General features: G+C 41.5%; 5 protein-coding genes across 15 annotated transcripts in view; 3 read left to right on the forward strand and 2 right to left on the reverse strand.

Annotated features, from left to right (window-relative positions):
* Positions 1–19,635: 19,635 nt before the first annotated feature.
* LOC143133911 (SLAM family member 6-like) lies at positions 19,636–32,229 on the forward strand. Its single transcript, XM_076293867.1, has 11 exons — positions 19,636–19,735; positions 21,261–21,330; positions 22,887–23,204; positions 23,519–23,773; positions 24,330–24,449; positions 24,836–24,855; positions 25,055–25,126; positions 25,369–25,458; positions 28,312–28,380; positions 28,757–28,873; positions 31,878–32,229. The coding sequence occupies exons 2-11, from the start codon at positions 21,282–21,284 to the stop codon at positions 31,923–31,925; spliced, it is 1,158 nt and encodes a 385-aa protein (XP_076149982.1). The 5' UTR covers positions 19,636–19,735; positions 21,261–21,281; the 3' UTR covers positions 31,926–32,229.
* Positions 32,230–67,848: 35,619 nt separating this feature from the next.
* On the forward strand, positions 67,849–76,029 carry LOC143133912 (uncharacterized). Of its 5 annotated transcripts, none has more exons than XM_076293869.1 (9): positions 67,849–67,955; positions 68,213–68,306; positions 68,495–68,824; positions 70,581–70,847; positions 70,994–71,101; positions 71,527–71,561; positions 71,779–71,814; positions 72,126–72,218; positions 72,536–76,027. In XM_076293869.1, the coding sequence occupies exons 1-9, from the start codon at positions 67,911–67,913 to the stop codon at positions 72,659–72,661; spliced, it is 1,134 nt and encodes a 377-aa protein (XP_076149984.1). In that variant the 5' UTR covers positions 67,849–67,910; the 3' UTR covers positions 72,662–76,027. The 5 variants fall into 5 exon arrangements, with proteins under 5 accessions (XP_076149984.1, XP_076149987.1, XP_076149986.1 ...); XM_076293868.1 differs by having other exon boundaries at positions 67,850–67,955; positions 71,524–71,561; positions 72,536–76,026; XM_076293870.1 differs by having other exon boundaries at positions 67,850–67,955; positions 71,524–71,561; positions 72,126–72,212; positions 72,536–76,025.
* Positions 76,030–83,720: 7,691 nt separating this feature from the next.
* Positions 83,721–94,004, forward strand: LOC143135069 (SLAM family member 9-like). The gene is made up of 7 exons (XM_076295796.1): positions 83,721–83,795; positions 86,094–86,206; positions 88,675–88,986; positions 90,122–90,385; positions 93,144–93,269; positions 93,422–93,450; positions 93,577–94,004. The coding sequence occupies exons 2-7, from the start codon at positions 86,098–86,100 to the stop codon at positions 93,703–93,705; spliced, it is 969 nt and encodes a 322-aa protein (XP_076151911.1). The 5' UTR covers positions 83,721–83,795; positions 86,094–86,097; the 3' UTR covers positions 93,706–94,004.
* A 17,954-nt stretch (positions 94,005–111,958) lies between these two features.
* Positions 111,959–137,500, reverse strand: part of LOC143133913 (protein 4.1-like) — a 52,589-nt gene continuing 27,047 nt past the window's right edge. For 2 of the 7 annotated variants that reach the window (XM_076293874.1, XM_076293873.1), the window contains exons 5-23: positions 136,662–136,704; positions 136,445–136,520; positions 136,018–136,236; positions 135,068–135,155; positions 133,313–133,465; positions 133,024–133,121; positions 132,177–132,352; positions 130,503–130,678; positions 126,563–126,628; positions 125,936–126,127; positions 125,131–125,199; positions 122,472–123,992; positions 121,203–121,283; positions 119,153–120,742; positions 118,302–118,436; positions 117,733–117,831; positions 116,226–116,306; positions 115,166–115,285; positions 111,959–113,362 (exon numbers count right to left, since the gene is read on the reverse strand). In XM_076293874.1, coding sequence (XP_076149989.1) covers positions 115,172–115,285; positions 116,226–116,306; positions 117,733–117,831; positions 118,302–118,436; positions 119,153–120,742; positions 121,203–121,283; positions 122,472–123,992; positions 125,131–125,199; positions 125,936–126,127; positions 126,563–126,628; positions 130,503–130,678; positions 132,177–132,352; positions 133,024–133,121; positions 133,313–133,465; positions 135,068–135,155; positions 136,018–136,236; positions 136,445–136,520; positions 136,662–136,704 — 4,977 coding nt within the window. In that variant the 3' untranslated portion in view covers positions 111,959–113,362; positions 115,166–115,171. The remainder of the gene's footprint in view (positions 113,363–115,165; positions 115,286–116,225; positions 116,307–117,732; positions 117,832–118,301; positions 118,437–119,152; positions 120,743–121,202; positions 121,284–122,471; positions 123,993–125,130; positions 125,200–125,935; positions 126,128–126,562; positions 126,629–130,502; positions 130,679–132,176; positions 132,353–133,023; positions 133,122–133,312; positions 133,466–135,067; positions 135,156–136,017; positions 136,237–136,444; positions 136,521–136,661; positions 136,705–137,500) is intronic. The other 5 variants (XM_076293877.1, XM_076293875.1, XM_076293878.1 and 2 more) reach the window with 5 other exon arrangements.
* LOC143134945 (uncharacterized) lies at positions 127,120–129,940 on the reverse strand (the record flags this gene model as incomplete). Its single annotated transcript, XM_076295684.1, has 4 exons — positions 127,120–127,226; positions 127,506–127,626; positions 127,758–127,799; positions 129,164–129,940. Coding segments are annotated over 4 exons (1,047 nt in total), but the record flags the coding sequence as incomplete, so codon positions are not given.

Consider the following 137,500-nt stretch of genomic DNA (forward strand, 5'->3'; position numbering starts at 1 on the left):
GAAAATTGTGTGACAAGTAAAGATTTAGTGTGTAAGCAGTTGAAAAAAACTGTAAAGTATCTGCATTGGTTCTGAATATTTCAACCGGAAATCCTCTAGGAGCAGATTGAAAGGGTCTTTACCTATATAGAGAGTATATCTATTATTAGACCTATACTAAGGCAATGATTGGATGGTGTTCAGTAAAGTAAAGAGTGTTTGCACATGTGAAGAGAAAGAGTGAAGCACTGGTGATTTAGTGTGGCATTTTGATGGGTTGTGTTTGAAGAACGAAATCAAGTTACTTCCTGTTAGATTTTTGTGTGTTAGGTAGAAAATTGTGTGTGGTGTTTTGCAAAATGTGTTTTAGTCAATTGAAAACTGAGTCAAACACTGAGAATTAGTGTATGGTTTTGCAGATTTGGTGTCGGGTTATGATGTTTAGAGGACATGTTTAGAAAATTGTGTGACAAGCAAAGATTTAGTGTGTAAGCAGTTGAAAAAAACTGTAAAAAGATACTTGAAATCACGTGAACACTTACTCAAGCTGAGCTGTGAGAATGTGCCATTCAAAAGAGAGATTAAAAACCGTTATGACAGTAACAAGTAGAGTGACTTCACAAAGAAGCCCATACAGGGACACCTGCTGGAACCTGAGCTTGGGGGTATATCTATTAGTTAAGATATTTAGCCTGTGCACCTTTAATATATCCCTATAGCCATGCAATAGACATAAACAGGGTGATAAAACACAAAAAGCTTCCACCCAATGCAAAGCTATCATTTATTTTCTAACGCTAGGGTTGTATATACTGTACCTTACAAAAAATCAATGTGAAACTTGGTACCGACTAACCGCTCTAGCTCAAGGACTATATCCATACACAGCTGCATGGTTTCCATTCTTTCTTTCAAGTGAGAGCCCCGACACAAGCCTCTACAGCTTCAGCCTTCTCTGTCAGTCTATGTTCAAGACACACACACACACACACACACACACACACACACACACACACACACACACACACACATAAAGACAGTTGTCCTTTTCCTGGCTGAAACGCGGTGGTGACAGTGAGAGAATGCTGTTACTGTGAGTGCCATTGCTGTCTTCACTCAGTCCTGGGCCCAAGGCTTTTGGCCAGCCACACATAACACAACACAACACCATCACAGCTGTGTTGATAGAGTCAATAACAGCACTGCCTCGCGTGCAATATCACAATTATATCGCAAACACAATCGCTTGATAAATCAGGCTTTATATTTAATGAGGAGACGAAACGTTGAAAACAAACACATATGCAGCCTCATGCTTAGATTTTGTGTTGACTGTGATGGTAGCTAGCTGTGCCTAAAAGCAAAGACCTGTGCTGTAAACAGAACCGCCATTTTGATCATGTGGCCATGCAAAATGATATGAATCGATCCAAAGAAGCGCAGGGACTGACATGTGCACACGTTACAAATACAGTTGATTTTCTTCCTAAAAATAATGACCAATTTCAGGTAGAAGGAACTAGCGGTTTCAATAACATTATTTGTGGCTTCCCACTTGGGCTCCAGTACTTCCCTAGATACTGGTTCTGGATAGGACACCGACCCATTCTGATTGGAATCAGAACCACGTTGAATACATATTTATTTAAATATACTGTCACACTAGTGTGTCTTTCTGTTGAAGTTAAACCATTCTTCTCCATTTTACTGATGCTACTACAGGTATAACCATTGAGTTGTATATTCATAAATAGATCACGTATTGCTCTGTCTGTATTTCTGTTTTACTCCCTCATACACACACACACACACACACACACACACCAACACACAGACGCACACACACACCCTCTGGAATCTGGCAATGCACATTAGAATTATAGATAATCCTGTTTGCCCCTGAGGGTGAAGCTCTCTTTGTAATCATGCCATGGCGGGACACACACACACACACACACGCACACACACACACACAGCATCTGTATCTGTCTGAGACAGAGTGGACGTGTCAGTCTCACCTCGTTTACGTCTCCCATAAACACAGACACACATTCACTCACTCACTCACTTACTCACTCACACTAACATACACACACACACACACACACACACACACACACACACACACACACACACACACACGATCTTGCTTTGCGTTGACAGACAATGAACCTAGAGGATGTCAGTCTGGCAACTTCCTCTTTAAACTAGTGTATCCACACATACACACACACGCACACACACACACATACACACACACAAACGCACACACACACACACACACACACACACACACACACACACACACACACACACACACACAGACACACAGCACAGCACAGCTGGTGTGTGTCTGAAGTCTCCTCCTCCATGTGTGTGTCTCGCCAGTTCGCAAAAGGGCAGTCATGACATCGTTCATCACCAGACTGCCAGCCAACTCTCCCTCTCAGAGGAAACAACACACACACACACTCTCACACCATATCATAGGAGAGTCATCAACAGTGTGTGTGTGTGTGTGTGTGTGTGTGTGTGTGTGTGTGTGTGTGTGTGTGTGTGTGTGTGTGTGTGTGTGTGTGTGTGTGTGTGTGTGTGTGTGTGTGTGTGTGTGTGTGTGTGTGTGTGTGTGTGTGTGTGTGTGTGTGTGTGCGTATTAAAAGGTACTGTGCCAAGCCTTAAACCCACTGAGAACACACACTTGGCTGTAGCACCATACTGATGTACCCACCTGCAGTCTAGACTAGCACTACATACAATTCAGAGTATAATTCCCAACCCTGTCTGGCCTGTCTGTCCGTCTGTCTGTCAATTTGTGTGCTTGGCTATTAAACAGACTGTCTGTCAGTCAATCAAGACCACTGCACACTGACTTTGTACTTAGTTTCCACCCAAAATTATCCCACGATTAAAAATAAAGACAACTTCATGTTAGTCAATCACTGCCTCCAAACCATTCAAAAAAGTTTTTGATTTCATTTCAGTTTTCTGTGTATTTCACATCTGTTAAGTGTCAGTGATTGAGGTTTCCTACTCCAGAGATCTGAAGTTGATTGATTGAAAGAAAAACATGCATATGAAAAATACACCCTTCAATCAGTGAGTCCATCAGACTGTCTGGGCACTGTCTCTCTCTCTCTCTGCTGGTGTTTACTGTGTTCACCAGTCTGTCTGTTGTCCCCCCTCTCTCTCTCTCTCTCTCTCTCTCTCTCTCTGCTACTGTGTTCACCACTCTGTCTGTGTCCTGTCTCTCAATTCAATTTAATTCAATTCAAGGTTGCTTTATTAGCATGACTGTAGGTACAGTGTTGCCAAAGCACAATTAAAACAGCATAACAATTAGAACATTGATAGCATTAAGGGAATCAGTAACATGTAACATGAAACATTGTTTGTATACCCTTTCTCTCTCTCTTTCACACACACACACACACACACACACACACACACACACACACACACACACACACACACACACACACACACACACAAACACACACACACACACACACAAACACACACACACATGTAGGCATGTGATCACACACACACACAGACACACACACACACAGACACACACACACATACACACGCACATACACACACACACACACACACACACACACACACACACACACACACACACACATTATAATACATTGGATTAAGTACAGACATTAGGTCGGGCATTGTGGCAAGGTGTCCGACTCACTGTCCCTCATGTCTTGGCAAGCTGCAACATATTTTGCAGCCAGCGGAGCAGTCAGTCCTCCTAGCAGGTGGGCCAATTTATCAGTCTTTAAGGGAGCTAAAATTTTGAATTTTCTTTGAGAATTGTAAAAAATATCCTTTCCTAATTTGTTCAAACTTTGGACAGTATAGGAGAAAGTGCATCTCTGTCTCAACCTCACCAGTCATACAGTGACCACAGAGCCGCTGCTCTTTGGGAAGCCATGCTTTTTTGTACTGGCCTTTCTCTATGGCAAGGCTGTGGTCACTTAGCCTGTACTTGGTAAGAATCTGTCTCTGCTTTGTATCTCTGACGGTGGAGAGGTACTCTGCCAATTCATAATCTCTTTTTAGTGACAAGTAACATTCTAATTTGGATTGTGATTTTGTTTGATCATCCCAATGTTCCAGATATTTTTTCTTACTTTGATTCATAATTTGTTTTACTCTCTCTCTCTCTCTCTCTCTCTCTCTGGTGTTCACTGTGTTCTCCATGTCTTCTCTCCTCCCTCACTCTTCACTCTTCAGTCACTCTCCTCCTGTTTGCTTTTCTTTACTCAGTGTGTTACTCTCTGTCTCTCCCTTTCTCTCTCCTTATCATCCTATCTCTCTATCCATCTCTATCTCCTTCTACATCACCTTTTATCACTTCTTTTATTTCTTCTTCTCCTCTTTCTCTTCCAGTTGCTCTATCTCTCTCTCTCTCTCTCTCTGCATTCCGGATTCCTGCAGAAGACTCAGCTCTCAGGTTTCACCTCCTGCACACACACACACACACACACACACACACACACACACACACACACACACACACAGAAACACACACACACACACCAGAAGATAGCAGTCCCGCTGTGTGTGGTTGAAGCTGGAACACAACCCAAAACCACATGTGTATCTGTGAGAGTGTGAGTGTGTGTGTGTGTGTGTGTGTGTGAGAGAGAGAGAGAGAGAGAGAGAGAGAGAGAGACGACAACGTGGTATGTGTGAGAGCGAGTGTGAGTGTATGTAAGTCTGTGGGTGTGCATTTTGAGTGTATATGCTCTGGTGAACTTTTACAAAGTCTGATACCCTTTGATCTCACACACATACACAAACACACACACACACACACACACACACACACACACACACACACACACATACACACACACACACCTACTCATTCGCACAAAAAGGAATTGCTGTCCTGGCTGTGGCCCAGCCTACAGGTGGATATCTGAAGGGTTAGACATTTTTCACAGTCAACAAAGCATGTGTGTGCAGTGTGTGTGTGTGTGTGAGAGAGAGAAAGAGATACAGATGATCACAAACCTAGCGTTTCCTGCATCTACCCTTTGGGCTGTGTGTCCCCTGTTTCTCTCTTTCTCTGATTTATTCTCTTTCTCCTTCCGTCTCTTTCATTCTGTCTCCCTCATATTCCTGGTCTAGTCTCTGTATCTGTTTTCCTCATCCCTAACGATATCTTACTCTCCTTGCCTCATCTCTTGCTTTCCTTTAATCTTTGTCCTAATCACTTCTTTAATCTCTCTCTCTCTCAATCTCTCCCTCTCTCCCTTGCTCTCTCTGTCAAACAGAGGGCTTCTTGTAACATCAAAAAAGGATGCGCATGAGGTCAAAAGGATACACAAGAATGAACAGAGAACTGACACACACACACACACACACACACACACACACACACACACACACACACACACACAGGGACGTGCACAGACATTTTGAGGGTGCTCTTTCCTGAAAAAAGGTGCTCTTTGATAAAAGGGGGTTAAAGAATATTCGAATATTCTTTACATATGGCTATTTTCATTACAGTAAGATCATTTGGATGTTTGCTATCTTGAGTTTTCTTTATTTTTAACATTTTGGTTTGGACATTGTTCAGAGCTTAAAGCAAAGACAAAATATGTACCATAAGGTTATCAGACATTTTTGAAGATGGCTGGCCTATATCCACAGTCTGGCCTATGCCTGAGCCCTGATACATTAGCCTATTTATTTTGTGTGCATTGATAGCTTATACTCTTAAAAGCTGACAACAAATGTAGGCTATCTTCTATCATAATAGCCTACTCAGATAATGGTTTCCATATTCATAAGTACTGCTGCTGAAAATAGCAGCCTTTGACACTTTTACCACAGACCAGCCCAGGAGCCTTTTAGAGCCCATGTTAAGATTGTCTTTGTTGGACCAAACCATAAACTTGCTTGATACAAACCATATTTCAGACAAAATTATTAAATTCAATATAGACTAGGTTTGCATGTGCAAAGTTGATTTCAAATGTTTTAATCTGCACCCTATGCTATGCAGATTCTGCTGTTTAGTTTGTATAAACCAATAGGCTAATGTTGTTGGAACAGTGTTCACATTAGCTTACATGTTAAACTGTGCTCTGTAGGGATACTCCAGATAAGGCTATTTAGAAAGTGTTTTATTATTATTTTTAAGACAGCAGCAGCATCATGTCAATCATTATAGCTTTTGTTTCTGAACGCCCCATGCTGCCAGTTTATGAACACCTATTGTCTAAAGTTATTCATTAGCCTTCAGGTTAATGTCTGCCTTTTTGCTTCACCTTTTGCCCAACTTCACATATTCTCCATCAAATAGACTCAATATAGCCTAGGCTACATGTCTAATTTTTCACATGCAAAAATACGAGTGGTTTAGTCTAATATCGCTATAACATTGGAAGAAGCTTCATTAGGCTACATAGTTGCACTAATAGAGGCTTGTCAGCCTCAACACAATTTGAATTTTGAATTCTCAGTTTCATCTAGCCCAATTGTCACATCCCTAGACATCTCTGCTCGTCGACTCACACTATTCCAGCTGACATTTAGGACGTTCCATCTATCTGCGCTCTGGCATAGCAGAGGCTACCTTCACTTTCTAAGAGAATGTGTGAACGACAGAGGAGAACCGCGATACCTAGTTTTTTGTACAACAAGACGCATTTCCCCCTTGGGAATCTATAATGATACCATGTCCTCTACGGAAATAAGTTGACGGATATTTGTCGAAGCAAGGGATAACTTTCCTTGAAAAAAATGAAATTCATCTCAGTCAAAAAGGGCAGACTTTAACCATGCCCTGTGCACATCCATGCACACACACACACACACATACACACAAACATACTGTACACACACACACACACACACATCATGGGTTATGACGAGTCAGAGAGAGGAGGGGAACAGACAGTGTGAGACAGAGTTAAACTTCAGCTATATCAAAAATATCTTCCTGCCATTAATTCACGTCTAGCCCCCCTCTCTCTCTTTCTCTCTCTTTCTCTCTCTCTGTTTGTCTGTGTGTGTACACTATGTTAATGTATGGCCAGCCCACAGACAGCTTAACCCAGCTCTGAGATGGATCACCCAAACAGAGATGGGGAAAATATTAGCTTTGGCACTCGGTGACGATCTGCACTATTCTCTCTCCTCTCTCAGTACCTCTGCCCCTCTCACACACTTATATTCACTTAGACACACTAGCACACCTTTGTGTAAACACACACACATTCATACTTTATACATACATGTACAAAGAAATAAGCAGGCTGCACACACGTGTGTAGAAAGCTCACACAGGCAGACAGACAGACAGACAGACAGACACACACACACACACGAGCAAAGGAACAAGCAGGCTGCTCGCGCACACACACACACACACACACACACACACACACACTCTCTCTCTCTCTCTCTCAGTGACGGTAAGTACGATTTATCACTGACCTGCAAACAAGTCAACTTGAACACACATCCATATGGATCTGGGTGTATGGTGAGTATGTGTGTATGTATATGTGTGTGTGTGTGGTAAATACCTGTCTACTCACATGTCTGTGTATGTTTTCCCCTTAGGAAAGTCCTGATCTTGGGGAGATAATGGCAAACACTCTCTTTTTATCTGTTTGCACTCTTTGAACCAGAGGATGAGCTCAGAGGCAGCATGACTCCATCTGTGTGTGTGTGTGTGTGTGTGTGTGTGTCTGTGTGTGTGTGTCTGTGTGTGTGTGTGTGTGTCTGTGTGTGTGTGTGTGTGTGTGTCTGTGTGTGTCTGTGTGTGTGTGTGTGTGCTCTTTTTTCATGGGTGTGTGTGTTTTTCCAACATTGTGTGAACCTTCATGTATCTGGATGTGTGTATATGTTGCTGTATGCATGATTGTGTGTGTGTGTGTGTGTGTATGTATGTTTGTTTGTGTGTGTGTGTGCTTCTCTTGGGCATTCGCTCCTGTTTTATCAGTGTTTTCTCAGGCAGCCCGAGATGTTTGATGTGTTGCCATATCTCTCCTCACGCTCTCCCTCATCATGTCTTCTTCCCGTCTAGACCACCTATGTGCTGCAACAAGTAAACTCTTTTCCCCTCCTTCTCCTGCTCTCCCTCCCTCTTTTACCCCCCCCTCTCCTCATCTCTCCGTCGCCCCATCAAAATGTGCATCCCCTCCCCTGTGTTTATGTGTGTGTGTGTGTGTGTGTGTGTGTGTGTGTGTGTGTGTGTGTGTATGTATGTGTGTGTGTGTGTGTGTGTGTGTGTGTGTTTGAATGTGTGTGTGTCGGTGTGTGTGTGTGTATGTGTGTGTGTTTCTGTTCTGGATTACCTGGTGTGTGGTAACGCTCATCTTGCACACTTCAGCTGCACTCTCTGCAAGCACTTTAAACACTTAACAAATGATCCGTAAATGTTGAAATATCTGTCACCTAGCCCTTCCTCTTATGAGCCATAACTTGACTCTCACGCCAAACTTCAGTCAACATATTCCCCAACAGGGGCCTTGACTAATTTGCAGGTCTCTACGCAATGTGCGTAAGCCGTACATAAGGCTGCTTGACTCCAGGCTGACTTTAGGCTATCTCATATGCAACTCATACCTGAATGTCAGGTCATCATTGTTATTCCTAGGGCTGGGGGGAGTGCAAGTAAAGGGCCGACGATCACACAGTCCAGGCTGCCGGAGGGCCCAGGAAAGAAACACAAACAGCAATATCATCCGCTTTTTAAGCTCACAGTAATCAGCCTAGCCCCAAAACCTTACCTCTATTAAACTTTAACTTAGTCCTCCTGTTCTGGATAGATGGCAGTGGCATGATAGATGGTATCAAAGTCAAAGTCAAAGTCAGCTTTATTGTCAATTTCTTCACATATACTAGACATGCAGAGGAATTGAAATTGCGCTTCTCTCTATCCCCACGGTGAAGAAGAAACAACGCAACAGATAAGACAAAAAGTGCAACAGATAAGGACATTTTTAACACTAAACAATAAATAACAATGATATCACAAGACAAAAAGTGCAACAGATAAGGACATTTTTAACACTAAACAATAAATAACAATGATATCACAAGACAAAAAGTGCAACAGATAAGGACATTTTTAACACTAAACAATAAATAATGATATCACAAGAAAAAACGTGCAACAGATCAGGAAATTTTTAACACTAAACAATAAATAACAATAATATCACAAGACAAAACACAAGAATGTAACAGTTAGCAAAGAAATTGTACATGATGTGTTGTGAGAGAGCAGAAAGATGTAAAAAAGTGCAATAATGCAAGTGATGTGTATTTGTCAGAGTGCAAAATACTATATACAAAAAACAGCAGCAACTTCAGAGTCCAGAGTTTTGTGAAAAAGATGCTATACAAAAAAACAGCAGCAAGTATGAATTTTCCGTCTTTCTGATCCTCACCTGGACCAGAAAGAGGGTGGAAGGGACAGAAGGTGAGACAGATAACTACAAGTTTCCAATTGAGTGTCCCATTACTATTCTACGAGTCCCAGACCGGACAGAGAGTGTGTGTGAGGCAGACAGAGAGGCATGTGTCTGTGGTGCGTCAGGGTCTGGACAGAGGCCCTGGGGCGCTTGTGAAGGCACTCGTGGAATCTGGACATGGACAGAGACGTCAGCTACCTCCATAATCACCATGGGAACACCTGCTGGGTTTCAGGGCCGATGGAAGAGAGGACAGAGACAAGGGAGGGGAGAGAAGAGTGGAGGAAAGGATATGAGAGAGGCATTGAAGAGAAGAGAAGAGACAAAAAGAGAAGAGAAGAGAAGAGAGGAGAGGAGATGAGAGAAGCATTGAAGAGAAGAGAAGAGAAGAGAAGAGATGAGAAGAGCTTCAGGCTCTGGAATGGAATGTCAGCTGTCTGAGGGGGAATGGAGAAGAGAGATGGAGAGAGATAGAGAGAGAAAGAGAGGGTAGTGGAGGAACAGAGATGGAGAAGGATAGAGAGAAGTACCAAGAGATCAAGAGTGAGAAGGAAATTGTATGTGACAGAGAGAGAAAGAGAGGGGGGAGAGAGTCCTTTGAGACATCAGAGACCAAAGGACTGGTTGGTGATTTCCTCAGATATTCTCTAATATGACCTCCATCTCTTTCAATCCTCAGAGATGGACTCTAACATTTCCTCAACAGAGGTTTCTAATAGTGACCTCAGCAGACTGGCCTACACATACACACACACACACATGCACACACGCACACAAACACACACACACATGATGCACACACACACACCTCTAAACCTCTAAACATAGGCTACTGAAAAAATATTAATAATATCCATAGCTGGTAAACATTAGATGAGTGAGAGACGTCAAGATGAAGGGATCAGGATGAAAGGAGAGGAGAGGAAAAAGAGGGTGACTGCAGAAGAGAGTGAGAGGGAGGAGGGGATGGGAGAGAAGTTAGGAAAGAGGGGAGAATAGAAGAAGTGGTGAGGAAATGAGAAGAAAAGAAAAGAGAAGAGAGGAAGAGAAAACAGAAGTGAAGAAAAGAGGTGGAGGAAAGAGGAAAAGAGAAAGAGAAAAGAGAAGGGGAGAGGAAAGGAGGAGAAAAGAGAAGCAGAGAGGAGGAGAAAAGAGGAGAGGAGTGGGGTCGGCGTCTGGACTTGATTAGTGTGCTGCTCAGACAGGGGGAGATGAGATGAGATGACATGGGATCCTCTCTTCCCAGAAGGCCGTCTAACGCAATTACTCCTGATTGGCCGTGCTCAGGCAACACTAATCAGGTTTGTCCTCCCTCACGACGACACACACACACACACACACAGACACACACACACACACACACACACACACACACACACACACACACACACACACACACACACACACACACACACACACTCACTCAAAGGCTACCAACACATTCCTGCACATCTCTACAACCCTCCAACACCCACCCCCCTCACCCCACCCCGCACACACACACACACACACGCACACACACACACCTGGGCCACTCAGGTGGCAGATGACAGACCTGTGCTGACAGTTGGTTACTCTGTTTGCTTCTTGTCTGACTGAGGAGGGAGTTACAGTGAATAGATATAGATTGATATATATGCTTTAATGTGCTCATGGGTAATTTGACTCCACAAAGTCTGTAGAAAAACAGACTTGATGATCATGTGACATACAGTACAGTCTTATAGACCTTATATAGATTCACATCCAGAGGCTGGTGCTGGCAAAAACCTAGAGAGAACTTGATGTCCGAGGCCCTGATCATTCACTTGCATACACATGCACACACAGTCACATGTCACACAGACAAATTTATCAACACTACAGCCTGCCCTGGCCTCTACCACCACAGCCTAATTTCTTCTTCAGTTATTAAAGCTCCAAAAAGGCGTTCGCCAGGCTCCACCATTCAACAAGGGTAGCTTATGAGGTCTTATCCAAAGGGGAGCTCCACTTCAACTTCCACTTTCATTTAGACCTGCAGGGGAGCACTACTTTATGTGTCCTACAGTGGACAAGTTACACAGGCAGTAGAACAGAGGGGGAATCTGGCCCACATATGACCCAGTTGTGGCGTGGGTATGGGTGGTCTATGGGTCTGTGTCAGAGCCATGTATACGGTAATACTATTCTATTTTATTCTGTGTTGTTCTGCTCTGTTCTGTTCTATTCTATTCTGTGTTATTCTGTTCTGTTCTAATTCTATTATATTATTTTCTTCTATTCCAAAGCCATATAAGGCTCTGTTCTATTCTATTGTATTCTATTCTATTCTGTTCTATTCTACAGCATTCTCTGCTAATAAAAAGTCACAGGGCTGCACATCATGCTTAGATGTTTGTGTAACCTGCCTGTCAGAAGGGTGTGAAACTCAGGCTGAGAATGTCCAGAGCATCCCCTGTGAGAGGGAGCAGAATCTGGGCTAGTAGTGGCATCTAGAGAGTACAGGGGAAGTGTTGGGAGGGGCGGCTGAAAAGCACTGGCACACACACACACACACACACACACACACACATGCACACAAGTGCGCGCACACACACACACACACACACACCTGGAGAGCGGGGGGGGATGTTGGGAAGCCCTATACCGGCCGGCCGGCCGGCGCTGGAGTCTTGGCAGCTCTGAAGCGTTAAATGGAATAAGCCTAGTGTTTGTGCGACACGATTCAGCAGGATTACCAACCATAATAAGATGGTTATCGGTGAGCTCCAACACATGGCCCAGCAGAGAGAGGGATAGAGAAAGAAAGGGGAAGTGGGAGAACGGAAGAGTGATCGGAGGGAGAGCAGAGATATGAGTGTGTGAGTGTGTGTGCCAGACAGAGACAGTCTGAATGAGTGAGTGTATGTGTGTGTGTGAGACAGAGAAACAGAAACAGTCTACTGTACATGTCACTCTGTCTGTCTCTGTGTGTATGTGTGTGTGTGTGTGGAGGGGGGGGGGGGGGGGGGGGCGGCAGGCCTGGCAAAAGGATGGTCTAACTAAATTCAGTTAGACCATATCTCATACACACACCCACACATACCAAGATGTATGTATGAAACAGGAGCTCTATAGCTTGTATACACTTTTGGTAAAGACACACACACAAAAAGAAAGACACATGAACATACCCTGACTATCTGTGCCCCCACCCATCTCCCTCTCGCTCACACACACACACACACACACACGTTTTGTCTGGGGGGTGAGTGAGCATAGACAGAGCCTGTTCTGTCTCCCTCATGTCTTTATTAAAACAGTGTGTGTGTGTGTGCTCTCACACACACTCACCCACAGGTCACATCTTATCTCTTTCCTGGCTTGCCCTCTCTCCAAGGGTGTGTGTGTCTCTCGTCAGGAACGTGTGAGTCTCTTTCCAAGTATCAGTGTGTTTGTTTGTGTGTTACTGCATGCTTGTGCGTGTGTGTGTGTATGTGTGTGTGTGTGTGAGAGTCTCTCCCTGTCTTTGGCCCTGTGTCTCTCTGTGTGTCACTGCACATGTTCATGTTCAAGTGTGTGTGTGTGTGTCTGTGTTACGGGCAGTCGGACACCACCCTTGACATAAAGGGGAGACGCACACAGATCAGCTCGTATCAAAAATAGGGGTATGTTTATTTAACAGAATGGGTATCAAAATCATAGGTAGGCTAACAGTAACTAGTAACTACAAAAGCGGAACGCTTTCTACTGCCGGGTGGACGGCTAGACGGACAGTCAGACAGACAGAAGGCACGGCTGTAACTCTGTTCTCAGTCTCTGTGTGCGCCCCCTCAGGAGCGGTCCCAGAATCCTTTTATAGCACAGGTAGGCCTTACTCAAGGTGTGGCTCACCTGTAATTAAGAAAAGGGGAAGACACTGCACCCAACAGGGGTCGCCAAACACATGTAGGAACAAACACCAGAGCTGGGGGACGTAACAGTCTGTTATCACTTTCTGGTCCTGTTTGTCTAAACCATTCTCTCTTTCACTCTCTCACTCTGCGTGACTCTCTATGTACAAGTCTCTCTCTCTCTCTTTCTGTGTGTGTGTACACATCTGTCTGTGCTTGTCAGATATCTGTCTCTGTGATGTACCGGTTGTGTTATCAGATGGCTGTGACACAACATGGGGGATTACACAGGGCATTTTGATTCTGTGGTTCAGGTTTACTGAATATGTACACATATATTCTGTAAATGCACACACACACTCATGCACGCACGCACACACAGACATGTGTCACTAGGATGCTGGGATGTTTGTATTTTGTCAGATATGTCATTTGGTGTGATCTTTCTCAATTCAAATTCAATTGTTTCCTTCTCCCTCAACCTTCTGATCTGCTCACAGCTTCCTGACTCTCGCCCTCTTTTTCCTCTCTCTCTCTATTTGGCTCTCTCTGCTCATGTTTCTTTCTCTTGGTTTGAGTCTCTAGCTCTCCAGGTCTTTTTAGATCTCAATATCTCCCCTCTTTCCCATCCCTCCCTTTTCTGTCTCTTTTAATCTTTCTTTTCTTCTCTCTTTCACCCCCCCCCAATCCAGAAATCTCCTCAACTTTGTCAGTCTTCCTCTCTTTCTCTCTGTCTCCTCAATTTTCTCTGTCTCCCTCTCTCTTTCTCTCTGTCTCATCTCTGCTAATCTTTTTCTTTCTCTACCCCCCCCTTTGTCTCTCTCTCTCTTTCTGCCAGTCTGCCCCCAGAGTGGGCAAGCGACCACAGAGCATGCATGCCGAGCAGACTGCCTTCCAGTGGTAAGCGAATGGTCCACGGTGCCAGCCAGCCACTGCCATCTCCACAGACGTCACTCAGAGCTGGCAGTGTTTGCATCGCATCCAGGGCCGCATGGAGCCTGTTGCACTGCCAGCGTTATGGAAATGCCAGCCCATCGCCATGGAAATGTCCCTGAAATGTTGTCATGCCTTCTGAGTTTCTACTGCGCGTCCTTAACGGGTAAACAGAGACATACAGAAACAACCGCACATAATGAAAAACCAACCCTCGCCCTCTCTCACCCTTACACTCTCTCTCTCTCTCCTTCTTAGGTCTTCCTTCAACTTCCTCTCGCTTTCTCTGTTCTTTTTAATTAACTCTCCCTCTCTCTGCCCTGCTCGGTGTCTTTAAAAAACACACATTCTTCTCTCTTGGTCTCTGTCGAAGCCCACTTTGTCTGTCGCCATATCAAATCATAGGCCCCTCTCCCCATCCAGCCACCAATGAGTGCCTTTTAGTCTGTGAAAGACAGAGAGAGAGAGAGTTGGAGATTGGAGAAAGGGAGAAAGAACGAGAATGGGGGTGATTGAAAAAGGATGGGGGGGGGGGGGTGTAAGAGGGAGAGAAGTGGGAATGAGATTGAAAAAGCGAATGAGAGACAGAGTGGGAATGATAGAGAGACAGAAAGAAGGCAAGAAAGAAAGAAAGAAAGAGAGAGAGAGAGGGTGGGGTAAGATGGAGACAGGAGGTTTGCGGTCTGGCACTCACAGAGCCTAGCGTCTGGTAATGGAAACCGTCTGTTTCACACACACACACACACACACACACACACAAACACACATGGGTAAGACGCCTGTGTGCACACACATACAAAGAGTGTGATGCACATAAGCACTTACACAAGAAGGCATATAAACACATGCAAACACCCAATGCCATGCACGAGCACACGCACACACATACACGCACACACATACACACACATGTGCCCACACACACACACAGACACGCGCACACACACGCACGCGTGCACACACACACACACAAACACACACACAAACACACACACAAACACACACAAACACACACACACACAAATGATCAGATGACTCTCATCCACAATTTAATACCACTGTTGGATCCCAAACATGCATATACAGCACAAAACAACAAAACACACTGTAATACACACGCTCTGTAATACACACACAAACACAATCAAGAAAGCAATTAAATGTTGGGTTGTCTTCAAACACACACAGACACACAGACACACACACACACACACACACACACTCTCCAGGACCCGGTGCACCCTGTGTGCTGTGAAACAGGAGGGTGCGTAGTTTGTCGATGCGGAAAACAGACGCGTTGTACCGGGCACCCGCACGACTCAGTCAGGCCCGGCTGGCTGACGTCATTTTTCCACACAACCGTTTCACCCCAAATTACAGGCGATCAAACCCTTCCTCTGTTAAACGTTAAGAATAGATCAATGTCGGATCGCACAGGCGGTTCTGATTAGCCGAGGATGGCTTCGGTTCTGCCGCGGGCTCACAAGCTGTTATTAAACGTAAAACGAGACCACCGCGAGCCGAGCCTGGCTGTGTATCGCATTAACAGATAAAACGATCTCCTGTCAATTGCAAAAATAAAAAAGATATACAAATAAAAGAATCACTCATTATTACACTGCAATCACTCATTGTTGGTTTGTCATTCTCTGTAAATTGAGAAACTGTTTTTTCTTTCTACTCCAAGCTTAACTTGATGGTAGAATACAAAGATGACTTAAGATGTACTCTTTCTATCTATCGATGTTTCGATCACATCTAATCTGAGAAATGCTAATGAGAGTTCCACAAGGGACTATATTCTATGTCCCAGTTTGTAAGATTGTCATCGTCTTGGCTTGCTGAAACAAAACAAGAGAGAGGACACAGAATGAGAAAAATGTGATAAGCTGGCGCCATCTAGTGTCTCAATACTTAAACCACACTCAACAGCTTTACATCTTGGCCTCTGTCTCCCAATACCTTTGAACGCAGGACCGGATCTAGACTACTTAGATTGAGGGGGCAAATATAATTTTTGGGTGGACCATTTTCCTAGTAAACATCACATAGGCTTCGATTTGGTAACCCAAAGACATTTTTCTCCTAGACATTTTTCCAGCAGAGGGGATTTTAGTCACAGAAAGTTGATAACTGAGTTAAGATAGGGGTGTCTGGCGTCATGCACCCCCAGAAGAATTTTATGAAAAATGACTCGTTAAATGAGGACTTCTGGTGAGTTTTGTAGAAAGAAATGGACAGATTGAGACTTACAAACATGACAGCCTAACCATCAACAGATTCATCTTTTGTGTTCATTTTCAAATTTTTCATTTACAGAAGGTTACATTATTGGTAAAAAATTGAACAAAAAAAATAATATCTAGGTTTGCCACTGCTGAATGCATGCAGGGGGAAAACACTGACATCACATTGACACTAACACTGACAACACTGGCATTTCTTTATTTAACTCATTGAGTGCCAAAATGCGTTGAGTGCCAAAAACGTAATATTACGTTTTTTAGCTTTTTTTTTTTTAAATTACGAAACTAGACACTCTAACACACCTTATATGTGATTTTGGGAACTCTGTGATGAATGGAAATGAAATACATGACGATCGTGAAACTCATGAAAACGCACAATCTGGACATTTTATCTGGACATTTTATCATAACTTGGTTGCCGCTTTGGGTCGAATCAGTGACACATGCACATCAGGTCAAAACCAGGCCATTTTCGTGGGTCTATCACTAGGTGGCAGTCTCGCCAGGTCTCGCTGATCACTTCCCGGAACGCTTACACAGCTTGGGATTTCTCAGGAACAGAGGCGTGTAGAAATACACGGTTTGCACCCACCGAGAGCTTAAAGTCTCACCTTTTAATCGAGCTATTGTATGTGTTCATAGCTATAACACAGAATATGCCGTGGCTGTACAAAAATCATCAACAATGGTGTAGATTGCTGGCACTCTAGGACAAAGCTCCCGAAAACAGCTTGGCATTCAATGAGTTACAGTAAAGTCATGTCTGGTCCTCCATGGGGTTGGCAGATTCAAAAAGCTACAAAATAATGTTGATAAATTAGGTGGGGCAGAAGCAGAAGACCCCAAGCCCGTTTCTAGATTGCACGCAGTTTGCAGTGAAACCAGTGCCAGAGACCATGGAAACGAACGGAGCGTCTACCAGAAAACACAAGGAATTAGAAGAACGAACGGAGCCAGAGCAGGGAGCATAGACTGAAAGAGGAGGGAGTTAGCCAGTAAAGTAAAGTAAAAAGTACCTAACACATGTACATAACACAAATACATAATGCATTACGAAATATTAACGCAATTAACGCATTGTGTTTACCTATTTCCTTTGTGGGGGGCTGATGTCATGTAACGGAGGCCGCAAAACCTGAAGCAGCTAGATCGTTTATTTTATTGTCTATGGAGTTAGCTGAAGATGGAACGTGAGGAGCTTGTAGGCGAAAATGTTCAGTTTTAAAAAGTTGCCTGATCAGTTATCACCACCACCACACGCATCACGCACTGTGCGTAGGGCACCAAGAGACAGAGGAGGGACCAACATTTAGCCAATAAATAGTAGCTGTACTGCAAACTGTTTTTCACTCTTGTTAGAGAAAGTATACAATGTCAACATGCACCTACAGCATGTTACATAAAGATGATACTTTTCAGGTCCTCTCTATAAAGATCCAACTTGAACATAGGCCCTATGCTACTCCATTTAATTGAGAACGCGTCTGAGTGCGCAGGAGAGGGAGAGAAAACGAGTGGCAGGTTCTAGCTGGCTTGTCATTGTTGATGATAATTGATATCTCCTTTTTATTAAGTTAAGATTAAACTAAATGCGGCAGTGGTTGGGACAGACTTATGGGGGCAGGGCTCTACACTAACATTTTTTTTCAGGAGCACTTGTGCGCCCAAGTTAAAAAATGTAGGAGCACAGACAAAAATTTGGGAGCACAGTCAGTTCTGGTCTTAACTTACACATAATCTAACATTATACTGCAGCTAAAAGTTAAACATGCCAGTGCACCAATTGCGAATATTAAGAATGACTGACAACATTTAGGCTACAGGAAACAGGATTTTAAAGATCAGTGCCTACTTTATTTTCAGTCTGTTCTATTTTCCTACATTTTGTTAATGTAAAATAATATAATACATTGCCATATTTGCATTTAGCCTGTATATCAAGTATCCTGCCAAATGTAGGCTAATTTATTCATTTGTGAATCCATCTATAGCTAATCCAAATATGCCCATGGTGACCTATCTGACTGCATACTGCCTAATAGACTACTACTACTAAAACAGTCCATTTTCTCTTCCACAAAACCCAACATAGGCTAATCAAGGATATATGTTTTATACTTTTAGTTTTTATTTGAAATATCTGCATTGATGGGGGCAGTAGGCAAACGTTAGGCCTACTTTCGTTTTGCACTTCAGCTTGTATTCGGTGTAAACAAACATACATGCGTGGAAGCCTGGAGTTGTCAGTAGCGTTCTACCTTTGAATAAAATGGGAGTATTACGGGAGGGTACTTTTGTGCCGGTTCGTTCGCTACAGCTATATTTTGCATATTGCAGCCAATACGTCAACTGGGCTAAAAGGCATGTTAGGTTACCTTTCCTTCTCTCACTGCATTCTCAGAATCTCATCCTGTTGTTCCTATATCCAATGAATTCGGTGGATAGAAGATCTAATTTCTTCAATCTTTGCATCTTGGCTGGCTAGTCTAACTTTCCGCTTTTTCTGCGCGCTCTTGGATTTGATAGAAGCGACTACTAGCGAGTCACAACGCGAAACTGCTAACATTGATGGGAGGTGTAGTTTTTATGCTGCATTCGCGACGTGATTCTATAGTTTGTACCAGAACTGTTTCTCGATGTTGCGGTGTATTTTGTAGACAAACATTGACATGGTTAGAAGTCATTCGCACCAGTGCGCCTAAATATTTTTTTGCACTCGCACGGCATCATTTTTACTCGCATGTGCGAATGAAATGGGCGCACTGTAGAGCCCTGTATGGGGGCGAGAAAAGGAATGAAGCAGGGGATGAGGATATTGATAGAGAAATAGATAGATGAGATCCCAAACATGAAATGAAGTGTTTGCACTTTCTGTGTATATTTTGTGGTATGTATTCATGGCAACAATGTTAATAAAATGACCAAATGCATTCAGTGGACTGGACGTTTTCTATATGAAAATGATAGGCCTAACCGATCAGTTTGAAGATAAATGGGGGGTGGGACTGGAGATCATGTGGACGAACCAATTCAAAAGATGCAAGGAATTCATTCGACGCCGCGTAAAGGGTTTTCTTTTACTGGAAGATTGACTTCTAAAAGTGAAAGTGAAAGTGAGGCTCCGCCTCATTTGAAGGTAGCCTCCCAATTGTCGCAGTGCAATGAATTACGGTTAGCCTATTGACTTGTATTAACTTGTAATGCCAAAGCGCGGCACATTTCAAATCCTGCTGTGCTGTGAAGCAACCCAGGTAAGGTGAGTAACCTAAAAATGAATAAGCTAAGCGTAGCCTAGCCTACATTTTCTTGATTTGTTTAAGGAATCTGACTGATTTGGGTGCAAGGACTCTTGAGCGACTATTTCAAAAGACATGTCACCTCATGTTTTTTTAATGTATGGTGCAAAACTGTATCATATTTTATAACGAAAAGGGTCGAATAAAATTAATCAATCAATCAATGTCATGCTGTTCTAGCCTATTGTTTTCCCATGATATGGAAATTATATCAATAACACACGTTAGCACCATTGCTCCACGGAGTCGCTGAGTTAACGTCAGATGCTTCTGTCACTCGTCTGATAATTTGTAGCACGATTGATCATAACCTAGCCTGGGAATAGCCTCATACGAACTTTCGGCAAATGTGGCATTTGCTCTGCAGGTCTGTCTCGCCAAGAGGCCATTGAAGCCCACTTCCAATGTCCCTAAAAAACGGGCAAACACGACATGGACGTGTATTTCTTTCGAACTGAGTAAATAACTGCATTTAAAACACCCGTTTACAAGATTGCTACACTTTTTAAACGGTTTGGTAAGAATTTAAATGTAGGTCTACTACCAATTTAAGTTTCAGACAGGTCAGGACTCAGGAAAACCGCTGTCAGGAAAAGCGGAGTCAGATGAAAAGGTCTCAGATGAAAATTTATCAGTCAGGTTTCAGTCTCAGGAAAACAGCTGTTTCTGTTAACTAGTGCAACAGCAAACTTATTTGTGGTATAATGAAATAGTTGTTTTCTGCAAGCTAGTTCTACTGGGATGCTCTTTCCCTACCCAATCATGTTTCCAGTTACCCTACTTATTTGTGAAACATTCCTCCTTTTGTTTTCTTTATCATTACACAACTTTTCCGGCATTTTGTTATCCCCATCCCAACTTTTTTTGAAATGTGTAGCTGGTATCAAATTCAAAATGAACATAATATGTTCCATGAAACAGTCGAATTTGTCATTTTCAATTAGTCCTATGATGTGCATCTCTTCACTGAAAACTCTTTTATTAGCATAGCTGTGTAAAGCTGACAACATTGATATGTCATGCACATGTGTACAACAACAACAATGGCCTAATAATAATGATGATGATAATTTCATATATCCATAGATACATTTCTGTTTATCCCTAGACTGGTCGGGGTTGCAGGGGCTATGTTTAATTCTGTGAGATTTGAGTAGTCTGTTAGTATTTAAACTACCGTATCAATCTAGTGTCTGCTTTTAGCGAAAGTCATAAAGTAGTCTACATGCAATAATGAAATAGAAAGGGAAAAACAGCCCTAGTACACAATACAGACATATAGGACAGTACAGCCTACAATACAATACCTAATAAATACAAAAGTGAAAAGATTAAGCTTGCCGAAAATCACTACAAAAATGATTGCCCTCAGATGGTATCAACCAAGCTCAAGAACTACATGAGGGCCGTTGGTTTGGGGCCCAAGGCCTTTACCAAAGGGAAAGTGTCACCTCTGGTGTCATCAGTCTGTCTTTGTGTTCACAGAAACTTCTTGAAAGTACAGAAATGGATGCAAAGTGGATTCTGCTTCTCTACATGGCCATCCTTCACACAGGTTGGTATCATGCCTGGACACAAAATCAAATGCTTCAAAATCAGCTGTTTACTCAAAGTTATCAGACAAAGTGACTTACCAGTAAATTACTTTTTACTGAAAAGGATAATTCTGCCTTAATTATGGCAATTGCCCAGTACACCTACAGGGACTTTTATGACATCCCATTCTAAATGTATAGGCATACAGTAGGACAGCAATGCTACTCCACTGCGAAGGATTTTCTCAAGATTTTTGAATGTCTATGCGGTATTTCCTATTGTATTGCCCATTCATATAGAAGAACATTTGTGAGGTCAGGCACAAGTCCTGCAATCTCTGTTAGCTCATCATAAATGTAGGATTGAGGTCAACAGAGCTCTCTTTGGGCTTCCACACCAAATTCAACTAACCATGTCTTTATGGACATTGCTTTAAGAAACCTATTGCAGTACCATGCTTGAATTCATTGAGCTCAACCCATTCTTCCACAAATGTTTGGGAATGCAGACTGCATTACTAGGTGCTTGATGTTATACACTTGTGGCAAAGGTCTAAATGAAACACATGAATTCAGTGATTAAGGGGTTAAGTATTCCAATACTTTTGCCCATTCCACCCCTCCCTTTTGTGCCCCTGAATCAATGTGTTTATTGATGGGAATAGTGTACAGCTCAATCCAAGCTGCTTTGTTTTTGAATTTAGAATTTAGGACTTAAATACTTTTGGGTTTTTTTTTTGACTGAACAAAAATAATGGACAATCAGATGATCACTGATCATGAGGAGAAATTTGCCATTGGCAATTTGACACTTTTAAATAAGTATAATATAAGTATAATAATGTAAAACGCATGTATGTTTATGTTAAGTGCAGTCTTAAAGGAGAATTCCGGTGTGATTTTGACCTAAAGTGTTTTGAAACATGATACCGAGTGTGAACGTATGTCTCATAGCCCATCTCGGCTTGTCCCCTGCACTCCGAAATCTGGCGCTAGTTAGCCGATGCTACCAACAAGGCGGTCAATGGTGGTGCCTCGGCATCGGCATAGCCATGCAAATAAATCACTGTTTTACACCATTTACGAGGCTCAGTGTATCTCCACACTTCATTGGTAGATTTCCAAGGGCCCTGACATTTAAAACGAGACATTGAGAACTTTGAAAAAGCACTGGTAGTTTACTTACAAGACGATTTATACAGACAGTATCTTCTCGAAGTTTAGCGTTTGCAGCCATCTTGAATTTAGTCACGATAAGTCAAGCGACGAGTAAGAATGAACAGGTATGATAAGGGATCAGATTCCAAAAATAATTCCGTGGAAATGCATGGATTCCAGTTGCTGCTACTGGAAGAAACTGTAATCCATGCATTTCCACAGAAAATCGGGGACAAGCCGAGATGGGCTATGAGACATACGTTCACACTCGGTATCATGTTTCAAAACACTTTAGGTCAAAATCACACCGGAATTCTCCTTTAATGTAATTCAGTCATTTGTGATTTCACTTGGCTAGTTACCCTTTCTCACTGTCTCCTTACTCGCTTTTACACTGTTTATCATTCTGTTTCCACAGTGACTAGTGCCCCGGAGTCAGTGTTTGCTCTAGAGGGAAACTCTGTCACCCTGACCTTGCACAAACGTGTCAACCTGGACCCAGATGATGCTGTCTGGATATTTAATCAAACAAGAGATGTTGTTAGATATTATCCACACCATCCTAAATCTCGCCAGCTAAGAGTCCTAGGCCTTTATAAGGGTAGAGTAGAATTTGACAGCACCACGTTCTCTCTGGAGCTGAAGAACCTGCAGAAGACTGACAGCGGACTCTACAGAGGAGAGATAAATGCAGAAGGAAGAAAGACTGTTGTTGAATACAAGCTCTCTGTTTACGGTGAGTTACCATGGAAAATAAATATGTACCACAGAGATTATTATGGTAAACAAAGAAATTAGATGGGGACAGAATTTACAGCTAAGATTGAGCCAGACACTTTTATTAACATAGGGACTGAGCTTCATGCTTCCATCTGAAATATATGGGGATATAAGACACTGGAGACACAAGAGTCCTGCACCCCAGAATTAGCACAGCAGCTACTCTCAGAGCTGTTCTAAGTTTTGTTATATATATTTGGTTTGGGGTTTCTGTGTTTTCTAAGAGTGTCTCTTAAATAGTGTGTAACGATGTTTTTTGTGTTTTTGCAGAGCAAGTGTCTGCCCCCATCTTGACTGTGGGGCCTGTCCTGTCCAGTGGTGACCTCTGTAACATGACGGTGACCTGTACAGCTGGTGACCTTTCTCTGACCTCCACCTGTAACAGCAGCATCTGCATACAGGCGGAACTGACTGGGTCCTCAAGCCTTGCCATCCTTATTAGAGATGGTGACATCATCTGCAACCATAGCAACCCAGTCAGTTTGAGTCAAGCCACAGTGGACTTTGAAAGAGCGTGTCCGCAAGGTACTGTAGGAAACATTAATTGATCTTTCTGATGATAACTACCTAGAAAAAGCCTGTGTGTTTTATTGGTAGTCTTAAAGGACAAGTTCAGTATTTTACACTTAAAGCCCTGTTTTCAGATAGTTTATGATTAAATAGAATGTTTAAGATTTAACACACACCTCCACAATGCTGCATAGGTGCACTGGAACAATCTTTCTAAAATGCATTAAACTTTTGTTTACAAAGACGCAAAACTCACCGAGTGGTCAAGGGTGTTCACTGATATGCTCACACAAAAATCGCTGCAAAAGATTATTTCCAACAGGTTTTATCGTAGTTTTTGTCCAACTCCATTGACTAGTATTAGATTAATGCGTTTTAGGAAGGATTGTTGTAGTGCACCTATGCAGCATTGTGGAGGTGGGGGGGTGTACACTGTACCTATAAATGTGCTAAATTAACAATAAGGGATTATGTTTTTTCCGTGGTTCTTGAGACTCAATAATAGTCAGATGATGGCTTCATGTTAGTCAGAAGGAGAATGGAATATAAGTAAATGTTTCTGTTTCTACAGCGCAACATTTTTTTGACAAACAGAATGCAACTATCAATACTGCTGTTGGAGGTTTGGTTCCAGTGGCATTTGTAATTTGTGCAGTGCTACTAATTTGTGTCCTTCACAAACGATGTACAGGTACAGTACAACTTTCCATAACCAGGGTAATGTAATGCCAATGGGATAATTTATGACACCGTAGGTTAATCATTTTAACAGACCTGTAAAGTAATTGTCTCAACTCTTAATGAACCCTGATCGTTACCTGACCCTAATCGAAAACCCAACTTTAAGACCACAGACATATTATTAATGATATCATCATCAGACCTGTTATTTGTTAGAATGCCAAACTTTTCAATTGTTTCTCTCAAGCATGTACTGTAGTTTTACTATGACAATGTCTGTGTGCAGAGAAACAAACAGAGCATAGTTTCATAATTAAACCACAAGTGTTGAGCAACGTGTTCTGCTGTAGTTTGTGTTTTTGTTCACTACTGTAATGATGTCCTGTTCATTTGCAGGAGCCAACATGGCAAAGAGGGTCAGTATTCCTTTTTAATATTTTCACGTTAACTAATTTCCACTGTAAGAATTACAGTACACTAATAATTACACGAATACTATGTTTGCAGGCATTATTGTGTGTTATATTGACATTATTTATGTTGAGCTTTGGCTGTCTTAACTAAATACATACCCCTATGCTGAATGCTTCACCTGGCGACTGTTTTTTCTTTTAGAAAATTATCCCCATTGAGATGTTTCCAATGACAAATGGTGACAAGGAGCAGTCTGAAGTTGTTTGTGGAAAGGTGAAGCCTCTCTCTCTGTTTTTCAACCTGTACTATATCAAGTACATTTCAAACATTACAAACAAATGCTCAGACTGAGTGTGGGTACTCCAAAAAGCTGGTTTTGTTAAAAATCTGAATTTGTTAAACCAAGAGATGAGGTAATCCCTGGGCTTTCTGTTCCAGTAAGAAACTCACCTCAAACTTTGAGTGAGTTATCATAGTAACTGACATTGTGAATCTAACCTGTTCACTCTTTTCAGGCTTCCCCTGCATTTCCCCAGATCCAAACCCCGGGATCAGAACTGAAGCAGCGAAAGCTCAATAAGCCTAGCGCCACACCTTCTGTTAAGGTAAGGATAATGATAGTGGACCCAAAATGGTAGATTGATATTGGTTGACAAATTAATGAAATATCCAGGGAATATTTGTGTTTATCACCCGGAGAGAAGAAATACTCTTTTCTGATTGGCTGGTGGGGTGGCTTTTAATTCTGAATAATGGGATACCTATGAAGTAGATCTGGTAAATAAAAGTTTAATCGGCGTTCCATATCAATGCTTATGAATGATTACTATAACAACCGTAGGACGACGGTTAAGCCTGGAGGCAGGCTTCGCAACAATGGAATCAACTGTAAACAAGCTAACTGTCCATGCTAACGAAAGTTGTACAAGAAGCTGAACTAGTGGGCTTCTTTTTAAACTGAACCACGTGTTTCCTTTGCGTGCTATACAGGCATGGCTCAAGGATCAAAGTTCTCCGTCGTAGGACGGATTTCCGTCAATTTGATTTTAGAAATGTCATATTTGAGATCGATGCAGATCCGATGAGAAAAAAAATAGGGGGGGGGGGGGGACTATCACCTTTGCTTTTCCTGTTTTAAGGCAACTACAAATATTAGGTCCGATGAATTAATGTGTGTGATGGTAAATGTTTAGACCTAATAGTGTTCTTGAGAACTTTCTGTGTCTCAATCAGTGACCGCTCAAGAAGATAGCCTACGTCAGCCATGAGTTTCGCTTTGTTTATGTTGTAGCTACACACTTGTCTCGGGTGTTTGCTTAAAAAAAAAAGAACACGTATGGAGGACTATAACGGTCTAAAAGTTGGATTATAGTGACACATTAGAGACAGCTGATGAGGTTGGCCAATCCGTTTAACTTTTTTGGATATGATATTGTGAGCTCTATGTGCGAATTCGGAGAAGAAGCGTAGGCTGTGTTCTTTCCGTGCATCAATGTAGACAATTTCTTACTATCGCGAACTCATGTCAGGGGAGGTCATTCATTTTGGGTGTCACCTATGACTTGAACAGATAGCCTGCTATGCCACCCGATGTAGGCTACTATTATTGTTACAGTTTTTAATCAATGCAACTAACATTATGTGTAAAGCGACGCAATATAAACCGTAGCCTATGCAATTTATTATCCCGTCTGTTATGACATGTACAACAATGTTTTTTACAATTTGCGACGGAAGGTTTTGACTGAGCGTGTTAGCATAAAAAAAATAATAATATCACTGTCATCATCGCGAACTGTTGAGTAAGGGGGTCAGTCTGTTTGTAACACACAGACAGCCTTGTAGCCTATTTTGCTTAGGCCTCACTTAACGACAGTAGGTTGTGAGTGTATGTTGACAAAAAATAACCATACAATTAAAATAGTCAACTTAAAACTTTGCTATAAAATATTATTAATTTATAGCACAAAACCATAACCAGTAGGCCTACCAGAACCTCGCATGATTTGTGTGCGTCTATTTGGCAAGGCCACTAGCTGTCATGGATGCGTTGTTGTTAAAGGAAGGCAAGGCAGGTGTCAAAAGTTAAAAATTAAATAGAGATGGGCAGCTGTTGGAAACGGGGGAGAACTAACAAGCCATGGTGTAAAGAAATTAAAGTGCCAGGGGTTTGCTTTTGCGCGGTTCGCTGCAAGAAAATTGTTTATGGATGCAATAGGAAAACCTTTTAGCACGCCACCAATCAGAAGACCGCCATAAGGTTAACGTTGGTGCACTTCAGGACATCTTCCCTACCTGGTGCAACTAGCCACCACGACAGAGGTAGGCTACGTTTATCTATGGCTGACGGTTTTTACGTTTAGAAAGTAGGCTACGCATGTTCTTTCATAGCGCAACACGACCTGTCCCTCACCATATCGCAACCTCTTGTCAACCTTATACAATCTGTTGCTGAAGACAAAAGCACCGTCTCCAGATTGTCGTTATCAAATGCACAGACCTCCTGCATGAGCACACACAGACTGAGAGACTGCTCATTGGAAAACTGAGTTGTCTGTAAAACTCAAAATTACCATGTTTTCATTAAATGCGGATGAGGCAACAAATGGAAATATAAACAATATCTAGAATGTTCTGATTCGTTACTTTGATGAGGAAATGGGAAGTCTTGCAAAATTGATTTTATAGATTTTACTTGGTGTTGAATTGCATATTAACAAAAATCTCCCCTTTAAACACTTTTGGCCTGAAGTAATTAAATAAGAGTGTGTTAAAGCCTTTCTACAATATTGCTGCAGTAGAAAAGAACAGCAATGGCTAATCAGCAATGGTCAGGGATGGTACTAAAATATATTTTTGTTCATCAGGAAAACTCAATCTCAATCAAGAACACTCAATTCGCCTTATTCACATGGCGGCCATTGGCGGCTAAAACGAGGCTACAGGGTACACAAACCATAGGATTTTTATGTTCTATGCATTCGCCTGTAGGTGGCATTAATTATATAGTAAGTGTACCCTGTAGCCTCGTTTTGGTTTAAACAATGGCCGCCGTGTGAATAACTTTACTTTGCTGTTTGCATCTTTTTGTACATTAAAAACCAATAGGTCGCGACCGCAAAAGGGGTGCTATCTCTATAGGTAGATATGAACAACGTATGACTTATGGCCTGAAAAAAGTTCAGGCAAACGATTTTTTTTCACTTTAATCCCTGGCATGGCTTTACAGTGGCAACCGGGTGATAAGCGGGATAACGGCCTTCGAGGTGTGTCCAGTTATACAGAATTAATGGACTCGGGCGGAGGCAACTCCGCTGCGCGTCTGGGAGTTCTTTTCCCCTCGCCCTTGTCCGTTAATTCCGTATAACAGGACACCTCGGCGGCTGTTATCCCTTACTTAGTGTACACCCTTTGTTGTTGCCATAATAACAATTCCATTTCCCCTATTCTGTGCCCAGAGCCAAAGCCTGGGATCAGCAGTGAGGGACCAAAGCCCCTCTGAGTCCTGGGCTAGACAGAGGATACTGGTGAGATTAATAATCCTAATCCTAATTGAAGTTTGAGGACATGATGATGCCCTTCTGTCTTCAATGATGTTTACTAAACATTGCTACAGTAGACTCTGTTTGAGATCCGGACCTAATTGCATGGAAGTCATGTGTGAAAAGGACTTTAAACCCTCCTTCCCTATTCACATCGCATACTCCAGCATTGCAAAGCCTCCCACCACTTCCCTATACTCCTCCATTTTACTAGTAGGTCTAATAGGCCCGCACATTGCATTTTGGCCCAGAGAACAGATGCCTTGTAAAACTATGACATCAGATCAGGGCAGATGATGTTTGTGAAACCATTAGCTGTTCTTAATGTTCTTGAAATCAATTTCCCTCATTCTGTGTCCAGAGCTCGGGATCAAGGAAGGACCAAAGCCCCTCTCAGAACAAACCCTCTTTTACTGTGGAAAACCTATCACAGGGATCAGAACCGAAGAAGCAAAACCTCTCTACGCCTAGGGCTAAGGTATGATGGTGAACTCAAATTGACTTCCGTCACTCAACTGATAATCATTGATGATGATGTTGTGAAATTACGGAGTAGCTTAGTAGTAAACAAAGTAGCTTAATTTGCTAGTTTATCATAGTCTACTGGTTAGACTGTTCAGTTTCCAATCCCCACGTGTGTTTAAGTTTCAAATTAATACCTTTTCTCCTTGGGACAGGCCCGTTTGAGTCTTGGAAAATACTTTTCCATTTGCATCGGGATTGAGATGATTAGAATTTAGCAGTCAAGTTGAATGCAACAGTTTTGAACAAATTCGTGCAGCTTGCTAATGATGCTGACCGGATTTAATAGCAATATAGCCAGTCGTCTTTTACAATTGTGAATGTTTGGATTACGTGCATGCTGAGGAGGGATGCGCCTGTTGAGAGGGAGAGAGAGAGTGCAGGGGGCAAGGACTCATTGAGAGTCTGTGTTGAGGTAGGCCTACTTCTATCGCCTACTCTGGTAGAGTTGCACATACTAGCTACAATGCAAGATATATTTAGCCTATTTATTTATGGACAATGTAAGGAGTCGTGTTTAATTATCGAGTGTTCTATCGAACATATATTTTTTTATAGATATCGATTACATGTCTATTGCGATACATATCGCTATCGTTTTATCGCCCAGCCCTACCTCAGAGTCAATGATGACCATGAGACACCCAATATATTGAAAACAGATCAGTGGAACAATTCCAGGATCTCAGCTGGATTGGCTAAGATGTAATTGGTCTCATCACTGTGTCGTTAGGTCACACCCGAATATGATCAAGAGTGAAGGCCAACACAATTGGCACACAGAAAGCAGGTCACTTCTTAGATCATATATAATTAAAAACAAGATGTAGCAAATTATCAAACAAACAAAAGACATCTCATGCACAGTCACATACAAAAGTTACAGTTCATAGAAAGCAGGACAGATTCAGTTCTTTGTTAATGCCAAGCGGTTCTACTGAGTTTAGAGTGTGTATCCAGAAGGCTTCTCTACGAAGCAGATGGTTAATCACATTTCCACCCCTACAGGGAGGTGAAACCTTCTCTATGCCTCAAAACTTCAAAGTGGCTGCTGAGCCAAGGTTAGCTTGTACATAATAATGACGTGCCATGGCATAATCCATGTTGCGTGTAGGCTACGTATTGCGGTCTTATGTTCAGAAATTCTTATTTTCATTGCTCTTTTTGTTCGGCCCACATAGACCAGGCCACACGGACATTTTAACATATAAATAACATGTGTGCTATTACAATTAATGAAAGACTTGATTGGATATTTCTTACCGGTATGTGGATGTGTAAAGTGTTTAATGTCTGAAGAATTTGAACATTGTGCGCAATGGCCACAACGACAAAAGCCTTTAGGTTGATTGGGTAGCCATGAGATCACATTAGGTGTGTTTTTTTGTTTCCGAATGAACCAGTCTGTCTCTCAAATTTTTACATTTAAATTTAAATGACATTTAAATGTAATCAGAGGAGGAGAGCAGCTGATATTGTTTAGAGTTGGATCACTTTTTAGGACCTTATGCGATGATGATGATGCGTGGAATGCCCTGCCTTAACAACCACAACCATTCAATGTCAACATAAAACTAAACTAAATGTGACATTTCATTGTTGATCAAATTTAATTGTTTCTCCTATTTACAAATGTAGGGCTACGTGTCTTCATAAAGATTACTGTATATTGTAAAGATAGGCCTAGGCCTACTGCATCAATCCGTAGTGTATTTTATTATGCTACTAGGCTATTTGCTTTATTCATTTAGGCTATTTATTCATCATCTTCCATCCCTCGCGGTACTTGTGTAGCGCACGCATTCTCACCAGCAAAGACCTGTCACTCATCGTCGTAGGGGAAATTTTTGCAATCATTGCTGATTGTAATCACCAGCCAATGAAAGTGGTCACTTCGATCAAGCTTGTGCATGAGTAATGACGTCAACCATAGCAACGAAGACTCACTCTTACAGTAGTTTAGGAGTTGTCATTTTTCCTTACTAAGAGTAGGTCTGAAAGGCTTTGTGATTAACTTTTAAGAGAAAACTCCTAGCTAAAATCTTTTAGGGCGATTTAGGAGTACTCCTAGTGGTAATATAAAATGCTTTGTGAATACGGGAGCAGGTTTTTCTTGGTCAGTGGTGTAATGATTTTTAAAGAGTGTAAGATAGCGACTGTATGTCGGTAATTGCCTCACCCATGGGCGCAAGGTTTAATAAAAGTGGAGCACATGGCAAAAAATCCTTACTTTATTGAGTGTAAGATAAGAATAAGCCTTGCGTCAGGCTTTGTGCCACCTTGCGGCGGGTGCACGACAGGGCCCTGAGTCTTATGCATGGCTTACAATGGCCTTATATTATATGACTAGGGTTGGGTATCGTTTGGGTTTTATCCGATACCGGTGCTAAATCGATACTTTTAAAACGGTGCTGGTGCCGAAACGGTGCCTGAACCGGTACTTTGTTTTTAAAATGTTTTAAATTAAAATGGTCTAAAGCATGAATGGCTTTTTTTTATTGATAAGACAAATTTGAACATGAAATTGAACTGTTATATTCAATTTCCTATCAATATCTCATTGCTCCTATGAATTGACCTCTCCAGAATAAGTCCCGCCTCCGTAACTTCCGTATCCATCCAACTTCCGGGCGTGGATTGTCTATGGGAAATAACATGGCGTTTCAAAATATCATACCGGTAAAACATCTGTAGGTAGCGAAGTTGAAAAAGCTGGTGGGCAGATTGGCCTACACACTTCTGCCATCTAGTTTCCACTGGATTTTTTGATTGTCGGTGCCGTTTAAGTAGTATACTATAGACTATACTACTTAAACGGCACCGAAAATCAAAAAATCCAGTGGATTTATGACCCACTGTGGGAGTACGTCTTTACACAAGCAGAGGGGAATACATGTAGGTCTAGTTTCCCTTGACAGGACGTGGTGTCAAGAGTTTCTTGTTTCTTTTTGCTTTTCTAGAAAACACTGGACTTCAATCAAGTTAAAAGTCCTACCTCCATCTACTGAAGGACCATCACAGCCCTGGAGACCACACAGCCTGGGCCAGTGTCCTCATCAATGACACAAGTGCACACTTACTCAGTCGTTTCAAAAGAGACATGAGACAGCACAAGGATTTTATTAAGTCAAGTGACTAGTATTTAGCAGAAACCATTATCCACACAGATTCTTAGCGACGGGTTCAAGAGCCTCCACCACACCTCAAGCACGGCGCCAGGATTCCAGTTTTGGATGGGCCAGACCAATTGTGGGTGGGCCTTAAAAAAACTATCAAATCACTGTTTAACCTAATAAAAATGACCGACTAATATACAGTTATATTATTTGTGCTTACATAATAGAGATTTGAATAGCTTGATGCTCTTTAAATAGTTTGTTGCATTGTAAAAAGGATGGACGTACCTATCCTCGATCACTGTCCTTGGTTCTGACCAAATAACAGCGCTTTGGAATCTCCATTACGCACCATACATGCTGGCTGCTGTGCTTTAGCGCATCTCTCGAATAGACCTAAGGCCTATAGGCTGTAAAAGTGGGAATCTAATATTTCCCCCAAACATAGTTTAGTTCTGCTTGTATAACATGAAGTCGAATATTTCATTTGTTTTAGGTTTTCAACAATACAGATCAATCACACTGCCCGACAGTTTCAATCAATATGCAGGGCAGTTGAAAACATTCGGGGCTTAGCCCATAGAGTCTAAACGGTTTTCATAATTCCCATTTTGCCTGACTTGCTGCTCACTTTTCATAAATGAATCCACTGACTCAAACCTCATTTGCACCACATTTATTAAATATTATGGACAATAAAATTGACAATTAGAGGATGTAATGACATTTAGCTATCTTGACATTTTCTGTTTGCTAGAAACGAACTATATAGCCACCTAGCAAAGGGGCTTTTAAATAGCAATATGCATTATATGGCCACCACTGTTTGGCCAGCTCGAGGCTGATAACAAACCTGAACTTGTAGACTAGTCTAAATGACGAGAACAGGATAACTCCACCACCACCTTGTTATTGATGACTTCATGATTTCCTTGTAACGTAGGCCTATACCAAATATTAAATGCAAACAATGACATGGCCAACCTCACGCGCGCACGTAGCCTACGTTCCAAATTATGTGTTATGGAAGGTAACGTTCATGTTAAATCTGCTGCATGAAGAAGAGTGAGTTCACCCGTGTCCGCTTGTATGTTAAATACGTCCATCTCATCTCAAAGTTTCAATGCGCGATCGGAATAATGGTGTCATATTTGTTAGTCAACTGTACAAAATACATTCGGGGCTGAAGCCCTGGCAAAATCAGCTGGCTACTAGGCCTACCCCTCGGGCACAGAACTTGTTCATTGACAACGTCATGTAAAACATGCTCCAAGAGAGCTCATAAAGATCAATCACACCCATTAGGCCCTTTAATGCAAATCGGATCAACGATCACAATATCAACAAGCTGCATTGCAAAAAAAACAAAACATTTCAGAAGCCATTATTAAGCCATAGAGATGTGCTAGGTGTTATGGATCTCAGCTATCCTTCATCTCTTGCAGCGATACAACGAGACCGTTTGTGCACGTTTAAGGTACCTAAACAACGACTATATTAAAAGTTTTTTTTTTTTTTTAAGAAAAGTTTTGGGTGGGCCTGTTGAAAAGTGGGTGGGCCTAGGCCCATCCAGGCCCACCCGTAGCGCCGTGCCTGCGAAACTACCGGAAGTAAGCGGGCGGCATTACTGAGCTGTTGCTGGGTAGCGTTGCGCCAGTGCCTTCTATTGGATTCGTTGCGTCCACTGTAGAGGGTGACACAGGAATACATTTTCACTCCCGTCCCATCCCGAGCACACACAAATACTCCCGTCATATCCCGATCACGTGACTTCCTCCCCAAAAAAAATCCTGTCCCGCAAAATCCCGAGAGAAAGACTCCCGAATCCCGTCCCACTCCCGTTTCGTTCCCTATGTTGTCTAAAGCATTGGTTCCCAAAGGGTTGGTCGTAAGAGATTTTATTTGGGTCGCCAGCATAGTGACAATTTATGTAGTGTAATAGGCCTAGCTAATAGCCTACCTTATATAGCTTAGGAACTCCTTCTGTGCACATTTAGAACACCGCCAGAACTCGCAAAATGAAACAATATTTCTGTCGGGCGCCTACCATGGACCTCACAGTTGCAAAATGCAAGGGACATGAATCAGTTTATATTTGCATGAACAATAACGGACATCAGCTCTTCAACATGGCCCATTAAAATCTAGAAAGTATCATTTTAAATTTAAAAAAACCCTGCTGTCAACAATAAGCTAAAGCAGACATCCATAGACCCGGACATGAGGTTTATTTGCGTCATAGGCTACAGATAGTTTCAATTGTAGATAGCCTAAGCCTCTTTAAAGTTAATAGCAGTCTCCTCACATTCCATCTTATTTCGGATTCAAAACACACAAAAGTACATTAGAAAGGCTATAATTTAAATGGACATGTAAACGATATTTCCTCTTTCCAATTTTGCGAACTTCACTACAGTGAAGCTGCATTGCCATTTAGCTAGTAACAACCACCACATAAGCTAGTCGAGGTGATGAGGGTTATTAAGATCGACTTTGAACACAGTGAGCCATACAACTTGACAATTACACTGTATCATAGTATTAATGTGTTGAGTAAAGCTACACATGTTTAGATTGATTTTGTTACCATGTGTGTTTATTCCTGCCGTTACAAAAACTAGCATCTCAGATAACGTTAGCGATTAGCTCACGTTGATATGGCAATAGAAAACACCTTCAGTTTTCGGTGTAGTCGCTGACGCTGATTGATTGGCTTGTGAACAGGGCAGCTGCTTTGTATTGCTCTGATTGGCTACTGCTAGACGCAGAGTAGCCTATCAACAAACGTATTGTGAGTTGTAAGTGGTTCTCTTTTCTAGAAATGCTTTGCAATCTTTGGGTGCACTCACCGCATGTTTTAATTTAATCTCCGGCTCCGTTCCCCTCCCGCCCACTCCCGTGGATTTCTGCCCGTCCCGTCCCTATCACGTTACCAACAGTGAAATTGACTCCCGTACCGCAGGACTCCTGCGGGAATACCGTGACCCGCGGGAGTCCCGAAAAATTGTCACCCTCTAGTCCACTGGGATAACAGCCCGCAATTTACGACTGTCTCAATATTCTTTTATAATGTCGAGTGGGAAAACATGTTCCGTTTTCAATTGTTCCAATAGCAGCAATAAAATTACCGGTTGGAAGAAAAAACAATGTGAGATGCACAAAATACCCCGGGTCGACTGCCCCTGTCTGGTAGCCTACCATACGGTTTGCACAGATAGCAGTTAGCTGTACCTTACTCTTTCCTTTTGAAGTGTGAAAATTAGATAAACAATGGTCACAAATGAAAAACATGAATTTGTTTATTTGATATCCATTTATTTTTTTCTTGTTGCCAAATGGACAGATATTTTTATAGTTTCCTCGTTAGCTAGCCTAGCTAGCATAGTTATTGGTAACGTTAGCTAGCTACAGTAGTTAAGTAACTTAGATATAATATCAACCTAGTGCCATTTATGTTTTTATTTCCCCATTCTCTACTCTAAGCTATTTTCATACATAATCTGTAAGATCGCTTGTCTGTGACTGGAGGCCACTGTCTAACATCAACCCAAGCCATATTGCCTGGCTGTAGCAGTCATCGTGGGTGCGTTATAACGGAGGTTTGTTTACATACCAGTAACAGCTCAGTAATAGACCTCTCCAGAATATATCCCGCCTCCTAACTTCCGTATCCATCCAACTTCCGGGCGTGGATTGTCTATGGGAAATAACATGGCGTTTTGAAAGATCGTACCTGTCAAACTCTGTAGGTGACAAAGTAGAAAAAGCTGCTGGGCAGATTGGCCTACACACTTCTGCCATCTAGTTTCCACTGGATTTTTTGATTTTCGGTGCCGTTTAAGTAGTATAGTCTATAGTATACTACTTAAACGGCACCGACAATCAAAAAATCCAGTGGAAACTATATGGCAGAAGTGTGTAGGCCAATCTGCCCACCAGCTTTTTCAACTTCGCTACCTACAGATGTTTTACCGGTATGATAGCTCGTCGGATTTGTGTATTAGTTATGTAAATATAAAATCAATTCTATCAGAAAGACTCAGGAAGGTACAATGAAAGATAACACACGTTTTAATCCATCAAAGGATATACAAAAGGCATAAGCAACAATAAGACAGTCTTTGGCATAGGCCCCGTCCTCGGTCCAGGTCACAGAGTGTGCAGACCCTTGCAGATCCTGCCGGTATGAGACGGCAGGGGCGGAACCTACCCCCAAAGAATAAGAAAAAGATACCCACCAGAATGCTTAGATGGTTATCCTCTCTGAAATAAAGCATAACAACATTAAACAGTGCATGTTGTATTATCCGGTTGAACTCGGGAGATGAATCAGAGAAAGCAAGACAGACAGCAGAGACAGATGAAGAATATACTATTAATAAAATAAACTGATAATTTGATGTGGATGATTATGGTGGATTCAACCACCTGCGACTCAAATTCTATGATTGATTTAAAGTTATGGAAGGGAATTGCGCTTCCAGATGTTCAACCCATTGAACGAGACTGCTTGAGTGACTAGTGCTTGCAGAAGCTTAGCTTAAGGGTTGACTAACAACGTGCAGGGCGATGAGCTTGCAATTACAAATGCTCAGGGTCAGTGCAGAGGATAGAGCCTGCAATTACAATGCTCATGGTCAGTGCAGAGGATAGAGCCTGCAGTTGCAGATGCTCGGGGTCAGTGCAGCAGAATAGAGCTCGCAGTTGCAGATGCTCAGGGTTAGTGCAGCGGGATAGAGCATGCAGTTGCAAATGCTCGGGGGACAATGAGCTTGCAGTTGCAGAAGCTCAGGTTAGTGCAGAAGAAATAGCGCTTGCAGTTAAAGAAGATTATGACCTGCACAAATGCGACCAAGCCAGACGGGCACCAGAACGAAGAGATGAGTAATATGATTAAATTTAGATAACCACCACCAGACATTTGCAAGAGGAAGTACATTGATTACAAAATGCTCATTACTGCTGAGTGAGTCTTTAGTAATTAAGAACTCAGAAACCATACAGTCCATAGATTCTTGTGAGCCTTGTGACTAGCAAATGGAGTAGCTAGCTCTTAATTGATAAGCAAGTTGAAATATTACAGTTTGTGAACCATTTGTTACGGTTCAATGGTGAACAGAAGCTGCAAGGACAAGATGTACAGGAGATGAAATTAACAGACTACTGTCCATCCGCAGAGGTAAAGCCATGTTAAAGAAGCTAAATAGCACAACGTATAGGCCTACTATTAGGATAGAAATGTAAACAAGCCAGGTTTAGATTAATGAATTAATTATGTTGACTTACCCAAAATAACAGCACGGTGTAGTGTCCATGACTGATTATATACGATTTAAGTACGACCCCTAAATGTGATGACTTTCCATGAGCAAGCCGCATCCAGAAGAAAATGACCAACATGGTCTGCAGCGATTGCAGCGAAGTCGAGGAGCTTGCACAAGCTCAGAGCTTTTGTAAGCTCGGTTCTTGCACGGCAAGGATGTAATGCAATGTGGTGCAAATCCCTGTGGAAAGTGCTTAATGATCGTTCTCAGTCCAGGACCCGTAGCGTGGAGACCCTCGCAGATCCTGCCGGGTGAATACGGCAGGGGCGAAGCCTACCCCCAAAGAGAAAGATGGGAAAGGCCTACCCGAGGGTAGACGTGAGGCTGGGACACTTCCTGGAATAGAGCATAATCAAAGAGAACATTAATATGAGACAAATCCTTCGTTAATAGTAGAGTGATTCATGAAAGGAAATGAAACCAAGAACAGATGATCGGAAAAGTGTACTCTCTTGCAGGTACAGAAGACATAACGAGCATGGTCTGCAGCGATTGCAGCGGGGAGCTGCACGAGCTCAGAGCTTTCGTAAGCTCGGTTCTTGCACGGCAAGATGTAATGCAATGTGGTGCAAATCCCCGTGGTAAGTGCTTAATGATCGTTCGGTTCGATAACGATTGATGATTGCGATTTGATGATGCGATTCGAGTCGACTGTCGAGTCGAGTTGCATATGTATATGATGAGTGAAGTGGGGTGATGGAAGGATAAAGGAAATTAACTGTTGTGACGTGATTACCCGAGGTTGCTTGCAGAAGCTAGACCAAGGGCGGCGGTGCGTAGTGACTAGAATGTATTAACACTTTATTCTGTGCCTAAAGTGCCGGCTGTGCGTAGTGACTGGAGAAGAGTGGCTCGGGTCCATCGTAATTAATATAATGCTTTAGCCGAGCCGAATAACCACCACCAGACCTTTGAATGTAGCTTACCTTATTTGACACTTGCAAGAGCTATTTGCGCATCTAGAAGGGCTTGATCCTGAGGTCTTATATAGGACTCGTAAGCCGACGAAGACCATCTTCCGAGCAACTTGATAGAGGATGCAGGTAATCCTAGAGCGGCTGCTGACGTTGCAGCGCCGATGCGAAAGGGATGGCCAGTATATTGGGAGGTTGAGAGCCCGCAGCTACCAACCGCTGTCGACAAGCGGATTCTGAACCATTGTTTAGACATAGATAACCCAGTGGGTAGAAGAAAGAGGTGCATTAGGAGAAGTGTGTGGGTGAAGTTTAAGATAGTTGATCATAGAATTATAGGGACAGAAGAGTTATTTACTTTAGAATCTCTGATAATGACAACAGAACCTGAGGTGTCCATTTTGGAATGTTTCAGAAATACATAGAAGTGGGAGGAGGAGAGGATGGCTGAGCAAGCCAGATCCTGAGAAGGGTTAAGAACCTGGCTGTCAGAACAAAATTCCCCGGAGCGCATGAACCCATAGAAAGCCATGAGGAACACGGCTTCAAGGAGTGAATGATAGGGAGTGAAAAGAGAGCCAAGGTTAACTAACCAGCAGCAGACCTAAGGACACAACAGGACAAGACAAAATACAATCAACAGATACATAGCTGGAGTACACTAGCACTTATGGATGGTCGCTGTGGATGATTTAGCATAACTAAAATAAAGACAAAAGATGGAAGAGTAATCCTCATCATGCTGACTGGGTGAAATAAGATTAATTGTGAGCAAAGCACTGCTCCAGAGCCAAGAGTAAGTGGGTGTTTAGAATATGTGATCCAGCATCACAGACCTAGTAAATTAAATAGTTAGAGTGAATTGGTGATGTAGCCTAATAATTGCTGGTTGATTTGATTATATGACGATTGAGAATTATGTGATTGAGATTCGAGGACATATGGATATTCGATAGTGAATTGCAAAATCTAATGATTTAACAATGCAAGTTCACTATTCTGCTGCTCCTACTGTGGTGGGATAAAGACATGAAGGGTTAGCGTATAGCTTAGATGAGGAGGTAAATAAGTTGACATCACATGACCTGGATGAAGTAAGATTAAATATGAACCAAAGCACTGTCCCTCGATGAACGTTTTGGCTATAGGCCTACGTGAACCAGCCCCGCATCCCTGCATGAAGTAGATAGTTACGGTGAGGGTCAGTACTCCACTGCCGACAGATGCATACCCTTAAATTAGAGAGAGAGGCATTTACATAAATGAAGAGGAGCTGCTCCTGAAATGGAAAGATTATTAAGATGTTAAGTAATGAAGAAATGGGAAGGAATGCCATCCCTGTGCTTGCGGCTGCCGTGACGTAATTGGAGATTACGAATGACGACAAGCAAAGTGCATTGTGCTTGGAAAAGTATATGAGTGAGTGCAGTATTGGCCTGAAGGAGAGTTTGTGCCTGCTAGAGGTGTTGCTCTTTTGGCAGAGAAGAGTTTGAGGAAAGATCTTGTTCTAGTCCCTACAGCAGGGGTCGGCAATTACGTTTGGACCCGGGCCAATTTTTTTTCAGACAATGGCATCGCGGGCCATAGCTTTTGTAATGGGGGGGGGGGGGGGGGGGTTATAGGCCTACTATTTAAATTATGAATTATTATATTATATTAAAATAAACATCATCTAACTTTTAAAATGCATTTAATTTAATTCCATTAAAAACGTTTATTTGCTTATGTGCGCTGTTTTTATGCCGCCTGCTGCATCTCCTGTCGTCTCATGAAACAGGCGACTTGCCTAGCAACTTGCCGTAACTAATGTGTACAAATATTATTCTTTTGGATGACGTGTAAATGATTAGCTGAACATTGCTATATGCTAGTTATCGATGCAAAATGTCGTTGTCAAAAGCCTTGAAAAGAAAAATTGATTCAGAATGCAGGACCTACAAAGAAGAATGGAAGCAGAGGTATGTGTTGAGCCTGCCTGCATTTATTAATGCCAAGCCTATTAATTTAACGAAACATAGGCTATTTTTGACCTTGCCCACTGGAAGAGGGAGACAGGACACTTTTTTTTTTTTTTTTTGCACAAGATTACGCGCACTCGCGTGCCAATACCGTTCCGACCTGTGCGTCATGGATAACTGCAAGGATGTTCCACCTGTTGTTTTGTCACTTTAGTAGGACTATCATCTATACCTCAATAAATGTTTTGAAATTGATGGGATTGCTGTAGGCCTTTTTTTCTTTTTAAAAACATGGGGTTAAAAAAAATTTCATTTTTTTTTTTTTTATTATTTAAACAGCAAATTAACGTCATCTCGCGGGCCAGATAGAATAGATGGCGGGCCAAAATTGGCCCGCGGGCCACTATTTGCCGACCCCTGCCCTACAGCCTGAAGACCTGCAAGGAGGAATGGAGTGGTTAGAGAGGAGACAGCATTTTCAAAAGGACCTAGCAGGCAGGCAAATAAACAGCCATGATACATTTACGTTGCCTTTAGTTAAATCAACGAACACAATGTATGGACCTACATATTATGTACATAACCAATGACAGTAACAGACAATGACAGACAATAATGATCAGCCAGACAGGAGAATGAAAATAAGATTAATATGGCCTTCAGGTGCATCGGAAATAGTATGGTTAATGACAGTAGCCTAGAAAGGGACAGGGACTAGGAAGAGTACTTTTGTCCCTGTTGGCCTTCCATACACGACAGCCTGACCAGCGAGACAATTTGCCTAGATGTGGACCTAGCAAAGCTGCATCATGGCAGCTTTGGCAAGGAAACCATCGCGAGTGTCGATAACTGGAGTAACGGAGTTTTTAAACGGTTCCGTACATGTATGTTAACAGCGAAGTCTGACGGTTTTCGTCAGAAAAGTTTAGCAACCATATTTCCGTTGTTAGCGATACGACGTTAACCTCATTAAGCAACTAGGATCTAACACGAGACTAGGGTGAAAGAGAACCTTCAAGCCGCGGAACTTGTCTCTTTCCGTTGATAAGACCGGGCGGACAACCCGAACAGTGGCAACAATTTGGCCTACCTTACTCTCCGACGTTTACGAGCTACTATCCTACATGGAAACCCCCGAGACTTTGGTGAGATGCGTCCAACTCGGTTGAAGCGAACGTAAGGTAGGCTAAGCTACTATGACTGCATCACATGTTAAAGTTGTGGCGAAGTGAATGACTAGCTACCCGTGCATGGATACGGAACATCGAAAATCGGCACCTGAAAGCAACAGGCAGGTGCAATGTAAAGTGATTATAAAGGCTGATGCAGACTGGTGATTGGTCGGAAGTAATGAATGAATGAGTGACGCATGCATTGAGTCTTCCTGACAGAATTTACGCTAACGCTTCCATTTATCTATTTTTATGTTTTTATTTTATCTTCATTTTTCATTGTCATTTTCTGTTTTTACAAACAAATGCCTGAGCAGGTTAATATCAGTTGATTTCTTGTGTGTATATTTTTGTGTTCCGATGTTTGATGTTTTTATGGTGTGTGCAAAGAAAATATACTGTACTATATAATTTGAAATACTTTACATTCTTACTAATTATAAACTTATTTGGATGTTTATTTATTTAGTTCCATCTTCACAATGTCACAGTCTCTTCTCTGTGTGTATGCCTTTGAAATATTTATTTGTATAGCACCATTCATACACAGAATGCAGCTCAAAGTGTTTTACATTTTGGACCCTTTTAACACAATAATAGAGGGGCAGTTCAAGTGTTATGGATGTGACAATTGGACTCATATTGGTAAACAAAATGCCTTAGAGTGGGGGCAAAATTAGTATCAGTGAATTAATTTGCATAACTTTTAATGTAACCTCTGTCCTCTGAATACTGAGAAATCCTCAAATTTCATATAATCAATTTCATCCTAAGAATAGAAGGCATTTTATCAGCGTTATGGATGTGACATGAAATGGACACACTTTTGTGAGAGATTACAGGTTTTCTACAAACTCTGCCGAAACTATGATATATGTAGCATGAAGGAGACTTGAATGAACACAAAAAGTGTGTTTTTGAAACTATGCGTCATTTTAGTAATGCATTATGTAGGAAAAACTGGCGTTATGGATGTGACGGTTTCACGTTATGGATGTGACGTGTCTGAACCAGTCCTCGACAAACTACATAAAACACATAATTAAGTAGTTAATTTTGATATGAAACAATTGAAATAGTAATCATGAAAAACTAGCGATGAAATTATTGCTTTCTCAGTGCCCACTAAGATCCACAGGAAGAATCAGGACAACAAGTCATTTAAAATATAAAAAAGAAATTTATTTTTTTCTTTTACTGTCATCAATTTTGGTCAGTGATTCCCGGGTTACTGAAACACCAGGGAACATGAAACTTGGTGGCCACTCCCCTAAATAACTAGCACCCACGATAGCAAAATATTTATGGTATGGTATATAACTATTATGGTATAATAGTTATGTTAGTCTCAAGAGCCCGCATCAACCTAACCCATACCCAGTCATTTATGATTTGCACACATAAAGTACATGCACGCGCACGTGCACATGCGCACACACACACACACTCGCACACATACAGACAGGCAAGCACACACATAAACACATACAGACAGGTAAGCACACACACACACATGCACAAACACCCACCCACATGAATGCAGACACATAAACACACACACACAGGCAAGCATACGCATGTGCGCATGCAAACACACACATAAACACACAAACACAGGCACGCATATGCACATGCACACACACAGACACACACACACACACACACTCTTATAAACAAAAGCAAACTCACATATGCACACACTCATTTACATGCACATGAGTTGCAGGAGTAGGAGATGGAGACAAATTGACAAGCGTGATTTATTTTTGCAAAGAGAATATGCAGGACTGAGAGACGGTCTTATTTTGTACCGCTATGCGGTACATCTAGTTTATTGCTGCCTTTACTCATGTTACTCTGTGGGTATTAGCTACAGATGACCTGACACTTCAAATGCTGTCATATCGCGTCACATTTAAAATTAAACTGTTAAGCAGACGTGAACGGCAGGCTGAACAGATCTGCAACAGAAGGAGGTTGCTATGTTAACTCCAGCTGCAAAGTCAGCCATCTTCACCAGCTAACACGATAATCCTACTGTACAACATTAGTATGACAGTTACAGGAAGATAATCGCTCAGATTTTCGTTATTAGGCCACTTGAAAATAGGCTATGGCTAGGCTAATCACTGGAGGCATTTTAATATTGTTTGTTTTGCTAATGGTTAGGCAAGGCCTCCCTGTGGTTTTGATCATCCTAATAATCTTTGAAATGTCAATTGTACATTGTGACATGCCACCAGAACAAACGTTTTATCGGCTTTGAGGTATAATAAAGTCCCCAGTCTTGTAAATTCACATTATGTAACATCCATAACGTCACATCCATAACGCACCATTAAAGGTTTTAAAAGTAAGAAAGGGGCACAATTTGGTCATCACACTTTACATTGATATAAATCAGCTTTGCACAGACACTATGGACATTGTCGCATCAACACTGTATCTGTAGCATAAACTTTTCCTATAAAACGTTATGGATGTGACATGGCCATGGAACTTGCTGACTTAAAAACAAAAGCCTTACAAATGTAAGGAGTTGTGCTCTTAAAGGCAAGCTGAGCATAGACATTGCTCTACCATTCCCTTGTCAATCTGGAATTTGTCAAATGACACAATTTGTTTGAACCTTGGGTCCATTTATCCACTTTTTAAATATGTATAATATTACCATGTGAAAAATGTTGTTTCTGTATGGTTGCACACCATATTTATGATGTAAAAAGAGTGTCATTCTCCATCAAATTCAATCAGATCAGTTACAAACAATAAAATATAGACCTAAATGAAGATTTTAACAGTTCTATTTGCGTATGCATAACTTTTTTTTTTCCATGGTAAGGATGACCTTTGCATGGAATTGCCCAGAGAAGAAAATAATAATAATACCTTTTGAGGCTAACACAGCAAGTTGTTGCGGTTTAAGGAACACAACGTCCGGAAAACTGGCAACCCCTACAAGCACGCCATATGGCAACGGTGGCAAGGAAAAACTCCCATATCCCAGGAAGAAACTTTGAGCAGAACCTGACTTAATAGGGGGAGCCCATCTGCTTCTGGCTGCAGCTTTAATAGCAGCAGTCAAATGCAAAATAATCTGAAAAAATAGTCTACAAGATAAAACGAGTTAACTAAAAGCTGTCATATACATGCATGTTTTCAGGTCTTTTTTAAAGATATTCACTGAACTCACCTGTTTGATGTCACAGGCAGGGTTTGGTGCTTGGATAAAAGCAGCTTCTCCACTTTGCTTGTGGAGCACTTTGGGTACAAAATATTTGCATTGGAAGATCTAAGTTTTCTTTGTGGTTGATAAGATATTAAAAGCTCAGAGATATATGAAGGTGCTATCTATGCCATTCCGAGCTTTGTAAGTAATTAACATAACCTTAAAATCAATTCTATAGGAAACAGGGAGCCAGTGCAGTTCAGCTAACACAGGGGTGATGTGCTCTCTCTTCTAGGTCTTAGTTAATAGTTTAGCAGCAGAGTTCTGTATGAGTTCCAATTTCTTTATATGTTTTTTTGGGAGACATATCTCAAATCTTCTTTTAAGAGAACCCTTTGTATGTATACCTTGACCCTTAGAACCATAGACTGTTTTAAGGGCCTTTTCACTACCTTTAGTTATAAGCATTAATCCTGGTCATTGTAAGTGCCATTTACACATGCTATATTTTTTCAGCACAGTCTAGGCTACCCAGATCTGCCACTATTTCATATATTAATACTTGCATTGATTTGATTTTGATTTTTAAATAATACAAAGACAACAACGTATTATACAATCCTTACATTTTGAAATGTATCTCACCACAGCAAGCTGTAGACCAGATTATCATGAATCTGGCAATATAAGAAACATGGTGGAGGGGGATTCTGGGGCTGAGCAATTTACAGACATACTGTATGTGTTGTGCGCCTTACAGAAATAAATGGCATTTTTTTTATTTAGTGATGAAAAATTACCTTTCTGCGCTCCATATCTGTGACACGAACTGATCTGACCTGACTTGACCCGAGTTTGCGGGTTAGCCTGTTTGTGCACTCATGATGATTCTCTACAACAACTTTTTACTGCATTGCCATGAACAAAGTAAAGGCAAAAGGTGTTTCTTTGTTGAACAAATGGGGATGCAATGTGAGCCTTGAATTGGATGCCATGCAGGAATTTGTTAGGATCTCAAAACCGAATTATGAACATGCTTTGCCATGATAGCGTTGGATTATGAACATGCTTTGCCACAAAAACACAAAAACTTGGGGTAAAGTAGGCTAAGTAGCCTAGATCTGGCAGACATAATACAATAGACGTAAAACGACATGAGGGCTCACCGACAACAGTGGACATAAAAACATAATAAAAACAAAACATAATAAGAATATAATAAAAAGTGCATGTAAAACAATCAAGTGAAAGTGTTTAAAAAAACTGGCGACAATGGGTATAAAAGAGTTCTTGTATCTATTTGTCTTACATCTCTTGGACACAAATAAACTCCATTACCCTCATATCATCAGTAGGGCTGTCAAAATAACTGATTAATTTCGATTAATTAATTTGAGAAAAAATAACTGATTAAAAAAATGTGTGCAGATTAATCGATTCCGTATGACCTTTGACCCCGAGCCGTTCTAGTCAGTAAAAATTACACTGTAAAATGAAGGAGAGAGAAGAAAACGTGCTGCCTAGATCATTTATTGGAACATTTACTTTTTTAATCGATTGACAGCCCTAATCATCAGTCTTAAATAGTCTATTCAATTAGTCCAGGAAGGCACGGTCTGAGACAGGCAATGCAGTTCAGCTGAGAATGAAGGGTTTTTCTCACATAGGATAGGCTAGATCATTGTAGATGGCGTCAGGACAATAGGACAATCAATTACTTCAAGTGCACATCGTAATCACAAAAGTGAATGGCATCAAGCACAAGATCAACTCCCACAAGCAAATACAGACTACTGGTGTCCTATCAAGCACACAATATTGTCAACACCAGGCGCGCAGAGAACATATTTTTGACCAGGGGTGCTGAATAACAAAATAATAGATGTCCGACGATTTCTCCCCTAGCATGATATGATTCTAATTTAGACAGCTAAATACGCCATTTCAGCGCCGTGTATGAGTAGACCCTCTGGTAGACCTAAGAGCGAGAACAGCCACATTCCACTGCAACTATGCGCAGCACTTGCCACTCCGACTCATCAATAAAAACTGCGCGCACACACACCAGACCCATAGAAGCGCACTTGACTTTACATCATTAAACTATTTCAGTATATTGCTTTTCTGATTGTCAAAACCACACCAGAGATGTTTGGCTTGAAAATATAATTAGGCTGCAATGACCTACAATGGCAAACAATTTCTGAGTAGCCTAACTTATGGCGTCTCCACTCCAATTACAGCGGTTTCTATCTGAGCGACTCCAATAGTGAAAGGATTTCAGTGTCATATTTCGGTGGCACAAGCTGTCGTGGAACTCGAGATGACATGTCTACTGATAGGCAACAGGTCTCACCAACACGAAATTCGTGGATTTGGGCTAGATCAGCCACATTGCCTGACACTAACAGAAACTGAGCCGTACGTGAGGTCGTGGGCTTGCCAAAGACTAATTGCAAAAGACGCATCCCACCTCATCTGTTGTCGTTTGGTATTCAAAATTGGGCTTTTCACAATCCAACGATATATTTTCAAAGTGCGAACTAGTTGGTGATGCTATATGGAAACTGGCAGTAGGCTATGCATGCTACACAGAGTTCTAACAGGTGCATGGCCTAATAAGCAAGATATAACCCTCGATCGCCATGGTTTCGTTATTAATTCGTGTTTGTGGTAATAATGACAGCAACAATAAAACCATCTTGATCTTCATCATTTTTGACAGATCAGCAGCCTCTGGATGGTCATATGCATAGTTAGCCTACCTTTAGTTTGCATTTACATTTTAAACACTGAATCTACTGTCTTTACTGCCGGGAGAGAAAAAAATCCTGTATTCTTTTCTGTAGCCTAATATTCTTTTCTCGAAGTCAACTAGCCTGCTTGCAACGTCTCTCCTCAGCGAGTCACATCACTTTCCCTTCTATAGCTAGACAATAACGTTTAATCTTGACTATGGATAGCTATATTCAAAGCTATCCATAACCTTTTTTGCTATTTGCCTATTTGACAACAAATGTAATGACAAACTGCGAATTTGTAGGCCTATTGACAAAAAGCAAGGGGTGCTGCAGCACCCTCAGCACCCACCTTCCCGCGCCCTTGGTCAACACAGCAAATCGTGAAACACACATTAAGCACCCCTTATGTCACTCCCAGCCCCCCTTTCAATAAACTACCCCAATCCCAATGACAATGGTCCGACATTTCTAATTGCAAATAATGCCCCCAATGCTGATTATTGGAAGATTCTGATGTTTTGAAATGCATCTGCCACCAGTTCCATTGATATGGTTTGCAACAATAAGGTTGCAAAGCTCTTTGGGAGCTCTTTGCTTTTATCTATTATGAAATGTTTTTGTGTGACATCTTGCTAATGAAAAACCTTTTCATAGCCCATCAATATATTCTAACCCATTTTATATAAATTTGCACAGATAGGAGGGATAATTAGTGTCTAACTACTTATAGACTCCAGCTCATTCCTTGCCTTGGTGTACTGCTTTTTAATAGCATGTTCAATACTTTTTTCCTGTTTCATTCCACTTTATTACACATAAATGTACTTATGGACTTTAATGTTTGGATTTTTTTAAATGTGTGGAATATCTGTTATACAGTTAGACAGTACTACTAATGTCGTGTGAAAATGTGATGCGAATGGCCTCACTGGAAGTATATTTACTTACTGAAAAAAATGTTGACGTGTTCAATACTTATTGCTGTACAGAAGTGCATGTGTACACAGAAATACACACGTGCACACACTGTCATAACACTTTAGTCTGACTGCAGTGTGTAGGAACGACTGCTTGGTCCTGGCAGGGGGTGTGGAGAGCAGTGTAATCAAAATCATGTTCCCCATGTGTTTACCAGTGCAGTGTAATCTGGTTGGAGGGAGAAGGTGATGTAGTGGATGGATGTGTTCATTATCTTTTTTAGCAAGGTGATTGATAATGACTGTATGATATCTGTACTGTCCCTGTATCTCTGTGTGACTGTGTTTAGAGATAAGCAGGAATATTATGACTTTGCAGTGTTTCACTGTTCTGCATGGCTGCGTCAGTAGCTATCTGCTCCGGATTGCCAGGCTGCCACTATTCAGGGTCTGATTCAGTGTAGTCCACGTGAGATGGGATGACCAACGCCATCTCCCGTCAGCCTGGAAGGTTACTTAAACCCTAACTATTTCCTTGTCTAGTTAGAGCAGCTGATGGATCTTTAGGTGAAGTCATGCTGTCTCTCCCTTGATGCGCATTATTGTAAATAAACTCTATTCCTGATTTTTCATACTATTGGTCTGACTGGGTCTCTATTAAATCTATGGTATCAAAATTACCATCAGTTTATGGAGGTTCTACCGAGATTGATAAGGATTATATTGATCTATTGAATTAAGGATTGTTCTTTTTACCAAAATTACTGTGTGTGATCCCTCCCTGTGAGCGGTCAGCTGTAAGCTATCTAGGCCCTCGCTGGACAACAAGGGAGAGGGAGTTGAGCAAGATCTCTGTTGTATGGGTGATAAGCTGCAGCAACGCTGGTCGGTCAGCTGTAAGCGATCTAGGCCCTTGACAGAATTGGGCATTTTGCCCCGAAACAAGGAACAGATTGTGTGCGCACACGAAACCGGTCTAAGTCAACGAATCTCCTGAGAGTTACAGATGTTTTGAGTACAGGTCTGGGCGAGAGATCACATTCACTGGGTTTGCTAAATTGGACAATCTGTCAAATTTTGAGACCAGTCACTTTACGGTAACCAATCAGGAACATGAGTTTATGAGTTTATGTCTCAACATGTATGTCTATCTATGTTTCTGACCTATGGGTTATGTGTATGTGTGCTTTGCAATTGTCTGCTACTCTCTGATACTAACATGTCTGAGTGTCAACCTGTCCCTGCTTGAACTACTATTTGGCATAGTTTGTTCGGAGCTGCAAAGCTATTTGAATCTAAGAAAACATCTGCCTCATCTGTGTGGTTAAGGGAAAGTTAACTTACTTGGCAGCTTTGTCTGTCTGTGGCAGCCACACATGGTCAGCAGCATTAGTTGGGCCAAACTAAGATAAAGGTGGGGACGCCTATTCAAAACATCCCAGTGCTGCTAACATTGTGCGTCAGCCAATCAAAAATACCACAAAATAATTAGAAGAAAGAATCCATCTAAAAGTATAGGCTACATGTTGTGTGTTGCAACTAAAGACTGAGTTTGTTTTGTCTTTGTCTTCCCTCCTGTCAGTCGACATGAGGCATGAGTGAGAGTGTGTGTGTGTGTTGGCCAGCTGATATGCATGAAGGTCACATATCTGTTACAGACTGTAACTATTATTTTTGAATTTTTGCCAGGGATTCAAACTTGTTTGATTTACTGAACTATTCTCAACTAAACTAAAGCCAAGATTTTGTTAAGTGTTTGAAGTCTAATTCCTTCTCTCCTGTTGAGTTGTTCCTTTCCACAAAGGTAAAGGATATTCTGTGGTCACCATTGAGGGCACTCTTGCCGGTACGGTAAACACTACACTTAACTATAAGGTACAGATCTTCTCTGCCTTAGCTGTGTGTGTGTGAGTGGTTGTTATCTCTGCACTTGAAGGTCAGGGAGCAAGTGTAAAGAGAGAGAGAGTGGAGAAGAGAAAATACATTTATTACACTTGAATTATGAAGTTAAAGATATTTTATATCTAAGTTCGACCAATTTGAAGGTGTTGCTTGTCAGAGGATTTTAAAATGATGCTTTGATGTTGATAGCATACCATATTAATTCAGTCAAGAGTTACTTCTCTTAAGAGTGGCAACATGGTTTGTTTTGGTTTGTGTTTGGTCAACATGCCTTAATTATTTTATTTTGTTTGAATAATTTCTACAGTCCTAAGTGTTTGTTTTTTCCTCTGGAACAAAATGGAGGGGGGTGATCTTGCAGTCCTGGTTCTGGGGATGGGCCTCTGGAAACACCCGTAAGGGAGCTGAACACGCAGCAACGGGTAAACCAGAGACTTACAAGCAGACCAGGGCTGTTGGGTTGCTACAGCCCATCCTATCCTTTTTTCCCCTGGTGATTCAGGCCCTAGCCCTAGAATAAGATACTCAGAGAAGCCTGAGATTCTAATATATGAGAGATCTGCTCACAACAACAAGTAAGGTAACAAACCACCAACATTTGATTAAGTAACTACCCATTAGGAGTAGTCACGCTTGCATTGTATGACTTTAGGTGTAGTTACGCTTGACTTATGTAGCCACTTAAGTATATAAGCACTCTTAGAATGTAAAACTCTTTGCTTCAACCAGCTGTGCTGGTTTGCAAAGATTCAATACAATTGGATGATTTTGATCACTGGCTCCTGTCTCATCTTCTTGATTTCGAATTGATTTACCTTACAGAATTGTGAGAGGTCCCAGGATCCCAACATCTGGGGTCAGAACCAGCTTCCTGAAAAACCGTACACGGTGAGGTCTGGGACCTTGGATTTGGAATCCTGAAAGCCCTTGGTTGTCTGAGACAGCAAGGCGAGAGGGCTGATCTTCTGACCCCCGGTGACGGGATCCTACTGAAAGGGAATTTTCCTGAGACGTCGGAGCGAGAACCAGTGATCAAGCAAAAAGGCGAACGTTCGGTGAGTAAAAAATAAATAAATAAAAATCTCCTCCGTAGGGAGTCAAGGCTATTTTGTAGTAGTAGTCTTTGGATGAAAAGAAAACCAGAGCGAGCAGGCTCAGGGTTGACTCATCCTAAATAGAAAAACCTAGGTTTATGAGATCCTTTTGATATTTATAACGACCTCTACATAGCGCTTATTGGTTAGGGAAATAACAGTTTTGCATGTTATTTGTGATGATCTAATGTATATTTACACGGTTAGCCTCAAATTACATTGACTGAATCAATGACTAAATTGTCATATAGGGTCGCAACCTCCTACGTCATCCTCCAGTGTTTTATATACATTTTGGTATCTGATATCTTCACCTAGGAATATCTGTTGTTTTAACTAAATTTAGTGAAGCTTTGCAGGGAAAATGGAATGCTGTGTGCTGTGCTATAAAGAGTGTTGGATGCCTGGACCAAAACATCAAGGCCATCCTTGCTCTCCCCAATCCACTACAAGTCACAGGAGCACATATGCGAGGCGATGGGTATGTTAATTATATCAGATTACATATTCCAGATTTGGTTTACATTTTCCAGTTGTAAATTTAAGGAAGGCCCCATAGAAAGTATGACCATTTTGCTTAAATGCAGGCTAATTGTTTCTCCAAGCTTCCTGCTCCCCATGCTAATTGAACCTGACCCAAGTTATCCTGTGCCACGTGTAGGCCGTAAACACTGGAAGCCATGCGGACGCTATGTTCCTGCTTCAAGGTAGACACAGATGCGTTTTGACTGTTGATTGGCTAGGTGTGTAGGCCTTGGGCCCTGCCAGGTCCTGCTTTGAGGCCACCAAACACTATGGTGAGCGACTGGCTGAATGGGCCACAGTGGAAGAAATATAGGTTCTGAGGGCAAAGAAGGTTGTGGATAAAAAGGGGGAGAGGGGCACAAGTGGCAGAACTTTTAGCTTGGACATATGTATTAAGCATTGCTCCACAATCTCGTGCTTCTGGCAGTGACAACACTGACAAGAGTTGAAGCATATCAGTTAAATTCATACTTGGGGGCCAGTTTAGCAAAGTTGTAATCTTACGAACAGCAATTTATTATAATGATGCTATGATGCACTTAGCTCTAGGACACAGTGTTATAGGCGACAACATTTTAGCTAAGGGAATAATCTTGCAGCCTTGCTGCAGATCATAAGGGGGAGTCTGATTAAGAGTAGTCTGATAACATAGACAGCTAGCTCTTGCAGTGTATAAAGTTATGATTAAAGATAGCTTTTTCTTTCATGGAGGATGAGAGGTTGTTGATGTTCACTTCACTACACTGAACTAATTTTGAACTAATTGGTTCACATGTTTATTAACAACACACCCACTGCAGTTGTTATATTGGTATTATTTTTTTTTTCTTATCATTGACATGGAAAAGGTTTTACAACGTTTTTGCAGCTATGCAAACCAGTGTCAAGATGATAATGTGGTATGATGACATGCATACTAGACCATATTGTTTACAATTATTTTGGATACAGCAATGCAATAAAATAAAATAAAATACAACTTTCATTTGTTTCAGATGTTCAGAATATGTTCAGAATAAAGTGCTAACCAAATTCTTTAAAACATTCCTTTAGGCCTGCTTTAAACAATGTGGAAAAAGGTTAAGATAATTTAGCTTTGCTGTATGATAAATAATTCTTGTTCTGTGAGAAATCAAGACAGTCAGGGCCACTTTTATACATGTAACCATGTTGTTTAATTTGATTAATTTCCTTTATTCTATTCTATTTGAGAATTGTTCAGGCGACATTTCTTATGTGTTTTGGTTTTATATTCAGCTTTGCCTAAGTATTATACACATGGTAAAGAGACACAATTACTGCATTACTCTCAGTTAATTAGTAGGCTCATCCTGATTCAATCAGAATGTGTGCTATTGTTTGGTGTCAAAGGCTTCAAGTCTTTTAAAGGGGGACTTGAGAGTATTGGATTCAGGAACTTATTATTATTTTTCATGACTTATGAGAAATCAGTTAAATCATGTATCTAGTCATGTACCTGCTTATTTGGATCTGACTAACTTTAATGAAACAAGTGTATAATCATTTATATTTTGTGCATTTTCCCAGTAGCACTATTTGATGAAATGTTTGGTCAGTATCCTGGGTCAGCTCAAGGGGACGGCTGAAAGCAAATTAGAGAAAATGGGAGACATTATTTATAGCTATGGTAAGGAAAGATTTGGGACTATTGAGAGAAGGACAAAACGGCTACATGAGGTAGTTAAATCTAGGTGCCAACAGGAGATAGATAAACTTATCAAGGAGAGGAGGCAGCTTAAGAAGCAGTGGTGAAAAGCTACAGATGATGAGAAGGAAGGTATTGACTGTCTACAGGCAGATGTGAGGGAGCGGTTAGTAGTGCTAAGAAGAGCTGAAAATATTAGGAAAAATAGGAAGAAGAAATCACGAGCCCGACTAGCATTCTATAAAGACCCATTTAAGTTTGTTAAGTCTTTATTCGTAATGCAGAAGAGTGGTAGTCTTTTGGAACCTAAGCAGAAGCTTGAGGAGTGTTTAGAGGGAGTGCACAAAGATAGGGAGAGGTTCAGGGAGATGGTACTTCCTGCTGATATCCCACCTATTGGTGAATTAAGTAGCCAATGCGACGATAGTCCACCAAGGTGGAAAGAGGTGCAAGAAGTAATAAAACGTGCAAGGGCCTCTTCAGCCCCGGGACCTAATGGAGTGCCCTACCGGTTGTATAAGAGTGCACCAGATGTTTTAAGATTTTTATGGCAATTAATGAAGATAGTTTGGAAAAAGCAGAGTATTCCCAAGGCGGAGGGCTGGGGGAATATTTATTCCCAAAGAAAAGGACGCAGTGGAGATTAATCAATTTAGGCCAATTAGTCTACTGAATGTTGAAGGGAAGGTTTTCTTTAGTGTGGTGGCACGGAGACTGACAAATTACCTTGAAAGGAATAAACTAATTGATACCACGGTGCAAAAAGCTGGAATTCCTGGCTTCTCCGGGTGCTTAGAGCATACCAGCATGATTTGGCACCAAATTCAATTAGCAAAGCGTGAGAAGAGAGACCTGCACGTTGCTTTTGGGTCTGTGCCGCATAGTCTGTTGTGGGAGGCCTTTGATTATTTCAGAATCCCAGGTAGCATTAAAAGCCTAGTAAAAGCATACTTTCTGGATATTCAATTATGTTTTACTACAGCTGATTACACCACAGGTTGGCAACAACTTGAGATAGGAATCATGGCCGGATGTACCATCTCCCCACTTGCTTTTACAATGGCAATGGAGGTCATTATTAGGGCCTCAAAATGGGTAGTGGGCGGGGAGAAGTTGCAGGGAGGGCCACGCCTCCCCCCGATTCGGGCTTTCATGGACGACATGACAACCTTGACGACAACCGTTCCATGCACCAACAGGTTGCTGGGTAAGTTAAATAGTAATCTGCAATGGGCCAGAATGAAGGTGAAACCAAGTAAGTCTAGGAGTCTCTCAATTATTAAAGGGAAGGTAACAGATAAGAAGTTTGCTATAAATAAGGAGGTGATTCCCACAGTTCTGGAGAAACCAGTGAAGAGCCTGGGAAGGTGGTATGATGCAAGCCTTAGTGATAAATCACAGGTTGAAGACTTGAGACAGGTCACTAGGCAAGGTATTGCAAAAATTGACAAGTCGGGGCTGCCAGGTAAGCTCAAGCTGTGGTGTTTGCAGTTTGGTTTGTTGCCTCGGCTAATGTGGCCATTGACAGTTTATGAAGTTCCTCTGTCAAAGGTAGAGAGGTTGGAAAAAATGATCAACTCCTTTGTCAGAAAATGGCTCGGAGTCCCACGCTGCTTAAGCAGTGTAGCCTTGTATGGGAAGGGTATTGTAGAGTTGCCAATATCTAGTCTGACAGAGGAATTTAAGTGTGCTAAGGCTAGATTGGAATTGACTCTTACTCAGTCCAAGGACCCAGTGGTGAGGAAAGTTGCACCCTCAGTTAATGCAGGGAGGAAGTGGAACCCAGAGCAGGCAGTTAAGCAAGCTCAATCAGCATTGAAGCATAGAGATATAATGGGCCATGTGCAGCACGGGCGGGGGGGTCTAGGGGTGGGTGCAAGTAAACCCTTGTGGAGTAAGGCTTCTGCAGGAGAAAAGAGGAAAATGGTAGTGGAGGAAATGCATAGACAGGAGGAGGCTGTAAGATGTACTAAGGCAGTGTCGCAGGCAAAACAAGGGCAGTGGGTGAACTGGGAAGGGGTGGAAAAAAGACAGATTAAATGGAAAGATCTATGGGGCATGGAAGCTAGTAAGATCAGATTTATGTTAGGTGCTACATATGATGTGCTCCCATCTCCCAAGAATTTAAGTCAATGGTTTGGTGAGGATGATAAATGCATACTTTGCTCGTGTGTGGGCAGTCTCCACCATATCCTATCAGGATGCAAGGTAAGTCTCACCCAGGGGCGGTATACGTGGCGTCATAACCAGGTATTGAAATGTGTGGCAGCGGCAATAGAGGATAAAAGAAGAGAAGTCAATTCATTAGCAGCTAGTAAAGGGGTAAGGCAAATTAACTTTGTACGTCAGGGGGATAAACCTTGTTCCGCGAAGGCCAGGTGCAAAACCGGCCAGTTGAAAAATGGGGCGGGCTGGGAAATGAAGGTTGATCTTGGCCAGCAGATGGCGGTACCTCCACATATAGTGAGTACTAAGCTACGTCCTGACGTAATTCTATGGTCGGATTCAGAGAAGATAGTTTACTTCATTGAACTCACTGTTCCTTGGGAAGACAGAGTGGAAGTGGCCAATGAGCTGAAGAGAGCTAAATATACTGAAATAGCAGAGGAGGCAGCTAAGCGAGGTTGGAGTGCACGATTAAGGCCTATTGAAATCGGTGCACGTGGGTTTGTGGCCAGATCTGCTATTGGCTTGCTGTCTGAATTGGGCATTTGTGGTCGAAGTCTAAGGCAGGTGGTTAGTAACATGTCCTTAGCAGCAGAACGGGCAAGCGAATGGTTGTGGGTAAGGAGAAGTTACCCTTCCTGGGGTGTAAGCTAAGGTAAGCTAACTGGCTCATTTGTTTTGGTGGTGGGTAAGGAGAAGTTACCCTTCCTGGGGCGCAAGCTATGGGGCCTGGGGCGGAAGCTAAGGTAAGCTAACTGGCTCATTTGTTTTGTGTTTGTGATGGACTGTGCCTAGGTTGATGGTACTTGGCTAAGGTTCTTTATGGTTTATGGTTCAGTCCACATCAACGGGACGGACCGACCTAGCCAACTTAAACCATGCCTAGGTTGGTTAAGGGTATTTGGATGCTTGTTGTGGTAATATGGGGCAGCATGGGGCGTAAGCTAACTGCTAACTGCTGGCTAATTTGTTTTGTGTTTGGGATGGGGCCTAAGATAATGGGCTAAGCTAACTGGCTAATTTGTTTTGTGTTTGTGATGGGCTGTGCCTAGGGTGATGGTACTTGGCTAAGGTTCTTTATGGTTTATGGTTCAGTCCACATCAACGGGACGGACCGACCTAGCCAACTTAGACCATGCCTGGGCTGGTTAAGAGTATTTTGAGTATTGGATATTTCAATGTGGTAATATGGTGGTAGCATGGAGGGGAGTGTCTCCAGGACGCTGGTTTCACTGTTAAGCCTTCATGAGGTGTCGTGGGCCTAACTTAACGAAACATCGGTGAATGAGGGTGCCCACTTGATAACCCCAATGACATGCCGCATACTATATAGGCTACTGCTGTTGGATAGGCCATTTGCATTGTGCTTGTGACCATTTGTTGGCGGATTTGTGGGTAGTGTGCTTTTTAAAGTTAAACTTGAGCAGGGACTTCTGAATGTGTTTTTACCTTGGATTTTGGCACAAGGGATTTTAACATCTAATCCTGTGTATTAATGTAATCCAGCCATAAAGGCTGAAAAAGGGGGAGAAAGTGGAATAGAACATTATGTCCAATATTCCAATATATGGTTTAATGTTCTGCATTATGTCCAATATTCCAATATGTGGTTTAATGTTCTGCATTTCTCATTAGTGGGTCACTTTGATACTAAAAGTATGATTCTATGTAATGACTATGATATCTGTACTGTCCCTGTATCTCTGTGTGACTGTGTTTAGAGATAAGCAGGAATATTATGACTTTGCAGTGTTTCACTGTTCTGCATGGCTGCGTCAGTAGCTATCTACTCTGGATTGCCAGGCTGCCACTAATCAGGGTCTGATCCAGTGTAGTCCACGTGAGATGGGATGACCAAGGCCATCTCCCGTCAGCCTGGAAGGTTACTTAAACCCTAACTATTTCCTTGTCTAGTTAGAGCAGCTGATGGAGATGGATCTTTAGGTGAAGTCATGCTGTCTCTCCCTTGATGCACATCATTGTAAATAAACTCTATTCCTGATTTTTCATACTATTGGTCTGACTGGGTCTCTATTAAATCTATGGTATCAAAATTACCATCAATATGAAGGACAAAACATGTCTGCTTTAAGATGTATTCACTGATGGTTTTCATATGGTACTTCATCACCTACACAAAAATGTATTTTGTACACATGTACATACAAAGTGTGTGTGCATTTGTGCGTGTCTTTGTATAGACCCTGTAACTCTATCAGTTTAATAAGTCATATATGTCAAAGTTAGTGTGTATGTGTGTGTGTCTTTGTATAGACCCTACAACTTTCTCAGTTTATAATAAATCATATGTCAAAGTTTGTGTGTGTATGTTTGTGTTTGCAGAGCCAGTGCCTGCCCCTGTATTGACTGTGGAGCCTGTCCTGTCCAGTCGTGACCTCTGTAACGTGACCTGTAGAGCTGGTGACCTCTCTCTGACCTCCACCTGTAACAGCAGCACCTGCACACTAAAGAAACTCACTGGGTCCTCAAGCCTGGCCATCTTTATTAGATATAGTGTCATTATCTGCAACCATAGCAACCCACTCAGCTGGAGTCATGCCATAGTAACACTGTGCCAACATACACAACATAAGAAACACAGTTAATCTCTATGCAGGGTTCCCACGGGTCATGGAATTTCTGGAATATCATGGAATTTTAGGAAGTCTATTCCAGACATGGAAAGTCAGGGAATTTTATATTTTTTGGGGCATAGTCATGGAATATCAGGGAATTTTGTAAAATTTACTTGCCAAAATACATTAACACAAATATATTTCCACGCAGAATTGGTGTATATCTGGTTATTAGATTTACTGCTTGCTTGAATTGCGCAACTGTGTTTATTCAATGCCTATTTATTCATCTCCTGCTCTAAAAAAGTAAAAGATTCTTGAACGCTACGCAGGTGCTCTGAAATCTTTCGTCGGTATATTGTACTATTCATTATATAGTAAATCATGGAAATTGAGGTTTTTTGTCAGGGAAAGTCGGGAAAAAGTCATGGAATTTTACATTTGACTTACCCTGTCTATATCTTTACATGACAGATGATCTGTAACCATGAAAAATCAGTAAGGCATAGTGATGTTGCAATGGAAAATGAGACGCTGTGTTCACTAAGCACTAGAGACACAATTTATTTCATCTGTGAAACCATGATTTGTTTGACATTGTCTCAGTAGAGAAGTTGTTTTGCGTTTTATAAAAACATGTCCTGGCTTCCAGCAGTTGCAATTCTCTCAGGCCCAAGTGCCCTCTCTGTGTGGATCAGGATTGCTGTAGTGTGCTTTGTGTTGCCATAGTTACAGCTGGAGTGTGCTGCTGGGTCAAACAACTGGAGAAAAGGTAGAGAACAGCTCATGATCACTGAAGAAGATTATAATTCTGAAAATGTTGGGGTTTGTAATTTTTTGTTTATGATTTTACAGAAGGACCACCCTTGATGGCTGATAAACACAGGGTAATTATGAACAAAAACACAGTGGGACAACTTTCAGCATCTTTTCTTTTATTTACTATAATACTGTACATGTTCATTACTGTAAACATCAAACATTCTTTCACAGGATATACGGACATGCAGCTCTCCCAGAGGCATCCTGTTTGGCCAGTGAGAACTACTGTGTTAGTACAGCGGCTAAGGCCAGATTTTTACCTGAATCGTTCAGTTTTTGCAGAAAGCACGAAACTTGGTACAGGTATAGTACTACCCCTAGTGATCAAAAATTGAAATGGACCCCAACACATAGTGCCCCCTAGTGGTCCCTATCTTGACTTCAAATATGGCCACCAAAATATGCCCTTTTTTTCTACATTTATAATGCTATGCTGCTTTTAACACATAATATGACATGTCTACAGCCATCTTTCAGCATTATGAAATACATAATGAGACAATCATGCATAATTAAAATGGCAGACATGTTAGATTTTAAGGAAGTAGCCATACATTCTGACACAGTCAAAAACTGGGGTGCGTTTGGGCTATGTGTTTTGACTGTGTGACTAAACCCTGCACTTGCCTGGGCTCAATCCTTCTAATTTGCCCCCTAGAGGCTGGCATGCTAGCAAGGAGGCTAAAACCCTTGGATGCTAGCGTCTGTCAAGTCTCTTAAAGAAACATATGCTGCCTTTTGGGAAATTAGCTATTTTGTCTTCTATCCTAGAGTTAGATAAATTAGTACATACACTTAGTCATAGTTAGATAAATTAGTACATAACCCAGTCCAACACATCCTACTGTTAGCCTAATTCAATTGAGGTGGGTGGGGCCAATTAGCATATGCTAACGTTTCTTTTAAGGCTTATAGTGATTGTTTGAAAAGGTCTATTTTGTTTTATTGTAGTTTAATATTTTGCATCCCATAAAATGATTATGCCTGTCAATTAAGCTAATTTAAATATGTAATACCTTATGAGTTTAGCTCCCTCCTGACACAAGTAGGGGCCCTAATACTGATCCCTGATGCACACCTGTGGTGAGGTCATGTGCCCTTTAAGGTAGGATTTAAACCAGTCAAGGGCTTTCCTAGACATTCCAGTTCAGATAGTGTAGAAAGGAGAATGTCATGGTTAACAGTATCGAAGGCTGCAGATAAGTCTAGTAGAATGAATACTAATGACTTAGCAACTTAGATAAGGACTTAGCTATTGTCAATGCTTCGGTCACAGACAGAAAAGCAGTTTCAGTAGAATGACTCTTGAAAACAGACTGCATAGGGTCTAGCAGGTTGTTCTGATATAGTAAGTCCAAGACTTGCTTGAAGACCATTTTCTCCAAAAACTTTGACAAGAAAGGAAGAAGGGAGATCGGTCTGTAAAAACAGGAATTTTAGAGGTGGTGGCAAATGATACATTTTCCATCTTTATCCTCCTTGACTGATTTTTCACTAGTTTCACATTTGGCTGGGGTCAGTGTCACTACTGGTAGCATAAGCCAGTACCTGGAGCCTACAAACGTTGCACAGGTAGTCCAACTCCTCCAGAATGGCACACCAAAACGTTCCATTGCCAGAAGGATTGCTGTGTCTCCCAGCGCAGTCTCAAGAGCATGTAGGAGATTCCAGGAGACAGTTGCTCAAGGAGAGCTGGGCAGGATGGTAGAGGGTCCTTAACCCAGCAGCAGGACCAGTATCTGCTCCCTTGTGCAACAACAAACAGTAGGAGCCCTGCCAGAGCCCTACAAAATGACCTCCTCCAGGCCGCTGGTGTGAATGTCTCTGACCACACTGTCAGACTTCATGAAGGTGGCCTGAGGGCCCGATGGCCTCTGGAAGGACCTATGCTCACTACCCAGCACTGTGCAGCTCAATTGGCATCTACCATAGATTACAAAATTGGCAGGTTCGCCATTGACACCCTGTGCTTTTCACAAATGAGACCAGGTTCACCCTGAGCACATGTGAAGTTTAAAGATGTCTTGGAGAATGTAATGCTGCCTGCAACATCATTCAGCATGACTGGTTTGGTGGTGGGCCAGTGATGGTCTGGGGAGGGATATCCTTGGAAGGACGCACACACCTCTACGGGCAAGACAACTGCACCCTCACTGCTCTTAGGCATCAGGATGAAAACTTCAGACCCATTGTCTGACCCTGTATTGGTGCAGTGGACCCTGGGTTCCTCCTGGTGCACAACAATGGCTGGACACATGTAGCGAGAATGTGCAGGCAGTTCCTGGAGGATGAAGGCATTGATACCATTGACTGTCCCCCCCACACTCCCCTGACTTAAATCCGATTGAACACCTCTGGGACATTATATTTTGGTCCATCCAACGCCAGGTTGCACCACCGACTGTCAAGGAGCTCAGTGATGGCCATGTCAACATCTTGGAGCAGAATGCAAGCAAAATGGACTAGCTTGCCGTGTCATTTTTTCCACTTAGATTTTCGGGGGGTCTTTGAATTCAGTCCTCTGTGGATTGATCATTTTCATTCCCAAATAACGAAGTGGCATCCTTTTGTTCCTAACATATTACCCAGTCCATATCAGTTTGAATCCTACCTCACAGGATGCTCATTTAATATATCATGGCTTGGACATCTGTCCGCACCTCACCATCCCACCACAGGGGTCCCCCAGGGCTCAGTACTGGGCCCTCTTCTCTTTGCTATCCACACCACTTCTTTGGGACAGATTATACATTCGCACAGCTTCTCATACCACTGCTATGCAGATGACACATAGCTTTATCTGTTCTTTCCACCTGATGACCCCTTGGTCTCGACACGGACCTCGGATTGCCTCTCAGACATATCTTCATGGATGAAGGCACACCACCTCCAGCTAAACCTCTCAAAAAACAAACTGCTGGTCCTCCCAGCTAAACCTACTGCTCCCACCTACTCGAATGCCCTGATACAGGCATTATATGCTACCCCCCCGACCGTTGCGCTCTTCAGACAAACATCGTCTAGCTCTGCCACCGGTACGCTCAGGTCAATCCAAACTTTTTCCATCTGTTGTTCCTCTTTGGTAGAACACACTACCAGTTCCTACTAGAGCAGGGACATCCCTCTCCATCTTCAAAAAACTCCTGAAGACCCAGCTCTTCAGAGAATATCTTCTCTCGTAGCACTACTTACAACTAGCTTATTCTAGCACTTACCACCTGACTTGACTGTATAAAAACAGCACTCACTGATGCACTTATTGTATTCTACCTTTTTGAATTGTTTTAGAATTGTTGAGCAACAATTGATGCCTTGTATATTATTGAGGTTGTCATGTGATAAAATGACTGTTCAAACTTTTAAATTGTTTTTGAATGATATTTCTATCATGAATAACAATAGAGATGGTCTATATTTTCACATTTGGTATCCTCCATATTGGATTTCAAAATGGCCAACATCAAGTTTGTTTGGAAATCATGTCAATAGCTTCCTTGACCCTAACACAGGGGTCTCAAACACCCGGCCCACGGGCCAAATCCGGCCCGCGTCCTGCCCAATTCCGGCCCGCGACGTATGACAAAATAATTATGTAATCCGGCCCTGTAATCCGGCAAACAACGATACTGATTAAAATAGACGATAGATCCAGGTACGGTGACAAATCTCATTTGCAGGCCTACTCTGCTCCACTATGTGCAAGACATCCAGAGCTTGATTCAAACCCAAAATCGCTGCGCAAAGTTTTCAGGAAATACTACACGCGAGAAACACAAAGACGTGCATATGTAATGACGCGGAAGCGATGCAGGCCATAGTGTTGCAGAAATTGAAGCAGAAATTAAGCAGAAATAGGCCTACACCAAATGTTGAAAAACGTTCACGTGTGATCTTAGGTAAGCTATGTTATTCACCTATTCTAATTCTGAAGGAGAATATCCTTTTGGAGATTATGATCGATCGTCTATGACAGTGATAGTCACGGTGCGTCTGTGAATGGAGGTGCGTGTATACAACGGTGTCCACTAAGCATACCATGCTTGTTTCGACCCTCTGCCCAACATAGCTTGGAGGTTGCAGTGGTAATCGTGATGAGTGTCCGTAATGGATGTGGTACAGACAGCAGGGCTAGTAGAAATAGGGCTCTAAAGAACTACAAAGTCACCCGCAATATGATGCAAACTTCTGGGTACTGCAGATTAGTGTTAATTTTGTCACCTATTTTTAATTTAGTCTTAGTCTTAGTCTTGTGACGAAATGTCCTTTTTAGTCTTTGTCATATTTAGTCATTCAAATATCATTTTTGTTAGTCAAGTTTTAGTCGACTAAAAGTCTCGTCATTTTAGTCTAGTTTTAGTCAAAAGAAAACTAAAGGTATCTTAGTCTTAGTCAGTTTTAGTCAAAACATTTTAGTCGTTTTTTTTATAATACATTATTTCTGATTACCATTTCAGTGAAATAGTGTTTCACACATCTCAATTTTCCAATATTGTGTGTCCACAGGGCTACTCGTCTGTTATAATTACTCATTCTGATTTTTTGTCAGTCAGTATGTTTACATTCACAGGTAAGTCGACCTATAGTTATAGCTCGGCTGGGATTTGACCATAGACAGTAAAAGATTTGAATGGACCACTGTCATGATCTTCGTAGACCAGTGTTTCTCAAAGTGTGGTCCACACTGGTGGTCCGCAAGCTATCCCAAGTGGTCCGCAAGCAGACGTGGTAAAATATAATATAGATGAGTTGTTTGCAATATTGAACCAACTTGTAGGCTACTGTATGTAAATCCAAACAGTTCTGCAACACTATGTAAGATATGCCAGTTAAATCATATGAATCCTCTGACACAATAAGCAAAGTGCAAAGACAATAAGCAAGGTTGTTCAGTGAGTAGGCCTATTGTGTAGGCTAATATACTGTTGAAGTAGGTCTAATCTTTTTTTTTTTTTTAGCTAGGTGGTCCGTGCGTTTCTTTTTTATTAGTTAGTTAAGTGGTCCTTCTTCTGAAAACGTTTGAGAAACACTGTCGTAGACCCAAGTATTAATGTTTTACTCCGCCACGCTAGATGGCGATATGTGCAACACATTCCCCAAACTCTCCATCTTAACAGAGAATATGATCTTAGCTAACTTGCTAGCGAACTTTCCATATTAGCTTACTTGCTAGCAAACTTTGCATCATCAGTGTAACTAGTTAAATAGTTGACATTACTTGCTGAAAATTTTCGTATGGACATTCTGGAGGATGTTAATTTGTATATGTATGAGAGAAGCTTCAACTTCTGGGTCTGTAGCATTGTGGCATAAAGCTTAAGTAGTTAGCTTGCTAACTCTGACAGAAATCTCCGGTGTTATTGTTCCATGTAGTTTCGTGTTGCAGCCACAGGGTTGCAGCAACAGCACGTAGACTAGCCTACAGGAAAGCTGCTGCGCATGAACTCATTTGGAATATTTTGAAAACATAACAGCTAGATATTCTGTCTTCTCATTTTGTAGACGAAATGAAGAGAGATTTTATCTTAGTTTTTATTTAATGCAAAACATTTTAGTCTCGTCTTTTTTCATCAACAATAATGAATCTTAAGATAGTCTTAGTCAGTGTTTCAGGACATTAGTGCAGTCTCGTCATCGTCTCGTCTTAGTCATGAAAAAAAAGGTAGTTGACGAACATATTTCCTCTCGTCTCGTCTGACGAAATTAACACTACTGCAGATTACCCGCGATAGGAACTGTTTGACCAGAATACTTTATTGTAGGCCTATATTGTAGTAATCTATTACTAAACCACAACATCTTAGGTGTTAGTATACATCTTAGGTGTTTTCCTGTTAATTTGTTATGTGGGTAATATGAAAAAAGGAAAGTAAACCTGTCCAGTATTTACTGAAAGGTGCATAATTTGAGGTGCTTGCCATCCAGTGACAAATTAGATGGGTAAATTTACCCCCTTCATAAACTTTTGTTTTACTCAAAGATTTTTACATTTACAGTAGGACTTTATCTGTGACCACTTTCAAGCCATGGCCTTTTGAAATTTTTATATAAAAATCCAATGGTGTTGCTTTCCTAACCCTGATGCCTAGTTTGCCAGGTTTAAAAAAGTTATGAGAGGAAATATTTTTATTTGGTGTGAAACACACACACATACCTGTTTTTATGTTTTTCATTTATTTTATAATTTGTATTAATATTTATTTTATCATTATTTTATTTATAAGCTAAGGTTGCTAGCACAGGTGTCTAAAACTAGATAAAAACACTTGCACTTTCTGTTTGCAGTTTTGTGTGGTATTTGAAAAAAAGAACATTGCATTTTCAGAAATAGCCGGCCCTCCAATCAGATGACGTTGGCAGAATTGGCCCCCAGCTCATTTGAGTTTGAGACCCCTGCCCTAACAATTGAGTGTTAGAACTTAAAATACTTTTTATCTTGTTTAATTTGAAGTTGTACCAACAATTCTATTAAGAATGGTAGCCATATTTGAATTCAAAATGGCGGCCACTAGGGGGCGCTATGTGTTGGGGTCCATTTCAATTTTTGATCACTAGGGGTAGTAGTATAACTGTGCCAAGTTTCATGCTTTCTGCAAAAACTGAACAATTCCGGTGCTTATCCGCTGTACTATGTTGCTTTATGTGATAGATAGATATATAGCTAGATAGATAGCACGAGAGAGTGATTGATTGGTTGATTTTATTTTGACCACTTATATATAAAATATGAAACAGTACTCTGTGTCATACAAATAAAATACATAAATAGTCAGGGATGACACATTAAAGCCCAAAGACTTATTTCCCTTGTGGTTACTAAGGGCAGGGGGGAGGACAAGTGGCAGCAGATCACACATCGATCATTCATCATTCATTAAACAAATCCATCTGTGTTATACAACTCAAGCAATTAGTTACACCATGGTCTAGGTTGAAAAGGGAGAGCGTTTAAAAAGTGATATACTACACCTATGAAGTAGATCTAGTAAAAAAAAGTTTAATCGCCATTCCATATCAATGCTTATGAATGGTAACTATAACAACGATAGTAGGACGACGGTTGAGCCTGGAGGCAGGCTTCGCAACAATGGAATCAACTGTAAACAGCTAAAAAAACTTCGCCGAAGCAACTGTCCTCCGCTTCGCATCAGACGGTTCACGCCTCCGCGTCGTCCATTTATTTCTGATAATGGACACCTCGTCGGGCATTATCCCTTACATGTACCGCAGAGCGGTACAAAATGACTGCCGCCCAGTCCAGCACATTTTTTCCACAAAAATAAGTCACGTTTGTCAAATTGTGTTCATTTCCTACTTTGTTCCTTTTTTTGTGTTTGTAATTGAGTGTGTGCAGAGTGTGTGGTAGTTTTTGTGTATACGTGTGCTTCTGTGTGTGTTTATTGAGTGTGTGTGCCTGCATGTCAGTTTTTGTGTTTTTTTTGTGTGTGTGTACATGTTTGTGCGTGTCGTGTGTGTGCATGTATGTGTGTGTAGTGTGCTATTCAACCACTTTACCAATAACCTAGCCCATCTATTACAATAATGCATGCAGAACTGGTTCCTTCCTTCAAAATACTGTAGGGGACTAGTAAATCACCATAATTTAACGTAATTAATTCAATGTAATTTTTGTTTTCTTGTTGGTCCAATATCTACACTCCCTTTAATTGTTTTACTCCCCTTCACAACGCAGCAGGTATGTTTGTATGATTTCTTATTAACTTAATTGTCTTGAGTACTTTGCATACAGCCCAGTAGACACTGGTTGACCAAAATGAGTCTGACAAAACAGTTATATATAACCACAGGAACTCTGAGGTCAGTCATGCTGAGAACTCGGTTCCTTCTCTGCTTCTCTTTCTTTACCTGCTCATATGAACTATGGTGGCTTTTGTGGTCATGCTGCCTCTTCTAGCACTCAGTCTTCACAAAGGTGCATCACAGTCATGCAAGAGCAACACTTCTGGCATAGAATTGTAAATATCTGTGTCATTTGCTTTATTTAGTGTGTTCTGCACATTATAGTACAATTTCCAGGCAATCCAGGCAATGTCTTTTCCAGGGAAGACCTTGAATATTTAAGGAAAACAATGTCAAAATTCTGCACATGTTTAAACAGTATTTCTCCATAGAGGAAGAGTCCATGTGCTAAAATGGCCTGTCTGCAGTCCAGACCTGTCAAATTAGGTGCATCATGGAATGAAAAACATGATTAAGAAGAATGGTCTCCTCAGTTCCTAAACATTTACAGAATGTTGTTAAATGAAGGGGTGGAGCAGCACAGTGAGAAACATTGTCTGTCACAACTTATTTTGAAACATTGTTATTTTTCATTGACAATGTCTCAAGCAACTTCCCTAATTATGTTTTCTAATGGAGGGGCTTACAGGGATGGCTGACAACCATCACTCAGCCCACTTCTGTTTCTAAGATATATAAACCCTCCTTGAGATTTTTTTAAAACCTCCTTGATGGAAAAGCCTAAAGCCTGGCACTTGTGATTGTTCCCCTGGGAGGTTAACTTCACTACATCTTTTGAGTGATGGGAGTGAGCATCACATCCTTTATTCTGTTATGACTAAACCCACCATCCCATTTATTCTGATAAAAACAACTATAAGCCATTCATTCCAGTGGAGCTATGAGGGATACCAATGTGCACCAGTGTGTCAGTGCAGGACTTATACACTAGACGGCAGCATTGCATGTTGATGGAAAATGTTACTTGTGTCATCATACAGTACAGCATATGACTATGATTTCTGCCTGCAATGTGTGCTTTTGTACTAGATGGTTGCTAACTTCTGAGAATTCACTGTTCTTTTTTGTGTTTCCTTTTGGGCCAAGAATCATACCCCAGGCCACATCTCCTCATATGTACAGAGCATGCGTGTGACATGTCGTTTCACTTTATTGTTCTTGTAGTTGTACTTGATGAAAAATGTATTATACTTCTCCTTGCTGCAATCCTTCACAAAGGTAGGCTTCTGTATCTACTGCAACATCTCTGCCTAGACAGTGTGTTAAATAAAAGAAGATGTAAATAGACTGATAATTGTGTTTGTAATTAGTTTAACTCTGCTGAAGTTCTACGTTCTCCCACAATGAGGCACTTGTAGCACTCTGTTTAACATTCCGCATGCGTGTGGCATGTTATGTTTCACTTCATTGTTCTTGTGGTTGAATTGTCACTATATCTGTACTGACCTACAGTACTTTTGTCACTGCCTCATCAGTCTGTCTTTGTCATGACGGGGAGAAAGAGGCTTATTGAAGGTACTGAAATGGATGCAAAATGTATTCTACTCCTTGCTGCAATCATTCACAAAGGTAGGCTTCTGTATCTGCTGCAACATCTGTCTCGACACCATGTTAAATAAAAGAAGATCTAAATAGACATGTTTATACTGTATCATGTGCAATCTTCATAAAATTGTGTTTGTAATTAGTTTCACTCTGCTGAAGTACTCCCACAATGAGACACTTGCAGCACTCTGTTTAACATTCTGTCTCCACAGTGGCCAGTGCCCCGGAGTCTGTGTTCGCTCTAGAGGGAAACTCTGTCACCCTCACCATGAAGGGAAATTACCATCTGGATGTAGATGAAGCCCACTGGATCTTAAATAGAACATGTAATGTTGTTAAATATTATCCACATAGTGAGCTTATATCTCGCCAGCTAGTTGTCCTAGAGTCTTATAAGGGCAGAGTGGAGTTTGATAACACCACCTTCTCTCTGGAGCTGAAGAACCTGCAGAAGAATGACAGCGGACAATACCAAGGACAGATAAAGCTGAATGATACTGATGTTAATGATAATGTTGTTGAATACAGGCTCAGTATTGTCGGTAAGTTACCAGCACCATGGAAACATTTCACTAATCAAAATGAATCTTACATGCACTTCAGCTTTATTGACCAGGTTTGCGTACACAAACAAGGAATTTGACTCCGGTTAATCTTTGCTCGCAAGTACAACATTCACTTAACATATAAGGATACAAAAAACAGAACAGTAAGAATAGAATGACGGCAGTAGAATATGTTTATTTATGAGAATAAATACAGTATGTACATTTGCAAATAAATAAATAGATAGACACTATGGGTGGTATATGGTAGTGCAGTTGCCGGGGGGTGCTGTCAAGGGTGCCATGGCCGTGGACCTCTCAACAGACACAAGCAAGATGAGGTTTAAGATTAAAAATAAATATAATGCAAGGCAGTTCAGTGCAATGATCATGTATTAATAATACTATTGTAACTGTAAGGTTGAAGTACATGAGGTAGATGAGCAGAACAGTGTTGATTGACTTGTTCAGTATGAGGGTGGGGGCTGTTCAACAGAATGACTGCTTGGGGGAAGAAGCTGTCTTTGTGTCGGCTGGTTTTGGCAAACAGTGCCCTGTATCGTCTGCCATAGGGAAGGAGGTTGAACAGTTTGTGATCAGGATGTGAGGGGTCTGTAGAGATTTTAGCTGCCCTTTTCCTGATCCTGGACCGGTACAGGTCCTGGATGGAGGGAAGGTCAGCTCCATTGATCTCTCGGCCCTAATTGTCCATTGCAGTTTGGCCCTGTCCGGTTTGGTGGCTGACCCAAACCAGACAGTGATGGAGGTGCAGATGACTGACTGAATGATGGCTGAGTAGAAAGTGGTCAGCAGCTCCTTAGGCAGATTAAACTTCTTTAGTTGTCTCAGGAAGTATAACCTCTGCTGGGCATTCAGAATGGTGAGGGGGGGGGGACTTCTACTAAAGTCCACTGTCATCTCCACAGTCTTCTTGGGGTTAAGCTCCAGGAGGTTAAGACTGCACCACTGGACCAGCTGTTCCACCTCCTGCCTGTATGCAGACTCATCACCATCCTGGATCAAACCAATGACAGTGGTGTCATCTGCAAACTTCATGAGCTTTACAGATGGGCTCTTTGGGGTGCAGTCATTAGTATAGAGGGAGAAGAGCAGTGGGGAAAGGACAAACCCCTGTGGGGTGCCTGTACTGATGGACCGGGTTTGTGATAAGATGCTCCCCAGTCTGACATGCCTGCTGCCTGTCAGTCAGAAAGCTGATGATCCACAGACAGGTAGAGGCAGGCACTGAGAACTGGGTGAGCTTCTGATGTAGAAGTTCAGGCATGATGGTGTTGAATGCCGAGCTGAAGTCCACAAACAGGATTCTGGCATATGTCCCTGGGGAGTTGAGGTGGTGCAGGATGAATTGCAGTCCCATATTGACAGCATCATCCGCCGACCTGTTTGCAGTACAGTGTTCCTGATATGTCCTTCAGATGGCTCAACACCAGTCTTTCAAAAGATTTCATGACCAGAGCTCCCCAGAGTCGCGATATATTTATACTTTACTTTGCCTGTTCTCGTGGCTTGTTCCCCCTGTATATAATGAAAATGCATTTGTTGTGGAGGGAAAGGATTAACAACAGGCAAAAATCTCCAAAGAGCTATATCTATTGACAAGGTAATGTTTATGAAGTTGCATGGCTGGTTCTCTCATTAGCGACTCGCTATGCTGTATGGCTATGCTAGGTGAACGAAAGGTGAAAATCTTGCATAGTGTACCTGTACACCTGTGTGTGTATGTGTATTGCAGAACAAGTATCTGCCCCCAACTTGACAGTGGAGCGTGTCCTGTCCAGTGGTGACCTCTGTAACATGACGGTGACCTGTAGAGCTGGTGACCTCTCTCTGACCTCCACCTGTAACAGCAGCACCTGCACACAGGCGGAACAGAGTATGGTTCCTGAGTACGGGTCCTCAAACCTGGCCATCTTTATTAGAGATGGTGTCTTTATTTGCAACCATAGCAACCCACTCAACTGGAGTAATGCCACAGTAACACTGTGCCAACATACACCACGTAAGAAACAATTCAGAATCAGTTTAACATTTCTGATAGCTGGCAAGAAACACATACACACACACACACACACACACACACAAATACAGACTTTACATGTGTTAGTGTGCATCATGATGACAACAGCACGTATACTTTATATGCAGCGTCCTTGGAATGTAAATGGGAACTTATTATTATCGCTGGAGGACTAGCACTAGGAGGACTATTCATTTGTGGAGTTTTGTATTTCCGCATGCATGTGACAAATAAAGGTACAGTAGAATAAAGTTTAAATGTTGACCATCTGTAATTTTGTAGTCGGTAATCTTACCTCAACTGACCCAGACCCTAACTTAAAGGGAAAAGATGGCATTACTAATGATGATTCATATAGTTAGTAATTTGAGTAATTTCAGAAAACAATATTTTCAAAAATATCATTCAAACATTAAAATGTTACAATAACACAGCTTGTGTATAGACATACAGCTCATATAGTTAAAAAAGTAAATGATTGATGATCACTTTCACACACACACAAACCGTTTCTATTATAAAACCACACACAGTTTCCAGAATGTCACAAGTACAATGTATTTTGAGAGGCCTGCTCTACTGTGGTAAATGCTTATGTTCACTAATATGTTGTGGTGGGGTGTGCATGTATTCGCTAACACTGTGCATCATTTTGCAGCAGGCAATTTATCTTCACACATTTATCAGTCAGTGGAGGTAGGTTTGTCTTAGTCACTAAATTTCAAATGTGTATTTTCAAACAATGCTCAGTTATTCCCTACACATGTAATTGTTTGGAGTTGCCCCCATTCATATGCATTTGTTTTTTCTTTGTGCTTTACTATAACTTTTGGTTGGCATAACTGTTTTACTGTAACTGAATCATTTGGCCTACACTTGATTGAGTCTGTTTTGTCTTTTGTGTCCCTCTGAGAACCTGGAGAAGAATCAGACTGTTGTTTCTGCAAAGGTGAGCCTCTGTCTGTGTTCAACTACATCTCCCTCACACATAATATATTCTCTACAAAACATTAGATTACTGAAAATGATAATGATTAAAAAAAGATTAGCTACTTTTCCCTCTCATATTAAATGTAAACCCGACATATATCCTATAGGGAAACCTCTACCAGACATGGGTCTAGGCTGCAAAGCCAGCTGACTTGTGAAACTGGTTTTGGCCATCTCTGCTCAGTCCTAGTTCACTGAGAATGTGAAAGTTCAAGACACCACTAGTTGCTGTTCCTCTGGTTCATTTACACTTCTTCCTTTTCTCTACAGGCTCTGAGTCCGTCATTAGATGTGAAGAGACAGAGTCCCACCCAGGCTCAGTGTTCCTCATCCCATGCTGAGATAGGCCCCTCACAGGTTAATGTAAATCAAAATTAGTTCTTGACTAATAGCAAATGCCCAGTAGTCCAGGAATTGGTCATGTTTAGCATTTTTGTTATGATTCTGGTGAATTTATTTTTATGTCTAAAATTGTGGAATGGGAACTAACTATGCAGTGCCTCTGTAAAGTTAGGAAGGGGTGTATTTAAAATTGTGGGTGTTATTATTAATGTAAACAATCCCCAATGAAACTGGTCTAGTTCCCTTTTGCCAGCTTGCTTTTAGAGTTTCTTATTAGGTACTATATGCTGTGCTGTCATAGTCTTGATAGCCCATATTGCTGATTTTGTTCCTGCTAGAATGCACTGTGGCTCAACTCAGTTGAAAGTCTTCCCAGCATCTACCACCAGATCCAGCCCCACACCAGCCCCAACACAGACCTATCGACGACACAGACAGCGCACGTCTACTCCTCTGTGCCATAGGTGCACTCTTACTCAGACCTGTGCCCAATATTTCAAACTTGCAAGTTATTATTTTTTTGCATCTTTCATCTTACAACACCTTGAAAACTGTATCAAGACATACAAAGGATAAACATTTGCATAAAACAAAGCATGTTTATTTATGCAGATTCAAATGACCTCATTACTTGAATAAATATCAAAGGTGACAAACTTAAAACAACACCGAAGATTATTTTGTACCTTAAAGTAATGTTTTCAAAATCATTTCAGTGGTTCATCAACTTGTAACAGGGTGAACGCCACTTCTGCATTCGCTTTACGGCCCTCTTTAGGCTATAACAGCGCTATAGAAGTTTGCCAGATTGGGTAGCGGATCTGTAGTTCGAAAGAGACATAAGAAACTTCAGAGAAAACCAGCCATGCAACTTTCAAGAGCGGCGCCTTCACCTCCACAACAAAAGCATTTGCATTGTGTACAGGGGGGGTAAGTTTTGACAATTTACAATAGCAGAGTAACATATAAATACATCACGACTCTAGAGGAAGCTCTACACTTGCCAAGAATACCTAAACCTGCATAGTATACCTTTAACTAAACTAAATTACACAGCAATATAGACCCCTGGTACAATTAGCAGTGTATGCTATTCGTACCCTGGTGCAATAAGAAGTGAATTCTATTCGTACCCCGGTGCACACAGCAATGTGTCCTATTAGTACCCCGTCTGGTACAAATATCAATGTATGCTATTCGTACCCCGGTGCACACAGCAATGTGTTCTATTAGTACCCCGTCTGGTACAAATATCAGTGTATGCTATGTGCACCCCTGTGCATTTATTCTGGCATATTGATCACACAATGTAATAATAATTTAAAAAAAAAGCAACATGTTTTTTTGTTGTTACGTAACAGGGTGTGAATAGCTCAGCTGTGTAATAGACACTCTGAATAAGGTATGCTGTTTGCATCAATGTGCAGTTAGAAGTGGATGCTATTCGTACCCTGGTGTTTATAGTATTGCATGCTATTTACACCCTGGTGCATGAACTAGCTAATTGTTGCAATCAAAACTTCCGTTTGAGAACCGATTTCTTGTTCAAATTGTGCGCCTTCTCTCCAGAGACGTTGGTACACATGCACACTCACTCTGCCAAAATGCATCACACGGGCTTGAACGTCATATTCACGAAATTTCTGTTAACTAACAAACTGATGGTTGTATGTGTTCACTGAACCAAGATTATGAAAATAAAACACAACTTTTCAATCTAAAACTTAATCTGAACAGATATTAGTGCCGAAACGTTTCAGAATTCTTCATTTTCTGCTGACAAAAAACGAATGTCTGCCATGTTTTTTGTGCACGTGAGCAACGTCTTTTTGTTGTTATGTCACAGGGTGTGAATAGCTCAGCTGTGTGGCCAAGGCTATTCATACCAGGGTGTAAATAGACACTCCGTACATTTATACAAGTTACTAGTTCTCATGGGGCAATGAAAAAATGACCTTGCTTTGTGGCGCTCAACAAGGAATGCTAAATGTGAGTGCAATTTTTTCTACTGAGTAAGCTTAAAGTTTGTATAGTAGACTGGTGCCAAAATTGAAAAATGTGCTTATTTAGGAAGCCCGAGGCATTTTTGAGACAGTTGACAACCAGTCTTATTTTGTCAATTTGGGTGTGCTGAATTTAAATCTGAGCTCTATCTGACCTCTGGAGACCTCTAGAGGTCATTGAACTTCGGGGCTGTAAGCGTCCCAGCTGAACCCAGTTTCTCAGCTTTATAAGCAATGAAATGTACTAAAATTATGAATTAACAAATGGACTTGTTTGGTAAAATTTGGGGTGCTGAATTCACTTTTTCATTTGCAAATTAAACTTTGCCTATAGGCCTATGCATTTAACTTCATTTTTTTATTATTTTATTTTATTGTCCCAAAGGGAATATGAACAGACAAAAAACAACTGCCAGTCCATGTGCATTTCACATTTTTTTTCCAAAATGGCCACCATAAGAATGGCTAGGCTGCAGGGTTGGGTCAGATTACTTTGAAATGTAATCCATTACTGAATACAAATTACATGGCAATTTTTGTAATCAGTAACGTAATCAGGATTACCAAAAACATGTAACGTAATCTGATTACTTTAGGATTACTTTTAGATTACTTCAATAAATATGTCCCTTAAGTAAAAGACACCACCACTGAATTGATGAAAGAATTCTCATTCAGTTTTTCTGTTTATTATTTCATTACATCTAAGAAATCTCTTTGCTCTGAGTAAAGCATTCCTGTGTGAATTAGCTGATCTTTTCCTCTAAAAATCTTAATGTAGCCCTTGTCACCAGGTCCCATTGTCTGAAAAACACCCAAAACTAATACATTTCTATAGCTATTCTCCACTTTGGGGGTGGTATTTTGGTGGTTGAAATTTTCCCCATCCCAAAATTGATCACTTAGTCATCATGGATGTGATCATGGATCACTATTCTCCAAACATGCACAACTCATCACAACTCATTTTTTGACCCAGGGACATGGCCTGAGATTGAATGACACCATGTCCATTTCAATTGTGGGGGTGAGAAAATTATTCCTTTGGGATGTTTTTCAACCAGGGGGACCTGGTGACTTTCTCAAAGTAAACGGTGACACTAAAACAAGAGGCTACATTAAGATTAGGAGGAAAAGATCAGGCAATGTGCCGAGAGACCTGCCCCAATAGTAAATAAGTTAGTAAGTAAGTATAGATACTCTTGATCCCTTGAGGGAAATTTGGTCTTCCAATCCGCGAATTAGTGAAGCACACACCAACCCAGAGCAGTGAGCTGTCTGCTACAACGGCGCTCGGGGATCAATGAGGGGTTAGGTGCCTTACTCAATGGCCACAGCCGTGGATGTGGGCATGGGAGAGCAGTGCTCAACCACTTCCCCCGCCCACATTTTTTCTACTGGTCGGGGATCGAACCAGCAAGCCCGAAGCTTGTCGAATTAAAAGATAACTAGGCTATCATTAAAAAGTTGCATTGCTTGCATGATAAAATGTAATCAGGTAATCCCCAACAATGTAACTGTAATCTGATTACACAATTTTTTATTGTAATCTGGGCTGATTATAGTTACTTGATTTTTGTAATCTGATTACGTAATCCAGATTACATGTAATCCGTTACTACCCAACCCTGCTAGGCTGTGACATTAGTGTGCTTAGTCTGCTTTGTTTTGGCAAACATCAGCAGAAGTGTGGCTGTGTGTAGAAGTGTGGCAGAAGTGCACTGCAGCTTGTATTTTCTGCAGTTGCAGTTCTTCCTTTTACACTGTGTAGTACAACAGCATGTAACAAGATTTATAACAGCCTGAGGCACAGAAGGAAGGTAAGTGAGAACTGGCAAAAGAGCCTCTTTCTCAATTCGCCAACCCATAGTTTCCGATGGAGGCAGTGCAGGTCTTTGTTGATTTGTTTGGAGCCATACAGCTGCTTGGTAGTGTGCCCTCTTGATATGAGCTTGAGGCTAGACATGAAGAGGCAGACACCAGGATGGTGCTCCATTGCACCAAGAGCCAGGCCTCTGCCATTGTTGTGTCTTCAAGAGACACAGAGGTCTTGGTTCTCCTTTTGGTCCATTTTGCCAGCATCAACTGTGATAGTATGGATGAAGGCAGGCACCTCGAATAAGCAGAAATTCATCCCAATTCACGCAGTTGCCGCAAAGCTTGGAGATGCTCTGCTCGTTACCCTGCCTGCCTTTCATGCTATCACAGGATGCGATACTACTTCTTTCTTGGCAGGACACTCAAAAAAATCCTGTTTCAAAGTTTTCATTGAGCACCATAGCCTTCTGAAAGAACTTGGCAAAGGTGACCTAAGCAGTACCACCTGTGCTGATGTGGAAGCCTTCATTTGCAAGGTTTTCAAAGCTGGCTCATGCACGTCATCAAACCGTGCCAGGGCCTCTCTATTTGCTCAGGCTGTTCCTTTGGAGAGATAGACCCCAAGCCATGATGCATTATCATTCCATATCAAGAGGGCACACTACCAAGCAGCTGTATGGCTCCAAGCACAACATTATACATATAGTACAACATTCGGTAACACTTTATAATAAGGGTACATACATTATCATGAATTCATGCATAAATTAATTCATGATTTTTTTATTACTTCATTCCTTAATATCTCATGAATCATCAGGAATTGACATGAGTTCATAGTCTGTCATTCGTGACCTCATACATGAACAACACATCACCTAAAGTATTGGGTACGGTGGACACATCATTATGAATTATGATTTATTAAGTATGATCATGATTATTTATTTTTCTGCCAAAAATGTGGTCATCACTGCTCAGATTCTGATTTGAACACAACTTTCCAGTTTTCTGAATACATGTCATTATTCACTACTTTAGTTGAGGGGTCACAGGTATGATGAACTCATGAGGAATTAACCTTAAATTCATGTAATCATGATGACCATGTTTAAGAAATCATAAATCATAATGATGTACCCATCGTACCTAATGCCTCAGTTGATGTGTTGTTCATGCATGAGGTCATGAATGAGAGACTATGAACTCATGTCAACAATTTCTGAAGTAATGCAGAAGTCATTAATTAATTCATGCATGAATTCATGATAATTCATGTACCCTTACCGTAAAGTGTTACCCAACATTCTTTACCAGATAAAACCCCCAAGCAAAGCCAAGTCATGTGTTTCTATAATAGACCTTGTCTTGTCTTTTCAAATTACACATGCAAGTCTGTGTAGCCTTGTGATGGTCAAATATTGCTCAAATGTTTGTTCAACTGTGCCTTTGGTATTATGTATTATGCATTGGGCATCAGGCCATTCACTCTCCTTTGAGTATATTCATATATTGTGGATTTTTCTGCCATTGTCACATTCTCAGAGTCAGAATGAAACTGAGATAAGGGTGGACATTGAGTTTCTATTCCCTTCCTTTGGCTCATATCCTTTTTAAAAGCTATGATTTTTTTCGTATTCAGCAAATTATATGACACCTTCTACAAGCCACCGTCTGACACATTCTATGAAACCTTCTACTGTAAGCCAGCGTTCATGCACTGCTCATGCACAAGAAAGTGGCTTCTGCAGAGCTGTACACTCCAATGGCCAATGAACATGTTGCTTCAGTAGCATAGAAAGCAGAAGTGTGCATCACCACATCACAACACAGTGTGAATTTCCCACTCAGCTCACCATGGCAGGGCTCACTCCTTCATTGCCTCTTTATCACAAGTCTATTAACCGAGAAAATACAGAATACCATGTAGAAAGGACAGAAACAGAAAATGACGTTCCCACTTATTTTTCCTTTTTTAAATATTTCTTTAGAGGATTGACCTAATTATCTTAGAATAGAATAATTTAAATGTGTTTTTTCTTTCATTACTTCTGTGTGTGCATGTGACAAGCAGACACAAGCTCTGCAAAACAGTAGCACTGACCTTTAGGTTCATAACCACATGTTTCTTTATGTTTATTTCAAGCGTGTGGTGTCACCTTATCTCATCTGTGACTCTAGCTAAGCTGCATCAACTTCCTTTAGCCTATTTCTTTTAATGTCAGCGTGGTTGTCAGCGTGCCTATTTCTTTTAATGTCAGCGTGGCATGTCAACGCCCCAGAATGCTTACAGCGTTTGAAATAAATGTATAAATATTATTCTAACTGTACAGGTCGAAATTTTTAATGGATTACATACACTCAAACATACACATAAATACATTATATGGACTTGCTTACACACACTGAACCCTAAACCCCGTTCTCTCTCAATCTATTAATTAAATTCTTCTAAATCTTTCTTCTTTATACTTATATAGTATATATATATAAATTATATATATACTTATATATATTATATATATACTTACAAAGTATTAAACAGCATGTGACAAATAAAATTGTTGTATTATTGTACTTTGTCTTTGTTTATCATCCTATGTTCTCACCAAACATGGACCAGTCAGAAATCGAATTATGTCTCCGATTCTCCATCCAACTCCTAGTGTGCAGGTGGAGTCAGTCATATTTTTCACACTAACCTAGGTTTAAATTAATTCGGTGAGCCTGCCTGATTACAATGGTACTTAGGCTACTTTTCCATTAGTAGGGCTAAAGTAAAAACGAATAGGCTTATAACGCAATATCATAGCAGGCCTAGAGCTAAAACATATTTCTTAAAAAACTAAATTAGCAAACCCCATTAGATATATTTGTGACACAATAGCCTACATACTGTTGTAGAATAGCCTACCAAATGCTTAATAATTATTTCACAGATGAATCGATGGATGCGATCAGAGCTGTCTAAATGGCTCTGGGTTAAACAAATATTTTCTTGTGATAGGCCTATGCCTGAGCTTGGTCTGGTGAAAGCCAGACTATGTGTTCTAGACATAGGCTTTCTATCAATGCTATAGCGCCGAGTTTCATTCCAATCAATCTACTCCTACAGTCGGAACTGAAACATTTTTCATTTTTCAGGGCCTAATCGGTCTGACCTATTGTCTGACTCTGTGCAACATAATCGCGTGGGCCGCTATAAAGTGTAAGCAATAAACAAGTAGACTACACGCGTGCAAGTATGTGGTTAGGTGGGCGCAGTAGGCTACCTTTACTAACACCATTGCACGGAAGTTCAGCTTCTGTTCTACACGAGTGAAAGTGGCTTTGTTTAAAGCATTGCACACCGCTCTACACGGCCCACCTGTGGTCAATCTACAAAAAATCTAGCATGCAAAAGCTGCAAGTTGCGTACAATGATACCATGAGAATCCTCCTAAAAGTACCCAAAGGGGGGAGTGCCAGTCAGATGTTTGTCACTGCAGGAGTGAGCACATTCAAAGCGCTTTAAAGAAACTTAATGTTAAAATGTATCTGGAGGAATCTGTTAATTGTGGCACTCTTGAATCTCATTTTGAGCTGCTCCCGCTACTCATCTAGTCTGAGGGTCCACTGGCTGAAATGTATATGTAAACTGATTTATATTCTGTGTAATGTATCTGTCTTGTCTTATGTGTGTATTTATGGACATGAGTCTGCTTACATTAATACACAGGATTAGATGTTAAAATCCCTTGTGCCAAAATCCAAGGTAAAAACACATTCAGAAGCCCCTGCTCAAGTTTAACTTTAAAAAGCACACTACCCACAAATCCGCCAACAAATGGTCACAAGCTATATATGTCCAATGTGTTACGTCTTTACATTACAGAAAAGAGTGTTGCGCTATGCGTGGGCTGCTTGTGGTGTAAAGGTTGAGGTGTGGGGTGTGTTGTTTTTGCTTTCAATAATTGTCTGCTGCACATTAAGGTTCAAAGATGATTTTGGTTGTTTCCATAGACCCAGAGGCAAGACAATTAGCCTATTAATCAATGAAAATGCATACATGACATGTTGCATTATTAGACCACAATTTACATTACATTCAATATTTCAAGATACTGGATTTTTTGATCTCCATGAGCTGTAAATTGTAATTATCGAGAATAATCAAGATTAAAACAAAAAAAGCTTGAAATGAATCTAGATTTTATGAAAGTTTCACTTTTTGAAATAAATTATGGGAAAATGTTTTCCATGATATTCTAATTTTGGAGATGCACCTGTATTGTTTTTAATGCAACATCTTGCTGTACACATTAAAATGCTAACTAAATGCATGCATCTAAGTAACAACACCATCTACAATCAAGCCTTCAGGCATGGCCGTAGCTACCATTGAGGACACCAAGGTCATGTCCTCGGTATTTATTTCTTCAAGTTTCGTTTCATTTATTAAGTACCAATATCCAACGAGACAATTACTGTATCCCTGCATTAAAGCTGCAGTTGGTAAGATTTCTGATCAAATTGAAGACGTGCTCCGAAAATGTAATGAATGTTTTAGAAACCCTCAATGCCCCTCCACCTCTAATCCACAGAGCACCCGTCAGCATCGAGTTTGTGCTCGTCAGTGCACACCAAGACTGCTCTAGACTGTGATTGACAGTCAGATCTCACACAGCCTGACTGTCAATCACAGTCTAGTGCAGTCTGGTGTGCACTGACGAGCACAAACTCGATGAAAGGGTGCTCAGTGGTAGAGGGGGAGGGGCATGAGAGGTGTAAACATTCAACATTTTGGCCCCTCAATTTGTCAGACTTGCCAACTGCAGCTTTAACGCACCATCACGTAACACGTCGTTGCTACCTCTGACATGTCAAAACGAAAGTAGAGTCGACTCGGCTATGCAGCTCACATAAACTTTAATACTCGCAAATCCATTGTCCAAAATAAAATAAATTTTTCACGGCCAGTAATCTTAATTCACCTGACCTGAACAAAGGCTGCAACAAAGTTAACGTTTGGAAAGCCAGCAGAAGTTGAGCAGACAAAGAGAAGGAGGGAAGGTGAGAAAGGTAATGGTTGAATACAATAAAGATGTAAATATCAATGAGATGCTAACCTGTAATGAAAATGTTATGTTGAAATTCAGTGGAGATGCAGTTAACCTCCCTGCACTGAAACTTAAGCTATATCAATGTTATATAGAATGGATAATTAATGTTGTGATGGATATTATCTCATAGCCCAAACATAACATTGTCAAATTATATAAATTAATGGCCAGTAATTTAGAGATTTGTTGTTGTAAGAAATTCAACACAGGAGACAGAAAGCAAGTAGTTGAGGAGAAAGAGGAGGAGAATAGCGGGAAATGATAGGTGAAGGCCCTCCCAAGTGAGTGAGAGTCAAGATGTGACACTCACTGTGTCCGAAGGTAGCCTACAAACTCTGCAGCCTATGACCCTGCAATTTATAAATGCAACATTCCCTACGCTGATATGAAGCAGAGCATTCTTAATAACAGATGGAGCAGGGTCTAGTAATATCCAAAGCCAATTTCTAAAAAAGGCTCTTGAGGTCATGCCACGCCTTACAGGTGAATCTAAAAAAATAGAATATTGTGAAAAAGTGTGTTGGATCAAGATATAAACAAAACATGTTATAAAATGAATAAATGGTTCTATGTCATTGTTGGCAAAATGATTGGAGGGCTGGGAAGTACCCCCTAGCATTTCGGGGTGCCCAAAAATTTCTAGCGACACCCCTGACCTTGGTATTTTACAAATCCTTGCTACGGCCTTGCCTTCAGGTAGACAACAACAGGACCTCTACTTCCACATCTCGTCTGTGCACAAAATATAAGCCCAACTTTCCTGGACACAGGGCCGGGTACTACGCCCCCCTATGGCCACTAGAGAGCGACATTGCATCACAACAGCATCAGGCCAACAGTATAGCCTCTGCTAATCCCTGTGGCAAACAATTTAACTACACCCTGTGTTTTGCATTGCCAATAAAAAACACCAAGGTTCTGGGGTGTGCTCATGTCCCATGTCCCAGAGTAGACAGACTTTGCTCTTTGTGCTGATAAAGGAAAGGGCACTGTGACCTAGACCTACAGGCCCTCAACAAGTACTTACACCAGTTTACCTTCAAAATGATCATGCACCGTCAGGTGGTGCTTCCATACGCCAAGTGGACCTGAAGGATGCATTCTCTCATATCGCCATTTCTAAAACACACAGACGAATTCCAGTTCCGCCCCTTTGGCCTAGCATTTGCACCTTTCAAATGGGACACAAAGCTTGTTTCCATGACTGTCATCGCCTCCCCAGTTTCATGACCTCTTCATGATCACAGTAATTCTCCTTGGCATGCTGCACATGAAGCATTTTCAAAGGGTGCTTGCTCTCCCTTTGTCTCCCTCACGCAGTGATTACCTTGTGAGAAGAGTCTTGATAATGCAGCACTGCATCTCTGCCCTGGCGGTCCCACAATTTCTTCACCATGGGTGTGTCAGTGGGCAATGTTGTGATGCACAAGGTGATGACAGATGCATCACTGACAGGTTGGGGAGCTGTTTTCGTGGGACAAACAGTGAACGGAGTGTGGTCATCAGCCCAGAATCTGTTTCACATTAAACTTTCTAGAGCTGTAGTGCCTCTTGCTTTAAGACATTTCCTGTCATATCTGAGAGGTACGCATGTGTTGGTGTGCACGGACAACACCATGGTGGTGTTATACATAAACCGGCAGGGTGGCACCCGTTCCCGGAGCCTGCATAACCTGGCCAAGTGGCCATGTCCCTGCTGTTATGGAGGTGCTGTTATGGAGGGGGTGTTATGGAGGGGCTGTTATGGAGGGGGTGTTATAGAGGGGCTGTTATGGAGGGGGTGTTATGGAGGGGGTGTTATGGAGGGGCTGTTATGGAGGGGGTGTTATGGAGGGTGTCTGAACCGAGGGGTGGATCTCCTATTGTCAGAATGATTTGGGAGTGGTATTTGGGAGCCACATTTATCTATTTGTCTTGCAAGAAAACATGCAATAATCAGCTGTGTTATTGGTTCTGACTGTGCTTCTGAGGACGGATGCATGAATGTACACGTTACCCCAGATCTCATTCCAAGTGTGAGAGAGGGGAGGCACACTCAGAATCTAATCGCTCCGAAGAGGCCAGGGAAAGCCTGGTTCGCGTAGATAGTGGAGCAAGCCCTGGCGCCTGCTGCTACACTGGGACCTGCCTCAGGCAAAGGGAGAGATTTTCCATCCCATACTGGAGAATACTATACTATACTATACTATACTATACTATACTATACTATACTATACTACTTTAACAACAGGGGACCGGTGCCCTTTCAGCCATTTCAGCTCGTCATTTAGATTTTACAGTAATGGTGATCACCCTTTTGGCCCTTACACTCCCTTTAGTTGTGATTCAACTAAATATAAAAAAAGGTCCAAATGGATCCACCAGAGTGAGATCATATCACAGCACATGATTTACTATCTGTAAGTAAAATATACGTAATACTTTCTGCATTGGAGAAAATGTTTTCCAGCAATTTACAAGGTTTGGAATGCAAGAGCCACTGTGTACAGCTGTTCATGTGTGTCTCTTAATGGAAAGCGAAAGTCACAAGCTGGTTGGTCCTCAAACTTGCGTGAACCAACCACTCCTATGGGATGGATCGATCCAGTAGGCTACCAGAGTCAACGCGCGACATTTGAATTCATTCTGGATTCGTTGAGCCTGGCTGACTACCCTGCTACTTACTTCTCCATTTAGTGAGTATTTTTTTTTTTTTACTAATAGGCCTACGTTAACAAAAAATCTGAATTATCGAAACGCCTTACACACCTTTGTGACACCATTTGTAGTAGGCTACTACTGTTGCCTACCAAATGCTTCTCTCGCGAATGAATGGATGAATGAGAGCCGTCTAGCACTTCTCATTGGTTCTTAGAGGGGTCGCGAAATGCCTTGCAGTCCGAATTATAGAACCCTAGACCAACACGTTTAAAACCTGGTGTGTTTCCATTCTGTTCCTATGAAAGTGGATAGCCTACTCTGTTTAATGCGAACTCAAATCTGCGCTTAAGTGTGACAACAAGCAGCGTTTTTGCCACAGGAGCGCAAGTACATAGGATGAGTGCTAGTAGTTATCCTTTGGAAAATAATAGGCTAAATTAGATTGTCAAAGGCTGCCATTGACATTAATGCCTTTGGTGTTGACATGTTCTGCCTCCGCCTCCAATGCCTAACTAGCAACTATAGCACCATTTTCCAAGGAGAAACCAAATTTCGCTGGTTGGAGAAAAAGGGGTCACGAGCTCCTTTCTATGTGATATCAATGGCGATTACAGTAATTGCTTGCACCTCCAACAGCATGGCATACCCAGTTACCGCCCAAACGCCCACAAATGCCAGTGTGTTTGTGTGAAATAAGTAGCCTACACTTGCACAGGTATGATAGGCGGGGTTTAACTTGAAATCCAGGTTGGCCTTTTTTGAAAATGGCTGCTCTCAGCTAATTTTCTTCTCTAGTATTTATTTTATCCGTGGAATTTACGTTCCCATGGGTCATTTCTGGAAAATTATAGAATTTAGGCTATCTATTTCAGACATGGAAAGCTAGGGAATATCACTGGGTTTTGTAGTTTAAATGTACTTGCCAAAATACATTAATACAAAAGATATTTCCTCACAGCATTTGTGTTTATTTGGTTATTATTTTTCCAATTACTGCTTGCTTAATTGATTAGTTACAGTAGCCCTATTTCCCACTCAAATAAAAGTCCAAAAGACTGTAGAATGCAACCAGCAAGTCAGGGAAAGTTAAGAAAAAGTCATGGATCTTTACATTTGATTTCGAGTGGGACCCCGTGAATATGTCAGAGTCAAATGTATATTATTATCATTTACAGTATTTTCTTTAATAATTCAGTTGTGTTGTTGGTCTATAGCCTAGGCTATATAGGACCAACTGTGTTAGGTCATTACCCTACAGAAAAAAGAGTGGTGGGCTATGCGTGGGCTGCTTGTGGTGTAAAGAAGGTCGAGGTGGGGTGTGTTATTTTGTGCTTCCAATATTGTTTGTGCAAGTTTCCACAGAGATAGAGGTAAGACATTTAGCCTATTAATCAATAAAAAGGCATGAATCCCTTACTGCATTAATAGACCACGCTACATTATGCAGGACACTTTTTGTTATAGGCCTACATAACTAGTTTTAATCTTAACATTTATTTATGTTGATTGTAGGCCTTTATGCAATATTGGGAAGTAATACATGGGGTTATGTATTTACAATACAAAACATGAATAACTGGAAAAATACACTTGCAATTAAATGTGGCATTCAGAATACAATTCACTGACCACTTGAAGAGATGACTTTCTAAATTGCTATTTAAAGTCCAGTTTATTGTCAATATGAGCGCGAAGGTATTTGTAATTATTTGGGCAGTATTCATTTTAGCAGACAAAACATGGCTGTTATAGGTCCTTTGACACAAACAACGATAATGTTTCACAACATAGGCCTAGCCTGAGACGCAGGGTGGTGGTTTGTTGTTGGCGTTGTCTGTGGGTCTTACAACAACATCACATAGCCTGACATAACTCTTCCATCCACAGCTAAAATAAATATAGTACAATGATGATGTAATCCAAAATATTCAGAATATATTATTTACCTTGAGTAAAATTTTCAGATTACATTACAAAATACATGTTCTTTATGACCTATTTTTAGTGAACGTTCTAAAAATGCTTAACCACACTGACAGGAAATACCCACATATCAGCACAGACAGGCTTGCATTTCCTTTTGTTTCTTACGCAAGGTAGTATGTGTGGTCAGGTTTATGTTTGCATATAGTTTAGCACATTGTTGTTTCACGTGAGCATCACTCGATCATGTGCATAGGGGTGCTTAGCGTGGGTTTGATGTTTCAGGTGTCACCACAAAAATAAGCATATGACCTTTTAGGCTATCTGTAAGCGAGACAGGGTAATCGCCTTGACTGCCTACTGCACGCGAGTTACACATTTCCTTTGGTCACTTATTACTTCTTTTGCAGCTTCATGTTGAGCCAAATGAAGAGCCCTCCATCACAAAGCCTTCTATTGCAACCTCGTCAGATGGACTTCTCTCTTCGTAAACTGTTTCTGCTGGCCTGTGTCTTCTACACAGGTAAGAGGAACATCATAATATTAAAAACTTCCTGGCCACTACTAATTTACTATATGATTACCTGAGCAATTGTTTTTCCCCTATGAAGCAGAAAGGAGTGAAATCAAAAATAAAGGGATGAATCTACAGTATAATTAATTTTTTCCTCTAGGAATATCAGGATTAGAGTTAGTGAGTTCTGTTTTTAAATGTTCTAATGAATTCAAGCACGACTTCAACATGTGTGAGATTATTGCAGAGAAAGTCAAACTGGTGCATTTCTTTGTGGTAAATTAGTCACTTTTAAAAACAAACACTTTTAGCACATTTAAAAACAACAGATGTGAGTTTACTGGAGTGCTTTACAGTCAAGGCAAATAGATAAAGCATTTATACATGACAGAAATAAAGAAAGGAAAATACAAAATTAATAAGATGATTAAATCCAAAGTCAAAGCTGTTAAGAAATAAATGAGGAAGACCAATAAATCATGTGTATAATTATATATTATAAAAATGAAAAGTAAATGTAGGAAAAAATCTAAACAAATAAATTAAGAGAAGCTATATAAAATACATAAATTAATTAAGATCAAATAAAATAAAAGATCTTTAAAACGTAAATACCGGTACACATTCTTTTTCACATAAAAAATAAAATGTATTTTTATCCAAAGCTGCATAAAATTGAAAGTTTGGGATTTACAACTCGGGCTGAGAAATTATCACGTGGCAATGCAGCCACTGCTCCACATGCACAAACTTAAACTAAACAGAATCAAAACTATCAATAGTGGGACAAGATTTTATGTATGTGCTTACATAATTGCTAAAGGCTTCTCCAATGTTTTCTCAGTTAGCCTTTTAAAATGATATCAGATTAGTAAACAAATTGTGCCTTTGGAACATTGGATGAATGGTTGCTGATCAATCTAGATATTCCATCAAAGATCAGCCATTTCTTTTACAACATCAATGATGAAAACAAGGACATTTCTAAGTGACATGTATATAGTATATATACTCTTTTGATCTCGTGAGGGAAATTTGGTCTCTGCATTTATCCCAATCTGTGAATTAGTGAAAGGTTAAAGGGGTTAGGTCCCTTGCTCAAGGGCACTTCAGCCGTGCCTACTGGTCAGGGTTCGAACCGGCAACTCCAGTTACAAGTCCAAGCGCTAACCAGTAGGCCACGGCTGCCCACAGTCCAAGGAACATCTGTGCAATGCATATTACAATCATCTTCAGACGACCAGGTGTAATATTTGAACAGATAATGTTCGCATATAAGAAGCAACTGAAAACAAAAATCAGCGGAAATCAGTGATCTTAATGTTCAAAATCAAATGTGATCAAATCTCAATAGTGTAGTCAAAATCTTGTGAATAGGTAAAAAGTTTTGCTTTTACCTCAGAAACTAGCTTCGGCCAATAACCTCTGGACAACTTTTATGCCACTCTGAATATAGTTTTGCAATATCATTACACATGGTCTGTGAGTTTCATCACAGTATATTTGTTACGCCCAGCTCATGGCACAACACAAAAAAGGCTGACAACAAATTCCAATTATAAATAAATCATATTTATTTAAAGTGAGCTAGAATGAACGATGATGTCTATAGGGGTGAAAATTAAGTGCATGGATGTGTGTTGGTCATATATAAGTGAGTAGAAGTGGTTTGCAGTGCAGTGTGTTAAAAATGGCACTGATATATAGGCCTACACTGGCACCAGGTGAGGCCAATCTCCCTAAATTAGTCTCCCCACTGCGCCAGGTGAGGCCAATCTCCCTTAATTAGTCTCCCCACTGCGCCAGGTGAGGCCAGTCTCCCTTAATTAGTCTCCCCACTGCAAGCCAGCAACCTGCCTGTGTGGCCACCACGGAAAACGGCAGTAGGGGGCGCAGAGGGGCGTCACAATGATTGACAGGACCTGAGAATGTGTCTGTGTTCCAATTGTCCCAAGTCTCCCCTTTGTGAAGCTAACTGTAATTGAAGGTTTCAAAAACAAAATGTAAAACATTAAAATCTATTCTGTATTTCACTGGTAGCCAATTCAGCTGAAAGAGAACAGAAGTAATGTACTGTCATTTCTTTGTTCTAGTCATTGTTCAAGTCGGCTTTTAGCTGTTTGAAACATTTGTAATTTCAAAAAGAAAGTGATATGGCTTCACCATGTAACAAATTGTAGAAATCCAGCCTAGATATTCCTAAGATGGCAGAAGTTGGCACCATCACTTACTTATTTGTCAAAATCCAGTGAACACTAAATCAAATTAAAACTAAATTAGTTGGTAATGGATGATCTCATGATCATGAAGTTGGTAAAGGATGTTGCCACGGCTGTAATTACCTACGGCTAAAGTACAGCCATGGCGATATCCTTTACCAACACTACTCCAACTCGTGTCATATTGTGGGTTGTTGTTGGATTTTTCTTTCCCATGTAAGTACTAATTCAGATTTATTGTTCATTTTTTTTCCACAGAAGCAAAAGAAGATTTGTATCTGCTTGAAGGACATAATGTGAAACTGGACATCCAGGGTCATGAGCAACTTAGGAGAGAGAATATAGATTTTGTACACTGGATTTTCCACAAACCATTTGTCAGATTTTATCCTGTAACAGAGAGACTATTTCTACTTCCAGACTATAGGCCTAATGGCACCTTGGAGTTTGATTCTAGAAACTTCTCTATGAAATTGAAAAACCTTCAGAAAAATGACAGTGGGCTCTACAGAGGAGAGATTGGTACTGAAGATAAGATCTTGGTTACTGAATACTCACTCTCCATCCAAGGTGCGTTTGCAAAGTTTTCCAACTTTCTTTATTCCTGTCAAGTTAAAACTCACACCAACATCACTAGCATTTATTTTTTTTATATAAAATTCAGTATCTTTGCATACAAGGCTACAGGGTTCCCAGGGGTCATAGAATTTCTGGAACGTCATGGAAATGTGATGAAATCTGTTCCAGACATGGAAAGTCAAGGAATTTTTTCATTAATGGGGCAAAGTCATGGAATATCAGGGGATTTTGTTTTAGCAGTTTAAACTTGCCTTATACTTGCAAAAATGCATTAATGCAAATATATGTCCACACAGAATTGGTGTATATCAGGTAATTAGCTTTACTGCTCGCTTGAGTGGTTGTGGTTAGTCCAACTTTGTTTATTCAATGCCAATTTATTTATCTCCCACACTAAAAAAAAGTCAAAGATTCTTGAACGCTAAGCAGATACTCTGAAATGTTTGGTCGATAAATTGTGTGAGTCATTCTATATTAGGTCATGGACATTCAGGTTTGTCGTTAGGGAAAAGTCATGAAATTTTACATCTGACTTAGAGTGGGAACCCTGAGGCTAGCTTACACAATACTACTGGAAACTATACTCTGGTGCTGTTCGACCTCATTATATGGCTTCTCAAAATGCAGCATAAAGTTCCATTGACTTGAATGGACCTTCCCAGCATTCAGAGGTCTGCCTCGATAAATGTATGATCGGCATCATTTACAACAGATTTTGTGCTTCTAATACACCACTTTCATATCAATCCGGAACTAGTCAGTTTAATTATCACAACAGAACTTCATTTAAAATGAAAGTGGGCAAGTACTAAATTGCTGTGCAACACCTGAAATGTTCTATGTAATGTAACATTTTTTCCAGCAGAAACAAAAAGGAAACAAAATATTTTAAAAATACTTATTGTGAGAAGTTTCTTTTATAATTTTGGTAATCTGATAAGCACACACAGGAAATGAATTGTGTTACTTACATTGAAATTAAAACTACTGTGTGATTCGCTTTGGACAAAGGCGTCTGCCAAATCCCATAACCATAACCATGTATCATGGTTTGATGTTACCTGTGTGTGTGTGTGTGTGTGTGTGTGTGTGTGTGTGTGTGTGTGTGTGTGTGTTTTTTCATCAGAACCAGTCTCAACCCCAAACCTGATGGTAGACTCTAACTGGTCCAGCAGTGACTCCTGTAATGTCACCCTGACCTGCAGTGGTCGTGACCTCTCTGTGACCCTCATCTGCAACGGCAGCACCTGCATGCACGAGGGAGGAGCATTCACTGACCACAAACTGATAGTCATAGTTAGAGATGACAACATTCTTTGTAACTACAGCAACCAAGTTAGCTGGAGTGAGGCTGTGTTAGAAATGGGAGAAGTCTGCCCTTTTTACATAGGTAAGAAAAATAACCTTAACAAATAATATAACGGAAGAAAAAAACATGCTTTTCATAGATTAGAATAAAGTATGTCTACAGGTATAAAGAATCACTAAGGGGCCCTATTTTTGCGACGCAAAACCTGGTGAAAAGCAGATTATTATCCCGACGCAAAGTTCCTGTCATAGACTATTTTATTGAGCAACGCACCAAGGGGTGTGGCAATTAATGACCTAATAAGGGCTCTGGCGCATTTTCTAGAAATCGATATTGTACACTACCTAAAACGCATTGCGCTACTGACCAAGGGAAACCTGGTCAGAAATCCGTGGCGAGTTGTTTATAGGTTATTTTAAGAGCGCATTATCAACAGTGTCAGTGATATGGGCAGGTGCACAACGCACCCTGCTTCTCTCATCCACAGGAACGCGCACCAGCGCACATCCATGCAAAACATTACAAATTACACGATCACAATGGGAAACATAATTATAATAAAGATATTACAAAATACATCTTACAATGAGTAGCTATTCACCATTATTAGCAAATTGATAATGATGGTTAAGTGATTAACCTATTAAGCACAGCTGAAGACGCACTGTCACAAGATGTAAGCATGCAACTCCTCTGCAGGATAAATGTCCTTAGGGTGTTTTTTTTATTCATTATATTACATTTATAGTCATTCAAACATTATTGGGGTAAGTGTTGCTTTTTTCAGGCTATGTTTTCGATGGTAACCTATTGTCAATCAATAGTGAAAGTTACTGTGTATAACTGTTTTTGCGTTGACTATGAGACCATGGTGAAGTTAGTTTCAGTTTGCCAATAATAATAAAATAATAATACGTTTATTTTATATAGCGCCTTTCTCAAACCCAAGGTCACTTTACATAGTAGGAAGGCAAGGAAACAACAACAAACAAGCAAAGCAATACAACAAAGACAAGTGATCTGTATGGAGCTATGTGTTGGGTGTGGAGAAGTGATCATTAAACAAAAAGGTCTGAGATGTGCTTTGAAGAAAGGAAGAGAAGGACAGTCACAAAGAGGTTGGGGGAGGGAGTTCCAGAGTTTGGGGGCCAAGGCACTAAAGGACCTGCCACCCAGGGTGGAGAGTCTGGAGCAGGGGATAACCAAGACATTTTGGTCAGAGGATCTGAGTGAGCGGGAAGGAGTGTAAGGGTCAGGAGGTCGCGGATGTACAGTAGGGGGGAACAAGGTTGTGAAGGGCTTTGAAGGTGAGTAGTAGTATTTTGTATTTGATCTGGTAGCCAGTGGAGTTGATGGAGAATGGGGGTGATGTGTGCTGATCGTCTGATATGGGTGAGAAGCCTGGCTGCAGAGTCCAATGAGTTCAAATAATAGACGAGTGCAAATGCGTGTAGGCTATACTCTTGTAGGTTTTAGTAAAGCAAGTGGAATACATGTTCCATAAAGTAGGTCTCGCATGCAAGCAGGTTCCTTCAAATGCCCCGGTGACCATCAAAATACCCATGCGCTGTTTGAAGTTGCACTGCTTGCTGTTAAAGGGAATGACAGATGTCCTTCTCATTGTTTGAGAAAGATTGGTCATGGTTTAAAGGATGCTATGCCCAAAACACACCCATGACTGATTAAGAAACATAAGGCCCACCTTCTTGCGCCAAACGCTGGGCGTTTGATAACGTTTCATAACTAAAACACACCCAATGTGCACTGGACAAATTTCTTTAGACTTCTCGCTAGTGACCATGCGCTTTAGACTACCATGATAGGGCCCTAAAGCGGTCACAGTTTTGAATGACTCATTGGGCATTTCCGAAATTAGTTCCGAAATCAGTTACGGAGTGCACTCGGGTGGGAATCACCCTCATAGCTAAATCAAGTTCCCTTGATTAGCACATACTGCGTAGGGTATGATACCACACTCAGGTTTGGTACAAAATGCACTCTCCCTAGCGGAAACAGGTTATGATGTAACCATGAATTTGTTTACAGGTGTACTCACATGGAACTCACAGTTATATGATGCATTCTCCATGACGTGCAGTATTAATTGACGCACAACCGCGACAAGTCACCAACGGTGTTCACTCTGAGTTGGAGGGTTTATAACAAACTACCACTTATCAGTAATTGGTTTCGGATGGCCCTTAATATGATGGACTCTCCGTGTGAGTGTGACGGCTCCCACACACAGCTGCGTTCCGTCAACGCATGCCAGTGGGTGTTCCCGACGGTAGCTATGCAAATGACTTGAAGTAAAACCGTAATGTGATTGGTTGGTGCCGTCCGTAGATTGGCTTGATTGGCCGGTGCCGTCTGTCGGTGCAGCAACAGCTGAACTCCTCAACGCGAGCGACGGGAGAAACGCGACGCGACGGACCCACAATTCAGTTCGGCAACGGATCACGTGAGCCCATTTAAAGTGAATGGGATGCGTCTCCAGCAACGCGATGCACGCAGCTGTGTGTGGGAGCCGTGAGTGCGGTTAGGGAGAGGGCGAAGTAACTAGTTTCGGAAAGGGCCATTCTGTTCTTCAGTATTCATAAAGTATGCATAACTATGTTGAGAGTTCATCACTTAAATATTGGAATTGAAAAGAAAAAAGAATATGTGATGCCCATGGCAAAAAAATAATATGTATTCATGATCAATGATTGATGATGTAAAAATTATGTTACTGTTAGTACGACTACAACAACTAATAAGTGTTATTGTTTGTATGAAATAAATAATATTTATTTATTTATTATTTATATACACAATGACAGAAGCTATTGTATTGCAGGACAAAAGAAGGCCTCCTCAGAAACTGAAATGTCATCATGGTGCTTGATTGGCATCAGCTGCTCTGCGGGCCTTACGGTTTTTACTGCTTTTGCTCTCTTGATGTTACGGACACGGAGAAATAAAGGTACCATAGTTTAGGTGTCATTGTCATTCACCATGTTTGGAAATCAAACACTGGGCAAAGTCCCCTGGTAACCAATAGGGAATAAGCCCCTTACTTCTCATTACAACCACAATCTATGTTTGAGTCTAACTACTTTTGTTCATTTTTTTTAGGTGGAAATGCAACAGATTACTATTCTGAGGTAGGTATTTGTTTTTCATATGTATATTATTTGTGAAAAAATATAAAATATATATTTTTTTTAATTAAAAATGTTGGATGAAAAATATCTTACAAGTAGTTGCCTTTTCTGAATCTCTGTTTACAGGTTGCTCATCCACCGAATCAAGCAGAAGCTCAGATCCTCACCCACAGCTCTGCATCCTCCCCCTCCCAGCATGTTTTATTCAAGCAACCCCCCCAGGATGAGGGATTTTATTCTCTTTTAAGGCTGTAAGCTAAGTCTGCCCCCTGCTGGCAGTGTTTTTCCTGTAGACCTTAGCAGGCCCTCCTGCTTTTAAAAAAACATATTTTAAAATGTGCCATTGAGAACAGTTGTATTATATTGTAGATGAATGAACTAACTGAAAAACAAAATGTATATAATGTGTTTGTTTATCTCATATTGAGTTGTAAGTTTAATGTACAAATATGTGTGCATAAAAGTATTCTCTGCATTATGTTATGCCAACTATTATATGAGTGGGCAGTACAGGCAATGAGGTGTGAGCCAACAATAAAAAAACGAACAATAAACTGTTTCTGTTTGATAATTTGATATCAGAGAAAACCCACATTGCCCAATGTGTAGAAATAATTTTGGACCCATTTTTGAATAGACCAGACACTAGCCCAGACCAGCCTCATGAATGTATGACTTACAGAAGGTATACATAGCTATGAACATTTTGGGGGAAAATCAAAACCTTAAGGTAGAGCTTAAGGTATAACTCGCGAACAGCGTTAAGGTTTCGGGAACCCAGGCAGGTTCTAGTACTTTAGCAGTCACCTTGAGTTACGCCAGGAAAGAGTCAAACCAACAATGTCCATCTATTCCATTAAGGAGATATTGTAAAGGCACTATTCCCCATTCAATGTGCCCATTACGTGACTATTTCAAAACAAGTTGCCACATACAGTATTTAATATCTCGAATACGTATAAATATGGAAGTCTTAATTTCTGGGAGAGTATATCTTGTAATAGTCTTCTTTCTCTGTTCAAAATGACTGTTTCAGAGGTGTTCTTTTTGTGTGATAAAAAATGCTCTTTTAATCAGGTGTGCGGATGAATTTCACGGATATTCACACACACTTTTTAACACACCTCGTCTTCCACTAAACCCTTGATGAATTTGCTCAGCAGGCCTGGTCTTACTTTGTGCAGTCCTTGGGGCCAGCTAACCATGCTGCAGTGCTGGGGAAAATGTGCTGTGAAGACTGTGTTCTGCGGTCACAGCTCAGTTTCCTCCTGTTTTACTTCTAAATGCACAAGAGACCAGAATCCCCCATGTGTTACCAGAGACGAGAGACCACAAAGAAGTGGCCTCGCTTTTGTACTCAAAGCGGCGCACAGGTTACAGGCTTCTGTCATTTCCTCCTCTGCTGATTTCACTTATGGTTTTATAGCTCTCTCTCTCTCTCTCTCTCTCTCTCTCTTCCTCTCTCTCTCTCTCTAAGCAAAAAGGGAAAGATTCATGTTGTATGCACATGAAATGGGCTTCATCTGCTGCCTACAGGTAATGGCCTATTGGTATACCTTGTGTTACGACCCTGTAGGTTGTTCTGTGTATTATTTGTGTCTGCTTGCTGGTCTGTGTCCTGTGTGTGTGTTCTGTGTTTTTCAGACAATCCAGCAAGGGGCTGGCAGCTGACGTCATCCAGAATCAGGAGCTCGCTGTCTGTCTCGGATTCTTGTTTTTTGGGTTGCCGCTGCCATGCCACGCTACACCGCTCCGAAGCATCTATATGATCATCTGAGTGTCTGGAATCTGCAGCATCTGCAACAGCTCTGCTCCAGTCAGACTGATGAGGTTGATTGTTAATGCCTGTTAAGGAGAGTTTTGCAGATTTCATCATCCTTGATATTAGGCTTCTCCCTGCAGTGGAATTGTAATATCTTGCTATTAAAACAGTCCCACTTTTCTGAAAAAAAGTTCTGGGCAAATTCAAGGAAAAGTTGGTAAACAGTCAAAGGGGGGGGGGGGGGGGGGGCTTTTCCTATGATATTCTATTTTTTTGAACCTGTAACCCTGAGACCCAATCTTTCTCAATAAATAGAGCCTACTCCAATCTTTCTTGTAAACAGCCTCAATGTAGCACCTCCAGTCCTGTTTACTGTCAATATAAAAGCCAAGGTATTTGTAGTTATTAGTGCAGTATTCATTTTAGTAGTGATGTAATGCTTCATAGCAGGGTGGTATGGTCAGGACAGATTTTTTTCTTATTATATTTCTTTAGGCTACCAGCAGGTTATAGAAATGACACTGCCATCCAAACAAACAAACAGACAAAACACTGAGTAAAAAAAAAACATTCGAAGTCTCCTGGTCTCAACCATGCACAAAAACAAATGTATGCAAACAAATTTAGAAAAAATAATGCTTATGCACAATATTTCAGCTAACACAATACATTGCGTATATACATTCATGTGATCTTTTTACAAAGCCATAAGAAAGAAAACTAAAACCAATCTGAACAGCCCTGCTCCGATGAGCGCTCCCTTAAATGCGGAGCGCGAAATGAGCGTAAAAAAGGTTCCCCTTGCACCTGCATGCTTGCTCTCACATACCCGGTAGGCAACAGAAGAGTACCGACAACAGGTAAGTACATTTATACACATATATACATATATTTAGGCCAATCATTTCTATTTTGTCAGCTAGTAGCCTAAGTGTTCTGATGTTAATATTGTGCGCTCTTACATTGCCGATTTCAAATTTACGCTTCAACCCATAAACTGCGCATCTTGTCTTTGATTTCTCTTTCACGTCTCACAAACAGATTTTCATTACTTAGTCTTAACAAACATTAGGTCTTTACCCCACGATACTATATCATTAGATCAATATCACAGCATGATTTAATAACACTGTATTTGTTTAAAAAATAAACCTGCAAAAGTCATTGTTCATGCTGCGCCGGTAAAGACCTTCTCAGCTGTTTTTATAGTCATATGAATGACAGACACCAAAACAGCTGTCATTTCTGTCTAACTCCTGGTCTGAGAATGGAACAATCCATGTAATTGTATGCATGCCCCCAAGTGTAGGCATGTCATTCAGGTGGTTAGAACACTCGTTTTTGACCAGAACTTCTCACAGAAGTTTTGACTGCAACAGAATGCTTTGCGCATACTGATGTGAGTTTAATTATTGTATTTAATTTCAACCTCTGCAGTTTTGATTTCTGTATGACTTAAAAAATAAGAGACCACTGCAAATTTGAATATGACCATCAATTCATTCGAATGTCACCCAGTAATGGTATGACATCTGAAAAGTAAGCAGTGGTCTCTTAATGTTTTCCAGAGCTTTATTTTTAATTCAACCACACTGACAGGAAATGTCCACATATCAGCAGACCTTGTTTCAAGTAGTTTATTGTCATGTACTCATAAAAGGAATGATAAGTACCATAATTAAATTATTTTCCTCAGCTAAACTTTAAAGAATAAATTAAAAGTAGCAATTAAAAAGGTATATTGACTATGTGTGTATGGGGGGGATATGGTGTGTGTGTGTGTGTGTGTGTGTGTGTGTGGGAGGGGGGGGGGGGTAATGGGGTGTGTGGGAGGAGAGTAATCAAATGGGATATGATGAAATGGTGTGTGGGGGAGGTTGTTCTTTTCATCATGTGAGCATCACTCACGTGCATGGGGTGCTTAGCGTGGGTTTGATGTTGCTGGTGTTACCACAATAATAACCATATGACCTTTTAGGCTATCTGAGACGGGGTAATCGCCCTGCCTGTCTACTCCCCACAAGTTACACTTTTCTTTCCATTGGTCACCTATTGCCTCTTTTGTAGCTTCATCTTGAGCAAAATGCAGAACCTTCCATCACAAAGCCTCCAAGTGCAACCCACTGTAAAAAAATACTTGTTGTTTCAACTTGAAAAATTGAGTAACCTGTCTACCTTCAAATTTTAAGTTATCATAATGAGGCAATCACGTCACATAAAATAAAGATAGCAAGTTGACCTGACTAATATTCTAAATCAGACAAGTTCAATCCACTAAGGCTTCTTTGTCAACACATCATTTTTAGTAAATGTGACTAAAGATTATGCATCATATCAACTAAATCAACAACATGAGTAGTGGTATGTGCATTCTCAGTTTGTCTTGACTAATCTCTCACTTCAGTTAGCTTCATATTGAACATTTCAAGAAAGTCAACGTGGTTCACAATCTTAATTCTTCTAACTCCTTAATTTAAGTTTTCTATTTTCTATGTGTCTAAGCACTGTTCCAGGCTAATTGAATTATATAACATACTTGAATGCGCAAAACGTGATGTACAAGAACATATTACATTATTTGGACAGTTTGACAGAGTGAGACAAAACAAGGCACAATTACGAACAATACAGCATCTCTTCAAAGAACAATTACACACTTCCTGAGCATAAGACATGTCAGCAACTGTTTAGACTGGCAGTGTGTGTGTGTGTGTGTGTGTGTGCACGCATAATATGTATAACTACAAACAAACACAAGTCCAATATTTGAACAGGACTAAAGCAAAACATTTTAATTTGAAAAGATTTGATGTGATCTTAAGTCACAGATTTAGAGATCTAGGAAATGAACTGTGTTATGTGCATTTAACCAGTACGCAACCACCATTCCAATGTATAAATACCATCTCCTTAGTCGATTTCTATTCTTTTAATATTCTGCTTTACAACACTTCTCACATATGTAAAGATTTAATGATAGTGTTTGTTCTAGTACATGCAATTACATGCTCATAGAGAATGGTTATCAGAGGTTTACCTGAGCACTTAAAAGGATTTTTATTACAGAATCAGGTCTGGTTTTAACGCAGTGACATCTGAGGTCCAAAAGACCACAGCCACCTAACTCCAAACTCCAAATACTTCGCAATTTCATAGAAGAAGCATTATAGTTATATTGTTTCACCATTTGTCCACACAGGTTTACACAGAGTGATGAATACCTCTACATCTTTACATCTAAGATACTCCGCTTTTCTGGGATGCTCTTTTTCAAACCCAATCATGTTGGCAGCAGTTACCCTAATTAGTTGTAAAATATTCCTCCTTTTGTTTTCTTTATCTTGTTGGGTCGAAGAATCACACCCCAGGCCACATCGGCCGTGGCATGATCTGTGTCTAAAACTAACAGCCATCTCCTCATCTGTACAAAGCATGTGTGTGACATGTCATGTTTCACTTCATTTCTCTTGTGGTTTCATTGTCACTGGCCTCATGGGCGAATTATGAACTTTCGGGCCCCTGGGCCCAGATGTATTAAGGGCCCCCAACTAATTGTCGTATATGTGGGAGGGGGGTTTGGGGGTCCTCCCCCAGAACATTTTTAACTTGTTTGATGTGATTTCCTGTATTCTGGTGCATTTTGGGGATGGCCAATACTAAATTCAATCAGATTCATAGCCTACATCCTGATTTGTTGATATTGAGGCAATGATTCCATGCAAAGGCTTGGGCTTCAGGGCCCCTTGACCCCTTGGGCCCCTGGGCCTGGGCCCGGTAGGCCCGTGCAGTAATCCATCCCTGACTGGCCTATATCTGTATTGGCCTACTTTTGTCACTTCATCATTCGTCTGTCTTTGTCATGATGGGAGAAAGAGGCTTATTGAAGGTACAGAAATGGATACAAAATGTATTACTCCTTGCTGCAATCCTTCACAAAGGTAGGCTTGTGTATCTACTGCAACATCTCTGTCTCGACACTGTTAAATAAAAGAAGATGTAAATAGATTGATAAACATAATATCATGTTTATAGCAGTTTTCATGAAATTGTGTATGTAATTAATTTCACTCTGCTGACTCTGACATTATCTTACACAGTTTCCATTCTGTCTCCACAGTAGCCAGTGCCCCAGAGTCTGTGTTTGCTCTAGAGGGAAACTCTGTCACCCTGATCATGAAGGGAAATGACCATCTGGATCCAGATAATGTAAACTGGAAGTTTAATCAACATTTTGATGTTAGATATTATCCACATCATAAATCTCGCCACTCAAGAGTTCCAGACCATTATAAGGGCAGAGTAGAGTTTGATGGCACCACGTACTCTCTGGAGCTGAAGAACCTGCAGAGGAATGACAGCGGACTCTACAGAGAAGAGATAAATGCTGAGAATAATACCACTGTTGTTGAATACAGGCTCTCTATTATCGGTGAGTTACCAGTACCAAACATTTCACTATTCACTTCAGACATTAAGGTAAAAATATGAGAAAGAAATATGAGATGAGCTCAATAATGTAATTTACTAATCATCAGGGATTGGGCTTCATGCTTCCGACTTAAAGATGTAGGAGACAGTAGTGCAGCAAGTTTACCAACTGTCTTTGTTTAAGAATAAAAAAATATCTTTTTTTTTTTTTAAATACTGTTTTTGTTATAGGAAGCCATATAAATGCATTTACATTAATATTTGCATGTTAGCCATAAGCAGCACAGTCATCCATTTAAAATGTATTTTACTGATGTTTTTCACATGGTACCTCATCTGTTACACAGAAGTTTACTTTCATACTTCACTGAGGCGGCTAAATCAATTGTGGGAAGAAAGAGAAAAGCTGAAGTACGGACTAGCTGATACTGCTTTTCCATGTGCTTCATTCAACCACAAAAACATTTTTTTCATTTTATTTAGAAATGAAATTTCAACAATTTCTTTAAACAACCAGGAACAACAACTTCCAGTAAATAACATAAACATAAACAAACATTTACAAACAAGCAGTAACGAGAACAGTAGATCTACAAGAATGCAAGACAATAGTATAACAAAGATCAGCAAAATACTTTAACATGGTTAACAAAACATCAATTCATATTAACACACACTAACTATTTCATTTCAGTTGTGTTAGCTGCTTTTGTGTGCCACTGGAATCTTATGAGTAAATTGATCATAACTTCTGAACCAGAAGATGATACATTGATACTGTTTTTTTCAAACACTATATCTGTACTAGACATTAGGTAAAACGATTCATCTTGACAAATTGCTATTTTCGTGTTTTTTGAGGTTGAATTTTGAAGGTAATGTTTAAAAACAATGTGTGTTACACTCAAACGTATTAACAATGATGTTTACCATTTTAAAGGGCTAGTTGTCCCGATTACAATGATGTGTATATTTTATATCTGCCATGTAACCATGCAATAAAAGCCTTTTTGTGTTACAAGGGCATCAAGTATGAAAAAACAGAATGTTTCGTACCATCTTCAAAGGGCTAATAAATGTATCATAAGTAGAGGACAAAATTGTGAATCTCTCATACACTCTAGGTTTTTGTCCATTTTCAACAGAAATTGGGGGGAAATTGAGATTGACTGATATTTTCATGTTTTTTGGGGTCGAATTTTTAAGAGATTTGTTTTTAAATTATGTGTGTTCTCAAACATATTCATTCTATTTTGTAAATGTACATCTAAATTTATACCATAGAATTAATCCTGATTACAATGGTGGGTATATTGTCAAGTCAAGTTTATTTATATAGTGCATTTCATACACTCAATGTGCTTTACATAAACAAAAGCAAACCATAATAACAAATAAAAGAATAAAAGGCCAATAGTGAAAGAATAGTTTAAAATCATATCAAAATGAATCATAAAGATCATAATAGAAAATAAAACATAAAACACACAAGGTAAAATAATTTAAAAATTAAGAATAATTAAAAAGACAAAATAAAAGACACAAGGTAGAATAATTTTCAAGGCAGATTCAGAATTTGTAACTCAGTGCAGTTAGCAGAAAGCATCTGATTTGGTCTTAAGTCTAGATTTAAAACTAGCTACAGTCGGGGCCTTTTTAATGTAATCCAAAAGTTGCAGAGCTGAGCCGCATAGCAGCTAAAAGCTGCTTCACCATGTTTACTTCTAACAGCAGGTTTTACTAACAGGTTTTTCTCTTGAGACCTGAGAGGTCTGGAGGGTGTGTACTGCTGAAACATGTCTGATAGGTATTTAGGTCCTGCTCCATTTAGTGATTTATAGTGCTTTTAAAGTAAATTCTGTGACTTACTGGAAACCAGTGCAGGGACTTGGAATTGGAAGAATTGGAGTAATGTGGTCAGTTCTTTTAGTTTTTGTGAGAACCCTCGCTGCTGCATTTTGTATCACCTGAAGCTGTTTGATAGTCTTTTTTAGAAAGGCCTGTGAAAAGTCCATTGCAGTAATTAACCGTGCTGGAGATAAATGCATGAATGAGTTTTTTTAAATCATGTTTTGGCATCAGCCCTCTAAGTTATCACACTTGCTAACTTGGAAATGAGGTCCTAGCTCATATTTCTAAAATAAATCAGTGAAAAAGTATCCTGACAAACAAGCAGCATTTTAATGCCTTAGTCATATTTCATAATTTCAAATTTTTCTCTAGGTTACCTGATAGCCCAGTTTGAGAGGTGCAAGACGCGTGACATTATTTATTTTTGCAGCCAATCGCTGCTGTTGTTTTATTTTATTGATTTGATTTTAGTCATAGAAGCTAAATTCGAAGGCAAGCCACAGGTAAAAGCCAACGAACCGCATTCACCCCGCAAGGCAATAGTTGAATAGAGCTTTTGAGGTATTGCCACTGCTCCAACACTGAAAGGCACTGTTAGAATGCTTGGATCAAGCCAGGTTCAGCATAGCGTATGTCACTGTCTGCTCACGTTGGTGACCGGACCAGGGCAAGAACACTTTCGCAGTTCCCGCCGGAAATGCAGTCTAGTTTTTAGGTAGAAATGCAACAGATTCTGATTATGAGGTATTTATTATTCATATAGATATTATTTGAGAAACACAATTCATTAGTGTAAAACAAAGATACAATTTTGGGTGGGAAAAATATAAACTGATTTACAAGTGCCTTTTCTGATTCTTTGTTTACAGGTTGCCCATCCACCTAATCGAGCCGAAGCTGAGAACCCCATCTATGCCTCTGTTTCCTTCTCCTCCCAGCATGTTTTATCAAATTGGGTCAATCAAGACCCCAAGGCTGAGGGCGTTTATTCTCTTTTAAGGCCGTAAGCTAAAGACTGCCCTCTGCTGGTAGTGTGTAGACCTGACATGGACTGTCTTGTTTCCGTGTCCATAAATACAACAGGAGTGAAGAGACATTGTGGTTAAAGATGGTGAATTGCACTCCTGATTTGACTGCAGAAGAAGCTGACTACATGGGAGACAAATAGTAGCCTACTGAAAGATACTGTAAGCCAGAGGCGATTCTAGAGTCTGTGGGGGCCCCAAGCAAAAATTCCAAGGGGGCCCTACCGACAAGTGTTATCACCATTATGTTATATCACCATTAGGTTATTATGTTAAATAATAAAAATACAAAAAGCGTATTATAAAAATTCTTATATTTTGACATGTATCTCTAAAATATTTTTTTAAGTGCATGGTGTATGCACTCATAATGATTCTCTACAACATATTTTTACTGCATTGCCATGAACAAAGTAGAGGCAAAAAAGGGGTTTCTTTGTTGAACAAATTGGGATGCAATGTGAGCCTTGAATTGGATGCCATGCAGGAATTTGCTAGGATCTCAAAACCGGATTATGAACATGCTTTGCCATAGAGAAACACACGAAAGCGTTGGATTATAAACATGCTTTGCCACAAAAACAGACAAAAAATCGTAAACGTGGGGTAAGTCCAGCTATATGAAGTTATTATTTTGCTGTAACTTCGTCTGTTTTATAACCCAGAAGGATGTAGGCCTACTTGATATCAAATGATAGCTCTGTGTCTCCTCTTTCATCTGACGTGCTTGGCATATCTATCCGATCACGGGTCCGCGAGTAATTCAAACGAGAGTAGCCTAATGGGTGTACAGCGTTGGTTTGTGTACATGACGTTATTATTTTGCAGTCACTTCGTCTGTTTTTATAAGCCAAAAGGATCGATACCAAGGATCGAGGATGGTACCAATGGATAGCCCTGTGTCTCCTCTTTCATCTGATATGCTTGCCATATCTATGCGATCACGGGTTTGCGAGTAATTCAAACGAGAGTAGGGTGAGCAGGTGAACGTAGAAGAGACTGTAAATATGATGCTATTTGATTTAATTTCATGATTTTCTTTTCATACTTGGTCGTACAGACAAGTGCGTAGTCTTGTTGGAAAGCCCCACTTCTGCTCTGTCACGCAATGCACATTTATCTCGCTGCAATGAACAGTTCCGGAGCAATGTAACAAAGAAGAAAGGGTGTGTGTTTTTGACGCACTTTGTCAATCGGCTCCTTGCTTGACTAGTTGTAACTGCCGCTAGCTAGCTGAAGTTTAGGCCTACTGTCGTATAGATTTAGCAAACCATGTTCAATCTTTCTGCCAATTAACATTAGCCTACTATAACTTCATTGAGTAGGCTAAATGCCAAAATCCGATGATCCGTCATCACTGCACCCTCGATTGACGTTTACCACAGTTGCCTAAATATGTGCGGATTCTTTGAACTTTTTTGAACACAGATCCGCTGTTCATAAGGCCATAGCACCGTGGTAAAGTTGGTTTTATATTGGACGTTGGATATTCGACACATTCGAAAAATCTATTTAGCACTGACTACGAGGGTCGAGTTTGTGTCAAACCAACTTTAATGTGTTTAAACAAGGCCTGCCTATATTACACAAAGCTTCTTTTGTCCAAAAACCCATGTTTTGATTTTATGAATTTTTTAGGCTGATAAAAGATTTCAATCTTTTATGCGGCTTCACCTTTTGACTTACCCATACTAAAACACATCTCCTGAACTCGGCTTACTGCCCTTTCTAGTACACAAAGCTTCTTTTTCCCTAAAACCTACTCTTTGATTTTATACAATTTTTAATGTTAAATGTTTCAAATCTATTATGCGGCTTGCCCTTTTGACCTACCCATGTCAAAACACATCTGGTGAACTCGGATTACTGCTCTATATAGTACACAAAGCTTCTTTTTCCAAAAAATCCATTCTTTGATTTTATAAATATTTTTTAATGTAAAAAAAATGCTTTAAATGCTTTAAATCTATTATGCGGCTTGACCTTTTGACCTAACCATGTCAAAACACATCTGTTGCACTCAGCTAACTGCCCTACATAATACACAAAGCTTCTTTTTTCCAAAAAACTCACTCTTTGATTTTATATTATTTTTTTACTATTCAAAAATGCTATAAATCTATTATGCGAATTGACCTTTTGACCAACCCATGTCAAAACACATCTGCTGCACTCAGTTAACTGCCCTACATAGTACACAAAGCTTCTTTTTTTCAAAAACTTACTCTTTGATTTTATATAAATTTTTTACTATTCAAAAATGCTATAAATCTATTATGCGGCTTGACCTTTTGACCTACCCATGTCAAAACACATCTGTTGCACTCAGCTAACTGGCCTTCATAGTACACAAAGCTTATTTTTTCCAAAAACTCACTCTTTGATTTTATATTAATTTTTTACTATTCAAAAATGCTATAAATCTATTATGCGGCTTGACCTTTTGACCTACCCATGTCAAAACACATCTGTTGCACTCAGCTAACTGGCCTTCATAGTACACAAAGCTTATTTTTTCCAAAAACTCACTCTTTGATTTTATATTAATTTTTTACTTTATAAAAATGCTATAAATCTATTATGCGAATCGACCTTTTGACCTACCCATGTCAAAACACATCTGCTGCACTCAGCTAACTGCCCTACATAATACACAAAGCTTATTTTGTCCAAAAATGCACTCTTTGATTTTATATTATTTTTTTACTATTCAAAAATGCTATAAATCTATTATGTGCCTTCACCTTTTGACCTACCCATGTCAAAACACATCTGTTGCCCTCGGCTAACTGCCCTACATAGTACACAAAGCTTATTTTTTTCAAAAACGCACTCTTTGATTTTATATTATTTTTTTACTATTCAAAAATGCTATAAATCTATTATGTGCCTTCACCTTTTGACCTACCCATGTCAAAACACATCTGGTGAACTCGGATTACTGCTCTATATAGTACACAAAGCTTCTTTTTCCCAAAAATCCATTCTTTGATTTTATAAATATTTTTTAATGTAAAAAAAATGCTTTAAATGCTTTAAATCTATTATGCGGCTTGACCTTTTGACCTAACCATGTCAAAACACATCTGTTGCACTCAGCTAACTGCCCTTCATAGTGCACAATGCTTCTTTTTTTCCAGAAACTCACTCTTTGATTTTATATTATTTTTTTACTATTCAAAAATGCTATAAATCTATTATGCGGCTTGACCTTTTGACCTACCCATGTCAAAACACATCTGTTGCACTCAGCTAACTGGCCTTCATAGTACACAAAGCTTATTTTTTCCAAAAACTCACTCTTTGATTTTATATTAATTTTTTACTTTATAAAAATGCTATAAATCTATTATGCGAATCGACCTTTTGACCTACCCATGTCAAAACACATCTGCTGCACTCAGCTAACTGCCCTACATAATACACAAAGCTTATTTTGTCCAAAAACTTACTCTTTGATTTTATATTAATTTTTTATTATTCAAAAATGCTATAAATCTATTATGCGGCTTGACCTTTTGACCTACCCATGTCAAAACACATCTGCTGCACTCGGCTAACTGCCCTACATAGTACACAAAGCTTCTTTTTTCCAAAAATGCACTCTTTGATTTTATATTAATTTTGTATTATTCAAAAATGCTATAAATCTATTATGCGGCTTGACCTTTTGACCTAACCATGTCAAAACACATCTGTTGCACTCAGCTAACTGCCCTACATAATACACAAAGCTTCTTTTTTCCAAAAACTCACTCTTTGATTTTATATAAATTTTTTACTATTCAAAAATGCTATAAATCTATTATGTGCCTTCACCTTTTGACCTACTCATGTCAAAACACATCTGTTGCACTCGGCTAACTGCCCTACATAGTACACAAAGCTTCTTTTTTTCAAAAACGCACTCTTTGATTTTATATTATTTTTTTACTATTCAAAAATGCTATAAATCTATTATGTGCCTTCACCTTTTGACCTAGCCATGTCAAAACACATCTGTTGCACTCGGCTAACTGCCCTACATAGTACACAAAGCTTATTTTTTCCAAAAACTCACTCTTTGATTTTATATTAATTTTTTACTATTTAAAAATGCTATAAATTTATTATGCGCCTTCATCTTTTGACCTACCCATGTCAAAACACATCTGCTGCACTCAGCTAACTGTCCTACATACAGTAGTACACAAAGCTTTTTTTTTCCAAAAACTCACTCTTTGATTTTATATTAATTCATTACTATTCAAAAATGCAAAAAAACAAGCTACCTCTTTGTAGGTAGACATACATCATTTATATTTATTAAGTTAACTATATTTTGTTTTCCATCCAAAGTTCCATTTGGCTGTGTAAATCAACTGGATTTTTTTAAATTTTCAATAAATGTATAATATAGATTTATAGCATTTTTTGATAATAATACATCTATAAAATCAAAGAGTGGGCTTTGGAAAAAAATAAGCTTTGTGTACAATGTAGGGCAGTTAGCTGAGTGCAGCAGATGTGTTTTGACATGGGTAGGTCAAAAGGTCAGGTCGCATAATAGATTTATAGCATTTTTGAATAGTTAAAAATTAATATAAAATCAAAGAGTGCGTTTTTGAAAAAAAGAAGCTTTGTGTACTATGTAGGGCAGTTAACCGAGTGCAGCAGATGTGTTTTGATATGGGTAAGTCGAAAGGGGAAGGCACATAAAAGATGTATAGCATTTTTGAATAGTAAAAAATGTATATAAAATCAAAGAGTGCGTTTTTGAAAAAAAGAAGCTTTGTGTACTATGTAGGCAAGTTAGCTGAGTGCAACAGATGTGTTTTGACATGGGTAAGTCGAAAGGTCAAGCTGCATAATAGATTTATAGCATTTTTGAATAGTAAAAGAATTATATAAAATCAAAGAGTGCATTTTTGGAAAAAAGAAGCTTTGTGTACTATGTAGGGCAGTTAGCCGAGTGCAGCAGATGTGTTTTGACATGGGTAGGTCAAAAGGTCAAGCCGCATAATAGATTTATAGCATTTTTGAATAGTAAAAAATTAATATAAAATCAAAGAGTAAGTTTTTGGACAAAATAAGCTTTGTGTATTATGTAGGGCAGTTAGCTGAGTGCAGCAGATGTGTTTTGACATGGGTAGGTCAAAAGGTCGATTCGCATAATAGATTTATAGCATTTTTATAAAGTAAAAAATTAATATAAAATCAAAGAGTGAGTTTTTGGAAAAAATAAGCTTTGTGTACTATGAAGGCCAGTTAGCTGAGTGCAACAGATGTGTTTTGACATGGGTAGGTCAAAAGATCAAGCCGCATAATAGATTTATAGCATTTTTGAATAGTAAAAAAATAATATAAAATCAAAGAGTGAGTTTCTGGAAAAAAAGAAGCATTGTGCACTATGAAGGGCAGTTAGCTGAGTGCAACAGATGTGTTTTGACATGGCTAGGTCAAAAGGTGAAGGCACATAATAGATTTATAGCATTTTTGAATAGTAAAAAAATAATATAAAATCAAAGAGTGCGTTTTTGAAAAAAAGAAGCTTTGTGTACTATGTAGGGCAGTTAACTGAGTGCAGCAGATGTGTTTTGACATGGGTTGGTCAAAAGGTCAATTCGCATAATAGATGTATAGCATTTTTGAATAGTAAAAAATTAATATAAAATCAAAGAGTGAGTTTTTGGAAAAAAGAAGCTTTGTGTATTATGTAGGGCAGTTAGCTGAGTGCAACAGATGTGTTTTGACATGGTTAGGTCAAAAGGTCAAGCCGCATAATAGATTTATAGCATTTTTGAATAATAAAAAATTTATATAAAATCAAAGAGTGCAGTTTTGGAAAAAAGAAGCTTTGTGTACTATGTAGGGCAGTTAGCCGAGTGCAGCAGATGTGTTTTGATATGGGTAAGGCGAAAGGGGAAGGCACATAATAGATTTATAGCATTTTTGAATAGTAAAAAATGTATATAAAATCAAAGAGTGTGTTTTTGAAAAAAAGAAGCTTTGTGTACTATGTAGGCAAGTTAGCCGATGGCAGCAGATGTGTTTTGATATGGGTAAGTCGAAAGGGGAAGGCACATAATAGATTTATAGCATTTTTGAATAGTAAAAAATTTATATAAAATCAAAGAGTGCGTTTTTGAAAAAAAGAAGCTTTGTGTACTATGAAGGCCAGTTAGCTGAGTGCAACAGATGTGTTTTGACATGGGTAGGTCAAAAGGTCAAGCCGCATAATAGATTTATAGCATTTTTGAATAGTAAAACATTTATATAAAATCAAAGAGTAAGTTTTTGAAAAAAAGAAGCTTTGTGTACTATGTAGGGCAGTTAACTGAGTGCAGCAGATGTGTTTTGACATGGGTTGGTCAAAAGGTCAATTCGCATAATAGATTTATAGCATTTTTGAATAGTAAAAAATTTATATAAAATCAAAGAGTGAGTTTTTTGGAAAAAAGAAGCTTTGTGTATTATGTAGGGCAGTTAGCTGAGTGCAACAGATGTGTTTTGACATGGTTAGGTCAAAAGGTCAAGCCGCATAATAGATTTATAGCATTTTTGAATAATAAAAAATTTATATAAAATCAAAGAGTGCAGTTTTGGAAAAAAGAAGCTTTGTGTACTATGTAGGGCAGTTAGCCGAGTGCAGCAGATGTGTTTTGATATGGGTAAGGCGAAAGGGGAAGGCACATAATAGATTTATAGCATTTTTGAATAGTAAAAAATGTATATAAAATCAAAGAGTGTGTTTTTGAAAAAAAGAAGCTTTGTGTACTATGTAGGCAAGTTAGCCGATGGCAGCAGATGTGTTTTGATATGGGTAAGTCGAAAGGGGAAGGCACATAATAGATTTATAGCATTTTTGAATAGTAAAAAATTTATATAAAATCAAAGAGTGCGTTTTTGAAAAAAAGAAGCTTTGTGTACTATGAAGGCCAGTTAGCTGAGTGCAACAGATGTGTTTTGACATGGGTAGGTCAAAAGGTCAAGCCGCATAATAGATTTATAGCATTTTTGAATAGTAAAACATTTATATAAAATCAAAGAGTAAGTTTTTGAAAAAAAGAAGCTTTGTGTACTATGTAGGGCAGTTAACTGAGTGCAGCAGATGTGTTTTGACATGGGTTGGTCAAAAGGTCAATTCGCATAATAGATTTATAGCATTTTTGAATAGTAAAAAATTTATATAAAATCAAAGAGTGAGTTTTTTGGAAAAAAGAAGCTTTGTGTATTATGTAGGGCAGTTAGCTGAGTGCAACAGATGTGTTTTGACATGGTTAGGTCAAAAGGTCAAGCCGCATAATAGATTTAAAGCATTTTTTTTACATTAAAAAATATTTAGAAAATCAAAGAATGGATTTTGGGGAAAAATAAGCTTTGTGTACTATATAGAGCAGTAATCCGAGTTCACCAGATGTGTTTTGACATGGGTAGGTCAAAAGGGCAAGCCGCATAATAGATTTGAAACATTATCATTAAAAATTGTATAAAATCAAAGAGTAGGTTTTAGGGAAAAAGAAGCTTTGTGTACTAGAAAGGGCAGTAAGCCGAGTTCAGGAGATGTGTTTTAGTATGGGTAAGTCAAAAGGTGAAGCCGCATAATAGATTGAAATCTTTTATCAGCCTAAAAAATTCATAAAATCAAAACATGGGTTTTTGGACAAAAGAAGCTTTGTGTAATATAGGCAGGCCTTGTCTAAACACATTAAAGTTGGTTTGACACAAACTCGACCCTCGTAGTCAGTGCTAAATAGATTTTTCGAATGTGTCGAATATCCAACGTCCAATATAAAACCAACTTTACCACGGTGGCCATAGCATAGGGCCTACATATGCACGTACTGTTTGTACAATAGGGTAGGAGCACGCAAAATACATCATTCAATCACTATGGACGAAATTCTCGCTTGACCCACCGGCAAACGCACTGAGACCAGGTCGGGGGCCCCCTAGCGGCTCGGGGCTCCAAGCAGTTGCTTGGTTTGCCTATTGACAAGCTGCGCCTCTGCTGTAAGCCTCTGTTTGTTCATGAGGTCTAATATTCAAGTTTATCTGTTTAATTAAGTAGGCTACTGCCATTCAGATTTGTGTTAGATTAGTGTTATATCTAAATATATTAGTACGCTTTTATCCAAAACATTGTATGTTATATTTTAACCAAGGACCAAACAAAAACACAGAGAGGTAGTTTTCCCTTTAGTATTCCCAAATAAACTCCACGCAGGGCTTTTTTTTTTTTTGTTGAGTGGACAGGCTGCCCCCATTTAGCCTCTTTCCAGTTTTCGGAGCCTTGGCTGCCTACAGGAACTGTTGTTTTCCCTTTAGTTTTCTCACGGAATGGGCAGCTGGCGGTCGTGAGGAGATAATTGCTGAATGTGACAAATGTTTTGGGCTTAAAATTATGATCGCTGACTGTACCTGACTGTAGTGTGACACTTGTATTTGTATTGTAGAAGAATAAAATATGCAAAAAGAAAACCAAGCATGTTATGATGTGTTTATCTCATACTGAGTTGTATGTTTAATGTAAAAACATATAATTGTGAATATGTGTGCATGAAAGTATGCTCTGCATTATGTTATGGTAAATCACTTATAAGTGGGCAGTAGGCCTACAGGCACTGAGGTGTGAACCAACAATAAACTGCTTCTGTTTGATAACAGAAAAAAACCCCAGAAATAAACAGAAACAAAATCATATAACTCACAAACAGCTTAGCATTAAGGTTTTGGAAAACCAGGCAGGTCCTGGTACTTCAGGAGTGATACAGCAGTACAGCAACAATGTCCATCTCTTCCATTAAGGATATATTGTAAAGGAGGCTACAGGAGCACTATTGCCCATTCAATGGGTCTGTTACCTGACTGTATTTCAAAACAATTAGCCACAAATGGTCTTTGTGCAGTCCTTGGGGCCAGCTAACCATGCTGCAGTGCTGGGGAAAATGTGCTGTGAAGACTGTGTTCTGCGGTCACAGCTCAGTTTCCTCCTGTTTTACTTCTAAATGCACAAGAGACCAGAATCCCCCATGTGTTACCAGAGACGAGAGACCACAAAGAAGTGGCCTCGCTTTTGTACGGCGCACAGGTTACAGGCTTCTGTCATTTCCTCCTCTGCTGATTTCACTTATGGTTTTGTAGCTCTCTCTCTCTCTGCAAAAAGGGAAAGATTCATGTTGTATGCAAATGAAATGGACTCCATCTGCTGCCTACTGTTTTTAAGATAGGTAATGGCCTATAGTGGTATACCTTGCCATGTTACAGTACATCTCAAAAATGTCTAAACGACTGCCACCACCACTGCACAAGGTGGTAGGCGTATGGTACTTTGTCACCATTTAGTGTCTCAATACACTTCATACTGATCAAATACACTCTTTTCAACTTATAACATTAATATGAATGAATAGGAATATCTGGTGCACTCCATTAGGAAGGAAAGGCTTACACAAACACCAGATGATTTGATAAACATTTTATTTAAAAATAAAAACTTAAAATCACAAAAATGCATTTGGCATTTTTTTGTTTTGTTCCTACTCTTTGTCTCTCTAGGGATGGCATGATCATGAAAATATGTATTTTTCTCAGGTAAATATCAGAACAGATAACGGGGAGAAGAGAAGACTTGGACATTCAAAATGGCTGACTCCTGTGTGCCCAGACAGCTCCCTCTGAATGTGTGTGTGTGTGTGACCAGCAAGCCAGCTGCTTATGGGAATGGTGGGTCAGGGACTAGTTTATGTAGTGTAGGCCTACAGAGAGTGATTTGGCCCGGTTGGAGATTAAACACTGAACAACAAACCGCTTATCTGTCCAACAAGAAGCTAAAATACCTTGTGAAGTCAGTTATCTAGCTAATCACGGTCAGTGGCGTCCGAACTATAGCTGTTCATACAATAACAAACGATAGTTGATAGTTGACATAAGAGGAATGCAGGCTCACTGTTCACCATTACCTGAATGATGGACTTAAAACTTTAAGCTGGCAAACTATGGACAGTTAATGTCTTTGATTGGATGACTTAGTTATTCATTAAACATAAGCAGATGCAATTCAAGAGGAAAGGGAACCTGCAAATATATATATATATATATATTTGTGAAAGTGAGCCCTTTCAAGCATTTCGCTTGTGCATATTAGTTGTCTGTTTAATTCATAGCCCCATACATGATAAATGAACCTGATGAAATGGCATAAAACGCAGGAAAAAAAAGTCAATCACAAAAAAAAATAATACATGATTGTAGTAGAAACATCTTTTTTTAAGATAGTGATATAGGCCTGCATTTATAAAGGTATATGAACATGCCATTTCTTCTCCATCTTCTGAAGGGTTCTTTGATTCCACTTGGATCTCTAGAACCCTCAAGTGCATAGAGCACACTTCCAGCAGCAATACCGTTCTATTGGCATGCCAATGAACTGTTATGTGTCCGCGGCAACACAAACACACTTATCTCTACTGTCAAGTGCTCCTTTATAAATAGGCTACCTTACATCAATCATCATCTGAGCATACTGTATGACAAAAACAATAATTATACATTTTCCAATTAAAAAAAAAAAGAAAAAATATCACAGATCTGATAAGGCAGTTAAGCAAACAGCCTTTCCCCCTTTGGTTGTGGATGGTTGTTGTAGCTGCTTCAGTTGATAAGTGTTTTTGTTTGTTTGGTGATTGGCTCACTGGTCAGATAGATGATTGGCTCGCTGTCATATCCACAATGTTCATTGGAGTGCTACGTTGCCATGGCACTGGACTGGAGGTCAAAGAATAAGTTGGTGTATGGGGTTTGTCTGCTGGTTCATGGGGGGGGGGCAAAAGGACATCACCATCTGAGGGATGAGATCTTAATGCTCCTGAGAGAAAGACAGAGACAGACAGACAGAGAGATTGATCAGTCACTTGGCGTTTGGTAGTGATATTGATCTGAGCAGTGGCGTAGTCAGTGACCAATAGCCAAGCACCAACACCCCCCCCCCCCAACACACACACACACACACACACACTCTCACCACAACACTCAACACAAAACTAGGCCGTCAAGTGGCAGTATCAAAGCCCACCAGCACAGATGAAACAGGTTAGATGAGAGAACATTTGTAAACCAAAACAAATCAAACCCAAAATAGATGCAAAGTGAATAGTTCAAGTTAGTGACGGGCAAAACCAAGCAAAAGAAACAAGTCAGCTAAACAAAAACAGTCAAAACTGTTAGTATAAGAAGCGTGAATGCACACCCCCAAAGGGACTCTTCAGTTATCTCGTTAGATTCGGTCAAGTGTCACTTGCACTCTGCAGTGACAGCACTTCAACACCGACCTACCCACTCACACACATGCTTCCACACACACACAAACGCGTACACACATGCACACTCCCACCTACGCACGCACACACATACCCACAAACTGAAATACAAACATATGGTAGGCGATACAGATTTGAGCAGACACGTTCAACTGCCCTATGCTAATTTGTGCTTCATGTTTGTAAACAGAGAAATGGTTTGGCAGTTACAAAGATGTCCCTCTCATTAGCATCGCCTGGCATAAAGCTGGAGAATAAGGAAGTTTCCATGCCAACCACAAACGCCACACAACAAAGAAGAAAACAGAGAGTTCAGGAGGTGCACCACAGTAGACAGACCAATGAAATCATGCCACAATGACCAACCAAGACAGAGATGAGCAAACTCAACACCAAGCTCTGACTGTTCAGAGAGTATAAAACAACCAACTTCCGAGTAGCCGTGACCAGCTCTGGTATAGCAGCGCAGTCAGACAGACCTGGTGGAAATCCAGGGGTAAGCCACACCCCATTTACACCCTGATTTAATATGCCATCTGTGTCAGGACATCAGAGTCTGGATGAGGAATCATATAACTCCCAGCCATTATACTTAATCACACATTCATTTCATACCAGGGTATAGGGATTGGTGGTTTCTACTACATCCAATTCTAAAACTGATAGTTCCGGTCCTTGATTGTGATCGGCTGAATCGCGTTCGATGGCGTTGTAAAATCCAGCATAAACATACACCTTGACCGTATTTCGTTCTATATTACTGCGCTACCATAACTTGATACAAAAGTTAAAGTAGCTGCGTCTCGACGTAGCTTGGCAACCATTCAGATAGAGGAAATATATTTCTTGGCGAAAAAATGATTATCTAGGAATAACTCATTATATTTCTAGTTGCTGTGCCTTTACTTTATGAAACTCTGCCAGGTATTTATAGTAACAGTTTTAGAAAAGCAATAAGCCACTCGAGTCCGTAGGTTACACTGATTCTACAACAGTTAATGGCCTCCGCTAGCGCGTCGTGCCTAACAACGCCCCTTAGCTGTTGTAGAATCAGTGTAACCTACGGCCTCTCGGGCCTTATTGCTTAATTATAACTCTCACATCTGTACACACACACACACTTCTCATCGCGACAAGCTATCCAGACTCAGATGGCATTTTCCATCAGGTGTAAACATAGACTAAAAGATGAGATGAGGTGAGTTTTTCAGCATATAGGTGCTGCCTTAAACTTGAGCTGAGCCATGCCTTGCCATGCCACGCCAGCCAAGCACCATGCCACATCAGCCCGGGCCAGCGAGAGAAGTGGCTAAGGGCAGGGCGGCAAGCGTTGGGCACCGGCAGACCATTACCTGGGGTCAGTGGGCCACCTCCTCGGACGAGGAGATCTCCGTCTCCTTGTGCACCACTACCTTTGTGACCGCCATGTCCGGGTGCTGCTCCTTCGCCTCTTTGATGGCCTGAGCAAGAGCCTGGTGGTGTGGGTGTAATACCACAGCAGGCCACCGGGGTGAGGCCGAGAGCAGGGGGAAGGACAGGAGGAGAGGAGCACAGGGAAATAGGGAGAGATGAATAGGTCAGGAAGAGAGATGTGATAGGAAATGAAGACAACACAGAAGACAGAAGAGGAAAGTAAAGTAAAGGAAGAGGAATGGTCCAGAAACAGGAGAATGATCAGGAAGAGAAATTGGAGTTAAAGGATGAAGAGAGGAATGGAAACAAATATGAGAGAGAAATAAAGAAAGACAGAAAGAAAGGGGCGCACAATACAGAGGAATGATGTCGCGATGCAAAATCAGAAAAAAAGACAAGAGGAAATGAAGTGAGAGTAGAATAAAGGTGCAAGATGAACAGAAAAAAGGAGGAAGAGGGGGAGGAGAGGAGTTAAACTCATGTAACAGGAGAGGTCATCTGTGCTGATTCTTTGTCTACTGATAGAGAGACACTCCTAGTACCAGCACACACTGTTTGAGGTAAATCTGTAGATCGACACATTAAGCAAGTATTTTCTCAGTCAAATGTCTCCATGGCCACTGCCAAGTATTGGACTGCTTCAATCTTGATGCAATACGTTTCAGTTTCGCAGCCAGCTGCATAAACCTACTACAAATAGGGATAATCGTGTGTGTGTTTCATGAACAATCATATGGGTGTAACTAAACTAAACTACACCATTGAACTGAACTTTCTAGGAACATCATCCTTGGGCAAGACAACAAAACTCCTCAGTCCTTTGCTCAGATATGTATAGCATGTGATGTTGTCAACTATTTGACATCATTTTAGTTTTGTTTCAAAGCGTTATGTGCAACAGTGACAAGGTGTGCTATAAACTTCACTATTCTACAAATGTTAGTGTTTTCTATGCAATTAATCTGCAGTCAGCTAAACACACGTTCCTCTGCTGCACACCTGGTCGTGATCGATGTCGGTGTCTCCGCTGATGACGATACGCTTCTCAATCCTGGTCTCGGAGATGCCGCCCTTTACTGTCTGCGAGGGTGAGATGCAGATGATCAACCCTGGGACTGATACTTGAACCAGATTACAGATGTGTTCTTCAACTACAGATGCCATGTGGTAGTGAGACTTTGCCAAAATCGACAAGCACTGAAAGCTTGTTTTGAAAACAATGTCAACAAACCAAAATTACAGGATTGCCATATTGTCCTGTAAACACCGTCTAGCAAGAGGAAGCAGAGCAAGTTTCTGCTACTGAGAACCTACAAAACCGGTCTTTTTGTGCAGGAAACAAATAGATGACCAAATGACAACCCCCAGAGTAATACAAACATCCTTTGCAGTCCTTGTCAATGATAGGTCAGATGACCTCAGGAATGAGACTACTAACACAGTACAATGAGCTTAAATGCTGCCACTAGGTGGCACTAAGCACAGCCATTTTAGCAGAAAAGGAACAGAGATGGTTAAGGGAATCTCAGGGGGAAATATTTTCTTGTATTTTCTGCTAACTGTATGACTTGATTGCTTGCCATAAATCTTTTCTAGAATTCTGACCCCCTTTTTAACCTTTTTTCTCACACGGTGAATTCCAGGTGATTGGCACCATTGATACTCAAAGGTATGTCAAAGTAAGTCAGTCAAGAGTATTAAAAAATACAATCTAATAGTCAAGTCAAGGACTTAATAACTAAATAAGTAACTATAATGAACTGCCCCTGTAAGCGTGAGCACATAGGGAGGCTCCCGTACCTAACGGTCCACTTGATTCTGGGTCCTCAATCTTACGGGTCTCTGTGGCCTCCTCTGGTCTGAGGACCTGCTTTAGAGGCCCTGACACCATGAGCTCTAGCAGGTGCCATGCCACTCTGGCCATGAGCCATGTGGCCCCCACCACTCTGGGCCACAAGAATGTCTTTCAGCAAGAGACAAAATCACCAAGAACTTAACAGAGACCCTCTTCTGCAGGCAGGACAAAAACAGGCCTTCATGCCAGTTATTAAAGGAGCCGGTGGCCAATGTTGAAATCACTGGTGCCAGATCAGAGTTACAGTTCTTTATTGCTGAAGAAGAGTGTGAGGTTTTTATTTTACTTCATAAAAAATGGGTGAGTGACTGATTTCACGGACACATTAACTAATTGATTAAACTCTTATTATGGTGTAACATGACAGAAAAGTATGATGGCATTTCCCCCCTAACAATACCTTATGAAATCAAGGGTGCCAATCATTCCAGAGGTCCCTGTGTGCAGCACGGTGACAAGTTTCGGTGGGAGAGTTCTGCCGTCCCAGAGTCAAGAATTTCCTACCCATGAGGGAATCACATGCCTCTCACATGCCAGCCAGAATGGAACCTCGTGCCACCACTCATGTGACACTCTTATCCTTCTCTGATTGGCTAACTCCATTGTGGCACAAGTGACAAAACAGGCAGAGTCACACAGCTGACCCCTGACCTTTGTGATGTGTGTGGTCATCGTAGTGCTGGTCGTTTCCGAGGTGATCGTCTGTGCGCTCATCAGCACACCGGGGTCAGCATCGGTGTCTGTGTCTCCCTAAGAGCATCAGCATACACACACACACACACACACACACACACACACACACACACATACATGTCCAGATACTGTTGATTCATGGGTGTCTAAGTGCAAACTCAGACCTCTAACCACAGACACATAAATGCATGTAGCATGAGCACATCTCCTCTGCAAACATGTTGTTGCAATAACACACACACACACACGATTCATGGGTGTCTAAGCACGAACCCAGACCTCTAACCACAGACACATAAATGTATGTTGCATGAGCTCTCTTCTCTGCAAACTTGTTGTTGCACTAGAACACACACACACACACACACACACACACACACACACACACACACACACACATACGTAAGAGTCACTGAACTCATGTCAAAACACACACACACACACACACACACACACACACACACGAGTCACTGAACTCATGTCAAAACCGACACACACACACACACAGCTCATGGACCGTGACGCACCTCCGCCGACTCATACGTAATGGTCTTGGTCTCTGTGTGGACGACTGGGACCTCTGTGGTGGCTGGATCCTCCTCATTTTTCTTCTCCTCCTCCTCCTCCTCTTTCTCTGCTACTGCCTTCACCTCCTCTGCATTCTGCACACAGCCACAGGGTGGACACAACAGGTGGTCAGCACCAGCACACAAGCCCACACACACAACTCTCAGCATTTCCTATGACGCCTGCATCCAAAACCACTCACATCCTGAACTACACACGAGTCCACCACCTTATGGACCAACCGCCAAATCATCAGTATTTATAAAACTTTTGGAGGAATTAAATTAAGAAAGAATGTTAAATAAAATAGAGTAACTCAATGTCTGAGTGACAATTCCATGCCTCATGCGTCCTGTGAAGGTCATGCAGCAAACACACACACACATACATATACGTGCAGCAGGATTCATATTTTCACTCAATCAACATAAGTAGTCTCCATGATGACACCTACAATGGAAAGAGGAGGTCTGAGAAAGTGACACACAGGATGTGACATCATTTTGGTCAGTGAATGAAATTAAGTCGATTCATTATGTCATTTGCTTTCATTTGACATCGTGCCATCTGGTGATATGATAATCACTTGGCTGGGCCCATGCAAAAATTGTGAACACTTCCCTGAAAGAACGTGCAAAAATTGATTTTTATAAATTGACGAAACAGAGGAAAGTTGTGAAAAGGAGCGCGAAGGAGAGAAAGGAGAGAAGAGCCACTACATGGTCCAGTATTAGTCATGGGCAGGTGCCAGGCACACAGAGATCTAGAGTGAGGTTATTTCACCCTATGACAACCATCAGTGCTGGGTTACCTCATTGTGAGGCTCTACTTCCTGTTTGTCCTCGTTCACTTCCTGTATCTCCTCTCCAATCACTTCATGTTCCTCTCTGGCTTGCTCCTTTTCTTCTATTATTGGTACAGCCAAGTCCTCCATGGCTATGGTGCCGGCCACCTCTTCAGCACTGTTCTCCTCTGACTCCCTACTCTGCGCTTCCTCTAGGGTCTCTTCTGCATCTGTGGACAGATCCTGCGATGAATCTTCAGTGATCGTTTGCAATACTTCTTCAACCACAACAGCTTCCGCCACTTCCTCTATAGGTGCGTCCCCTGCCCTGTCGGAGCACTGGATTAAGTTGACTTCATTGTTAACGCTGACAGATGACATTACTTCTTGCTGGGCTGGAGAACCAGCAGGCTTTTCTTCTTCATATGAACGTTCCACTGTACAATCTTCTGCCCCCTCAGCAGATACTTCACCAACCTCACTGTCCTTGGAAACCTCTGTGCCTTCTTCAGCTTGTTCTTCTGGACACTGAACTGTCTCAGTCTCCGGTTCTACCATACCAGGTTCTTGTCCAGCATTTTCTAGATGTCCATTTGGATGGCCGTTCATATCTGGAGCTGAACTCTGCTCCTCTGTGACATGCTCTTCATCTCTGGCCGAATCCTCTATCTGAACCTCTTCCTGAACCTCTGGGTGATCTTCCATCTGAACCTCTTCCTGAACCTCTGGGTGATCCTCCATCTGAACCTCTTCCTGAACCTCTGGGTGATCTTCCATCTGAACCTCTTCCTGAACCTCTGGGTGATCTTCCATCTGAACCTTTTCCTGAACCTCTGGGTGATCTTCCATCTGCACCTCTTCCTGAACCTCTGGGTGATCTTCCATCTGAACCTCTTCCTGAACCTCTGGGTGATCTTCCATCTGAACCTCTTCCTGAACCTCTGGGTGATCTTCCATCTGAACCTTTTCCTGAACCTCTGGGTGATCTTCCATCTGAACCTCTTCCTGAATCTCTGGGTCATTCTCCTGCTGGTTGTCTTGTTCAGTTTCCTTCTGGTCACCAGTGACTAAGGCCTCTAGATGTGGTTCACTCAGCTCTTCAGCGCCATGTTGAGGGTGTTTGTGCTGTTTCTCTGGCTGTGCCTCTACTAGGTCAATTACATCTGAATCCCCCTCTACAGTTGATGGCGATTCCTCTCTGCAGGGATCTTCAGTGGTGTCCCCTACTGCTGGCTCAGGTGCACTGCACACCTCTGGTTGGGCCTGGGAGTCTGTGCTCTCACTTTCAATATTGACCACCACCTTAACCCTCTCTTCTGCCTCCTCAACAAGCTCATGGGTCTTCTGTGTTGTCCCCACAAGCTCCTCCTCAACTACCTGCACTACCTCTTGGGCCTTCGCCTCTGCTGTTTGAACCTGGGCCTCTTCAGTGGTTGAGATGAGGGCTAAGGGAGAGGCTTCCACCTGTGTAGCCACAACAGGGCACTCTAATGCGGGGTGAGCATTCACCATGGCTCCTCGTTCCTCCTGTAGGCCCTCATAGGATGGTGGGGAGTCTTCGTCTTTTAGGCTCATCATTCCTGCTTCTTCCACCTCTTGCTCAGTGAGCTCTGTATTCTATAAGACACAGATACCATCAGATATCACCTTCATCTCTCTCACCGTCTCACTCTCTTTTCTCCTCAAGGCCCTGTGATGTTATAGTAAAGTCAGGGATTAAAAGTCACACGAAAGACAGAGACACGACAGATGTTCGAGAAATGACACTTTCTCAACAGAACACACACCAAGCAAATGATAAGACATAATGAGAGGGAAAACTCAAGAAAAGTAATTGGCAGGAGATGAATTACATAGTTAATAACCATAGAAATGTAGCTTTAGTTTAACAGCAACAAACTGCCTCTTGTCAGAAGTGTGATCCTGGTCCAGTGGTGTGTGAAGCTAAACAAAGAACAACTGTTAGACGTCAATTCAATGTTAATAACCTTCTGAGGAAATCAGTTAGAACTGTTTATAACATGTAATAAGGTGAAAGAGGGTGATGGGTAATGAGATGGAAAGAGGACTCCAGAACCTGCGGGGTAACCCATGATCCCCCTTCAGATATCAGAAAGGAAGGACACTGGGCAGGGCTCCCTGTGTAGGACAATTTAGACTGACACACACACACACAAACATATACACACAGACATGAAAAAGATATATAATGACAAGTATAACATTGTTTAGCAATCTGGAGAGTGGGGCCTTCTAAACCATGCAGATGTCAGTGTTAATTGAATGGCAATCAGTAGTAGATGACTATAAAGAAAGTGCTTTTAGGGCATACTTCAATACCATACTGAAGGTATGTGGGGATTACATATTAAGCCTCTGTGTTCTGCATAGGCAGCCATATGAGGCTACAAAACCAACCACTTCCTATAAAACAGCAGCACTATCAGACAGAAGAACTTGGAGTTAACCACATCGATTAAATTCAAGTTATTCAAATACAAACTTGACCTGCAGAGTTTGAATACCATCTTTGAATGCACACAAACACACGCCCACAGCCTACACTAGACTTGACATCAAAGTGTAGATAGATACTTTCAGCTGTGCCTGTCTGAACATGCTGCCAGAACACAGCAGAAACCATTTGTGGAAAACTAGTGGAAGACACAACAGAAACATACAAAGGTAGAGAGAGAGACAAAAAAACAACTTTGTATTAAGAGGCAATGAATAGAAATAGGTAGACACAAGACAAAAGGTCCACACAAGAGTAAAAGCTGAAACGGAAAAACACTTCAAAGAGCTGGAGCTTTCTTCCCTTTCACTAGTATATCTATAGCCATGGGAGAGTACATCTGTGAAGACAGAGCCCTCATAATCAGAACTCCTCTGCCTGCTGGGACATGGCTAACAGCCTCACTAACAACCAGAACACCTCTGCTACAGACTTTGTCGCCTTGAGCCAAAAATAAATAACTTAAATGCATCTCCATTGTCATCCATCTATTCAACCTGATTAAGTAATGCTTCTACTTGTCACCACTTAACAGTTTAGTTACTAAGGCAAGCACCGTCTACACTGTCCACAATGGCAGCTGATTCCACACGAGATCTCCATTTAAGCCCTACTGCGCTGCTGTAAGCTGTTAGACAGAATTAAAGGAGTGGGTAGGCTATGCCTTACATTCCATTAGGAGGTTACTGCAGAAAGAAAAGTGAACCAGAAGACGTGAGAATGGAGGAGGGGTGGTGGGCAGGAACGTTATGGAGGCAGTAGGTGGAGTAATTATTGGGGTTACCAGGGCTGTTTGTTTGTTTGTTTGTTTGTTTTGAGGTGAGGTCCTACCACCACATGGAGCGCTGGCAAGGCTTTTGTGACGTAGCGAGCGTTGACAACACTGGACTGCAGGCCAAACTGAGCATGCTCCATCTCGTTGACCTCTGACCTGTCGTGAAGACTCCTTTCTGGAAAATCTTCCTCTTCCTGTTCCACCACCTCATCTGCTCCTAACACTCTGACCTGCACAAGCCTCTTGAGACACTGGGGAACCTCGGAGATCAGATCAGAAACCTCCGCTGACATCTCACTCCAATTGGACCGAGTCTCTCGGACGTCATCAGCCTGTTCTTGGGCTGACCAAAACAAATCCCATGAGTCAGTTCCTGCTTCAACAGACTCTTCCTGGTTCTGGAAGCGCTGGTCCTGGGCAACAAAGAGTTCAGAGGGGGTCCATGGAGAAGCAGACACTGTACGTCCCTTCTCTGTGTTCTCTTCCTGGTTTTCGACCTGAAGAAAGGCATCATGGGCCGACATCACACAGCTGGCCTCCACCTCCTCTGTATCAGCAGCATACGATACTTGGTCACTATTCTCTCTGAACATCTGTTGTGTGAGCTGACCCTCTTCTGAGAGAGGTGTGTATGTCTCTGTGGACCTGTAGCCGGTGTCTTCTTCTGCAGGAGTCTCTGACCAGAGCGCGTATCTGCCAGGCTGCCACATTTGGGCCAGATCCAAGCTAAAGCCAGGCGCTATCTGGAACGCCTCGTCCGTCAGGGTGGAGCAAAAGTTACTCCTGAAGCTCATGTCTTCCTCGGACAGAGTGCAGTCGGTGTCTGTTCTACAGTGTACAGTGAGAGACTCGTCCGTGAGACTGGAATAGAAGTCCCCTCTGAAGCTCAACTCTTCCTCGTACGGAGTATCCTCTGTGGTTGTTCTACTGTCTACCTCTTCCTGTGTGGTAGCATCAAAGCTTGATACGGTCCTCTGTGACTCTCCTCGTCCCTCTCCCAGCACAGCTAAAGTCTCAGCCGTCTGCTCTCTCTCACTGTAATCAGCCTCTTCTGGGTCCTCTTGTCCTGTGTGGATATGTCTGCGGGAGATGGATTCCATCTCGGCGGGTGCTATGAGGGCATCTCTAGCACCATCTATTTCTAAGGGGATCTGTTTTCTCTCCTCTTCTCTTCTCTCGCTTTCGTCCTCGGTGCTTGTTCGTTCATCACTGCTCGCGTCTTGTGGAAGGATCTCTGGGACGTCTGCCAGGGTGTAGATCTTCCATGTCTCCCACTGGGCGTGAATTGCCCCTGCTCCCATGATGGCAGCTCCATACGAAGACTCCCTGGGACACTGTGACAGCGACGAATATCCCTCTGCTCTCACAGATCCCTCTTCATCTTCTTCATCTTCCTCATCTTCATAGCTGGTGAGAGTGCAGACAAACTGTGGTGTCTCGGAGTAGGCCTCCCTGAGAGCACGCTCCCAGTCAGAGCGGTGGTCCGGTGCCCCTCCAACCGCACTCTGCTCCGCACACCTGCCTATCTCCTCCTCACCCACAGGGTGCGCTGGAGACCACTCCTGCTTACATGCGTCCTACATATAGGGAACAAATCACATTTTCCTACAGAGGCGATTAAATTCAACAGCACAGGGTTGTTCAGCTTTATGGTGCTTTACTGTTTCAGTGACCCAGGCACTGCTCAGGGGAATAGATCACTGTATGGGAGAGATAACCTCTTTAAGTAAAGTGGGGGGCAGGGGGCAATTTTCCTGTCCCTTTCTATTGGCCCTTATGTAATCACCAATGGGTGAGGAAACACAGTGTGCTATGGAGAAGCAGACACTGTCAGAGGAATTAATAGCTAACAGCTGGTGGGGATTCCTCACTGGTGGTGTATTGATTCCCACCAAACTCATTTAGTTTTACTGTCCCTTTCTCATTCAGAGAACAGTTATGGCTGAACAGACACACATAAATATACACAGACAAACACTCAGAGGGGGGAAATGTATGGACACACACACACACACACACACACACACACACACAGAGGGTGGGCAGAGACCCAGAGAGGCTTGATACTCAGGCAGGTGCTGACAACCTGAGGGGGCGAGTGTGAGATAGATGGAGGTCAATGGGGTTGAGCGGAGTTGAGCTGGACTATTATGGGTTTATTATGGGTTCCTATAGATAAACCCTGAGAGAGAGAGCGAGCGAGCGAGCGAGCGAGCGAGCAAGAGAGAGAGAGAGCGAGAAAGAGAAAGAGAGAGAGAGAGGACAATGTGCTTCTCCTCATGAACCATCTCTCTCACGCTATGAGCCCAGGAGAGGGCGGAGGGGAAGGGAGAAAGATCCTATGAACTCTGAGAGAGAAATAACAACGTGCCTGAGATGGTGTGATCCCAGGGAAGGAGGGAGAGGAAGAGAGATAGAGATCTACATGTGATGGGGGTCTAAATTGTGTGTGCGGATCTCACAACACAAACCCAGACTTATGTTCAGCAACAAACATAAATATCCCAAACACAAACACACACAGAGAGATGTATGGTCAGTCACTGTTGTTTAAAAAGTCTGAAAGTGATCATCTTCACTACAATCTGACGGAGAAATATTACATTAGATATAAGCAGACACCCTACACACGCCCCATGACACACATGATGGGTTGTGTGTATACAAACACATACAGAAGAAATAGCAATTCATGTATTGTGTGTGTGTGTGTACCTCTGATGGGGTCTCTTGCTGCTGGTCCTCAGGTGTGTTGTCAGGTGTGGCTTTGGTGTCTTCTTCCGTCTGAGAACAGACAGTGAGAGAGAGAGAGAGAGAGAGAGAGAGAGAGAGAGAGAGAGAGAGAGAGAGAGAGAGAGAGAGAGAGAGAGAGAGAGAGAGAGAGAGAGAAAGAAAAAGAGGGGGGAAGAAACAGACAATGAGCAAGAGGGACAAAGTCATGAAAACTTTCATACTGCCATTTTTGAAGTCATGCTGTGGGTGGGGGTATGGAGTTAATGGTTACATACAGTATGTCTCCAAAAAAACAAAGAAGCAAGCAAATAAAACCATAGTGAAAGAAATAACAAACAAACAAATAAATAAAAGAACACTATATTCACTAACACGGCGTCACCTGTATATGATGATCACACCAAAAGGCCAGATGTATTCTCCCCTTGTGGGTTTGCATCAGCTCTTTCATACCCAAACACCTCCAGATCAGGGTGAACTATGCTGAATCTGAAGACCAGGAGTCTTGGGGACAAACCAAAACATGTTGCTTGCTTCCAGCATGCTTCCAGACACATCCACACGTCTAGTCCAGTCTGCGCCTACCCACCCAGCCCCACAAACGCGCACACACATACGCACATACGCTTAAGGCGCAGCTGTAGATGTCCTGTTAGCCTGGGGAGTAGGGGTGGGGGGTGAGTGGGGTCAAGGGGTCAAGGACCTGCCAGAGACAACCCAGCATGCAGTTTAGGCATGGTTCAACTGCAACACAACAAGAATGTTAGCCATGCCCAACAATGCTTACTTTCTGTAGGGACAGACAGGGCTTGATGGTGGGCACAGCGTTGCTATATCGATGGGTGGTGACAGGCGAGGAGGACATGCGGCGGTCCCACTCCGTCTGGCCGGGACTGAGCGTGGAAACTTCCAGAAACGAGCGCTTGAGCTCGCTCAGGTTGGTCTGCCGCCGTAGCACCTCCTCAGGTGTGTCAGTCTCCTGACCGGCCAATCATGACACAGGACGGTGAGGAGGGAGGCGGGCAACATAGCTTCAGGATAAGCATGTTCTTCACAACAGTTTAAACCATGTCTGGTTGAGTTGTGTTAACATGGTCTGCATCGTTAAAGTGCTATGTTTGCAGGTTAGCTACAGTAGCTTTTTTCAATTTTCTCATTGCTGCCCATGTACACTCCCATTTGCTCAACTCAGCAAAGTTTCATGGAGCAGGAATGCATTAGTTTGAGGACTGACCAAACATTCGCCAACTCTACTGGGGTCAAGTCATCTAGAGCAGTCCACTCCGTGCAGCCAGAGTTCAGGGGTTAGGGGTCAGTCCATCACCACATCAGGGGGTTAGGGGAGGTAACCAGGAGTTGGGGTGAGTATGTAGTATCAGATGCAAATGCGTTCAAACACACAACACGCCTTTACCTGCAGCATGAGATTGCTGTGCTTCACAAAGACGTTCTCCCCGTTGATTCGCCTGATGAGGCTGTTCTGGGGGAGGAGTGGGGGGCAGATACACAGAGGGGGTGGGGGGTGGGGGATGGGAGTGAGGAGAGAGAGACGTGGGCAAGAGAAGATGTCCTGATGCTTCTAACACTGCCCTGTGGGCAAAATGCAGTCACACTCTCCCAGCAATGACAGAGCTGTCAGGGGCTAAGTGTCTGTAGGACTTCCTGCTCCAAGCTCAGAGCACAATCAGGAGCGAAAGTGGTGTTTGAAGCGCACCAAAGCTCAGGAATCTACCAGCTTGGATAGACAATCAGGAGTGCCTTGGCAGTCATGGCATCAAAACATCACTTAAAATATGTGAGGTTTAGAGCTGAGGCACATGTGTTTATACATTAAATATGTAATGTTACTATTAAAGATTATATTAAAAGGAAAAGTGGGGTCTCCTCCTTATGCAGTTATGCCATTGGAGCTTGTATAGTACCACCACACTAGAGATAAGTGTCCTTATCCCTCAGGGACAGACAAGGAGTCTACGGGTCGATAAGGAGACAGACGGCAAGAAAGGGTAGGAGGCAGCAAAGGTTCAGGGTAACAGGAGCACCTGTGAGGGTGGGGGGGTGGAGTGTCCTTAAGATGTCTGAGGAGACAACATCAGAGTGACAGCAGAGTCACAAAGGAAATCAAAGAAGAACACATCAGAACAGAACAGAACAGAACGCCTACTGAAAAGAAACACACAAAACAGATGAATACCACAAGTGCTCTGCAATGAAATTAAACTTCAAATCATGAGTTTGCTCAGCATAACAAGAAACAAAAGAAGACACCGAGAGGAACAAATCAAGAGCAGCTTTTGCGTGAACTGAAAGAACTGATGGCAACGGGAAGGTGATGAATGAAGGAAATGGACGAGTACCCTCCTGAGGAGGCGTGCTGAGAGACTTGTGAAAGATCCTAGAGGTGATGTCACAATGTCGCAGTAGGGGAAGGTGATGGAAGACAATGGCGGATGTTACATTCCACTGCCATGGTGTCCTCTGGCATCACAAAGGATAATCATGAGAGCATTGTCACATCACAGGAGTGGGTGATGTCATAATGGGGTCAGAGAGGAACTGTGACATCACAATGGATTGGAGTGGCTGTGGCTGAGAAATACTTGTGGTACCTGTGTCTTCAGACTGGAAGCCTCCTCGTCCTCCTGATCTGACTAATATCAGCAACATGAAAAGGAGAGGGATTAAATTCATAGTTGGAGACATTAAGCACTCTCATATGCGCACACACACACACAGTCTTTGACTAGCAAATACTTGCTAAGCACCGATAACTATCACTTAGGTTTATTCATTCCAACATCCAAGTCCAACATCAATCATGTATTCATGCAGACACACAAAGGAACGACCTCTCTCTCTCTCTCTCTCTCTCATAAAGATAAGCCTAACACTTCAGTATTCCTGGCCTGTCGTGTGCACACTGGAATGCTGATGCCCTGTCAGCTCTATCACAGGACCAACCTCTGAGGCCGTCGTTTCACCGTCACATGGAAAGTCCGTCTGGTCGCTGTCCGTCTGTTTGGCGTCAGAGCCCCCAATGTGTGTTCCCGTCGGAGCAGCGATAGAGAGAGACAGAGAGAGAGAGACGGGCGAGAGAAGTCCCAGTGCTGGGTGAGATTAGGTAGGGAGAGAGCTGGCCAACTGGCCTCAGCTGTACATGACTGCACAGGGAAACAGGGTGGAGAGCAGAGGCCATGTGGTGATGAGGGAGAGTTTACTTTGGACGAGGAAAAACCCAGAACAGGCTGAGAAATGCGCAAAGGTAGAACAGGGCCAGATGAATCCCAAGCCACAGGCTTTTAGTGGGGTTCTGGAACGAGCTCAGCACATTAGCACACAGAGAGAGGGAGTCTTGAGACTAGACGTCCAAATATCCCTGTTCCTGCGGGAGGACACGCCATGTTAAAAGCCCCTGACCCTGACACTGAGACTGAACAGGAGGAGTGGTGAGCCATGTGCTTGGTTCACCACATCTATGGGGGGGAACGAGAGTTCAGGAATGTGTCGATTTCTCGACTCACAGCCTCTCTGGGTTTCTCTCCGACGTTGGCTTGCCAGTTGGGGACAAAGAGTCCCCAGAGATTCTGCAAGGACTTTAAAAGTTGTGTCTGCTGCACATGACTGGGACCAAGTCAACAACATTGTAATCACTCTCTTGTGAAAGTTAAAATGGATGGATGGGTAGATGGATGAGCAACACTGACACTCTAAATCCTCATGACAACAATGAGGTTGTGTCTAGTTAGTCGCATCTGTTTGTGTTTTTTTTTTTTAGATGTGAACAACTCCAAGAGTATTAGGAGTTCCTGAACTGAAGGCTTTCTTTTCTACAGATACAGATGAAGATGATAATGGTGAAGCACCACACATAAATGCATAGATGATGATTATGATCACACACACACACACATTCCCCTGTCATTCATGCCAATGCACACAAGCACGGCCTCCACACACACCCTCCACTCACACACACACATCCTTGCACACCCTGGCAGCTCTCCCACCCACAGACCTCGTCGTCGTCGTCGTCGTCGGAGCTGTCGTGGAAGCCCTGCGCGAGCGTGGCGGTGAGCGAGGAGGCTTTGGGCTCCAGGTAGCAGAGGCAGAGCGCCAGCGGGAAGGAGAGCGTGAGCGCCATGGGCACCGAGAAGGAGGTGGACAGCAGGAAGAAGAAGATGAACAGGAAGCAGGGAATGAGCGAGGGCGAGCGGATGGGCAGGAAGTGCGCCATGCTCTCGGGCAGCACGCTCAGCTCCGACAGGTCTGGGAACGCCAGGTAGCCGTCCTCATCCAGCAACGACGACAGATCCGGCAGGTGCAGTGAGAAGGAGAAGAGTGTACCCCCACGACCCTTGGCGCCACCGCCGGCACCAGCACCGCCCTCGGCCAGGCGCTGCTTGCGGGCATTGAGGAGGAGGGCCTGCTCCTCGAGGAGCGCGACCTTGCGCTCGGCGCGTGCCTGCCGTCGCAGGTGGCTGGCTGACGCCGTGGACTTGGCGGGGCTGGCCGAGGCGGCACGCTGACGCTGGGCGGAGGGGTCACGATGTCGCCGGCGCCGACGGAGCTTGGAGGCTGGGGAGGAAGGGCAGGGGGAGGAGCGAGCGGAGATGACCGGCGATGAGGGGAGGGAGAGCTCCGAACGTAGCGGGTCAGAGGAGAAGAGTAAAGGAGAGGACTGAGGAGGAGAGGAGCAGAAGAGGAGAAGAGGAGAGGAGGAGAGCAAGAAGAGTGAAAGAAGTGAGGAATGGATACAGAAATTAGGTGACGAGATGAGATGAGATGAGACAAGATGAGACGAGATGAGACGCCATTAAGATGACGAATGAGGTACGTGAGCACAATATGAAGGAGCCCATATAAATGTACAATGGGGGAGTGAGGCAAAGACGAAAGGATGGTCCAAATAAAGAGAGGATGACCCAAGAGATGCAGGGGGTTTCAGCCAACAAAATGGCAAATGAAAAGCAAAAGACATCGGGAGGAAGGGAAGAAAGAAAAGTGCTGTTAGTCTGACGAAAAGACCGTAAAGGATCATTCACAGAGCAACTAACAAGGTGGCAAAGCATTCAAACACAACAGTGCTTCCATAAGACAGAAATTAGAACCCATACAAGGCTGTCAAAGAGCTAAATGCTGTGACAGAAAAAGGTTTCTGTGAGGAGGTTCCGGCAACCAGACAGAGAACCAAGCCTTAAAAATAACTAACGAGCGGGACAGGTTATTGATAGGAGTCCAATGCATGTCAATTAATCATTTTGTCAATCACAGCTCATATAACTGGTTCAAAAGGCAAGAAGAGGGAGGGACTAGATTCTCTAACCCATGGTGTCAGGTCAGAGGTGAGTGGCTACCTTGGCAACCGGAGCAGGTTGGACAGGGTCAGATGCCTCAGTGGCACTGGTCTCCTCCTCTACCACTTTCTCTGGGGTCTCCAGGGTGATGAGGTTGCTCGTGGCAGGTTTAGCATTTTTGTCTGAGGCAGCCTTGGGCTCTTTCATCAAGCCGTCGTGGTTGGCTGTCACTGGAGCTGCAGCAGAGGGGTTAAATGAGGACAAACAGCGATCAAATAAACAAATGCAGTCAAATGGGACATCATTTCCTGTGACTGTACATTATACTTGTACCATTCAATCAATACTAACCGCATAAACTACTAGATTGACTGGTTGAGGGATAGAATACATATAAACAGACCAATAGAGGCCAAGCACTGTTGAATCACTTTTAAATGAGAAAATCTTCAAAATAAATTTCTCTAAGAACAGCTTGTCATAGAAAAACAAACTTCAAAACAACCCTGCGTGCATGTACTGTCTCTTATCTCTTTGAATACAGACTATCCCATAATAGCCTTGTGCTTTGTAGGCCCTCCATGGGAAGCACTCTGTGTGGAGTCCCGGAGATATGTGGCATTTGGAAATCAAACACTTAATTTCCTCAGATCCCCTCTGAGCTGGGAGCGGGAGCTCCTCTGCAGGCTTAAGCCCTGACAACTCGATCTGTCACTGCTGGAGTTGCACACTAGACAGGAATGGAAGTGTTCTGCACACACATGACAAATATCAAGCAGAGAGTCAGAGATAGAGACACACAGAGAGAATGAGAGCGAAAAAGAAAGAGCTAGAGAGATGGAAAGAGAGAGTGAAAGTGAAAAAGAAAGAGCTAGAGAGATGGAAAGAGAGAGTGAAAGTGAAAAAGAAAGAGCTAGAGAGATGGAAAGAGAGAGGGAGAGCGAAAAAGAAAGAGCTAGACAGATGAAAAGAGAGAGGGAGAGAGATAAAGAAAGAGCTAGAGAGCTATAGAGATAGAGAGAGATGGAGAGAGAGAGAAAGTGGAAAAGAGATGTCTTCCGCATTTCTGAATGAAACTTAGACAGTTAGGCTCCTAGAGGGTGAGTGGGAACCCGTGCGTCTGCAGTAACAGTGAGGGATTGTTGTTTTGATCGCTGGGATTGTTCTCTTCTAAGCTGATGCTAAAGATAGTTACAACTCAAATTATTCTTCCTCCCTCTACCTCCTTCTTTCACTCTCTCTCTTACTACCCCCACTTTTTCTTTCTCCCCTTCTTCCTTTTCTTCTCTGTTTCTCTCTCTTTTTCTCTCTCTCTCTGTGCTGGGAAATTAACCCTTACACTCCCAGGCTATTTTCAGGACAAATGTGCTACTTTTACTTTAATATATCTTGGACCTTGTACAGGCCATCTATTCATGGAAAAAGTTTTTGTTTTTCAGGATACAATAATACTTGCATATCTCATATCAGTCTTTGCGCCAAGGAAAAAATACTTATATTTTTATATCTACCAACTTCACCATAGAAAGTTTTTGTGCATGCATGTGTCTCTGTATGTGTATATGTGTGCTTGCGTGTTCGTGTGTGTGTCAGTGTGATTGTTTGTGTAAATTAACACCCATCCAGGCTGCGGGACATGATGCATCTCTTATCTCTCTGTCTGTCTGTGTAGGTGTGTGTGTGTGTGTGTGTGTGTGTGTGTGTGTGTGTGAGAGATAGTGTGTGAGTACTAACCCCCGTCCAGGCTGCGGGACATGGTGTATCTCTTGCTGGCGGAGCGCTGGATCATGGGTGCGGGCCTCTGTATCTGAGAGCTGGCTTTCCGGGTCTCGGCCTGCGTGCGCCCGCTGTAGCGGAACTTAGAACCCAGAGACAGAAAGCGCTTGGGCGGAGCCTCTGGAGACACCAGCCTGAGGGGAGGAACCAACAACAATAACAACAACAACAGGTTACCATGGATAAGCCCCATATAGAATTCAAAAGTAAACCTGTTTGCGTATTATTTGAACTTTATTGTGCGACATTTTATGTCGCCAGTGGTTGTTTAGCCAGTAATTGCTGTATTACATAACATTACATGATCTACTAATGCTAGTCGCTTGCTAGTCGAATGGGGTTTTACACCTGTCAAACAATTCAGTGCTTGCCATATAAATACAGATTCAGCCCTGCAGTGCTCAGAAACTGATAGCTGTGTCAGTGACTGGCCAGAAGGGGGCAGAGTGGACATAAAGCCAGACTACCATTTAGCAAGACTCTTTCTGATTCCAAGGCCTGTGCACACATTTACAGTTTACACTCTTTACTACACCGTGCTTCTCTGAACAGAATGAGAAATCAGCCCAAACTGTGCAGAACAAGTCAATTGAAATAATCAAAGAAGGTTTAGAAGCAAATACTATAAAACTTAGTTTATGATAAAGCTATGTGATCAAGCAACAAGGAACTGTGTTTGTGTTCTTTATCTTCTGATCACTTAGATTACCCTGTTCTTTCAAGTTCTATCAACCGTCCATCTTTTTCTTTCTTTTCTTCATCCCTTCATTCCCCTTATCCCCCTCTCCCTGCTCACCCCCCTCACCTGAAGAAGGTGTGGTGCTCCACGCAGGTCTTCCATACCCTTTTAGCGGCACGGTGGTTGTGCAGCTTGAAGCCAATGGTGCTTTCAAACTGCTCTAACTACAGAGGAGAGGAGAGGAGCACAGAAGTTCACACTCATAATAATAGAATTATGAGGACTCCATATGGAATGAGGTGGATACACACAGTCTGTGACTGAGTATATGTCTGTAGCATGTCTGAGTGTGTGTGTGTGTGTGTGTGTGTGTGTGCGCATGTGCCTGTATATGTGTTTGTGTGCACACACTCACCTCCCCTGGGCGGATTTTGATGTAGAAGTTGTTCCTTTTGTAGGAGATCTTGAGGATCTTGGGCCAGGCGAAGCGGTTGATGCGCAGGCGATCTCTGTAGATGAGCAGCCCACTGCCACACACCCCCAACATGATCTCCACACCCTCAGAGTCCTGCACACACACGCACACAAACACACACACACATGGGAATAACTAACATGCTACATCATCCTCTTTTCAAACACAAAGATAATGTCTAGTCTTTGAGCCCAATGTCCACTCTTTGGTCATCAACAAACTAAACACACATGTCTGGACTGTAATGGTCATTAATGAAGACTTGATGAATCCAAAAACCTGCTGCGATCTCCGGACTGGAGCCACAAGGTCAAGAGGACACACACACAAACAGCCCCCCAGGAGTCTGGCTACAGAACCGCATTATGTCCACGAGGAGCTAACCAGCACTGAAGCATGACTGTCGTGTCGATAACAATCACATACCTCACGATAAGCACACAGATCTCAGACTGGCCAGCACTCAGTTTCAGTGTGTTGCTACAGACACACACTGAGAGCAGCCAAAGCAGACACAAGTGGCTCTGGGGCCACTTAGAGTTCTGGACAATATAGCTACGGAATGTTCTAGAATAGAACAAAGAACATCTCTGTCCTGGAGTCTCAGGGGTGCATGGTGAGGGGTCGGACACCATGAGGGGTGACACTAGGGGGTCCTTTGAAGAATTTGTTGAACAGGCAGAAGGATATACAGCATGGCGGGAGAACATACAGAGGATGGCCAAAGCCTGCTGAGCAAAGGAGCTAGTGCATAGACAAACACTCAAACACAAACACACAGTCATTCTAACACACACACACACACCCACACACACACACACATACTGTACCTACACACACACACACACACAGGAAAAATCACAAACACACTTGACTCTAATACACACATGCAAACATAAAACAGTCACTCATTGAGACAAGCACACAAACGCAACAGCATCTTACCTCATCCTTAGCTGGGGCCAGGCACTCAAAGAGTTTTCCTACCAGCTAGGCGTGTGTGCGCAGTGCAGGAAACAGAGAACACAGCATTGTGCAGGTCTGCCACAGCCAGAGCAATTGCAATGCACATGCACACGCACGCTTCCACTTGCACACCTTAAGGAACAGCTTATTCCTTAATAGATGGTCATGAAAGCCCCCTATGTGAGCAGTGAGATAACGGCTTGTTGGATCGGTCTTCAGAGAGAAGGAGCTCTGGGGACATGTTCACGACTAAATGGGACAGTATAAGCGGGCAAGTTTATTACCACCAAAGACGGCAAAAGCAGACATGATGATTAGTACTAAATGGGATGTTACTTGCTTAAATGTTTACTCATACTAACTATGCTAATTGTAAGTTGCCATGTTTACTACTAATTCGGACGTTACAAGCAGTTAACTGCTGGTATGAGACGCCTGAATACTGGTCTGAGAACAGGGCCCCAGTACAGGATTATAGTTTATTACCTGAGGATTAGATCAGATTACAGATGATTACAATTTAATAGTTATAAGAGCTGTAGCAGAAAGCTGAAGCAAAGAAGAAGCAAAGCATGTTATAGTACTCAGGTTAGTGCTCACTGGGTGCGCGCAGACAAACACACACACACACACACACACACACACACACACACACACACACACACACACACACACACACACACACACACACACACACACACACACACACACACACACACACACACACACCTTAGCATGGTGCAGATCTACTCCATACATGGACAGCTTCTTGGCGTTCTCCAGGAAGAGCATCTCTGCTTCAGCAGGACTCATTCCCCTTTGGGTAAAAGAGAGAAAGAATCAGTCTGATTTGGTAGGAATCACGAATCATATAGCAAAGGAGCTACTAGTCAGTCTGATTCACAGCCTTCACAGACTCAATCATGACTTTTATTCTGAACTGAACTATTCTTTAATGGAACTGAATAATCGTAAACACAAGCTGATTTGGTATTCAGCATATTATTCTAAAGTGAATTGAAACCTTTATAAAAACTAAGGTCAACACCTAGCCTGGCGGGCCATCCTACATCATTGACATGTATAGTCTGGAATCGAATCATTCACCTGCTTAATCCAAGGGACGGGCAGAGAATTGTCTTTCAAACTGCCTAGGCATGCAATAGGCCAGCGCTACGACCATATCCGTATCCGGTCGGCAAAACGGCAAATACATCCTTCTTCGAAAGGAATGACTTAAGTGCATTGTGTTGCTCTACTTTCAAAGAAAAGCACAAGTCCAACTCCTCCAAAGTTGACGCCAACGCCGATTCAAACAACCGCTCTTCGTTCGCCATAGCCACCTTCCTTGTTGTTCACCGTCGCAGGACTGACGTTATCCTGTTAAGCCCGCCTTAAGACTCTCTAACAAAATAGAGCGATGTGATTGGATGAGGTCCACGGCGTTAGCCAATCGAAATTCCTATGGTTCGATACTAGACGTACAGGCTGAGCAAATTAATTTGCTGCCGCTAGGGTGCGTCTAGATTTCTAGGCTAGTCAACACCACTATTCTCAGTAAATTCTAAGATGAGATTGAGTATAATTATACTTTTTCATAAACACAAGTAGTCAAGTGATTCACTGTAGTGTAGTGTAAATGAAATTGAATTATTCTGCTCTGAAGTAACTGGACTCACTTGTGGTTGCAGTGCAGGTCCATGACCTTGTCCTGTAGCTCGCGGGTCTGGCTGGGGGCAATGCTCAGATCACTCAGGTAGTCCTTGCCCAGCTCGTCTGGGTCGTAGTCACCGAGTTCTGCCTGCGCTGTGAAAGCACCCAGCACGGCATGTGTGGCAAAGGAGCACGGCAGACGGCCGGACACGATGTCATCACGCAGCTGCAGACACAGATAGTACCTGGAGGGAGAGGGGGAAATGGAGGAAGAGAAAGAGAAAGAGTAAACGAGAGAGGGAGAGATGAAGGAGGAGAGGGGCAGAGAGAAGCAAGTTGGTAATTCCTATTGTATAGTGTATTTGCTAATGTATAATGTCATTTCCTGATTGTTATTATTGTATGTGTGTGCTTGTGCATCTCTCTCTCTCTCTATGTGTGTGTGGGTCTCACCTGGTTAGGTCTTCCTGCAGCTGAGCAGGATCCGGGGGATAGAACTTCACACTGAAGGCAAAGTTCCACTGCCCATCTGCAGAGAGAGGGAAAGAGAGAACCAAACCAAACCAGTCATGGTATTTCGTGCACTGGCAGACAGGTGTGAGAGACAGTCTTATGAGTTGACTTGTGTGTGCAAGACTTTATGTATGACTGTGAGCATCAGCCGTCTTACTGCTAAGCTGCTTCTTCATTTCTTTGGCAGGATCCAGCCAGTTCTGAGAAGGGAAAAAAGCAGACAGAGGGAAGGAGAGAGAGGGAAAGAGAGGGAAAGATAGAGGGAAAGAGAGAGGGAAAGAGAGGGAAAAAGAGGGAAAGAGAGAGAGATGGAAAGATCCTTTATTTGAACCATAATATGGATCAAGGATGCCTTTAAAAGGCACAGACTATTGTGCATGTGATGACTTATACAATGAAATGATACTGACATGTTTTGGAGAGAACAACAATTAGACTGAGAATCAACAATCAGTTTAGATCAACAAAATCTATCCACTTGGAAATTGTGCTAAATGTAGGCTACCTGTACTTAATCATTTGAAAACATGTACTAAGACATTTGCAATTTGATGAAATGAATGAGAAATTCTGTTGTGAATAATTGCCAAGTAGTTTGGAGGTTTGTCAACGTTATTTTGAGAATGTAATTTCTTTTTCAAGAAATGAGCCAAACCAATGGAGAAAAACTGTTAATAAACACCTAAATGGTTTAACAACAGTGATGAGCAGTATAGGGCCTTCAGGCGTACACAGAATCTCTTTTGACTGTATGCAGCCAAGACTAGGAGAAACTTGAGTGTTCAAAGAAAGGTCATGTTTGTCATGTTTCACATGAAGTGTGAAGATAAAGTAACACCTCTGTGGTCACACTGATTAAAAACACAGATAGACTACTGTAGGACACGCGGGCGTGCAGACCTCCACGGCCAAATAGAATAATCTCACAAGATCAGCGAAAGTGACACTAAATTCTTCGATGCAGAGGTAGGTAACGGTAACTTTCCATATTCCTTT

This window comes from Alosa pseudoharengus, unplaced genomic scaffold (assembly GCF_046254945.1).
Source record: "Alosa pseudoharengus isolate Yale_2024_CS ecotype anadromous, Long Island Sound unplaced genomic scaffold, YU_APseudo_1.1 YU_APseudo_1.1_scf_2, whole genome shotgun sequence".
NCBI lineage: Eukaryota > Metazoa > Chordata > Actinopteri > Clupeiformes > Clupeidae > Alosa > Alosa pseudoharengus.

Excerpts from the sequence above, each read along its gene's own strand:
- LOC143133911 (XM_076293867.1), top strand. The coding sequence starts at position 21,282 with ATGGATGCAAAGTGGATTCTGCTTCTCTACATGGCCATCCTTCACACA. Across the intron at positions 24,450-24,835 it reads CCTTCACAAACGATGTACAG|GAGCCAACATGGCAAAGAGG; the intron begins GTACAGTACAAC and ends GTTCATTTGCAG. Across the intron at positions 24,856-25,054 it reads GAGCCAACATGGCAAAGAGG|AAAATTATCCCCATTGAGAT; the intron begins GTCAGTATTCCT and ends TTTTTCTTTTAG.
- LOC143135069 (XM_076295796.1), top strand. The coding sequence starts at position 86,098 with ATGTTGAGCCAAATGAAGAGCCCTCCATCACAAAGCCTTCTATTGCAA. Across the intron at positions 86,207-88,674 it reads GGCCTGTGTCTTCTACACAG|AAGCAAAAGAAGATTTGTAT; the intron begins GTAAGAGGAACA and ends TTTTTTCCACAG. Across the intron at positions 93,270-93,421 it reads ACGGACACGGAGAAATAAAG|GTGGAAATGCAACAGATTAC; the intron begins GTACCATAGTTT and ends CATTTTTTTTAG.
- LOC143133912 (XM_076293868.1), top strand. The coding sequence starts at position 67,911 with ATGAAAAATGTATTATACTTCTCCTTGCTGCAATCCTTCACAAAG. Across the intron at positions 71,102-71,523 it reads CATGCATGTGACAAATAAAG|CAGGCAATTTATCTTCACAC; the intron begins GTACAGTAGAAT and ends ATCATTTTGCAG. Across the intron at positions 72,219-72,535 it reads TAGGCCCCTCACAGGTTAAT|AATGCACTGTGGCTCAACTC; the intron begins GTAAATCAAAAT and ends TGTTCCTGCTAG.